The sequence below is a fragment of the Perissodus microlepis genome, chromosome 20, assembly GCF_051167445.1.
Source record: "Perissodus microlepis isolate ML-2025 ecotype Zambia chromosome 20, ASM5116744v1, whole genome shotgun sequence".
Lineage (NCBI taxonomy): Eukaryota > Metazoa > Chordata > Actinopteri > Cichliformes > Cichlidae > Perissodus > Perissodus microlepis.
In genome coordinates, this window is record NC_140480.1 from 27,126,835 (window position 1) to 27,249,102 (window position 122,268).

Consider the following 122,268-nt stretch of genomic DNA (forward strand, 5'->3'; position numbering starts at 1 on the left):
CAGTATATGAGGTGACACATCTTGGCCTCCCTGACTTCACACATGCACGTTGACACGGTCTGAGCCTTCATTTAACAGCAAACCTCCAGAAAGGGGAACAAACAGAAACAAATGCCCTGTGTTAAAGGCTTTGACAGTACACACCCATGACTGAGTGCTGAGCCCCACAATTCCACACATTCATGCACAACACGGCTCTTGTCCAGTTTAAGTTCACCGCCCTGAGTACAGAAACACGCCTGGTAGCTCCATTGCACCACAGCTAAGACACTTTCCACTTTCTGGTTATATGAAGCAACATTTTAGTTGCATAAAGCCATATAGCATGGAAAGTATTGTACAAACATTGGAGGTAAACTAAGTATTTTTTTAGGCTCGTATTTCAGTTCTGCCACTTTGCAGTATTAGCTTCATACCTCATTCATTTACAAAGAAAAAAATGTAACTTTTTCTTATGTTTTTACTGCTGTTTGTTGGCAAAATTATACAAGAACTACCAGGATGACTTTCATAAAATGACCTCATTAAGTTCTGGTCATGATTCAGGATTCATCTATTTTTAAAACCGTGATGTTGTTGGCAGATGATGCATCTTTGAGTGCTATTTTTGTTACAGTTGTGGTCAAAAGTATACATACACTCATCATGGGCATGAATGATTATTTCGGGCTTTTAATGATCTGTTTTTCAGAGTGAATTAACTGTGCAGCATACATCTTTAATGACTTAAAAAACAAGAATTGGGTTCCCAAGTTTGATTTTATTTTATATTTTTTATAATGCACATGGAGTTAAAAGTGTACATACAGGCTCTATATTTGGTTAAATCTTGCTTAGCAAGTTGCACCTCAACCAGACACTTTTGGTAGCCATTGACAAGCTTCTGGCATAATTCTGGCTGAATATTTGACCACTGTTCTGGGCAGAACATTTTAGAATTCATTTAAATTGGTTGGTTTCCTGGCTCAGACCCAGCTTTTATTTTTTATTTCTTGAAATTAACTTTGCAGATAGATTTATTTAAATAGCTTTTATGGGTCTAAACAGGTCAGAATATACAAAAAAAGAAAAAGATTTAAGGAAGCTTCAACAAAGAAAACTGTGAAGCAGAAGTCTCCCTGTCATTCATCTTTAACCCTTCAGTGGAGGCTAAATTGCTTATTTAATGTTGGTAAAGTTAACTCTACACATAGACTGTATGTAAAAGATGCAGCAACAATGATGTCATCAATTTCTTTGTCAAGTTCATTTTTTTAAACATATTTGGTAGAGGTGTGAATCACCAGACAACACACAATTGTGATTTTAACATTGTGTGAGATGCTGAGTGCGATTCGTAAAGAGTGAATCTACAGGTACTTGTAAAACTCTTCAAGTCTTGGATTGAAATTATAGTAACTGTAAAGTTAGAACAGCCAGATCAGTAATGGATGTGTGTGTAAAAACTGAAATTATCCAGTTGTTTAACATTTAATGTAACGATTTATCACCATTTTAAACTGCAAATTATGTCCTGAAAGTTAAACTTTGGTAAAGTTATCTCGCTTCAGATACTTGATTTTTGCTGCAAAATGAGATTGTTGAGGAGGCTGACACCGTCCCTGACACCTGCCATAGATGTTTTAATAAAACAGAGTCAGTCTGTGATCATATGGGGTCAGGTTGGCAATTACATGCAATCTATTTCGGATAATACACTAATTAAATTTGATAAATAAGTAAAACTCACATGTTGCTGTTTACATAAACAGGAATTCACATTTAATGGAAGTCCACAGTTAACTATTACATTTGCACTTAGAAGCCTAACCAGAATTAAATCAGCTGGCGGCCAGTTGAGTTGAGTTCCCATGACCTGTCTGCATGGAAGAAGACTCATTCAGACTGATGGCAACATGTCTGCATTTATAAATTAGATAGCACGCTCTCTGAGTGATTGCAGTCAGTCCAAGTCAGACTACGGATGATTGCAGAGTGGTTATCTCCCATCATGAGTATTTTAATTTATTTAATAAAATCCCTGTCCCTGTATCGATACAGTATCACTACACAAAATATTGCAATATAATAGTGAATAAATTTTTTTTCCGGTTGTCACAGTTTTGGGAAATTATAGAATCAAAGTTTGTCTTTCCAGGGTGTAAACATGTTTATTTCTGCTGCAAAGCTGAGCATTTTAACATGGGTGTCTATGGGGACAGACTCGCTTTTGGAGCCAGACGCAAGCTCCCATTAGAGGAACTTTAGTTTTTGGCACTTCATGTTTCAGCCCCTCAGGGGCCATATGTTGTACAAAAGTAAAATCCTGCTTCCTTAATAACCTCATCGTGTCCTATGTGTTGCACATGAGTGCAGAATATGGTTTTTAGTTTTAATATTTTACAATGATCATCTGGCGAATACTGACAGACTTATTTGATCTGGAGTTTCTTATTTTCCTCCTGCTGATGTCTATATGTACATGCTACCATTGCACCGTAGGCTCTGAAAAATGTGACATTCGACCTAATTTTGAACAAATCTCACATTATATCCATTACTTTGCCGAGCTCTTTTGATTGACTCATTTTAGAAGCAGACCCTTTTCCTGTTTCCTGTTTATACCAGGTCCCACCTCTTTTACCTGGAAACACCGGATCAGCACAGATACACAGCAGCATGTGTGTTCTTTAATATTATCCATCAGCACTTTAACCCTCTTGATTTGTAAACAAGCTCTCATTGTATCACGTGAAACATGTTGCAGAGCACACAGTGTCCGGGCTCCTGCTGGAGCTCTGCTCCTGTAAAACAAGTGCAGCTTTCTTCTCTATTCAGCTCCACCCTGAAGTTTCCCTGAATGGCATCACACAGTTACAAGTGTTTTAGCCTCCACTCACCTGCCCGTCATAATGCTTATGTCAGACTTGAGCTGTTGGTGGACGCAGGGTTAGTCCTGCATGCCTGTGAATAACTGAGCACCATATAACTTTGCAGCATATGGGGAGCTGCATTGTTGTTTCTCCTTTCTTTGTTTTTTTGTGCTTATTTAATTTTAACACCAACGGTCCAAATTCTGAACTGGCCTGTAAATCTCTTTGTGTGTGCCTTAGGTTTTCAGCTAAGTCTGTGTTGCAGGACCGTGGGGCTTTTGCAGCACTTTCCCAACAGTGCTGACTCATATAATATTTGCAAATTAAATCACTATTGAGTTGAAGCACAATCCAAAGTGTATAAAAGATCTATATATTATTTATAGTTTCTTTTTGCAGTGAAGTAAACTTAGTGTTGTGAGTCGAGTCTGGCTTCAAATACTCAGCAGCCTGTTTGTTTCTTTCTACTATATGATGATACAGCAAGAGCTACAAAGTCAGTGCAGCACTTATTCATCATGATAACTGTAGCAAATGTTACAGCTTCCTCTTGATTTGTGGCCCTGTTTTTGTTTCTTAGAGTGGTCTTAATCCACTATTGTTTATTCACAGCTGTGTGAAAGAACAAACAGCGCCTTGCAAACTTGAAGCTTGTTTCCTGTGCTTGTGTGTCCACTTTTATGTGCTTTTTTTAATCTCTTCATGTCAAATCCGTCGGCTTTTGGTGAATCCATGTTGGCATATTTTTAAGTCAGTGTTTTAGTGTTTTAGTTGTTTAATTGGGATGCTGAATTGATTGTGAGCCCTTCTTCTCACCTTCTCAAAAGATTTAGTCAATAAATAAGACAAATGTTGGCCTGAGCAAACCTAATTTAGTGGCCACATGCGGAGCCAGGGGTCACGGCGCACTTCACAGGTTTGTTAAGAGGTTTAGTGTGTTTGTCGGTGCCAGACTCATAGCATTGTGTACACATCTGGAGACACACACACACACCTACACACACACGCTCACACACACACATTTCCATACGGATGCAAAAACTGTTTTGCCACAAATTGGCTTAGAAAGCTCTCGTTTTTTTTCCGCTGTGATCCTTCCTGCTTTCTGTTGTCTTGCTGATAAAAAGTCTTACTTTTTCTGTTTGTGTGTGGAACTATTTTTTTTTTTTTTTTTTACCATTGCTGAAAAACATTCTACAATACTGACTTTTTTTTTTAATACATTGCATTCTGTACCCTTTTCCTTTGCTTAATTCGTGAGTTTGTATTCACAAGTATTTTATCGCTCAATCAAAAACCGTAAGATGACATTTCAGCAGCCTGCATACTAATAACAAACCACAGAGAGTGATTATTAACCTGTGTTTATGTATGTATCAAAACAAGAGTATAGTTGTTGTTTTTTATGTTTAATATGATTACATCTAAAAAAAAAAAAAAAAAGGGCAAATCATTCAGGCTCTTGCAGCACTCTGGTTAAATGGTTGCACCAAAGCTGTTTTTACAAAACAGCTCAACAGTTCAACTCAAAAATCTCATGAAACATGCAATAGGTGCTGAATTGGCAAACACTCTTAAGTTAACTTTTGGTTAATTATATAAGACTTTAATGCAGCAGAAAGAAACAGACAGGTTTCAGCTGGAGTCCTGACTCAGCATTTCACTACCTGAACAACAGAGAAAATCCTGAGATTTCCTGGATTCTTTCCACGGTGTATATTTTCATTATATTAACAGACTCACGTATAGACAGCTGGATAATTAAATGCCTGTTTGGATGGCCTTTCGGGATCCTTTAGCACTCTGCAGCTTTCCTCGTTGATTTGATTCAAACAGAAGAGATGCCATGTCTTCCATTACTGTCCCTTAGCCCTAGAGCTAAAGGCATTAGTGGGTTAACTGATGTTAGCTTGTTGACAGAAATTTAACCCATTGATCAGCAAATTTCTGATGATTTCAGTCTCGCTAAGGTTAAGAATGTATTTGGATTGTTGATCGAAAATTTATTCAACAGATTGACTGAAAAAAACATATTATTTTGCAATCCTTCTCAACAGATTAGAAAAGCAACACGCAGAAGAAAGATGGGCAAAAAGTGTCATTTATTTTGTATTAACATGCTGGATTTTACAGATTAATGATATTTCAAAGACAAACAGCTGATAAGTCAATTTTCAGCTATTTTTAATTTATTTGGACGCTTTAGATAGTTTTAAACGGGAGCCATTATGATTTTTTTCATTCTATATACTGTGACACATCCATCCATCCAACCATTCGGTTCTGCTTATCCTTTTCAGGGTCGTGGGGGGCGCTGGAGCCTATCCCAGCTGTCTTAGGGCAACCCTGGACAGGTCGTCAGTCTGTCGCAGGGCTAACACAGAGACAGAGACAACGATTCACGCTCACATTCACTCGGACATCCACACCTATGGGCAATTTATTGTTTCCAACTAACTGTCTTTGGACTGTCGAAGGAAGCCTGAGTGCCTGGGGAGAACCCATGCAAACACGGGGAAAACATGCAAACTGAATAAAGAGGTCAGTGTATGTGTGAGTGATCCCTGTGAGTCCATCAAACTGCTCTAAATGCTCAATTTCAGACCGTTTTTGTCTACTTTTGAATCTCAAACAGTGTGAATATCCACATGATCATCTCAGACATACAGCTCTGACTGTGAGCACAGAAGTCCCACCTCCCAGAAGTCCAAACCTTGTGTTTGTGACAGCCAATCAGAAGAAAACAGGTTTTAATGAGAAGCAGTTCCAGAGACGAGTGGGATAAAAAGGGTTTATTTTCCAACTATTTTTAAATGTGGATCACGCAGGATCAAACATGGAGCTAAAATGTCAGTAGAATCAGTCCATTTTGATGAAGACTAAACTATGTGAATAATTTAATAATAATGATGGTAATTAAGTATTTTGTGGCCTGAGTTGGATTTCTGCTGTGTGTTGTGTTGTTCACGTTGCACATTTCATATAATCCTGTCCCATGTTTCACAAAATCAACCTATGCACAATGTCTCACCGTTATCAGACTAAGACTGCCCCCTTGTGTTAACTACACCTCACTCCAGTGTCTCCCTTTTTCTTCTAATTTTCTGTTTTTGCAATCAACTGATAAAAAATTTTGGAATATGATCACAATACAAGAAACTTTGGCTCTGGCTGCATCTCTTACTGTTACGGTCTGATATTTATTTAAACAAACTGAGCCCAGTGGGGTTTTTTTGGGTTGGTTTTTTTTTTTTTTTGGACTGACCAAAAAATCTAATTCCTCAGTCAAACATTAAAACAAAGCCGGGCTGCTGAGTGTAAGCCTCAAATGTCTATTATTAATATTTGAGGCTCTTTGATGTTCTCTCCTGTGGAAACTATTAATTCAAATGGTTCCTTTCATCTTTTAGAGCTCTAACCAGGCCAAATGTGCCAATGCTTAAAGTTTAAAAGGATCACTGATGCTGCAGTCTGTTTCCTCAGAAGATTTTGCAGAAACGACTCATGTCCACACCCTGCCAATTAAACTCAAACCAGTCAGCTGGGTTTTATAGTTTAGATAAATTACAATGCCATTCCTTTGGACCGGGGTTTTGAAAATTCAGGCCAGGCAGCAATCATCAGCAGTGAATTTGAAGAACACTGTGTTGATAGTGGGAGGATGTCAGATGTTGTCATCTAGCGTACAATCATTTCAAATAAACATCAACCACATGATGCAACAGCAAACAAAACAGCAGGGGGCTCCTCCTTACATACATCCTTGGCATCTTTTGATTCTAATAAACCCGGAGAGAGCGTGTTAAATCAAAACACAAGAGTGTAACACTATTCATCACTGTGAGCAGCTGTCACTGTGAACAACTGTGTAGCTAGGAATAAAGGGCCCTATATACTGAAGGGACCTCTGGGTCCTTAAGCAACCTAACCATCCTCAGTTTTGATATGCAGCGTCAAATGCTTTTGCCATGCCTTAAAGAATAGATGTTAAACTCATTTTACATTGTGGGCCACATGCACAGTACACACCTCACTTTGATCTTAAGTGTGCCATACCAAAGAAGCTCTCCAATCCATCATTCTAAGAAAGTTTAACTACATATTAACTACGCATTGTAAAAGAAAATAGACATTTTTATTGTAGGTGGTGAAAAAATGGGAAATTTTGTGTCATATAATTGTTTATTTATCACTTAATTACTTTGCTAGTATTACTAGCAGTGGGAGAGCTCTTCATCAATAGGAAAAGCTGCCAAACAAAAAGTTTATTCCCAGTGTAGAGACCTTGATCAGTCGATTCTGGACCCGGGCCTTGTGTTTGACACACCTGCCTTAAAGAAATACTGTTAAAACTTTATTTTGGCAATGAGTAAAAATTGCAGCTTAGCTTAAAGACCAGAAACTGTGGAAACTAGGTGATGGGTGCTGGCTGCACCTGTTAAACTCACCAAGTAAAGCACAACTTGTCTCTGTCAGACTTACTGACTGACTGAATAAGCAAGGGAGGTTCAAAATGTTAAATTCATTTTAGCTGGATTGCTTGGTGTCCTTTAATTACTTTTACAGTGCAGCTTTTCAAAGCACTTTATGGTGCTTTATAATATAAGAGAAAGACCCTGGAATAGTATAGACAGAACCCCAATGAAGGGCGAAGGAAAAAAAGTTTCCATTTAACAGAAAGAGACCTTTGGCAGAACCAGACTCAGGGATGGAGGCCATCTGTCAGGACAGGTCGGGTGTTGGAGAGAAAGCATAGAGGGAACTGATGAGAAAGGAGACCTGTACTTCTTGCCCACACACTGACCAGTATACTTGTGTGTCATGTTTCATTCTCCCCCTGAAGGGTGTATGTAATCGGTTCTGTGTGTTTGTCTGTTTGTTGGATGTCTAGCCTTCATAGTTTTCAATCATTTTCAAATTTTGTGTAATGATAGATACCAATAACAGCTTGAACTGGTTTCCCTTTTCATGGACTGTCTTCAAACTTCACAACAATGTACTAGGCTGTGAGGCATAAATACCTAGGCTGGTTAAACATTTGACCTAGACCTTTATTGTTAGCACCCAAGGTCACAGTTGAACTTGAAAAAAGAAACATATTGAGTAATAAAGCATCTGAAAGAGAATGGAGAGAGCTGTACAACATACTTTTAATTTTTTAATATGACGCTCTACGATGTCACAATAATGCCATAATATACATGTTTAAAGCGCATTTTCTCAGTCTAGAACACTTCTGCACATGCAGCTGTTAATGTTTGACTTTAAATCTTTAATAGAGTTGATCATTATTTCAGTCATGCATTGTTTAGTCCTTAATTCTTGTGCAACAACATTTTATATTAGTAGCAACCGGTGACTCGCAGTCAATGTTCATGTTCAGGGTTTGTGTTTAAATGTGAAGAAAACCAGTTTTCTTTTAACTATGTTTTTTTATGGGCACAGAAATCTTTGGAAATCTTTGTTTCACATAATGTAAATATTAAATTATCCCAAGTTTCCTAAAACAAAACCCCATAGTGATTTTTTCCCGTTTAATAAAAAAATGCTAAACTGAGGTTGTATAGAATGCATTTAACATAATATTAAAGAGATTCATTGCTTTGTTGTACCATAAAAACTTTATATGACTTATCCTTCTCCAATACTGCATGCTCAAAGTAAACACATTATTACAAATCACCCCTTTTAAGCTGATGTTACTTATTTTCTCAGGCAACGAGTTTGCATAATGTTTTAAGCAAAGCCAGCTTATCAGATTTTACAGTCTAATACCCCTACTTCACTACATATCAGAGAAGAAAGCCTTCTACACGGCTACCGTTTTTTGGAAGCTATAATTGGGAAATGAAAGCTCTCTGCACCAACACATGCATTCAGTGGATCAGACCTTTGCAGGCCAAGTTGAGCTCTTTAAGAATCTCTGTCAAATAAAAACAATGGATTATAAAGGCAGAGCTGGAGGAGGCACGGTTTAAGACGTTATGGTTTCAACTTGGAGTGACCAGGATGAGTACATCAGACAGCTCAGATTTAGCATTTTGGAGACACAGTCACAGAGGAGGGATAGAGGATAAACTTTATTCTCAAAATCCAAAATGTCAAACTTTATTTTTATTTTAAAGATATTCTTTGAATTAAATCTCAGGTAGAAAGAATTGTAGCATATTTTATGTGTCCATCCAACCTTTGTCATTATATATATATATATATATATATATATATATATATATATATATATATATATATTAATATTACTTGAGATCTCTGCTTTCAAATTTTGGTGCAATATAAGTAAAATTGAATTGAAATGGTGTTTGATAATGTGTAAGACACATGGAGTAGAGGACCCGAATCCAAGACACACAACAGCCGAGTAAAAGTCCAAAATCCAAATCTTTAGAACAAAAATAAGACAAAGCACTTTATTTATCCCCAAAGTTAGGAAATGACTGTGTTACAGCATCTTTTACTTTAAAAATATGAGTCTAGAGATCAGTTGGGTCATCATTTAATTGTCTGCTTGAATTCAAAACCAGCTCGTGGAGCACTCCTTGATTGTCGTCCCACTGTCTGAATTCTCCACAAACTTACATCTGCTCAACATTCTCCTTTTAAACAACAGTAAAAATATGTCTCTGTTCTCGATTTTTTAATGAGGACACATTTTTTTGTTGTGGAATCAATATTTTTTTCATTATTTAGTTTTTTACTTACTCAAATGATTTGTTTTTATGTGTGCAGATTCTAGGATTAGATTTTCTTTATTATTTCTGTCACATTTTCCCATTTTTTCTCCTTTTTGAAACATTTTGAGGTTAAAAATGCCATATTATGGCTACCTTGATCTCTCTAATCTGCTTTCATTAACACACCTACAGCACTGAAACAGCAGGACAATCATGTTTTATGATAGAGGATTTAAAAAAAAACTCAGCTTCATCTGTGCTTTTGTAAGTTGATAGCACTCATTTGTATTTGTTTGTGCTATCAAATGAGTACAGTGTCATGTTTTGAGTGGGTTGTTTCCTGATGTTCTGTAGAGTTCAGCCAAACCGTTATAAAACCAGAGCAGCCTGATATAAAAGCATGAAATATTTATAAATATACAAATGAGAACCAAAAGAAATTCTAGTCGAGACCTTCAGGGGCAATCCCTCAGCTATCTCCTGAAGCTCTAGTAAGGCAGAGCATAAGAAGATTCACTTTATCCTCATGTTTTTAGTTCCTTTTGGGGGGTTATGTAAATATTTTATGAGAAAACACCACAGTCTGGAACTGCAATACATGGAGTTGAGGTTAGAATATGAAATAAAATGGATGCATTGATGGATGGATGGATGGATGGATGGATGATTGATTGATTGGTTGATTGATTGATTGATTGATGGACTGATTGTGTCACAGCTTGGTGGCTCTGTGGTGATTGTGGAGGTGAAGAAGACCCAAAGTGTAGGATGCAAAAGGCAGAGTTTATACAAAAACCAAGTTTTTAATACTGAAGGGCACGTCAAAGTCCAAAACATAAATCCAAAACAACTAGACGCAAAAAGAACAATGGAGACCAAAACACCAGGGAATTTCACCTGGAAGGCAGCAAGGCAACACAAACAACACAACACCTATAAAAGGACAAAGAACTATAAATACTTGAATGAAGCAGGAGAGAAGTGAAGGGGGTGAAAACAATTAGAACTGGAAAAAAACAAAACTGACACAGGACATAAAAGAAAACAAACCTTCAAAGTAAAACTGGGAAGAAAAACTAAAGAGATTAACACAGACATGACACTTTAGGGAAACACTAATACCATTAACATTGATAAAAGATGCAAACTAAAACAAAAGATAAGATGAAAACTAAAACTCTGACAACTAACCCAAACATCATATCCTCAAACAACAGGGAGGCTAAACACAATTAATACTCAGAAATATTAACCAAACCCTGATAAGAATGTGATATTTTACAGTCTTTAACATGAGTTAAAAATACAAAATAAAAGATTTTTCATGCACTTAAATTTAGAGTAACTGAACCTTTGTGCTGTTATATCATCTATCCTCAGCATGTGCATACATTAAAGGGAAATCAACATGTGTGCATTCATTTTGTGAAGGGATTCAGGAGGGTCACGTATATGTTTAAAGGTGCTTTTGGTACTGCTTTTTGTTTTCTCTTGGGCAGGTCACAGAGGCAGGTTCATCTGCAATTTTGGCTGATAGGTTGATCTCAGTGCCAGCCTATATGAGATGATGGCTAAGCTGGAACACTTCTACACATCCTATCTGCAAATCTCACACAGCGTGCACTGGTTAAGGTGCTTTAGACGGCCTATGGTTGCTACTTTGCAACCCACCTCCACCCTGCTGTTTCTGATTGTGGTTAATGACGCCTCTTCTGTGGGCTCTCCGACCTGAACTTTCTTTTTTTTCTCTCTCTTTTTTGTGACTGAATGATGATAAGATGAACTAATCACATGACAGTAACTCAATGTGTTCAGGCATATATACATGGCCAATATGACCTGCTGAAGTTCATACTGAGCATCAGAATGAAAAAGAAAGGTCATTTAAGTGATTTTGAATGAGGCATGTTGTTACTGACGAACAGGTTGGTCTGAATATTTCAGAAATTAGGATGTATTGAGATTTTCAAACACAAGCATCCCACTCAGGTACTAATCTAAAAAAGAGAAAAATATCCAGTGAGCAGCAGTAATCTGGGTTTTTTCTATCGTGTATTTTTTCTGTTGTTCGATATTCAAATGGCTGATGTAAACAGCATGAAAGCAAGGAGCAACTCTGCCTTCTGTCAGTCTTCAGGCTGGTGATGGTGTAACAAGAGTGATGCTGTCATGTCTGTACAGACCACACTGTTGAATCTACACCACAAGGAAGACATTAAAACTTCCAACCCAGTACCAGCTGGTGAGGGGATATTGATCCTTAAACGGCTGTTACTGTTTATTACCAATATATGGAAAGCCTTTATTATCTACAGTGGTGATGAACAGAGAGAAACAAAACCACATTAATAGAAGTTTGTGAAACAGGTTCTGATAATTATGTCAAAACACATAAGTTAAAATTAGAGCTTATTCACTTTACCCTTTAAAAAAAAAAAAAAAAGCAGCCCCTTTTTCTTCCGCCTTTTGCTCATCAGCCCTTTAAGGCAATGATGAAACCAAATGTAGCTTTTTCTTACTTCTGTTTACGCTTGTTCGTATTTCTTTTGTTTTGAGTGAGAAAAATAAGAAAGAAAGACAGACAGAAAGAAGGTCTTTTGCATGGCTATGTTGGATGCTTAAAGTTTTGTGCTCTTCTGCTCCTACGGAGGTCTTTCTTTTACTCTGCGACCAAATGTGGCCAATAAAGTGAGTGCAAGGGCAGGTGTGAGCAGGAACAGTCACCGTCCTGCAGCTCTTCTGCACAGACCCGACATAGAGGGTCCATCACAGGGAGGGCGCAGTGCCCACGGGCGCGCACAGAGCTCCCTTTCTTTAAGAAAAGGCAAAGGGGAATTCCTTATGGTGGATGCTGCAGCTATGAGAAGCCTTTTCATCCGGCTGTTTTTCAGAGTCTCCACTGGCTGCGTTAATTACAGGGCCCGGGGCTGCACTTTGAGCTCGCTGTGCTCATGCATGCTCTTGAGAAAAAGCCGCGCATCTGATTCTCACGACACGGACGAAAACCACACACAAATACGCGCGCGCGCGCACATGCTCGCGCCCGCCTGAGCCCGCGGAACCAGTCAGCCAGCTGCTCGGGGACATTCTTGTCCAGTCTTCTGCAACTTCGGCTTCACAGACAGCAGCAGCCAGTGACACCGAGGACGACGTGAGCTGGTTTTAAGACGTGGTTGTTTGTTTATTTTTTAAATCCCCACTTAGCCCAGCAGCTCAGGTCAGAGGATGTGGAGCGTCGCTGCTCCTGCCAGACCTCAGTGAAACTTTTGTCGGTGAGCGGAGCGCACACAGAGGGGAAGAGCTGGACCCGCAGCCCGTGTGTCGGTCACCGGAGAAGATGGGAGACTTCCACTAGGCTGTCTCCGAGAAAACATCATGGCTGTAGACGGTAGGAAGGTTACACTTCAATATTATTAATAATAATAATCAGTAACTCTTTTCTAAATAGTCCGACTCGCATTCCGCCGAAATCTAAAGCACGCTGATTCCATTACTTTAACTCAATACTTGCTAAACCAGTTTATCTGTTACGTAAGTGGCCTCAGCTGGAAAGAGCTCCTGAAATAAAGTGCAGCTAAATGCTGCCACATTAAATCTATTAAAAACAGACTCTGTCATATACATGCATTCAGACATTATAAGAATATTATGCATAAGAAAGGAACAGAAGGGGGTCGCTGATGGTCAGTGACACAGTGCTGAAATGGACAGCGCATCCAGCATCGCCACTATCAGTGTGACTGTTGCTGTGGTCACTTTTCTGCCTTGGCTTGCTCTTAATTTAATTTACTCCCAGCAGCTAGCTTCTGAAGTCCTGATGTGCATATTTCTGATAGGTAAAGATGTGTGCCAACTCAGAATTTTAAATACCCCAAATAAGAGCTTTAATTTAAGGTATATTCATCCAAAATACAAGATTAAAGATATTTCAGGCAGGCCACACACTTCATAATTAGTTTAGTAAGGATTTTGATCATGAAAGCGTTTCCTTTCCAGTACTGGCACTTTTTAAAGAGAAGGTTTTTTTCCTCCATTTGAAGGGAAAAGGCTCTGACAAATAGTCTTAATTATGCATTCTACATCCATGAAAGGGGCACATTTGTGTTTACAGCGGCAGCCTGGGTGAGTAACACTCTGAAGGAGGGTTCGTACATGCCTCGAGTAAAACCTCAAAGAAACCAAAAATCGCGCACCAAGTTTTATTCGTAATAACCTGATAGTGCTGGTTTGCCTTGATGATTGCAGGACGCAGCCTGGCTCCGCTCTCGGTGGGAGATGGTGAATGACAGAAAAGAGAAGCACAAAGCAGGAGAAACGAAGGCACTCTTTCATCTCCTCAAAACCTCGTTTCCCCCTGACAGCCTCTCTCGTTCTGTCCTCTTTTCAAATTCTCTTAGTCAACTTAAGATATTGAAAATGCACATTAGCGCACACGCAAACACAAGCTGCACACGGAGCTTCAAACGTGGTAAGAAAATCCTTCCAATCTGGCACATGAATGTGTAATGACCCGTGGCTTTCTGCCAGAATCTGTGCCAGTAACAGCGTGTTTACTGTAGTTGCACACTCTTTAATTACTGGATGTTGGGAAGCCACCTGCTGTTGAGTCAGTTTGGATATCTGCCTGCAGGCCTCGTCCTAATGATGAGAAAGTGGCTTGTCTCACAACTCTACAAGTTTTTCACAAAGTAATTGTGGTACCTGAACGCTGACTTGCAGGATTTATCTAGGATCTTATCAAGGCTCAGATAACTAACTCAAGCCTGGTTTGTGTCAATAGAGCAGATTTGCAGGAATTTGCTAAGGAGACCATTCCTGAATGGCAGGTTGTCCATATGGTTTCAACCCTGCCTTTTGTTTCCAAGTCATGCAGAGTGGGGGAGTAGGGAAGTAGTCCCATGCTGTTTTTACACTGTCAGCAGGTCTGCCTGTCTAATCATTATACCCCCTCCCTTTATCTCTCCAGCTGCATCCAGTTTCAGTTTCTGCAGGCCAGCTGTGGAGTACAGGGCTCTGCCCGAGGACTTTAAGCACCAGCTGAGTCGACGGACAGGTGGGAACCTGACCTGGCATGACGGCCGCGGACAGAAGACAGCGGGAGGCAGAACAGTGAAGCTGCTACAGCAGCCGGGGACCGAGGCCCTGCAGGTACTGAGCACCTACATGACTTCAGCATGTCAAAAAGCGCACCTGGTGCATGTTGTCACAATCCCCTTAGGTTTTTTTTATTCTTGAAGCTCAGGGTGATATGTTTCTTTCTGCCTAATTAAGCTTGATGATGTTTGCCACAAATCCAGAGTTAGGAAAACCATATATATTTACTTTGGAATTCTAATATGTTAAAGATTAATTTAATTGCTAAAAATTTAACAAGAAATGTAAGAATGCAAACCTAATCAAAGAAAAGGAGAAAGGTCCTGTGCCGATAGTTTCTCAGGTCAGACACTGAAACCTTTACTTTTTCACTCATTTTAGAGTTTTTTCTGATACTACAGAGAAAAATAATGACAAGTTTCCGACTAAAGTTTTTCACGTGAACTATGTGCCTATCTGAAAACACGGCCGCCTATCTGGGCATGATTAGCTGGTTGCAGGCATGACTGCTTAAACTAATGGTCACAGATATGACTGTGGTGAAATGTAAACAAGAGGGCCAGTCAGAAAATCAAGCCTCATCATTTAAGCACCTTTAGCCAAGTAAACAGACTCTATCTGGACATAGATGTAGAGCTTCTTGTAGGCCATACACTATGTCTATGATGTTACAATCCTATTTGTCCCAGTGGCTTTGCTGATCTGTGTTGAAGGCATCAAAATAAATGTGTGTGGATATATACACTTCTCTCTGTATCTCATTCCAAATGCATTGATTTTTGTAATACAGTTCACTACATGGAGATAGACACCTCAACGCACCGTGGATGACTTACAGGTGTTGTAATAACATGTAACATCCACAAGGACTCAGAGATGACCAATATAAAAGCCTTACTTTATATGTTTATGTAACAGAGGCAGTGCATGTTAATGAACATTAGCAGGAAAATATAAGATAGTTTATTTAAGTAATTATGCTGGATTAATTTAGATCCGCATCCCCTGGGTAGCTTGCATTCAAAAGCACACAAAGACACACAAAGTCAAAAGAATAATCCAAGTCCTGCATCATCCAAAGTTAAAAACGACTATAGAACTGGTTTGCCACAATGTGCTGTTTGAAATGTGGCTTAAAAGTAGGAATTCTGCTTTATTACAATTAATAAGCAATGGCAATATTTAGTTCTTTTTACTGACATGAGCTACTTCACAGTCACCTATGTTTTTAAGCATATACATTTTTAAAAATCCACTAAGATCAAAATATTGTTGTTGTTATTTGATGCTACCAGGATGAAATGAAAATTACTTTTTTTAAAAATCAAAGCTTTTAGTGGCTTTTTTGAAATATGTTTGCAATGAATAAAGTGTCGTTCCACCTGTTAGTGGCCAGGTAGCAAAATCTTTTAACGTTGCATTTTATGATGTTAGATAACTTAGTAGAAGGACTTTTAAAGGTTAAATAGAGTTCATTTTGAGTCCAAGATACTTAAACTTGTTTACAACGTCATGTCCTCGCCTTGCAGTGAACACGCTGGAGTGTGTACTCTCTGCTGGTTGTTTTCTGCACATCATACACACTGTTTGATATTTACTAAAAGACATAATTTCGTAAGCCAGTCCTGGACCTGAGCCAGTGCCTGTGCCTGGGAGATTTTTCAAATTACTAATGCATCAATATGTTTAATAAATTGAGGGTAATCCACATCTACATAACTTGTCAGTATAATAACCATTTATAGCCATTCAGTTTCCATGGCTATTAAGCACTGTTGTATTTCACTAAAAATAACTATTGTGATTTATGTAAACTGCACCGATGGCGATATCAAGAAATTAGTGGTGTTATGTGTTTCTGGTTTTATTTTTTATTTTCCATTCCACTGACTTCTTGCAGACATGAAAAAGTTGCACTGCTCATACGATAAACTGCTGTGTTTGTTGCATTAGCAATATATGAGCACATGCAAAAACCCCTGCTGCCGTTTGGCAGCTCTTCTCTCAGATTCTGCACGGAAAAGTCTGAAATAAAAAAAAACTCATAGTCTGACAAATGCAGCCGGTCATCATCTATTGTTGTAAATGGACACTTTGTTAGTTGAGAATGAAAGTTGCCCTCCCCCCAGCGGGTTGGTGAGCTCTAACAGCCTTTTAGCTTTAAATAGCACAGGTCTTCCTATGCTCGCACTATGCTGCACCACCACTGTGCTTGTTGACTGAGAGCAGAGAAAAGCTGAATTTATTTTGATCCTAACTGCCTGATAGTATCCAGCCTGTGCCTGTTGTTTCAGGATAATAAACAGTTAGCCATTTCTATAGATCTTCTCGCGTGAAAACGTCCTCATATCTACTTCCACTAGTCATTCTGTTCCGGTATAAATTAATAGTTTTTTGTTATCTGATACAGCATTGTCTCTTCACACAGCCAGTTTGGGCAGCAGAGACAATCCATTTATACTGTAAGCTGGCCTCATTTAAAGCTCTTGGTTACAAGTCAGAGAGCCCATGCCTTTGTCTTCGCCCCATGAAAGGCTCTTTAAAAGGCTGTTACAAGCTGAAGCTAAAGCTGCAAACATAGAACTGGGCTGGGCTGATAACATAGTTGTATGCAATGCATTATGTCTTTGCTTCAATCCTCTTGGATGCACATAAAGTAGTGGTCTGTTTATTTTTGTCTCGACGCACATAAACTTAATCGGTGTTGTGTGTCTGTGCTGCATTGTAATGTGTTTACAGTATTTTCACTTCCTCCATTGTTAAGTTTTTCCACTTACTTTTTTTTTGGCATGCTGTTCTCGTATTCACTCTGTCAGTATGCATCTCTGCCACCTCTCACAGGCATACAAACACTCATTATGGTCTCTATAGTGTTTTTATACTTCACAGCTGTGGACTCAGAGCAGCAAAATACATATAGTAACCGCTGAAAGGAAAATTATTTGAAATGTTTTTGGTAATGACTTCATAATTTATGTGTGTGGGTTGTTGTTTTTTTAGTGAGAATATAAACTATATATTAACTTCTGATTCTAAACTGGTGCGCTTAATATGCCTTAATAAAAGGTCTTTAGTGTTAGTATTCCTCAACCTGTTTAGATTTATTAATAGAACCAGCGAGAAGAGGCTTTGGTGCATGTGTTTACTGAGATATACTTCTTAAGTTTTGACCATGAGAAATAGGCCCATATTTGAGGTGTTAAAATATTAAACTACTACTGCAATAAAGGCTTCACTAAACTAAAAATTAAACAATAAGAAACCAGAGCTTAAAACACAATTTTAAATTTAAATAATAGGAAAATATACATAGCTATACATATAAATACATAACTTTTGGTCCATATTGATGTGATAGCATCACACAGCTGCTGCAGATATGTCAGCTGTACATCAATGATGTGAATCTGCTGCTGCACCACATCCCAAAAGTGCTCTATTGGATTGAGATCTGGTGACTGCGGAGGTCATCTGAGTAGAATGAACTCATGTTCATGAAAGCATTTGAGATTATTTGAGCTTTGTGACATGGTGCGTTATACCCATCGGAAGATGGGTATATTGTAAAGGGATGGGGATGGTCAGTAACAATACGTAGGTATCAAAACTCACCTATTTTTGATACCTGACTCCTGTCAGCTGCAGTTCTTAGCTGACAGGAGTGGTACCTGGTGTGGTCTTCTGCTGCTGTAGCATATGTGCTTTCAAGATGTTGTGCATTCAGAGATGCTCATCTGCAAACCTTGGTTTTAACGACTGGTTCTCTGAAGCAGTTTTGGCACTCTCCTTTGACCTCTGGCATCAACAAGGCATTTCTGCATGTGTGTGTGTGTGTTTGGTTAAGGTTAAGGGTTAGGAATTCATTTTTGATGGTTAGGTTGGGTAAGCGGCTAGGGAAAGCATTATGTCAGTTAGATATCCTCACTAAGATATGAAAACGTGTGTGTGTGTGTCTGTGTGTGTGTGTGAGAAAATCTCAGTAGATTAACAGTTTCTGAAATATTCAGACCGGCCTGTCTGGCACCAACAGCCACGTCATGCTTTAAGTTTGAATTTCAGCAGGTCGTTGAGGTCAAGTTGCTGCCATGTGATTGGCTGATTAGATATCTGCATTAACGAGCAGTTGAAGATGCATACCTAACAGAGTGGTCAGTGAGTGTATTTAAATTAGTTCTCAAGTGACCCTTGTCCAACTAAATCATTGCTAGGGTTTTGCGATGGTTCTTGTTCTGCCTCTAAGGGATCTCTGGCCTCAAAAAGTTCTCCTACTTTACATGACTGTGGTCAATTTTCACATATTCTGACATTTTACTGGGCAAACAGTCGTTTTATTCACAAAACAATTAATAATGAAAAATCATAACCTGCAGCCAAATTAGAAATGGAGCTTTTTGGGATTTGGGGGGATTGTTTTGCATATTGAAGGACGTCTGACTCATTTTATTTTTAATGAATTAAGGGAAATGTTCACTCCTAATCAAACAATGTTTAAAAAATACCAATAAGTAGAAATCCTTTGTGTGATCACTCCGACCACATTTATTCATATACAAGCAAAACATGAGGGTTCAGGTTTTTACAAAAGGTAGGGTGTGAAGTGAGGAAAAACTTTTTGCTGCATAAATGGAAGTGATGAAAGTAAATCCAGAGGGTGAGAAGGAAGTCTAAAGATAAAAGCTCACCATAAAAGTATTCATGGTGCATTAGAAGTCAGTCAGAGGCAGAAAAATACTTGATTCAAACTCTGAATGTGTCTTTCTTTGTTATTTAGATCCCCATTAACTGCATTGCCACAGCAACAGTATCTGCAGCATGTCAGTGAAAATGATGCACATCACGTCCGACATCCCCGCTCACAAAAAGACTCGGCAGTAAACCTCCCAGTGAGACAAAACTGTAATCAGAAAGCAGTAATCACTCTGAAGTAAAGCAGAATAGGTCACTTTCTTGATCAGCATCGCATGTTTTTGGAGAAATAAAAGTTTAATATCATTAGCTGCTTGATTTATTGTGTGAAAACTTCAAGACAAATTATTGTTCTTTGTGTTAAACAAAATTTACACAGGGGGGGAAACAAACTGAGTGCACTCGGCTCCAAACCCCAAATCCTCTATTGAGTGTTCAGCTATGCCAAATACAAAAACAAACAGATTAACTGGCTTCTTATTTATTGTTGGGGAAGAGCATATTCCAGCTAAAAACCATAATCAGCATAATCTGAAAAATCTCACCAGGTGAGGCTCACACTGAGGACCACAATGACGTGACAGAAAGACTGTAAATGTCGCCCTGTGTGCGAGTAAACCACACAGGACGACATCATTACAAAGTAATTTGTCATTGTGCACAGTTAAAACTCCTCTATGTCTTTAAAAATTGTGTAACATTATATATTAAATTACATTAAACAACCCAAAAGTGATTATTGATTAAAAACGTCTCGCAAAACATTAATGTTTTGTTTGTTTCAGCTCACAGCTCGAAGCCCAATGTCATTCATTCTCCCCCAAAATAAATAGAAGAATACTCACATTTTGTAGCAGTTTTGTGAACAGGCCAAAGTCATTTGTATATTTCATCACAAATTAATTACTGATCACAATAAAAGAGACTTAAAAATAAGCAGGGTGGCATGGTGGTGTGGTGGTTAGGACTACTGAAGGTCCTGAGTTCAAATCCTCCATCTGGCCGAGTGTAGTTTGCATGTTTTCTCCGTGTTTGCATGTGTACTCCGGCTTCCTGATAAGGAGGAGAATGGATGGATATTGTTGATATACTTTCAGTATCTGTATCCTTGCACTACACTCCGGTGTTAAAAGCAAGCAAACTACTTCCTTTTTAGTTACTTCAATTTTTAGTGCAGATCACCATTGTGTTATGGAAAATGTGTTATGGAAAGACTGCAAATTCTCCAGAGTCTGTGATTCATGCAGGAGTGGAATACTTTGTCTGTCCCATCTGTAACAACTGAAAATAAAAATACATAAATAAATAATAATAAAGGTCAATCAAATGGACCAATACAGCAAGGCCGTGATGTTCCACTTGGTAAAGTAAATCCGTTGGGCATCTTTCTTGGCCTTCAGACCGTAATTCTGATGGCTAAAAAAAAAAAAAAAGGAGTTGAATACTTTCATTCTTCTTGCTATTATTCATATTATTACTAATATTATATTTTAATGAAATGAATCATTACTGACATCCTATGGATCAAAAAATTGTTGGTGAAGTGATGAACATGCTTAAAAAAATATATCAAACTCACCATTTTTGGTTCTATTTTGAGAATAAGAATGTTTTTAACACCACTGCATCCTGACATATCAGGCAGACCCTCCTGCAAAACATTTTCTCCACTGACTCTTGCACATCAGCCAGATGTGATATTTTTTATCTTGCAAATGAACTGCTGAACTTGCTACATTTTTAAAAAGTGATTGGCTGATCAAAGGCGCAGCTTGATTACAACTCCAGTTTTGCATCCTGTACATCTATATGATAAAAGAGCTGAATCTCAACATGACACTGGCCTACATGCATGTCTTTGTGTGCTTTTCTGCTGCTGTTGCTGCTGCTTGTTCGCCACTCTTCTAGGGAACTTCACAGCTACACAGATGTGCCTACACTGCCTATACATATGGCAACGATCACCCCTGTGTTCTTTAATGAGGCTGAAACATGTTCTAGCCCTGTAGAGGCCCAAACTTGTCATCTTTTGATGTATATAAGGCATGTGAAATGAAATGTGATACTCAATATTCATCTTATAATCCTCCCAGCAGATGCTCAGTTAATTGGCTGTGTGCACATGTTATGTACAGCGAATAAAAGACAGTGTGCAGATTTGTACACAGCGCATGATAGATGTGGGTTGTATGGATGCACAGCGGCAACAGCAGGCGAAAAGATTAAAAGAGCTTTAAGGTTCATTCAGGTTTTAAACGGAGTCTGAATTTTGTGCCATTCCTCTGGATATATTTTCATGGGAGACATCTCCTAGCAGTCAAATGCCACCGATAACTGAATATCTTTGGCAGTTAATGAGAGATATGCCTGTGGTAGGTTATCTATCTCAGCACAAAGCACATCAGTACAGTATGTCCCCTGTGTGGACATGTTAGTGTGAAGTTTAAGACTTTCTTTTTTAAAAGATAAATTAAGGGATACAAGTCTCTAGTGTGCACAAGGGAGGTAGAACTGGCCTTCAGCTAATTGAAGGATGATTCACTAACTCAATCCCTGGCTCCTCCTGTTGGCATGTCTTAGACCTAAATACTGAACCCAAAGAAGTGGAAGTAGTGTAGTAGTATATCTGTGTAGGTTCTCAGGCATCCAGGTCATTGTCAACTATGGAGCGTGGAAAGAAAAGCAACTGCACTTTGTTATGTTTCTTGAAGACATTTCACCTTTTCAGTTGAACTGAAGAAGCTTCTCGGATAAGAGGGGAAATGTCTTCAAGAGACTTGAAGAAGTTCAGTTGCTTTTATTTCCAAGCTCTTTAGATTAGTGAAGTAATAGTGCAAAGGACTTTGAGTCGTTGAACAGATCTCACCTCTGAAAAATGCTGTCTGTTTACTTATCTTAGTATCTCTCTGTTTGAAAGAATCAACCTGGCATTTTTAAACACGGCAACAAGGGAAATGGCTGCAAACCGAGGAGCCTCATTCACCAACGCAAACACTTTTTTTCTGTGCTTAAGTGCTTTCTGTCTATCAATCACACACATTCATCAGAGAAAAACTTGGGGTTAGTATCTTTCCTAGGGACATTTGGCATGCAGAGTGGAGCAGCCAGGGATCAAACCACCATCCTGCCAATTAACAGATGACCTGCTCTACCGCCTGAGCTACAGCTACGTCTTCTGTGGTTGGTGCCTGTAGATTTCAAGATTTAAAGTTCAAAATAATCCTTTTTTTTTTTTTATCTAAGACTGAGCATTGCTGTAGCCTCTGTGTTCTTCTTCTGTTAAGCTACTTCAGCTAGAATAGAATAGAATAGAATTCAACTTTATTGTCATTGCACATGCACAGGTACAGGGCAACGAAATGCAGTTTGCATCCATCCAGAAGTGCTTTAGCCATGATATAGATATATTACAATATATATTAGCAATAATATAGATATGTAAGTATATTACAGAAATGGGTCTATTATGGTATGTTATAATGTACAAGGTATGAAGTATGTTATGAATATTCTATAACTATAAGTATGTACAGGCTGTAGTGAGTACAAGCTATGTACAGGCTATGAACAGGATATAAATATGAAATAAAAAAACTATACAGAAATCTGAGATATACAGTTATACAGAAATGTGAACTATGCAAGTTATAAACAGTTGTGGGATTAAAAATTATCGTATGTACAGAATGATTATTTACACAGAACTATACAGTAGTGCAGTTAAGATAAGTGAGATATGTGGATAATTTCTACAGAGGCTATATAAAGTGCTAGTGGTTGTGAGTGGTGGTTCAGTCCATGTTATTATTGTGTGTTTGAGGGTACAGTTGTCCATTGTGTGTGTGTGTAGGTGGTTGTGGGTGTGTGTATATTCAGTCCATGAGTTTAACGTGGGTTAGATGTCAGGAGGCAGAGTTCAGGAGTCTGACAGCTGTGGGGAAGAAGCTGTTCCGGTACCTGGTGGTCTTAGTCCGGAGGCTCCTGTAGCGCCTCCCAGAGGGCAGGAGGGTGAAGAGTCCATGTGATGGGTGACTGGGGTCTTTGATGATTTTCCCAGCCCTTTTCAGACACCGCTTCCTGTAGATGTCCTTTATGGCAGGAAGTGGTGCTCCGGCGATGCACTGGGCAGTTTTCACGACCCTCTGCAACGCCTTCCGGTCTAAGCTACCTAAAGCTACCTTCCCCTTTAAGACCAGCCTGTCTGTTCTGATTGGCTCCCCCTCAGAAACACATGATTTTAAAAGGTGGTGGATGGTTTTCTGTGCTCAAAGCCAGTGTGTGTCTTGGTAATAACAATATTAGGTATATGCACTCTGTTTGACATCATTTCGATCCAAGAGTAGAAAAACTGTCTGAAGTTGTGTATTTAGTGCCATTTTAAACCTGAGATTTTGGTTTCACTGAGCCACTCACCGTGGCTCAGGGGGTTGGGAAGCACATCTGTAACCGGAAGGTTCGACCCCAGCTCTGTCTGTCTTGGTCGTTGTGTCCTTGGACAAGACACTTCACCTACCGCCTACTGGTGTTGGCCAGAGGGGCCGATGGCGCGATATGGCAGCCTCGCTTCTGTCAGTCTTTGGGTTCCTTGAAAAGCGCTATATAAATGCAATCCATTATTATTAATGTGCACATACTCTGACCTCAATATGTGCAGCTTTACCCAAGTTTAATGTGAACGTCCACTACTGCAATGGTACACATATGACAGAAATAAGAAAAAAAAAGCATTAAATGTCCCCTTATGTCACTAACCCTCTGCATTTATCTGTATGTTTTCCTGTCTGCCTTCTTATCTACAGTACCGCTCCAGTGACAATTATGGAATATATCACACGAGCCCAACACAGCCCAGCCTGATCCGTCCTGTTGTTCTTTGGTCTCAACAAGATGTGTGCAAGTGGCTGAAGAAACACTGTCCACACAACTACCTGACCTATGTGGAAGCGTTCTCCCACCACGCCATCACAGGTCTGAGATAGTAGAAAAACAGTCCCACTAGTGAATTCATGAATTACAGTTTAATTGTAAAAAATGACTTTGTCATCACCTTAAAGGCCGAGCATTACTGCGCCTGAATGGGGAGAAGCTGGAGCGCATGGGTTTAGTGCAGGAGACACTTCGACAGGAGCTGCTGCAACAAGTGCTGCAGCTCCAGGTGCAGGAGGAGGGACGCAACCTGCAGCTGCTCAGCAGAGGTGAGGGTGTGTGTGTTTTCAGTCTTCCCAGTCCTTGACTTTGAAGACACAGTTTGACATTTTTCACATTAAAATTTCTGACTCCTATTCCTGTCAATTAAAAATGAATCTTTAGCTAGCAGTGGTTTAGCTTAGCACTAAAATTACATGTTTTATGATGAAGATAGCTGGAAAAAAAATATCGAAGATGGCTCCATAGTTTGTGCTGCCGTCCCACAGCAGGAGGGCCCAGGTTCAAACCCAGGCAGGCAGGCAGGCAAGTTAAAACTTGCATGCTCTCTATGCTTGTGTGAGATTTCTCCACTCTGTTTTCTCCTGTCCTTGTAAAACCTGCTGCTGCTGTAATTATGCGTATCTGTGCCAAGGATACATTTCACTTCTTGGTTGAATAACGTTGGAAAAATGTTGGTGGGTGTAGTTCCGAAACAAAGGGGCTTTTCACATGGGAGGCATTCTGCTGTGTGTCCACCGCCACCAGCCCTGCATCTGTCTGGAGTCAGGGAAGTGTTATGGCTCTCTGTGATGTAAATATGAGAACAGCAATGTAAACAAACAACACTTACACAATAAGCGGGTCTGTTTTCTATGTTTTCCATTCACTTTATTCAGATGAGACTACTGTGGTTTTAATATACAAAGCAACACTGTGACGGGGGCCCCACCCTGTGGGGTGCTCGGGATAGAGCACCTGGTGGCCCATGGTGACTGGCCAGATGGAGCCTGAAAGCAGTGCATGGGTCAGCCCTTCTGTTGGCCCAGCACTCACACGGGTTCAGTAAAAGATGTGGTTTTCTTTGTTTCTTAAACCAATTTTTTGTTCACATGTCTGTGAACTACACTAAAAACACTGCGACTTCTCATTGAAAATAATTGGATGCTAGCAGTTGTTATAAGCCAACAGTGGAGTTTGACGTAACATGGCTTTAAGATTAATGGAAAAGATTCAATGTCTTTAAATCATGCAGTGACATTTTTTGTCAAAATTCTGTTCAAACTAGAGCTAAGAGAGATAGCAGAGAGGATTTTCTTCCATGCTTGTATTAGGCAGCAAAGTAAGACAGTAAGGCTGAAGTCCCCAAGCTAAACAACAGACATTAGTTTCCTCTACCTGCACAAAGTCGCTGCTTACAGCTCATAAAACTCTCCTAATTAGAAGCATGAGAGCCCAGTAGAAGTGGTTGCATCTTAGCTGTGCATGATTGGCAGAACAAATGAAAATCAATCAGTTAAACAACTTATCAGAAACTCTTGGCTGGCTGTGCCTTTTCAGTCTTTGGCCTTTTTAAAAAAAGGAAGTAAAAGCTAAAGTATAGAAAGTCCCAGTTATGTGTTTTTGTGGGGGTTTAGGTGGAATGGATGGATGCCTGAAGAAAGAGTTTGACTCACAGCACCCTTTTAATTAACAGCAGATTGTTGGTGTTACACTTAAACAGTGTTATGTGTTAGAAGTGCTGGTAGGTGCTTCTTTTGCTAGCTGCTTTCAGGTGATTCCTGCCTTTATGCTAAGCTACTTTATGCCAACGGCTGGTTGTCGTCTAGTATAGATATAGACGCGTTAGGGATGTTATGATACTAGAAATGTAGTAGTCAGTACTAATATCAGTGTTAGTTATATGATTGTTGATACCCAATTAAATAACATAGCTACAAAAAAGCGAGCAAACAAACAAACTGAATGTTCCTTGTATTTAAAATTAGCCCCCTTTATAAAAAAAAAAGTTTTATATCACTGACATGGTTGTGGCAGACCATTTATTTAAAATGTTAATATTACAGTTGTTGACAGGACACAGGCTGAATTGTTAGGATGGTTCCCATTTAGGCTATGGAACAGAGCTGATGTCACAATGATGATAATAATAATGCAAAGTAGTTCCATGTTGACTTTTACTTCTAATAAACAAGTCTGGGCAGAGCCGTCATGGCAGCTGCACTAGTCGCATGTAGGATAGGCGCATGGTGCCTCTGTCACTTCCAGACCTGCAGCCTCGGTACAGATACTGTCTATGGTAGATGTAATAAAAGGACAAAACAAACTCGACGTGGATGGGTGTGTGTTTGTTTGTGTATCTGTTTTTTTGTTTTTCTTCTCTTTCAGCGACAGTGTGTCCTTTTGCTAGAGTAGATAACATGTTGTGCTTTGACCTGTGATCTTATCTTTTCTCCTGTTTGTCCCCTTTTCTATTTTCTTTTGTATTCTCTTTACTTCCAGCTGTCGGCTCAGGCATTATTGCACTATACATGTATAAAAATAATTAAATAAAAAGAAATCGGCCAGCAAAAGGAGCCTATACAGAGTTTATAGTGATCCTCTTGGCAAATCAAATATGTTTGGCACATCAGTGCATTCAGACCATGATTCTGCTTGCTGAAGCTTGTAGAAAAGAAAGGTTTAAAAACAAACATTAAACAATTATTGTCACATTTTGAGAATTTTGATATGAATTGGTATCTTCTGATGATATCCCTTAGACACATGTTATATCAGGCCTTGTGGCATGTGTCTCTTTAGACTGAACATAAATGTTTGTGCTGATTTTTTATGCTCTAGTGAAAGAAAAGCAATAGTCATAATAAGCAGTCTGTTTTTAAAACTGACTTAATTTTCATGGACTATCCTGACACAAAATGGTATTTGTCACAGTTTGTGTTACTGTGTTAAGTTGTCCTAAATTATCTGACTGTTAAGTCTTTTTCATGGTACAGCTCAGTAACAGCTAACTGACATATATTCCTGATTTGTATCTACAGAAACCGTCAGACCTCCACAGTGTTGTTCAGATGGACTTGTTTTGTCTGCAGATTCCCAAAAGATAAAGTTAAAAGGCATTCATGAACCACAGCACTGAAGATAACAGACTCAAGACATGACAAGTATGGGAGTATTCCTGTCGGTCCAAAAAGCATCTGCAGAGAGCTGTAATATTGAGTTATTATTGTGTTTTATAATTATGTTGTAGAAATATTACAGTTATCAACAGAAAATAAGCCTTTTGTACAGTTCTGACATTTATAGCTAACCAGAACAGTTTAATCACTTGTAAATTCAGAGGGTTGGGATATGTACGGATTAGACGGTCCAGCTCCCACTGAACAATATGGTGGCAGCAGTGATGTATTGTTCCAATAACCAGCAGGGACCAACACAAAATCTGTCTATACTTATCTGTAAGATCGAGCGGTGAAAGCTTATTATTGCACCTGTAAAAAACAAAAAAAGTTTAAAAAACTTGCTATTAAAAGTAAAAAAAAAATATCTGAAAAGTGTTCATCGTTCTGTGTTTTGCAGGTTCCTTTGGAAGGATATCCTAGCTGGATGATGGAAACACCGGAGTCAGAGTACATATAATCACGTAACATGAAATGTGAATCAGATCTGTAGGATATGTGCATCCAGCGAGCTGTGGTCTCCAGAATAAAGCTGTTAACTGGAAGTTGGCAGCTTTTCATTCCCTGTCTGCACGATAAACTGATATCATCTTTACAGACTGACTATGAACTGTGATGAAAAAGCATCATGACAATCCATTTATCAATTTATTGCCGTCTGTGATTAATTATTAATTAACTGTTCCTCTCTTACCGTCTCTTCCTCTCATTCTTCTCTTTGAAACGTTTTTTAATGTCAGAAAAACAAATTAATAAATACAAATATTAAAATTTAGTCGTTTTTTTGCAAGTGAGTCGTTAGGCTCTGTTGAGCTGAGTGGTGTGTAGTTCCTTTGCCTGGGTAAGATACTACATTACCCACAATCCCTCCGCACAGCTACGAAGAAACTATCCATGGCTCTAACCAGCCGCTACCGGCTCCGAGGTCTCAGGATCCCAGCGGAGGCGAAGTGCGGTAAAAATAATGACGTCCCGCTCGGACAGGTACACGATGCTATCAGTATTTTTACCTGTGTTTGAATTTTTTTGAATCCTGAAATAATCAATGCAGTTTTTTATTTTTTTTTATTTTATTCACATTTTTATAGTCCGCAGCAGCTTCGTCCTGTATAACGCTAACCACACTGACGCCCCTTCTCCTCTCCTCCTCCTTCCTTCTCCTCCTATAAACAGATGTTTACACACCATTCCGTTAAACCCTGTCTCTGTTAGTTAGTTATTAACTGATCAGTATCATCACGATGGGGGATGAAGGTGCATCAAATGCGCTTCAGAAGTAGGTGAGCTGCATGCTGACACAGTCGTGCGTCACAGTCTCTGAAGTCACGAGTTCAATCTGTGATCATAAATAAACCTCTGCATTTCAAGCTTTATTACAAACATTAGCAAGGAAGTAATACCTTAATCATTTTTTCTGTTGGAGAAGTTTGAGGTGGCGCTCGTTAAACTTATTTTAGCCTGTTATGAATGTAATCAGAGTACTACACGCCAGACATTTCTCTCCATACTGACGTGACAGTATCATACAGTTGTTGCAGATTTGTCAGCTGCACATCCATGATGCAAATCTCTTGTCCCACCACATCTCAGAGGTGCCCTATTAGATTGAGATCTGGTGACTGTGAGTACAGTGAACTCATGGTCATGTTCATGAAACAAGTTTGAGGTGATTTGAGCTTTGTGACATGATAATGGACAGAATAAAAATTAAAACGCAAAAATAAAAACCAAGAATAACGATCAAATAACAACAGACAACAAAGACTCAGTGTCACAAGATTCATCGTAAAGACGAATATTAAAGAACTCGAAACTCAACCCAGTGGTTAGACACCATAAGCACTAGAATGGTGAAGTGATATTGAAGATAACGAATGATAACGAACTATTTTTACAGTTTTCAGTTTTCTGTCTGTCTTCTGTCTTTGTCCTTTGGGTTGTTGGTCAGCTGAACTCCGTCTGTAAGGGCTGAGACTGACAGTTTTCACTGTTTTCTCACATGACGTGTATCATAAGAAATCATTTTGCCCCATTTGGTTTTGTAGTGTTTCTGTTGATCAGGTCAGTGAACTGAAAGGAAGGATCAACAGAAGACATCCATCATGGCTTCTTTTTATTTAGAGGTGGCTCTATTAATACCAGCCAAGCAGCTCTTTGCTGTCAGTGTTACAGTGATCCTCTTAGACTCTGTCACTCACTTTCTCGCAGGGAGAGAGAAAGCAGGACACGGAGAGAAGAGCAGATTTTTCAGATGATTAAGGCTTCACAGACGTGTGAATGCACAAAGTGAAAACAGACTAGAAATAGACCTGTAATTAACACGTTCACGGCCTCGGTCAGTGCTGAGGGCCGCTTGCTGTTGTTTTTGGGGAGGTTGCCACAGTGACGGGTGAGCTGGAGGGTAACAGGTTGTCGTCCGAAGCAGATTTGACTCTGCTGGACTGCACAGGAGCCAGAATCTCCGGCTGCTGGTCGTTGAGGTCTGACCGCAGGTAAGATGTGGCTGACTGCAGTGTTGCTGCTGTTGTTTTCTCTCAACACAGACACCCTGCCGGTTTTCCCCTAACAAAGCTCGCATACACACTGTGAATACGTGTGTGAGTGCTATAAATAGTCTGCAACCAGGGGTTGTTGACAGGTCAGAGGGAGTGCCGTATCCGGATTAGTTTGCAGTGATTTGGTGTGAGTGCTGGGTTTATTTGGGTTGCTTGAAATGTGTCATTACTGCACATTTATAATGACCTCGAATATGCAAAACACTCATTAGTCTTCACTTCCATTCAAGATTTGTCCCATTTAGTATGCATGCGCTGTAGTAGTGCATCACATCCAAAACAAGCAGGGTACCGATTTAGTTTCTAATTATTGCCTGTGGGAGTGTAGAAGTCCAGAAAGAGTCCCCAGAGAGCATGACGCAAAAGCTAAGCTGACTTTTCCGTGTTCCATAGTTAACGGTGATGTGAGCCTAATCTAAATCACTGTGATCTAAGCTGCCGTGTACCTAATAAATTACCTTACAGTCTTACTACTACACTATAGGTAAAGCAGTATTCATATTCTTTATGCCAGCACTGCACCATAACCATAAAAGAAATGACAGTGTAACTTAAAGCTTTTGTTTTGTGGCTACAGTATCAGAACTTAAAATAGTGAAGAGAAAGAATCACAGCATGTGTTTATAGCATTGTTACGATAACAATAGTACAGCTCCACTCCTACTGAGCTCTCACAACGCCTTTATACTACAAGCTGCAGTCACCCTCACGCACACTTTTTATCTACGTGCACAAATGCCTATGGATCAACTTGGCATTCACTATCTTGAGCGTACAGTGACGTTAGCTTTTCAAACTCTCAGCTTGCTGAGGTGGAGCCGGAACAGTATTCACTGTGGATTAATCGGCTGTATACTTTCTTGAAGCATGTTTATTTCTGTATTTGTAAAATGCACAACAGTAGTAGCAAATTTCCATCCTATATTCCATCCTATATAGGGACAGGGATAGCTCAGTAGGTAGAGTGTTGGCCCCATGATTGGAAGGTTGGGGGTTCGAATCCGGCTACCCTGAGGTACCCCTGAGCAAGGTACCGTCCCTACACACTACTCACCGGGTGCCCAATGGCTGCCCACTGCTTCACTGAGAGACTGGGTTAGATGCAGAGAAGAATTTCCCCACGGGGATCAATAAAGTATACATTACTATAAACCACCATCTCTTTATGTTAATAAAGTGTTCTCATACCATCATGCTAGAAAAGCTCCAGTAATTGATATGTGTAATTCCTGAAGACCCAGAACTTCACTGGAGGGATGAAACACCATTCTTCTTAATTATGGTGGCACAAACTGTCAGTGTAAAGTCTCCCAGAAATGCTCACTTATGTTTAAATATGGTTCCTGTAAATCTCAGAGCATATGATTTATATCATCTTAGTACTGAAAGAGCTCCTTCTCATCAGGATAGAGATTTTCCTCAAAGAATAAAGGTGAGCAGTCACAACAGTGAACTTTTAGTCAAAGCAAACCTAAAAAAACCTACCAGCAAAACACCCCCAGAGCCACAAGACCCTCTCACTTTAATATGTCTTGTTATATCTGAGGAATAGTCTAAACTTCACATTTACTGTAACCGTATACAAAGAAAAGCTGTGATTTCTTGCAATGTGAGATTCCACTCTCCTCCAGTCCTTGGGCAAGATACTAACCCCAAGTTCCTCTCTGATCAGTCTGAGTATGAATGTGTGAGAACGTTAGATAGAAAGCACTTAGATACAAAAGAACGGGTGAATGAGGCATGTTGTATGAAGTGCTGACAGAAAGGTTCTGGGTTACATTTTTAAATGTTCTTGATTTGTATTGAAATGAAAGTTGTATTTTTTTTAAGTTGTGCCAAAATGTCATGCAGTCAAAAGTGCAGCATATGTCCTTAAACTGCTATTACAGAAAAACTGGATGTGGATATGAGATTTTACATCCTCAGTGATCAACAGCAGAGCTCATAAACAGTAATGTGTTTGCGTAAAGGGACAAAACTCTTTTCTGCTTGCACAGCAGGTGTTGGCATTCTAGAAATTGTATCTTGCTGTTGTTGTTGTTTTTGACCATGAGCTCCACATTTTTTAGTAAAATATTTAAACAGGATGTTTAAGGATGGTTGGCTATGGTACAGATTTAATGCTTTCTAAATTCAGAATTATTGGAAGAAAAGAACTAATTAACTTTAATATGTATAAATGTATAATTTAATTTGTATATGTTTGTTTGTATTCCTATGAATGTGTAGGTATGAATGTACATGTATGTGTATATGGGCCAGCTGCATTTCTATTCAAGCATAAATTTGAGTTGCTTCTATACAATTGGTTAATATATCCTCCTGAGAACTGAGGAACTTGAACTTTTTTTTGTGATTTCCTTCCTCTTTGGAGCTAAGAGAGGCCACCCAAAAACATGAGATATCAATGGAAAGCCCAAGATGTCCTCTATTTAGTACATTAAGACTTAGTAAGCTAGCTTAAATAAGTCAAAAGATACAGACCTAACCAATTCAATCCATCTATCTATCTCTATTGAAGATGCCATAAGTTTTAGCTAACCTTTAACTCTTAAGACCATAAGCACAAAAAAATACTTGTTAGTGATGTTAGTGTTAGCACTGTGTGTGACTGTAAATTAGCTGCATCATGCAGAAAAGCCCAGTAAGTATTTTCACAATAAATATACATTTGCATTAGAAATCAGAGAATACAGACTACATCATTTGCTATAATAACTCTATAGGCCTAGCTGTGACAGTTTCCCTCCTGTTCCTTCCATGGATCGTTTGTTCAGGCTGTGACCTGCCCTGCTGTTTGCTGTTTTTGCAGTGGGAGCGGGGAGGACTCGTTGGACCGCCTCCTGCCCCCAGCCGGGGCCCCTCGCAGGAAGAGCGCTACCTCGCTGAGTAAAACAGAGCCTCCTCTGCTCCGCACAGGCACACGCACCATCTACACCGCTGGCCGCCCGCCCTGGTATGACGAGCACGGCGCTCAGTCAAAAGAGGCCTTTGTCATTGGTACGACACTCACTGATGATGTTGTTGGTCCTCCAGACTGCCAAGTCGTGGCTTTGAGCTGCAGAAGCTGTCCTTAATGTCCTATTCTCTCATATTATACCCATAAACATTTTAGTGCTATCACACATGCATACCAGCAGACAACATTAGACACACTCTGAAAAACACACATAATGGGCCTTTGAAATGCTGTGTGGATCTGCAGGGCTGTGTGGGGGCAGCGCCTCAGGGAAGACCACCGTGGCCAATAAGATCATTGAGGCCCTGGATGTGCCGTGGGTTGTGCTACTGTCGATGGATTCTTTCTACAAGGTGATGCCTGTTTGTGGTTTTTGTCTTTATCGATTTGGTAATTATTACAGATTATCTGTTGGCTTGTTAAAGGAAGAAATGATCTATGTGCAGAGAAAATCTTTCGGTAATCTTAGGAGCTTTTCCATCACAGACTCGAAGTAATCACTGTACTGCTGTCACTTGATTTAATAAGAGGTTGTGGTTTTGCCTTAAAATTACAGCCTTCGAATGACAGACTATTCATGTGCCGCAGCAGTGAAAATGAACCTACAGACACCTGCAGGGGAACAGAGAACAATGGAGTAACATATTTGTGTTTAGGAGGAACCTGGAACAAAATACACTGTAAGAACATCAATTAAACTTCATTTAAATCACCCAGTGTATACTAAACAAGAAAAGTTTGAGGTTTCCACCAAGACTAAAAATTCCCTCCACAGCCTTTATGAATTGAGTTTCTGGATCCAAAAGTATATCTCACAGTTTTTATTTTAATATGTGTAAAGAAGTCTCATTAACAAAACCCTGAATCCAGATTTCTAGGTGAAACTAAGCCATACCACTAGTACAATTTTCATGTAAATTTGTTTTAGAACTTTTTGTGTAATCCTGACAACAAACAGAGCCAATCGCATAACTTTCTTGGTAGAGGTAATCAATTTGAGTCCCAGCAGGAAACCAACATATTAGGCTGTTTGTTAAATCTTCAGAAAAGATGTCAGATTAATTGAAAATTTCCATCCATGCTCTAAACTGGCATGTAACTGATACAGTGCAGAAACATTGCATATTTTGTTGAGACAGTAGATTGTCCTCCATCTTGTTCAAACACAGAAAGTTCCAATTTGATGCTCAAGCCAAAACAAGTCATTATACGATCCACCATACTGTCTACACAGGATTATGGACCTATCCTGTATGTTCATGCTGTCGCTAATGCTATAAACCACTGGATGCGCTCTACCACAGCGCCACGTGCTATTCATTACTGCAGACAGCTACGGCTCTCACCAGCTGTGAGTTACACAGTCAACAGTCCAGAAAGCACCCACTGATCTGTGATCTGTGTTTGTTTTCATAGACTCAACTTCTTTAGTTGAGATCAGTTGGGAAAACATAATCATTACAGATAGAGAGTCATAACAAGTTCCTCAGACCAACTTTTTTCTTGTAAGCCGCACACTCATAAGCAGAGATGTTCAGTCCTCTATAAGACTTTAAATCTTGCTCATGTTTCCAATTATTTTTGTGCATTGTGGGTGTTTTTTTGAGGGAAAGAGTGTAACTATTTGCTCTGCTGCAAAGGAACTCTTGATCTCAATTAAATTGGTCACATAAATAAATCTTAAGTTAGTAAATTACAAAGAGAAATGTTAATATTTATGTTTTCTGTCCCAGTGTTCAGAACCACATAATAAAAAAATTATTCATCACCATCACAGAGACACGAACCAATCATTTTGAATAAACCACATATACTGTTATCAGGTTTAACATCTTAAAATGTGGTTTAGCCAAGAAGATGTATCAAAAGTATAATTTCATCTTTTGTTGATAGAGTCCAACATTTTAGAAACTGCAAATGTTTGTTGTCTTGTAGAGTTTAAAAGATCAGTAAAAGAAAAATTGTAGTTAGTTCGTTTATTTCTTAAATAAAATACATAGAAAATGTTAATTACCACTAACTTTCCAAATGGTAATTAAGCTAATCCACCACCCCTGCCATCCAGCATTAAATCAGTGCCATTGATTATTAAATTTGGATTTTTGAGCCCAGTAAATAATATTCCCGTCTTTATGCCACGGTCGGCAAGGTCTGTCATCTCAGTTGTGGGCAAATAAAGGCTATCTCATCTCATCATCATCATCAAATCTTCCCACTGCGCAAAGTGACATCAGAGTGACGTCTTTTATGTGTCAATTTTGGACGTCAAACTGTGGTCGACTGAAGGAGTTATTTTGTAATGGCAGGCAACGTCTTTTTTTCTACATCTACTGAACATGTAGTGTTGATGTCCATAGGACCTTCGTGTACAGTCTATTTGTAGTCCCGATGTGGTCATTGTGGACTACTTTTCAACGTCAAACTTAGACACATTTTATACGCCGTTTTTTCACTGCATCTTTAGGCTTCTTAGTCCCATGTGTCCAGAGGGTGGAGGACATGATTTCTATAGGCTACCAGTTGATTTTTGTTTACACCTTTATTACCTTTATTATTACCTTTACATTTATTAATCATATAAATTTCCTGCACCTATCATAGACGTCCAGATGAAGTCCAAAGTTCAAATGTTGACGTCCAAGCTGGGTCATGGTTGGACGTCCAAATTGTAGACCTAGTTTGGTTGTGTGTAGTTGTCCAGAACTAGTCGTTGACCAACGGACCCAATATAGATCTGAACGTCTATCCGACGTCCAATGTTTATTGGGATCAGTAAATTAAGACAAAATGAGGTATGCTGAAGTCTTACTTCTCTCTTCTGCATCCACAGACAAAGGTATCAGCTAATTAATAATATAATCTAAAAGTAACTTCACAGAAGAAAATCTGCTGTTACAATTAACAGCACAGCAATCTGTAGTTTTTGTCAGATAATTGCATTAATAAGAAGGCACCAATGCAATTGAGACGTCCATCTCAGTGACTGACTGAGCTGAAATGAAGTCTCAGTCAGATGGTCCACGTTCCTAACTTTAGGCGTTAGCAAAGGATAAATGGGTCAGTTTTTGAAAAATTCACCCTCACTACACTTGTCACAAATGGGTACATTAACTTAAAACATCAAAGCTGTGTTTTGTGCCAGAGTTAAAACATTATTTGAATTCTGTTAAGTTCCGTATTTTAACTTTGGAGTCTATGAGGACTGACTTGTTTGCAGAGCCTAAAGAAGTCATTGGCCATTAGAAGAAGTGCAGTTGTTAGCATTATAATAAAACTGCATTTTCAGCCCAGGAGTTTAATGGTTCATATTTGTGGTAATAAGCTGATCTAAATAAACCCTCATTTAAAATCTTTAAATAGTTAATCAAGTTAATGAGTAAGATCCTCTGAAATTCATCTTTATTTTGTGTCTTTCAGGTTTTATCCCCCGAGGAGCAGGCTCTGGCCGCAAAGAACGACTACAACTTTGACCACCCGGGAGCGTTTGACTTTGAGCTGCTGGTTTCCACCCTGAGAAAACTGAAGCAGGGCAAGAGTGTGAAGATCCCGGTGTATGATTTCACCACACACATGAGACATAAAGACTGGGTGAGTTTGGTTTTTATTGCTTTAAAGGAACCTCAGTGTTGATTATGCCAAAGATGAGATGGACCAGAAAGAACCCCAGTGTTGAGGCAGCATTCAAAGCTGAAAATGTATTAAACTTAAATGAAATTTAAATTTTTAAAAACTACGTGTCAAAGTGACACACTGCAGCTTTAATCTTATAAAAGCTCAAACGACTGCTTTCTTCTTTAAAGACTCGACTTTCCCTCCTCTTCTTGCAGAAAAATGTGTACGGTGCCAGTGTGATCATTTTTGAAGGAATTATGTCCTTTGCAGACAAAGACCTTCTTCAGGTAAGACAGTGCATTCTTTTATTTCCTTTCTTTTGAAGAATTCTTGAGTGAAGCAGACTAATCATCACCAGGAATTGTTTGTGCAGCTGCTTGGCTGAAATGAACATTATTGAACTGTTGGCTCTTCGCACCTGCAGCTCCTGGATATGAAAATCTTTGTGGACGCAGACTCAGACATTCGGCTCGTCCGCCGGCTCCGCAGAGACATCACAGAGCGTGGACGGGACATTGAAGGCGTAATCAAGCAATACAACAAGTTTGTGAAGCCAGCCTTTGAGCAGTACATCGAACCAACCATGAGGCTGGCAGATATTGTTGTACCAAGAGGTGAGCCAGACAGCCCTCGTCTTTCCTAAAGGCCACCTAAACTAAAATGTTTGGACATATTTGTTAACACTGGCTGTTCTCGGGTTTTTGTTCCCTCCAAGGTGGTGGGAATATGGTGGCCATTGATCTGATTGTCCAGCATGTTCACAGCCAGCTGGAGGAGGTGAGTCACCAAATCGCTCCGTATACTTGAGAGCATGGTGCCACCATGTGTCTGAAAGCTGAAACATGCAGACTCCCAATTCTTTGTGGGATAAGTGGCATCAGAAGAAAAATACATCAAGCAAACTTTCACATTTTTAACCCTTTAACTTTGAAAAAGATTGCCAGCAAACTGAATTAAAAACACAAAACCTGAGATTTGTTGATTTTACAAGTGTTATGTGTGTAGCCATGTGACCTCTACTGTTGTTCAAAAGCCAGTGAAAAGTGAGTCCTGCAGTTGTAGTGGACGAAATGTTCCTTTATTGTGATGAAAATGCCGAGTCAGTCGAATGTGGCTCATCCTGAAAACAGTCCCCAGTAAAAGCAGTATATGTGTTTGAGTCACATATGATAAAATCCTCAGTGCCCTGCTGTTTTAATAAATTATCTATTCAATTAAAAAAATAATTAGGAACAAATGTACTCAGTAACTAAAACTAAAAACAAAGACTAGATGTGAATGTCGATTTTAGTTGTCAAAATGCAAAGACAGAAGGAAACCAACTAAAATCATGCAGGACTCTGCCAAAGTCTTGAGCCGTCCCTCATTTTTTTTGTGTTTAAATGCGAAAGAGCTGCAGTGATTTATTGAAACATGCAAACATACAGTATATAAGGCAGAAATAGAGTTTGTACAGTTCTAATGCATGCACGTGCAAAATATTTGGTGTGGCCACCTTTATTCTTGAGCACAGCCTGAACTCCTGAAGCTTTTTCTTTAGGAATAGTTCTCCAAGCTTCTTGAGGGACATTCAAAACTCTTCATTGGATTTTGGCAGCCTTTTGTTTTGTTCTGTGTCAAAATGATTCCACACTGCTTCGGTAATGTTGAGGTCCCGGCTGTGGGGAGGCCGATCCAGGACTGAAAGTGTTTTATTTTGGTTTTTCTATCCAAGTGTGCTTTTGCTGCATTAGCAGTGTCAGGGCAGGATATTAAAAGGGGTTTTTTTTAAAATAGGAAAAACAGCATCACCATCCTTATCTTCTGAAACATTATTTTTTCTCTACTATTATTTTCATTTATCGTCTCTCTCTGTCCTCCCTTTATGCAGCGTGAACTCAGTGTCAGGTATGCTGATACATATTTTCACTTCTGTGACTTTGGTCGGCTTATTTTAATTGGAAATTTTATATTCAAACTGTGTCCTCTATGGCTTCCACACTGTGCCCCATCTGCCCTCTCTGAAAACTCCCTGCCGCCTCAGAATCTCTTTTCTCTGATAGTGTGTCGGACTAACAAAGTTAAACCTTTTGATCTGATCTGCTTTGTCTCAGGGCACTCCTGGCCTCTGCCCAGCAGACGCAGCCGTTGCCCCAGACGCTCAGTGTCCTCGAGAGTACACCGCAGGTCAGGGGCCTGCACACCATCATCAGGTAGTGACATGTGATCATGATGTCCTTCCTGCAGTCCTATAATTTGAAATTTAAAAACGTTTTGATTCCCTCCGCCGCAGGAACAAAGAAACCAGCCGAGACGAGTTTATCTTCTACTCAAAGAGGTTAATGCGGCTTCTCATAGAGCATGCTCTAACATTTCTACCATCTCAGGTGAGTAAACTTGGTTTGAATATCTAGAATCATTACTTTTTATTAATATGATTACCCTTGCATGAAATGAGTTGCTCATAGTGATTAAAACAAACAAAACAAACAAAAAAACAGTAATTAATTCCCTCCAAATCTATTGAGTTTCTCATATTTTAATTCATAGCTTTGGTTTCAAGCTGACTGCATTTTGAAGCTTTAACATTAGCGTTTTCATGTTGGGTTTTTTTTAGAGCCACAAGTTACCTTGCATGGATAAAAGGGCTTGAGAAACAACATACCAGATAATTAATCCTAAATACACTCACCAAAACTGAATAACAAACTACTGGGATGTTCTTGACTACACAGCAAGCCATAACATTAGTCAGGTTATCAATCAAAATGTTCCAAAAGTCACCAACGGCACACACAGTGAAGCGAAGTGTTGTGATGAGTCCGAGCAGATACCGTTTGGCTGCCTGTAAATCAGCGCAGCCAAATCTTTTACTCAATCATCCTGGTGGGTGACTTATAAAAAAGTCACCTGTCTCAGAGTTTTTGGAAGAGTCAAAACTATCCGTAGAGTCCAAAAAGCTTTTTTTAAAGCTGTAAAGTTGGACATTTTAAAATGGGAGTATATGGGGATTTACTCGTTTTGCACCCAGCCTCAAGTGGTCACTAAAGGAACTGCAGTTTTTCGCACCCCTCGATGGACACGGACACAAACACAGCAACAACAACAAAGTTGCAATGTGCCTGCTGAATGTATGAAAGTGCAATACATGTGTTCCTTTAAATAGTCAAACTAAGTATGTTATTAAAAAATAATCTGAATTTTACATTTCATGTTTCGTAAGTCGGCTGTATCAATTAAAAAAGTAAAATAAGCCACGGTGAACACTGTCGGCTCCCAAATTTCAGTGATGCCTGTCACTGTCATGCAAACAAGAAGTTTTGTCTGTAACTATAGCGTTATGTTCTACATACTGTGTATGAAAACCACTTCATCTTCATATTCTATCATGACAAAACAGCTGTAAAGCTTTTTGCGATTATTTTTCTTTCTTAAGATTTTTTTATTACATCTTTGATTCACTGAACTGCAGACAACCCTGTTTTCACTTTTTTCATCCTCATACCTTCTACTGTTTGCCTAGCGGTTAACAACCAAAACCACTTAACAGAACATATAATTATTTCTCTCTATTTCTCTGAAAATGTACTTGTGTTAAAGCTAAGTGAACACTATTTATGTTGAATTGAGGAATGAAAAGCTGCCCTTTTTGATGTGAACTCTTGTAATAAAACTTGTTAGGCTTACTGAGTAAAGCACCTCATTAGAGCCCCCTTCACAGTTAGCTCATGCATGTTAGTCATATTATCCAGAGGGCATGTTTCATACTTCACATTCTAAATCTGCTGACTTTACCTTTCTGCATAATGAGCTGATATTATTAGCTTCTCCTCAGTCACATAAAACAGTAACAATTAATTTCACCGGGGATTTTCTTTTTTTTTTCTTTTTTTTTCTGGCAAGGAAAGTAACACGGAAATATGATAAAACTTGAAGTGGCCCCATTATGCCTATTTGCACCTCCAGGTTTTTATATTTGGATTTCTGAGGAGTAGCTTTGCATAATTCACATTTTAAAAATAAACTTTTTTTTAAGGGATTGAAGAGCCTAGGTGCAGCTCAAATCTTCAAAGCTACTCTCTCTTGGCTGCCCCTTGTGTACAAAATCTTTTATATCAGGTGGGCGTGGCTTCTGTGCGGACCAAAGCTTCTTGCTAGTCAGAGCTGTGTGCATGAGATGACCATGTGAGGGATTTCTGTTTTCACTGCCATCACACAGAGTGACGAAAAAAAAAGAAAACTGCCTTACACTGAGTGTGTGAAGCTTGAGCTTTTGATTCATAGGGATTACCTACTTAAAAAGTAACTAAATAAGTCACTATGATACTCATTACAGCAAAAATAAATAAATAAATCTGAGAACTCTTGTGCAAATGTAGTGTTTGTGTTAAAGATCAGGTTTATATTTGTGTATTTTTTCTTTAGTGCCACTTTTTTATGTCGGTGTGTTTGTTTGTGGGGTGTTTGGTGTGTAATAAAACATAATTTCTTCTTCTGCCTTTGCAGCCGTGTTCAGTTCAGACCCCACAGGGCCATGATTACGAGGGCTGCAGTTACAACGGTAAAGGGGTAAGTGATGTTCTTGTTTTACAAGGTCTTGTTAGCTTCCAGTCGAATATGACCTCAGGGTTTCTGTCATCATGCTCGCTCTGCTGCCTCGTCTTCTCAGATCACCGGTGTGTCGATCCTGCGTGCAGGAGAGACCATGGAGCCCGCCCTGAGGGCCGTGTGCAAGGACGTCCGCATCGGCAAGATCCTCATCCAGACCAACCTCGACTCAGGCGAGCCAGAGGTAGAAAAATATGAGTCATTTACCATCAAATCCATGTGCGTGCTTTGCTTTCAAGACTTCACGCGCTCCTGGGTGTGTCTCAAAAATCACATCAAACAAAAGATGAAAATGTTTTGATTGTTTTTTAATTTTTTTCCCTTCCACATGATGTGTGTCTCCGTGGTAACTACCCTTCCTGCTTTTGTAACCATGGTAACTGGTCTCCTCCTCTCTGGCCTCACCAGCTGCATTACCTGCGTCTGCCCAAAGACATCAGTGAAGATCATGTCATCCTAATGGACAGCACAGTCTCCACCGGCGCTGCTGCCATGATGGCAGTTCGAGTCCTATTGGTGGGTGGAAATTAGCATCATTACCCTGCAGTAAGGCAGCAGTAGGGACCCTCTCCTCTTGGGCAGTCACATGTGTTTTATTACCCATCTGTGTGGGCATTGAGTAGATGTTATTCTTTTTCTCTGGTGCAGTTTGAGTTGTATTATTCCTGCAAGGAAAACCTCAAATGAATCCTTTCCACTTACTGAGCTTCTTAAAGTGATCAAGAAGCCACTAACTGTTGTCGCTGTGATGTGTGTGGCTGAGCAGGATCATGAGGTGCAGGAGGATAAGATCATGTTGGTGTCGCTGCTGATGGCAGAGCTCGGGGTGCACTCTGTGGCCTATGCCTTCCCAAAGGTCAAAATCATCACCACTGCTGTGGACAAGGGCCTGGATGATTTTTTACATGTAATTCCTGGTATCGGTAAGCACTTCCATGCATCTTTTCATTCTTTCACGTACTGTCTTGTAAATTCAGATGGCCTGTGTTCCTACCTGTGCACACATTTTACCTGAAGTATTTTTTTTTTTCAGTTTGGAGTCAGCAGGAGAAAACTTTTGAATTATAGCTGACGTACAAAAATAAAAATTTAATGCAAGTTCATAAATCTTCATTAACTTACCACACCGCCTTCAGCGTGCAGGTGATGGGTTCATGATTTTAGCTTTGTGCAGGAAATAAAAAGCAGCAGACAAAAAGATAATAAGCATCTGTTTCTCTAGTTGACAAATTTAATTTCTTGTACCAGCAGTTTGTAATATTATGATTGTGTCATGTTAGATTTGAAGCAAACCTCTCTTTCTGTCACTACTGAGTGAGTGAACATCAGATGGCCCACTCGGAGCTTTACAAACAGAAGTACTTACATATGATTATGTAACTTGTCCTGCAGAGAATACAAGTGAAAATACTGCAGCTGTTTTTTGAGGTGCACATGATGGCACAAAGATTTTTGCAGGTATAGGAAGTATAAGATTACACCTGAAATCTCATAAAACTCATTTGCTTATAGGCATTGCAGTCCTGAACTTTTCTCACACTTATCTGATAAAGGGACAAGTGTTAACACAAATGTCCGATGCACTCACATTGCATTTTAGCCGGTCTTTAATCTGCCTGCTGCCTAGTACAGGATCCATTTGGTATCAGATTGCACCAATGTGTGAATGGTGTAGCTAATTGTCTAGTACATTTGCTGCTAATGAGTGGTCATCCTTTGTCCTGCCTCCAGTTGCGCCATCCTGGCAGCACCCCACCTAATCCACAGAGTATTTCTAGTAGTGACAGTGTGTTTGAAGCTGACTATTTCCGGAAGCGTGCACATCAGAAAAGATAGCTGTGGAAACCTGATCACAGCCTGATCGTAGCAATGCTATTTGAAGTTCATGTGTGAAAATGCAGGGACAGCAGTGCCGAACGCGGACATATCGGAGATCCCACCATTCAGCTTAGCCAAAATCAGGAGTGTCTCTGTTCAGCGTTGCCGAGGACCAAACGCTTGACTGCAGTGAGTCCAAAAGAGTTGCAGGAGGCGATATTGTTTAGCTGTTAAATAAAAAAGGGAAGTTAAAGAACAATTTGGTCTACACTTTTTCTTTCAATGAGAAAGAACAAGAATTAAAACATATGGCGGCCTCTAAGGTCAAAGTACATGCAAGAAAATGCAAACAGGGAAATGCACAAGTTTATAAATGTTATAGTTACCGGGAAAAAAGACAGATAGTCTTGTGCAGGCTGGTAGTTGTGAACATTCAGTCAAATCTGCAGATGTAACATAAATCTCTACCTATCAATTATGCTCGTTATGAACTGTGGTTCAAATGTGTATAGTTTGAAAGAAACAAGTCTTGGGGCTGCATAATAAGGTTCAATCAAATAGTGCAACTTCATATGTATTTATATACATAGAGTATTGTGTCTGTGTGTTTATGCAAACTGATATTTTTAATCACACTGAGACAAAAAAATAGGGGTAGTTGATGTTTTTTTATGCTCAAAATGGGTCATTAAAGCCTGTGGGTAGGCAGTTGCTAGGCAGCATGATGGTGTCATAATATATCACATGTAATTCAACATTTGTGGATATAAATTAGATGTTAAGGTCATAAAATTAAAACAACAAGATGCTTTAATAAGGTGCTAAAGGTGCATAAATGCAAAAAAACAAAAAAAAACAAATCATTTTAACCTGTTGCAAGGCAGTTGCTAGACAACATGATGATGCTGTAATATCTGATGCAGATAAGAACCTACCGGGACCTACGATGTATGTGTGCGCCAAGTTTGGTTGCTGAACTCCTGCTGACCTAGGAGCGGTTTTTGGACAAAGAAACAAACATACAGACAGATATTCTGTAGCATTTGTGTATTGTAGGAAGATTTATTATTTATCTAACTGATAACAGAATATCTGTAGAAGCACAGATTTTTTACCAGAAATTCTTCATTTGATCACTGTAACCGAGCATATATTTGGAAGTTGAGAGTCTCCTGAATGTTTGAGCGTTGTGTGCGTAAACTGATGTCCGTCCATGCAGTTGTTGTTTAGATTCAGGCAGGTAGGAAGCGAGTTGAGTTTAATTAGAAAGTGAAAAGTGAACATAAAATCAATTTAGCGTCCTTGAAAAATACCAGTGGAAAAATAGCTTTCTCTTATTGAGCCATTGCTTGTAAAAAAAAAAGAAAAAAAGAGAGAGAGAGAGAGAGAGATCTATATCAAAAGCAGAAATTCAGTTTAAACTTTCATTCAACCTTTGCAGCTATTTAGCTTTACTATCTCTTCACACTGTGTTTTTCAGTGCGTCTTCTTTTCTCTTATCATTACATATTTCTCTTGCCTGGCTTCGGGGGCGATGTCTGCCCCGCTCTGAGTGCACTGCTGTGTGTTTTTTAGGGGACTTTGGGGACCGGTACTTTGGGACTGATGGCTTCGACAGCTGGCGTGATGAGGAGGACCAGGAGCAGCTGTCACACTGACTCAAACATTTGTGAGACTCTGTGAAAGAAAACACAAACTACTTGAAAACTGTTGTGCATCCTCCTCTTCAGGTGTAGACGAGCAAAAAAAAAATTGTTATATTCACTTTTGTGTACTGTAAATTTTTTTTTTTTTACTCCTCTGAAGATGATGTCTGAGTCCAGGTTTGTGCATGAGGGATATTTTGTTCTGCTCGAGTATTCATCTTAAATATTTTAATACTGAACAGTAAAGCAGTGCCATTGCCTTTGAGGTGCAGTAAAACAATAATCCAATAACGTTATTAAATGGGTCCAGGTTGCACCAGCTGTTCTTAAATCCAGAACTTAGTAAGAGCTAAAGAGTAAAAGAGTACATTCAAAGAGTAATGTACTAAATTTAGTTGGGCAATTAAAATATAGTGAATGTCTTCAGTAGTTTTGACTGTAGTAATGTGTAAATCTGTCATGCATATAGGGAGTTCCAGTTCAATACAGCAGCACCGTGAGGCAGCATCAGTATGGAAAGATGCCCACAGTAGCAGGTAATGTTTGCCTTGTTCACAGTCTCAGTTTTACATATTACCAAGCTAAAGTACAGCAGATTGGACCAAAGAAAAGCTCGCATATGATATTATTTGAATAAAAATTAGGAGATCACCAACAGTAAGAAGTTTCTAGGCTCGATTTCTGCTGATTGCTAGGCTGTCTCCCTGTGCGTGTGTGGGCTTTCCTCTTACCAGCTTGAAGTCCAGTCGCCTTCTTTTGAAGCTCTTAAGGCTACCATGACCTGGATGACTGAGAGCCTGCAGACATGTGGGCTTTCCTCCAGTTTCCTTTCGCAGTTCTAAGACACGTTTGTCAGGTTAACCGGTGATTGGTGAGCTTGTCTGTGGCTGTAGAAGTGGTTAAATAATTTAATTTTTCTTCATTACTGGACATTAATGAATACATGTAATTCATCTTAGAATTGTTTGGAAGTTTCACATTTTAAAAAAAACTCCATAAATTTCATCCTCATGGTGGTGCTAGATGAAAAGTTAGAGGTGCTTCTTTTTGGGGGTGAACAGCACAACAGACAATTTTGAAGGTATTTGTGTGATTCTTGAAGTCGCAGATGAACTGATCTCTATCGATAAAACCAGTTGTGTCTAAACGTAGCTCTGACTATGCTCCATTGGAGAAATGTGTGTTTTTAAGAAGAAAGACATTTCACACAATTTAGATTGAGTGTGAAACGTCTGATTGCATGAACCCTACCACCATTATAGGTCATGTGTTTGGTCATTAGTTTGACCATTTTGTGAGCATAATTTTAGACCTTTACTGTTATAATGTAATTCAACCATATCTTCATAGCAGCAAACTAAAACCAATTAACTCTTTTGCACTCATTTAAATGGCTCAGGCTAATATTATATTCTGGGTATTTGGTTCACATAGAACACAGCAGTGATGTATAGGATTTACAGGCTATAAAAGTTAGCATGGTGAAGCCTGTTATAAATTGGGGATATGTTCATTTGCACGTAGTTGTTGAGTCACTTGAAATTTTTATAGCACATTTAAAAACAACCGGCTTGGACCCAAAGTGCTTTCCAGTCCAGGCAGGTGGATTAACAAAACAGAGGTAAAACATGGAAGGTAAAAACAGCATTAAGAGAGAAATATGTATAAAGGAACTGGGAACATATAAAAGTAATGGCATAAACACAGTGTAATTACACTTACACAGCATTTGATCCCCTTTCTTCCACATATCCAATTCATAGGATCATAGAGGGGCTGCGGCCTATTTCAGTTGTCATGGGGTGAGAGGTGGGATACACCCTGGCAAGTCACCAGTCTTTCACAGGCTAAGAGACACAGACAACCATCTACAGCCACTGCAGAACCTAACATGCAAGTCTTTGGATTGTGAGAGAAAGCCGTGGGTGCTGGAGGGACCCCACGCAGGCAGAGGAAGGGTTCCAGTCGGCAAGTGAATTTGAACCAATGCCCCTTTTGCTATGTAGCAACAATGCTAACCTTCACAGCCCTGTGCTCCCGTGCATTTCTTAAAAGTAAATTTGAATTCAATTAGAGTTAAAAATGTTACATGAAGATTGCCCCTCAACACCTTCTTCATGTTAAAAGGGGTTTTTTCCTTCTCACTGTTGCAAAGTGCTGCTCATAAGGAGTCACTTCCTCCACAATACTGTGGGGTTTGACGTCTTACAGAATAATGATTTATTACTATACACTAAACTGAATTAAATATTGGAAATAACATTGTTGTAGATCACTACTGTTTTTCAACTGAAAAGAGTTCTCTTTTGTCCTTGTCATAAAAAAGAGCAAAAAGTAAAAAATGTGAGCACTTTTTATCCAGTAGGGTTTATTGTGTCTTATAAATCAAATTAAAGCATTAAAATTTACTGTAAATACATAGTTACAAAGGAAACAAGTCTGAGTTTATGAATAGCTGGTGCAACAAGAAAGTGTTCAGTGAACTTTCACACTTTATGCTGCTCTAGAAGGATTTTTCTGTATGAAATGGGATAAACTTATGTCTGAAGCAGAGCTGTTGTTTTAAATTTATAGTAAAGACACATAAGAGGAGGGATTAGATAAGGATTAAAATGTAAAACATATAAATCTTGTATTCAGGGTATGAAAAACATGAGATTTTGATACAGATTCAGTTTTCAGCCCTCACATCCACCACTCCAAGTTACTGCTGGAGTTTGACATTGTGTGTCTGTGAGGTGCCGGGTCACAGATGGTCACATGCTCACGCTTGAATACTTTAAAAGCTCCTCTCAGGGTTCACGTACAGGCCGCCTGGCTCCTCTCTGCAATGCACTTTAAGGCCTGAAGGGGTCAGTATAGCTCACATTAAGCTTCTTCCAGTATGATTTATAGTGTGTTTATTACCTTTGAGAAATGTGTTATTTTACAGCACAGGAAATGCACACGGGCTCACCTGAATCACAATTTAGAGGTTTGAGGTGAGCAGCTGGAAACATTCTTGTGCTTCTCAGTTTAACTGACTGATCTGTTGCTGGGTGCGGTGTGTTAATGCTCACTTGTGAACATGTAAATAATAATGTTTAAGGGCTTAAAATGAGCAGTAAAAGATCACCTTCCTGCCGTGTTCGCGTCTCTTGATCCTTGTGGAGAAAAAACGGACTCCCCAGCCACTTTGTGACCTTATGCTGAGTGTTATCTCTCCTCTGTCTCTCTCTGATCCTCTGTTTTTTCACCATCATGCACTTTGACTGCGTCTGACGGCCTCATTCATTCATGTTTATTCAGTCATTCATGCTCCTCACAGCGAGATTATCACATCACATAAGCTGTGAACGTGGTATCATCTTCACACCTACAGAATCTCCTACTCGTTTGTTTTGGGCTGTTTTCCTTTTTTCCTTCCTGTGATAGCTCTTCGCCGAGTGGGTGACACTGTGATCACGGATGTCATACGACGCACGCTGTATTCTCCAAGACAGCAGAAGACTCGCTCAGCCATGTGACTACTGCCTCAAGGTTAACCTGTTACCATGGAGACAAGCCCACCAATGAAAATTCAGCAGACGGTTGCGCTGTTGACTGCAAGCTTTTTGTTTTAAGGGGTGACCTATTTTTTTTCCCTCCCCCTCCCTCCCCAACACTTCACAGCCACTCAGACGCAGACCCCGCTACTCTGGCACATGTGCACGTGCGCACAGACATGCATACAGATAAAAAAAACATGGGAATGCTACTCACACACATGCACATACATGCTCCTCAATGAGGTCTGCAAGGTTGTGCACAGAAGAAGCAAAGGACAAAATGCACAGCTTTAGATTTAAATCAGTGGGAAAACATGTGTTTATAAATCATTTCCCTAAAGGGCCATTACAATTATTGGGATGCATTTCTAGAGATATTTCTTCTTTCCTTCCTAGGCCTAAATACTTGAATCTACAGGCAGCTTTTAAGATCACAAGATGGCAACTGTTAGAGAAATCCATCATCATCAGCAGTGCTTGGCAAATTCTGCTTTCTGTCCGTTTTAATAACCGAGACTATGAGATAAAGCATATTTTTTTTAAAGTGCCACTTTATTACAAAAGTATAAACTTGACTGACATTTCATGAATAGTAATCTTGATATAAAACATTACAATCTTTTGCACTTAGCACTTAATTACACGCTTTTGAGTACAAGACCCTGTAGTCTGAATAGCAAACACACAACATTAGCTGCCACATTTAACTTAGCAGGGCTTTCCAAGAACACACCGTAGCTCCACGGCTTCGAAAAAACAACAAACAGAATACACTGAAATTTACATTGCAGCTGTTTTTGCAGTTTGTGTCACAAGATAAAGTCATTCCAAAAACACAACTGAACATAATAGAAAAAGATAGATTTCTTGACACTGATGATATATTTATTATTCTTTCTCTTTTGTCATGTACATACACATTGCATCAACATACAGTATAATCACATTGTTTGCTGGGGATATTTGGTCAAATGAATTTGTCATTACTGTCCAGGCTTTGTATGCAATTTCTGTGCGGTGTCCTCGGGGTGATGCTGCTTAGCCAACCATTTGCTTCACATTTCTGCAATATTTTTAACACTGATAACGGAGAGAGAGAGAGAGAGTTCGTCGATGGGGTGATGATGAGACATGACGTTTTGCTAATACACATCAGTTCTAGTGGAGCTTTCCATACTGCACTATGATGAAACCAAAGCAGACTCGTATGACCACGAGGAAGGTACTATGTAGATGAACAGTCCACAGACATGAGTGAGGACTGAACAGACGGGAGGATTGTGTGTATGTGTTTCTGTGTGCGTATGTGTGGGGTGGGGTTGAGTGGACTGTCTCCACCTTTAGGACTCGAGCAGTTCTCCTCAGTCTTGTTACATCTGTACTGTGTCTCTTTCAGGTACGGGAGAGAAAAATAATCCTCCCCTCTGCTGCACAGAGTCCCACTGAGCCAAAGACATCCTTAATCTATCTGGCTTTGAGCTCTACAGAGAAATAAAGCAACACACTAACAAAAAATAAACAACCAACGACAATAGAAAAAAAAAAACATTCATATAGAGGTACCACATGACAGTGCTTAATTTTTTTTCATGGTTTTTTTTTTTTTTTAGCATGCAACTTGTAGCAGGCAAAGTGCAGAAACAGGATCAACAAAGTAAAACACTTCATTTACAGACGGCAGTGGAGACAGTGTTCAGTCCATGTATAATGAAACAACATGACGGAGGGGAAGAATCTGGTCGGCTTTTTAAAATGTGAAAACGGTCGAAATTAGTCAAAGCTTTTAGGAGGAATGCAAAATATGTGCAAATTTTTTATTTAATTTATAATACTCTCATAATTGTTTCTCTTGGTCCCTGAGCTTTCAAGCATTTTGATTAGTAATTCGTTCATTTATATCCTTTAAATTCCGTTCTGAATCACGTCTTGACCAACTACAGGGAAGGTCTGTTCACAACAGACTGAGTGCTACCAAAATATTTCACACAATGCTTTGCCTTTTTCCCCAAATAGGAGTCCTACTCGGACCGCATATACGACTTTTTTTACCCGCTAGAATTGAGGAAGAATTTAGGCTTTTTACTTTATTGTGCTTTGCACATATGTATCAGTAAAATAGAAGTGCTACTGTTACCTACAGATTGCTCTGCAATGGTTTTGTGCTCATTTATTTTTCACTACCTTTGGATTCCTTATAAGGATAATAAATTGGACTTTTTATTCAGCCCAGGTCATAACAGAGCAACTTTACTACCTCAAGGCCTCTGGAGCCCGTGAAAGGCTTGACGTTATGACTTGAATGTAAACAGTATGTGTGGGTGAGCATGACAGGGGCTCAGCCGTCACTCCTTGTGGCATTAGCTCAGCTCCTTGTGTTGGAAGGATAGGGGGTCACAGTGCAGCCGCTGCCTCAGAGCCCTGTTACATACATCTCCATGCCATCGTTGAAGGTGAAGATGGTGGTGGTGCTGGAGGTGGCAGAGCCCTGCTTCAGGTCGCCGATGCTCTCGTACAGGTTCTCCCCCGGCAGCAGAAGGGCTTTGGCAGGCAGGTGCTGTAACTTGGGTGTCTGCTGCGTTGGTGGTGGTGGAGGGGGCTGCTGCTGCTGCAAGGGCTGCTGGGCTTTCTTCCTCCTTGGACGCAGGGTGGCACACATGTTAGGGGGTCTCTCTCGCTTCCAGGCGCCTCCGCCTTCCATGTTCTCATAGGCCAGATCACACTCCTCTGTCCCAATGGACTCGTAGCAGTGGTCGTCAAGGGGCCCGCCAACTGCTTTGCCCTCCTGAGGTGCCCACGTCTGGGGTTTGACCACTACACTAAACCCCCCATCCCGGTCTCGGTCCCGGTCACCTCGACCCAAGGTCCGGAAGCCAGGGTTGGGTGGGGGAGACCCCGGCACAGCTCTCTTCTTCTTTCCTGGTTTACACACCTTAGAGTACATCTCGGCCACCTGGAATCAAACAAGTTCAGAGATTATCTTCTGTAAAAAGGACTTTAAATAACCCACTCAACCTGCCATTTTATTCACACTATAGCTAAAAGTTGTGTTAGGCAAGCTGCGTAAACCTCCAGAGCTGAAGAATAAAGCCAGCAAGAAGCACCCAAAACCTTATAATCTCTGCAAGACTTCACCTTTACCAATTTGAGTCCCTGCATTTGTACTTCTCACACATATTGTTGACCTTCAGTCATCTGATAAATAATGTGCTTTTCTGAGTGGTAGAGCCTGTCAAACACATTAGTTTTTCAGTTTTGATAACTGAAATTCTTTGTTAGCACTTCTACATTGTCTTGATAAGGCCAAGGCCTAAAAACTTGTCATTAGTGATCACGAGTGACCACAGCACTCTTTGCCAGCAGGATTTGTTTGAGAGCACTTGTTGGATTAATATTTGGAACAGTGAGGAAGTCCAAGGAATTCAGTGAAGCTCCAAGAAGGAGAACTGTAGATTTTCACAACTTGAGAAGGTCTCTTGGAGCCACCCATAAAAAACTGCGAAATCCAACATCATCATTTCAAAATATTGTGATAAATACACATTATTAAGATGTGTCACCACTTTTTCAAGACCTTCAAGAGCCAAGCTGTCACTCTCAGATGAGAAGAAGTTGGTAAGGATATTCAGGAACCATCAAGGCTCAAGCCTGCCATGAAGTGGAAATTTCTGGAACACCAGCATCACTGTCCACAGTGAAATGAGTTTTACATCATCATGGACTAAGAGGGTGCTGACCAAGTAAAAAGCCCCTGCAACAAATCTGACACCTTAAGGCTCCACTGAAATTTGAAGTTGCCCTCATGGCCAAACCAAATGCTTTCTGGAGAAATATTTTACAGTCAGACAAAGATGGAGCTGTTTGGCCACAGTGACAAGATGTATGTTTGGAGCAGTTCAGGTGAGGCTTTCAAACCTAAGAACACTGTACCAGCTGTCAAGCATGGTGGTGATAGCATCATGCTCTTGGGTTATTTTACTGCTGGTCCAGTACCCTAATTTCCTTCGGGATTAATAAAGTATTCTGATTCTGATTCTGATCACCTCAAATTAACAGTTACATGGTTGAAACTTGGACAGAATTGGGTGTTTCAACAGGACAATGTTTAGTAATGGATAAAGGAAAAACAGCCCATATGCTAGAGCCACTACAGGTAAGAAATTAGTACGTCTAAAGCTCACCAATTTTTTTTTTTACATCATTTATTAAACCTTACAGAAACCCAAAGAAAAAAGTAAGAGTTTTGGGTTGTAAAAAATCACTGCTCCCAGACAAGAAGTAGTCCTGGTCATACAGCAGCATACACAGTTTTATTTTTCAACAGACTAATCAATTAAGTTTCTTATCTGTACATTGGGGGAGTCAGGATGCACACAGATCCAGGCAAGCTGCTTCCTGTCATTAATGCTCAGTTATGTGTCTCCTGGGTCCTGCAGATATGAGGTATTCTCTCGTAACCCTTGGTAAGAAAGCCATGGCTCCTTTACCTCTTTACCCCATAAAGACAACCTCCCCTATACCCTTAATGATGAGTTTTGAAACCTCAGTATATGTCATTAAATGCGAGGTTTGACAACTCTTTTTTCCAAGACTAGACCTAGTAACCCATATAGGGGGAGATCACCCTCCCTAACTTCTAAGGAAAACCCAGTTTTTAAATGATTAAATCAATTAAATAATGTGCGTGAAACATCTTGTTAAGCATTCATTTAAGAGGGAATGGGGAGCTCTAAATGGGATGATCCATAGACGGAAAAAATAGAAACCCCAGCTTACCGCAGCAGCAGACGGCTGTATATTCTCCACTGTGTGAGCACTCAGCGGGCCCAGGGCTTTATTTTGGAGCATGAGCATGTCATCATCCTCTGGAGGCTTCCAGATGTACTGCTCTCCGTTGCCCATAAACATCACTTCCTGTCAACAGAACAATAAATCACATTTGGGGCAGAGCTGGTCACATGGTCATGCGTGAATCTGCACTGAAAAAAATGAGCATTCATGAATTTAAAAAGCGGATTTTACAAAACAGATGCAACAGGGCGGATGCATGGCAAATTAACCCCTCTTAAGAATCCTGCGGCACATAAAAACATACTGGATGGATTTCATACAGGGGTGAATAGATTTTCCCTGGAAGGTGGAGCCTGCTTATATTCTGGATGACTCAATTTCAACACCTTGCGTCATCCACGGGAAAATCAGCAGTGAACAGGCCTGTGAGCAAACTGCTTACACATGTAAGCCTGTGAACTGTGCGTGCTGTTGAACTCAGGTCACAGCAGATAGAGCGACCCGCCTGACCTCACGCGGGGCAGCAAATGGTTTCCCACTGTTACCTGGAGGGGTGCACAAAGCCTTACATCGACAGTAATAGCAGACAGTCTGCCTACACTCCTGCTGCTGCGAACATATGGAGGAGGTGACACTGCTGAGAGCAGAAATACCCCACTATCACCAAAAACTCTTCGACAAATAAACACCGCTCAGCGCCTGGACTTCAAAGAAATTCTAACATATCACAGCATCATGCATGATGTAGCCAAGTGCTCTGGAAACTGCAACACTGGCACAATTACAACCGAGCAGATCCTCTGCAGTATCAACAGGAACTGTGAAAGAAATACTCTGCAGATCCTGATCACAGCACCACAAACTGCATATTTATGCGTCGTACTGCTGCTGACAGAGAATAACAGAATGAAATAATGATCACAGTGACATTTCTGACATTTCTGTCCAAACAGAAACTGATGGCCGCATGTTCTATGGAAACTTGTTATCCGTTTACTTGGCTTCTGTCATGTCTATATGTACAATAGCGGTTGCTCATACATGGCTTCACACTGCTCTAAGAGATCAGTTTCAGACAGTTCATTTTTTTTCTCATGGCTCTGTTCAGTGTCAGAGATTAGATATCACTAATGTGGACATCTCAGGCACACAGCTCTGGCTGTGAGCACAGAAACCCCACCCACATCTTGGCCTAACCTTCTGTTTTAGAAGAATAGCCAATCAGAAGAAAGGGGCTTAAAGGAGGGACTAAAACTGCTTGTTTTAGAAAGTGGATGATATGAGATACTGCACCAAGCTCCAGTGTAGGGAGTGGAAAAAAATCCAAGGCTGATCTGCACAAGACACTAAAAACTCAGCAGATAATTTTTTCTCTCCCTCTAGTCATCCTCCTTAACTTCCTTCAGTTTATAAAACCGACCACTTAAGGTGATGCTGTGTTTCTGTGGCTTATTGCAAAGGAAATATGTAGCTGTCAGGCATCAACATTACTTTGGGTTTTATTTATTTAGGAATAACTTTGCGTTTATTGCTTAAATGATAAATATTACATGTTTTCCTAAGTATTGTGATGATTTGGAGAGGGGCATATCCATCAATCTTTGTCCGCTCATTTCTCGTGTGCATCTCAGCAAAGTGCTGCTAAGTTTTGCCACCCAGCTGCAAAATGTGACAATGCTATCATATGAGAAAAGGTAATTAACCGCATGTTTTGGAAAGCTAAGTATAATTTCACTAGCCACGCTAAGGCCTGATTATTGCCAGACCTGTTGAATCGAGAAATTACTCAAACAGATCCTTTTTGGATAAAATGATTTAAAATATTTAGAAAAACAACACATCGTGCCACAATCTAAAGAAAATCAAGAACTACTGAGACACAAAGTCATGGACATCCATCAGTCTGGAGAGCATTATAAAGCCTTGATGACCCACAAGACTATTGGGAACATATTCTGTGGACTGATGAGACAAAAGCTGAACTTTTTGGAAAGTCTGTGTTCCTTTACTGCTGGTGTATTACCACTGGTTATCAGTTCATGCCCAGAAGTTCAAGCACACTTGGGCTATGCAGCAGGATAATGATCCAAACCACATCATTGAGTCCACCTCTGAATGCCCCTAAAAAAAACTTGCAGTTCTCGTTGCCGTGTGGCACAAGCTATTTGGTTTAGGAGGCAATTACTTTTTCACACAGGGTCAGATAGGTTTGGATGACTTTATTCCCTGCATCATTTAAAAACTGCTTCTTTTATTTACTTGGATTATCTTTGACTAATATTAGAATTTGTCTAATGATATAAAACATGAAAAAATAAGAAATCAGAAGGGGGCAAATTTTACTACACTGTACCTGAGAAGTTATTTCTAAGAATTATCTCGATTAAATTGAATTTTTAAAGTATCTCTCCCTCTTTTCATGAAAATGAGCACTGAAAAACGTGTGTTGTATAAAAACCATGTCTAAAAGTCATGTGGAGTCAGCATCAAGTATAAATCACACCTGTGACAAGTTTTAAAAGAATAGTTTGACATCTGGGGAAACAACCTGTGCTTATTTTCATGGCAAGAGTTAGATGATAAGATTTCTGCTGCTTTCATGTCTCTAAGGGAAATCTGAAGCTTAGCTCTGTCCACAAGTAACAATATCCTATTATCAGGGCTCACTAATTAATTTGTTTGATCTAATTTGATAAAATCCCACTTAAAACTGATAAAACTGAACAGCAGGAGAAAAAGAATGGTTTTATCAGGAATTACATTTCTATTTCTTTCCTTCTGTTGTAAATTGCTCTTTTTCAAATCAGTTCTCTAGTTCCAGGTGCAAACACCAGCTGTTCAGGTGTTAGTATTTTTATAATGTGCCTGAGAAAGTTTTATTTTTCTAAACTTGAATGTGTAATTACCTCAGAAAGTACTCAAAAGCTGTTTGCGCATCTTATTAGGGGTTGGGAAGCTCATCTTGTAACCGGTTGCCGGTTCAATCCCCAGCTCTGTCTGTCTTGGTCGTTGTGTCCTTGGGCAAGACACTTCACCTACCACCCTACTGGTGTTGGCCAGAGGGGCCGATGCCGCGATATGGCAGCTTCGCTTCTGTCAGTCTGCCCCAGGGCAGCTGAGGCTACAACTGTAGCTCGCCTCCACCAGTGTGTGAATGTGAGAGTGAATGAATAGTGGAATTGTAAAGGGCTTTGAAGGTCTCTAAAAGCGCTGTATAAATGCAATCCATTATTATTGTGTTGTATATTCCATTTGAAAGGGAAAAATTATAAAGTGAAAATAGATCTTTGGATTTTTGTTGCAAACTTATTGAGACAAAAAATGAAAAGCTTATTTATAAAAGTGTTCTGACCCTCAGTTCAATGCTTTTTAAAGCCCCTCTGGCATCCTTTAGAGCATTGAATCGTCTTAGGTAAGTCTCTGCAGGCTTTGTACACCTGGATTTGGACAGCTGATCCCATTCGTTCTGGCTGATTTTAGTGGCAAAAACTTCCTCCTTCTCAAAATTATTGAATCCACTGTACTCCTGGGGGCACTCGAAATGGTGTTGATCTACACCTCACCACATTTTTATCATGGAAGTCTACAAAGTTACTTGAACTTTATGGCTTGGTTTTTATCCTGACCTGCAGGAAGAAGCAATGTGCTTTTTGAAACTGTTCAGCTGATTTATTTTCTCATAAGTGGAGTTCGGTTTGACTTTAAAAACAACTGAAGGTTTATTAAAGCAAATTATTATTAATCATTATTAATGATCATTTCTCATGTTTAGTTTTTTGAAAAATCAATATAACAAAGGTGTTTTTAAGTGGTGGTGAATATTGGCGTTAAAGCAAGCCTTTCTTATATATGGGAACATACCTGAGTGGTGAATGACAGGTATATAAAAGCAGTAATTGAGATGAGGATATCTGATATTGTGAGACAAACAATTCTGAAATGTTTAATAACAGTCTTTGTATAAATTAGAGAATATTTAAGCGAGAGCTCCAACTGGAAAATTATTTGTGTAGTTTAGATCATTCTAGTCGGTGTTATTTAGCATGTTAGTGGTTTCCCAGTAGATATGGGCAGATTTTATGGAGTTGAACATATTAAACATTTATGTGAACTTAGTAGCTTGGAAAAACTTGGAGATGAATATCATTATTTGAATGCAGTCAAAAATATCTCCCTATGTATTTTAGGTTGAGACCAAAGGTTTGGAATAGTTGTTTAATACTTAGGATAGTTTACTTGCAAAAATTAGTAAAGAAATTGTATCTGTATTTGGATGTGGGTGATTTGTTGACAGTTTTCTTTTTTCTTTTTTGTTAATGATGATTATTGATGACATGTATTATATAACCCTATGTTTTGTTTGTTGTATATTTTCTCTTTTACCTCAGGAGGAAGTTTAATGGAAATGAAATAAAGTCTAAAGTCTAAATAAAGGCAATGCCAAAAAACTGCAGTTCCTCTTTTGATCATTTGAAGCCGAATTCAAAAGTGAGTCAATAAGCTTAGAGTTTAATGTTAAAATGCCCATTTTTACACAGCATAGTTACAAAAAAATATGGGTTAGGTCAATCTAGCAAATTTCCTCCTTCATGGAAAGTATACTGGTAAATATTCTCTATGACTTATTTGTTATAGCTACCCATTTCTGCTGCATCAATCTTTTTTTGAGGTTTGTTGCACCTTGGCTTCATACAGTCTACAAATGCATCTTACTAACCAACTGATTACTCCAACTTCTGATCCAAACACGGTAACTTCTAATCTAAAATGTCAAACTCTTCCTATCAGATCATAAAGATTAAGTTTTCAGCATGCAAAACATTTAACCCTACCAACCTTTGGGAAGGACGGGACATTGAAGGTCTCGACGTTTCTACGGGGCAACTTGGTGCTGTGAGGGTGTGGTGGAGGAGGAGCTGGATGTGAAGGCGGGGCGTGTCTTGGAGGCGGTGCCGGTGGTTCTCCCATATCCGTCCCGCTGTCCCTCTTTTGAGGCGCCTTATCTGCTTTCCTCAGCTTCCTGACGCAGGCGTACTCGGCCGTCTCCGGAGGGTGAGGGGGTGACATGACCTGGGCCTCAGGTTCGGGGAGCCCTCCTTCCACATCGCCGTCTGGGTCTGGGGGCGCCGGGGTGTTGGCAGGGACGGCCGGAGGGGCCGGAGTGTCTGTCTGCCCGGCCCTGCCTACCATGGCGTAGAGGGCATCATCAGTACGTGAAGTGGAGGAGCGCCGGCCCACTTCAGAGTAAGTGTGCTCGCCGTCCTCTCCAGTCCCAGAGGGGATCTGGGGAAGCTGCCTGCCTTGAGAACGAAGGTCAGAGTTAGACCGGCGGCTGGGCAGCAGCAGAAGGTCCGTGCTGGCTAGCCTTTTCTTTTTAGATGCCTCTGCAAGGCACATACAGCCTGCTGTTCTACCGTCCGTGCAGCCGATACCCCCCTAGGGAGCAGAACTCACAAACTATGCTCCTCTTTTACCGGAAGGTTCAGCAAACATTTGTGAACATGAATAAATCTCTCACTGGTAAGAGGAAATCTGAAGCTGACAGTAAACTGGGAACTGACATAGATGTTTGAGAATATGCATCCAAATTGGCTTCATTCCACTGCAGTGGAAGCAGGACAAGTATGAAGCAGGACATATGCTTATATTTCTTCAAACTCTCTGAGGCTACTGTCACAGTGCCCACAAACACAGTTCCCCTGTTGACTGTCAGCGATGGAGCTCCAGGATTTATCTTGGCACTGTGATTTGTGTCTTTGAGAGCGAGAGAGAGATGCACGTTCATAAATCAAGACTGAACCGTCTAGTGGAATAAGGCTGAGTTGTAAATGTAATGTGAATTCTGTTTCAGGGTAAATTTCTCCGCAAATATGTCCTCAAATCTTTTCAGAAAAGAAGATTTGTGGATTTAGGGCCAGATTTAGGGCCAGATCGGATAGTACGGATGTGGAGAAAAAATGTTGCACTTATTTGCAATATTAACATAAATTTTTTTATCACCGCCAAGGAAGTTATGTGATTGGTTTAATTCTATTTTTCCTTTCTTTCTTTTCTTTTAATTTTTACTTCGTTTGTTCGTTAGCAGGATTACTCTAAAGGTTACGGATGGATGTGCATGAAATTTTACCAGAGATGATTAACTTTTGAAGTCAATCCAGATCCAGCTCTTCATCCAGGAAGTTTGGGAGGATTCTTTACCAGATAGGGCAAAATTGGACATTTTCACATCATAGCTTCACAAATACATTTCAGATTGAAATAAGAAAAAATCTGGAGATATCATCGTGATGACCTCAAAACAATATCACAAACAAGTCTCAGGAGGGAGGGAATTTTCAGTCTCAGATGACTGTTTGAGTCAGACTGTGACCTGGAGGCTAAAAATGAGGACAAAATGAGTAAACAGATAAATATATGTATAAAAAATCCATTAAAGTCCTTTCAAGTGTTTTGCTTTTGAAGGTTTCTTAAAATCTGACTGACTTGGAGTTGACCCAGACTTGTGTCCAGCAGTTTTCCAAGGTCTTCTTTACCAATACATGATTACAAAACTGGATATTTTCCCACATGTTTTCATGGTCAAGCAAAATGTATAAATAATAACTATAAAGTTAAATAAGCCAGAACAGAACAGATAGTGGTTACATTTTATTTATAGTACTTCTACTTATTATGCTGTTAATTGGCTGTTACATTTTTCGAATTATTTTCTGTTTTACCATTTCATGCACAAATTTGTTCTCGCTCTAGTGTATCTCCAGCTTTGGTGATTGACATGGATTTAAATTAACAAAACAATTACAAGCTTCTAATCTGTCTAAGGAAAAAATGAAATACCCCATCCCTCTGAAAATTCCCTCCAAACACCCCTGCATAATATCAAAAGTGCTTTGTCATGCAGCTGGTCGGCTCCTAAAGAGCTGATATCATGGTGATGCAAGGTTTTCGTCTGACACCAGCGGCGTACCATATAAAAAGCCCAGGTCAGGATTAGTACGTAAAAGATGCACTCACTTTTGCCATTGCAGTTCATCTTGTTCATCTCAGTGTCTGATTTACTGATGGACCGCAGCTTCGACTGCCTGAGTATACCCTGACAACACAAATGCACACAAACAGACAAACACAAGGGCCAGTTAAACACTAATTAAGACTGAAGAGGTGCCCTCTGAATGATAGTGCGCCCTGCTGGATTGAGTTTATTCAGCTACCTCTGCTGCAATACAAACAAAACACTGAGGAGCATGTTGTCTGATACCTACCATGTCCATGAGGCGGTGTTTTCCACCCTCGCCGGGGACATTGTGTGTCTTCCCCTTCCTGTGACAAACACAACCACTCTGTCATACACGATTCAACACTGTGTGTGTGTGTGAGCCTTGTTTGTGTGCGACTGAGTCATCCTATGACTGTGCATATGTGAGAGAGACATTCAAAGTACATTTGCACATGTGCATACCAGTGGTGGAGAATTACTGAGCACTGTAGTGCAGGTTTGATGTTCTCTACTAGATTACAAGAGCCCTTCGACCACATTTAACCAGATTTCAGATTAATATGCATTTTTTTAAACAGCAAGTTGTTAAACTTTAAACCGGGCATGTCGACCTTTTTGCTTCTTTCCTCTTCAAATCAGTTTTGCATCAAAAATAAAGATTAGAAGAAATTCAAAGTTTAAAACCCTTTTTTTTTTGTTATTAATCGTGTTATGAACCCTCACTTCTGCCTTTTGACCCTTTGCAGGGGGCCTAACACTTATGCTTGACACCACAGGATTAAACCACTCAAGTAGGTAAAAGTAGTTCCAGCTTGGATTTTGCCAGTGGAATAGAGCTTCTACTTTATTTTACTGGCACTTCTGCTGAAGCTTATTTAAAAGGTTTGAAATAGGGATTCATTGATTGTGACTCACAGGGAATCATAATTTGGTCTAAAGATGCTGCCAATACCAATTTTTTTAGTCTTTATATTTTTTTTTGTTGTTTAATTCTTCTTTGATTCTAGCAAAATAAAGTAATCTTTCTAAAGCAATATCTGACTTGTTTTAAAGTCTTTCTGCTCGTATCGCACAATCTTTAGCTGTGATAACTGACAAATATGAGTAACTGGCATCCATAAATCCAAACTTATCCACCAATATACCAATATCCTTCAAAAAGGCCAAGAGCAACCAATATACAGATCTTAAAAATGAACATCCTGATTCTGAACATGTGTGTACGGTCATTCATGCGTGCATAGCGCTCACCTCTGGCAGCCCACGCAGAGCACCACAATAAGGATCGTAACTACAAAGGCTGAGGCAGCAGCGATAGCACCCAGCAGCAGGACCTTGCCGTAGGGAGGAGCCGTGAAGTTCAGCCCGTCCTGCATGGAGGCCATGTGGGAGCGCTGGCGCTCACTTGCTCTCACACACACTCACACTCACACCCTTACACTCATGCACGCCGGGAAGTGCCACGGTCTCACTGGGATCTGCAGGGAGAAGGCACAGAGCGGTGCTTAATTACAAAGTGATCTAACCTTTACGAAACATTAAGTACGTTAACAAAGCAGCGGAGCCAAAATATTATATTCACGGTGCAGAAGGAGAGCAGCAGTTTGAAGAGAGAGTGAATTCCCATCCAGGATGAAGCACTGAAGTGAACAGACATTACGCCTCAGGCATGTGCTGCTGCTTTACCTTGTTTGAGGGATTACCGAGCTTTGTGTCACACCTACATAGACATCAACAGCATACCTGCTCGGCAGCATAGCATCTATGTCTAAACGTTACCACATCGATCCAACAATACATTTAAACGGGACCTACAATTTTTTACGTTTTTTTCCCTTTTCAGCAGTGAGTACATGTAAAACTCAACCAAAGTTGTCCCTAAACCAATTTGAGCAGCCAAGGAACAGAACAACAAGCTCCTGCCTTCAACTGCTACCTTTCAGTCATTGCCCAAGATCTGTGAGTAGTGATTGTAAGAACAAGATGGTGGATATGAGCGGCAAAAGTGAGCTTCCATCAAAGGGTATCGGGGCTCAGCCAAAAGGGTAAGATGAAGAGTATTTGGCAATGTGGGAGGACTTCTGGCAGAGAGAGTCTCTGCTTCTCTGCACCAAAGGAGAAAGTTGAGGTAGTTCGATCATCTGATTGGGATGCCTACTGGGTACCTCTCCTGTCCAACTGGGAGGAAACCCCGGGGAAGACCCAGGTCACGTTGGAGAGATTATGTGTCTTGGCTGGCTTGGGAATGAATAAGTGTTCTCTTCTTGAAGAGCTGGAGCAGGTGGCTGGGGAGAGGGAGGTCTGGGTATCTCAGCTTTAGACTGCTGCTCTGGTCACCCAGACTTGGATACACAGCAGAAAAAGGATGTATAGCCAGATTTTCAAAAAGATTGCAGTACTTGAGTCGGCAAATCTCAGGCTACACACTTCTCTGAACACTCAATTTCAAACACTTGTTTTCTGCTCTTGACTCTGTATGATGGAAAAAGAACAGAGCAGATATCCCTAACATGGCCATCTCAGCCCAAAAACTTATGGCTGTTAGCACTAAATGTGCACACACTTGCTGTTTTAATCTTTAAATTGTGAGGGCCAGCCAATTAGAAGAATGTTATAAAAGGAAGGAGAAGGAAGCCTTTTTTTTAAGAAAGTCGATGAACTCTTTAGAACCATGAATTATACAAAACTACTCTAGAAAAGTCCAGGAATGCAAACATAAAGTTTGAAACAAACATAATAGGCCCCCGCTGATGTCACTGAATACATTGTTCTAACTAAAAAAAAAGGAAATCTGAGCAGTTTTGTGAGACAGCGTGCTATTTTTCAGGTTGCTTTAAATGGTTAATGTAAATTTCCCTGTTTTGCTTGTTCTGCCATGAACAAACTTCCATATTGAGGAGGTACAATGAGTCACAGTAAAGCCGAACATGTCAGCAGGCAGAGTGACCTGAAACACCGAAGGAGACAAGTGTGAAAGCGGAGCGAGCAGACACACACATCTCTCCCTCTTCTTCTCTGCTGCTTGGTGCTTGGCAGACAATTTTCACATTTGGCAGCATAATATGTTTCAAGTAAACAATAAAAAACACGGAGCTATAACAAAAAGACCAAACAAACAAGCCTAATCTCTGTCAAATTATGCCATCTGTCTACTATGACAACATCTTTTCATGTGTGTTAATGCGTGTTTGTCACTTGTCTATCAGCAAAAACGCTGCAGACTGCAGGAAACATACTAAAGTTGCATGTATCTGATTCTTATCTGTTTATTCAGTTTAAAGCTACGGATTTCTTTTTAAGCAACACAATCTATTGGACTGTGTCCTTTTAGACAGACTCTTTGTAAGGTTTGCGTATGGGCATCCTCTTTAAACAATGTAATTTAGTTTTGGATTCCACGCAGACAATTTCCTTCTATTCAAGATTTAATCACCACAGACTGAATTACTTTACCAATTTGTCTGGAGTCTTGTGAGCAACATGTATCCTCTCTGAAGGTTAACCAAAGCCTTGAACACCTTCGGGCTGTTTTTAGGAGGAACTACCACATTACAACTGGGCTTTTCAGAAACAAACACATCAGCCTGAAGCAGCTCTGGTAATTTAGCCCTCGCACTGCATTCTGAGTGTGAGGCCAAATAAGGATTGCTGTTATACTCTTCTTCGTTCTTCCTTGTACCTGTGCACATTCACTGTCACCTTGTGATTTGGTTGAATACAGTTTGGGGTTCATTTTTCTTTGGGACAGTCATAGATTTGAACTGTATTTCTGGTGATTCTGTCCACAAATATTCTATGTACCAAGTACCTGGTAACAAATAAATTACTAATTAGTCTCTCATCCAGCTCATCAAGTCTTAGACTACAGTCCTTGTTCCTTGTTAGGATCACTGTGCATGAACCAGAACCAGTTATCCACCTTCCACAGGTTCAGTTCAACAGAAGGAGGACTACCATCATCATCTTCAGTCCAGGATAGTGGAGGGAGGCAGCTAATTAATAATAACAGTTCTCATGACGTCGAGTTACTGTTTAGTCACTTCCTGTTTTATTTTGAAATCTATGTTTGTTATGAACATCAGTTACTCCAAATTCCCACCTTTCTTTACCCGCCTTTTCATGCCGCAACGCCTACATAACTCCTCCGAGTTGACTGATTGCCCGATTTGTTATCACCATTCAGGATTTCATGCCATTTCTTACTGTCCCCTGTTTTGGCGACTTATGAATGTTTTGTTTGTTTTATTTGTAATTTATGACTTTTTTGAGCATTTGCCTATCTTGATAGATTTGTTTCCGCTCTCTGACTAAACACCTGTATATAACCAGTTAAAAGTTCTGAATTTTGGTCTCCTGTGTCACCCTGTGGGAAGGTTGCTCTTGCCTCCCAGCAAGAAGGTCCTGAGTTTGAATTCACCATCTGGCTAAGGCCTTTCTGTGCATGTTCGCCCTGTGTCTTCTTGGGTACTCCAGATTACTCCCACAGCCAAAAGATTTGCATCTAGTGGGGCTAGGTTAATTGGTGAGACTAAATTGCCCAAAGGTGTGAATGTGAGTGTGAATGGTTGCACGTCTCTCTGACTGGCAACCTGTCCACGGTGTGCCTCTCGCCTCATGGCACCTGGGCTAGGCTCCAGCTCCCTGTGATCCTGAATTGGATAAATGAAAGAACACGGATGGATAGATCCCTATAAACAAACAGTTATTCCAATTCATTCTGACTGGGGATGAAGACACTTTGTTTAAAACCCTAAATGAGACCCTGAAATGGTTTGTCAAATCTTTTGTTAAATGTTGGTAGATTTCACTTGATAATGAAAACTTTGACCTTCTGATGGCCCTACAGGAGAATCACCAGAAAAAATTTGCTTTCCAGGAATTATAATTACCACTACCAAATTTTATGGCAATACATCCACTGAGTGCGGCTATATACTGTAATAAGTGGAAACTAAAAACGTTAAATGTAAACCAGCTTTCAGTGAATATTGATCTGTTTTACTCAATAATGAATAAAAAAGTGAGGGAATCACCAGTAGAATGTATACTTTGGGAATATTATGAAAATCTTACCAAATTTGATGGCTGTCTCTATCAGATATTTATTTGCAATTAAAAAAAAAAACCCTGCTGTGGCCTCTTTACAATAAAAGTCTTTGTTGTTCTCCAGTGGAGTTGTACTGTGAAGGAAATGTTGACTGAGTATTAGCCACATGAAAAAAAGCTGCGTGAAGTGTTGAGTTTAAAACAAAAAACAGTCAAATGTTTCTAAAGTTGCCTGAGAAACTTTGCACAACTCAGAGAATGGTGGGATTCTTCTCGCTTTTATATCAATGGTCGCTGCAGTAAACCCACAATATTTGATTACAATGACTATTATTGATTCTCGTGGCTCATGCTGACATTTATCCCAAGTTAACAAGAAAACAAGCCTAATCTCTCACATTTCATGTTATCTGATGTACCTTCATCTCTCCCACAGCCCTTAACAAAGGATGAGCATGTGTCTCCATGTTGGGGGAATGTACATTTGAAGCTATGAAGAACATTTAAATAAAACTGACCCAAGTTTTAAAGGCAGACATAATGTCAGAAAAGGGCTTTTAACATTTATTTTAGTTCCTGCTTTCTTAGTCTTTCCTGCAATCGGTTGCTCAGAACATATTTGTGACAGGTGAGACCTGGAGACTTGGGACCGCCCCTGGTGGGCGGAGCTGGTCTTTGATCCTTTCATAAGCGCAGGTGTGGGCAATTGGGTATTGCTCTGCAAACCTGAAGCTGCGAGTGCTTGGTGCAAGTTGGTGTTTCTTAACTTCTGTCTATGAAAGTCTGATATGGGTCCTCCTCTAAACTTCTGTTAGAACGGTGGGAAACATTGCTCCCGTGAGAACGGTATAGTGGACTTCATCGCCACTGACCCACATTTATTAGGGTGTGACACGAACTTGTGGACAGAGTGCCGAGCTGCTGCTTTGCCAGGTGGATTTCTGGCTGCGGGCAGAGGACCCGACACATCAGTGTGTTTTTAATTTGTTTTAAACTGGTGTAAGTCGACAGACTGACTGCTGCGGCTGTCGATTGTTTTGTTTTTGTTTTAATTTTTTCTGTATCAGCAGGCACCACAGATATTGGTTCCTTTAGTATTTTAAACCCTCTTTTATTTATATAGATAGATAGATAGTCGCAGACGGTGAAGGCGCTGCAGGGAAAACAAATCCTTTTTTGTCTTGCCGCTTTTGCATGCACAGCGGTGGGCCTGAGTGAAGACGGCACTGAAGATTTTGTTTTGTTTCTATAGTGTTTTGCCCATTTGGGGTCATGTGTGAGTTGCCGTCCCTTTTTAACCTGTGTGCTATGTCGATTTGTTCTTAAACGGTTCCCCGCAGCGCTTGTCCTGTCTCATGGGCAATCATACAGTTTTATCGTTTTTAATAAGGTAAAGCTTTTTAATTGTTTTTAGGTGCCGCTGTTACACTGTTACTTTTATTTTGTATTCAAAATTAAACTCTTTTAACTGACTGTGCGCCTACGGCTCTGTCCTATTTTAAATAGGTACCTACCACTGGTCACAAACTGGCGTTGTCGGACAGGACGAGCCTCTAGGTGTGCACAGCGATTAGTCAGTTGGTTTGTGTAAAATTCTTTTTTTTATTTTTATGGGTGTGTTTTAAACTGTTTTATATTTGTATTTATTTATTTTTTTAGGCAAAGCAGCAGCTGGTAATTCCTGGTGGTAACAAAGTGTAATCTGCATTTAAACACAGTAGGCACACTTACTGTTGAGGGTTTTTATTTTATTATTATGGAGTCCCAATCAGGCATTTCTAGCCCCTGTAGACCTCATGACTCCACCCCTATGGAGGGCTCTCCCCGAGAGAGGTTAGTTTATATCCCTAGAGAGAGGTCGTGCCCCCTGTTTAGTGGAACTGGGGAAATTAGTGTCCAAAGTTGGGTGGAGGAAATAAAATCTGTGATGCGCACTCGTAGACTTGCCCCTGTTGATAGAGCCCATTATATCTATGATCATTTGACTGGTGATGCTCGTGAGGAAATAAAATATAGGTCCCAGCAAGTAAGAGAAGATCCAGACCGCATTTTTGATATTCTCCTTAGCCAGTATGGTTGCCCCATGTCCTTTATTGCTGTTAAGGAAGCTTTTTATGCAAGAAGGCAGCAAGAAGGAGAGTCACTGAGGGAATTCTCCCATGCATTGTTTTCTCTCATGGACAAAATGATTCAAAGTTGTCCAGAGAGGCGAATTCCTGAGGCTGCTAGACTGCTTTCTGATCAGTTTGTAGAGGGTGTCCGGGACGGAAATTTGAGCCGTGAGCTTAAAAGGATTGTTCGTGAACATCCAGATTATGACCTCCATACTTTAAGAGATGAAGCCCTCAGGTGGGAGCGGGAAGGCAGAGTAGGAGTAGAACCTGGCCGGTTCAGGACTTATTCTGTCCCAGCAGTCTACAGCATTCAGCATACAGGACAAACAAGGGTGCCAAGGGATACTATTGGGTCAGAATTAGCAGAGGTTAAGGAAATGTTAAAACGGCAGCAGGCCCAGATTGATCAGCTTACACATGAGTTGAGAGTTGGCCATACATCAAGTAAGCCTAGGTTCACGCAGAGAGGAAGGCAGGTTATTTGCAGACGGTGTCAGAAACCTGGCCATTTTGCTAAAGACTGTGATAATGAGAGGGTAGTAGCCTTTGAATCTACAGCCCCTAGCAGGAGTTCATTTGGTCAGGGCACGTTTTCCATGCAGACGGAAAACTAGCACCCTCTGTTATGCTGAGCCACATATCAGATGGGGACATAACTGGCTCCAACAGTTGTAATGCTCAAATGTCTGGTCCCCCACCCAAGTTGGTAGGCTCCTGTCCAAAGGTTACCATTAATATGGGAGGGGTAGATGTCTCCTGTTTATTAGACACTGGGTCCATGGTCACTACAATCACGGAGAGTTTTTTTGCCAAACATTTTAAGAACTGGGGTCCAGAGAAACTGAAAGCATGCCATTGGCTGCGGTTACGGGCAGCTAATGGGCTAGATATTCCCTATGTTGGTTACCTGGAGCTTGATTGCCAGGTGTTAGGGAGGCAAATACCAAAACGTGGTGTGTTAGTTGTTAGAGATCCTTTGGAGCCCAGCCCCAACTCAGAAATATGTGGAGTACTCGGCATGAATGTGATCCGTGAGTGTTATAGGGAGCTGTTTTTGGAACATGGCTCTGCTCTTTTTGACCTTCCTTTAGTGCAGGAGGATCCGTGGCAGCAGGCTTTGCAGCGTTGCCATACAGCGCAGCTACAGCCCGAAGCACAGGTTAGTGGCCCAGTGAGAGTTAAGGGTAGAAGGAAAATTTGCATCCCTGCAGGCACAATGAAGTTTGTACCAACTACATGTCGGAAAGTCCCTTCAGCACACACTGGAACCGCGCTTTTTGAACCATTAGATGCTGGTTTGCCTCATGGTCTCCTTTCTTCTCCAGCTTTGATCCAAGTGGTCAGTGGCACTGCATTTATCCCAGTTACCAATGTGGGATTAACTGAGGCCATTTTGCCACCTCGCAGTCAGCTTGGCACTTTGTGCCAAGTTGAAGTTGTCAGCCAATCGGATGGCTTGACCAGGCTCTTGGAAGATTTGGGAGAGGAAAAATGTGTTACCATGGCAACTCAGAGTGTGGAACTCAACCCTCTGAAAACTGCAATTGATGCAATTGATCTCTCAGCCCTCACTGTACAGGATCAGGACAGGGTAAGAGCCCTTTTGCGTGACTACCAATCTGTTTTTTCTTCTCATGATGGTGATTTAGGGTGTACCAATTTAATGACTCATGAGATCCCACTTTTAGATGAGACTCCGGTCCGCCAGCGGTATCGACGGATTCCACCTTCAGAGTATGAGAGCGTTAAGGCCCATATTCAACACCTGTTGGAGAGTCAGGTGATCAGAGAAAGTTGTAGCCCTTTTGCATCCCCAATCGTGGTAGTACGAAAGAAGGACTCCAGTATCAGGCTTTGTGTGGATTACCGTCTGCTGAACTCAAGGACTAGGAAGGATGCTTTTCCCTTGCCCCGAATTGAGGAGTCCTTGGACGTGTTGTCAGGTGCATGTTGGTTCTCTACCTTGGACTTGGCTAGTGGCTACAATCAGGTCCCTGTTGCTGAGCCAGACAAAAAGAAAACTGCTTTCTGCACTCCTTTTGGGTTATTTGAGTTCAACCGCATGCCATTTGGCCTCTGTAATGCACCAAGCACCTTTCAGAGATTGATGGAGCGAATGTTTGGTTCCCAGAATCACCAGTCTTTGTTGTTGTATCTGGATGATGTGATTGTCTTCTCTACTACAGTAGACGAGCATATTCAGCGCCTAGGAGCAGTACTGGAGACCTTGCGGGTACAAAACTTGAAGGCCAAGTTGGAAAAATGCTGTTTTCTGCAGACAGAGGTAAAGTACCTTGGGCATGTGATCTCCAAGGATGGGGTAGCCACAGACCCAGATAAAATATCTGCTGTGTCTAATTGGCAAACTCCTAGCTCTGTTGCTGAATTGAGGTCATTTTTAGGGTTTGCTAGTTACTATCGCCGCTTTGTTCCAGGTTTTGCATCCCTAGCCGCTCCGCTTCACCAGTTGGTGGCCGAGCTGGCTGGGACTAAGCACAAACGCCCCTCCAAGCGTACACTGCAGGACGTTTGGACAGAGCAGTGTGAAAATAGCTTTCAAGAGTTGAAAGCTCGGTTGGTGCATTCCCCCGTATTGGCTTATGCTAATTTTTCACAACCTTTTATCTTGGAGGTTGATGCCAGCCACTGGGGTCTGGGGGCAGTGCTTTCGCAACAGCAAGCTGATGGCAAGGTGCGTCCTATAGCTTATGCTAGTCGAGGGCTAAAGCCCACAGAACGTAACATGTCCAATTACAGCTCCATGAAACTTGAATTCCTAGCCTTGAAATGGGCTATGACTGAAAAATTTAGAGAATATTTGCTGGGTAACAAGTGTGTTGTCTATACAGACAACAACCCCTTGAGCCATCTGACTACAGCAAAGCTTGGAGCTTTGGAACAGCGTTGGGCTGCTCAGCTCTCTTCTTTTGATTTTTCAATTAAGTATCGTCCGGGTCGTACAAATGGCAATGCAGATGCTTTGTCCCGACAGTGTCAGCCATCCGATCAAACTGTATCTTTAGAAACACTGCTTCCTGGTACTTCCCTTCCAGACTCTTTAGTCCAAACAGTTTTACCACCCCAGCAAGTAATCCAATCTATGATTTCGGGTTTACCCTCTCATTCACTTGCAGACCTTGCTACTTTGCAGAGGGAGGACCCCACGATTAGTGGCTTTTTGAAGTTTTGGCGCAGAGGAACTGGCCCTACTCGCCAGGAGAGGAGAGATTTGCCAGCAGCAGTGCTGGAAATGTTGCGCCAGTGGAGGAAACTGGTAGAAAAGGAGGGCGTCCTTTATCGGCAGATTTGTCAGCCAGATGGGGGGGAACCAGTGTGCCAATTAGTGGTCCCTCAGAGTCTCAAGAATGAAGTTTTACATGGCTTGCATAATGACCATGGTCACCAGGGAATAGACAGGACTGCAGACTTGATACGCAAGAGGTGTTATTGGCCAGGTATGTTTAAGGAGGTTCAGGATTACTGTCAGCAATGTGAACGTTGTGCACAGGCTAAAGCAGATTACCCGAAACCTAAAACAACCATGGGTCACCTCATGGCTGCGAGGCCCAATCAGATTCTGGCAATCGATTTCTCATGCCTTGAACCCTCCGTTGATGGCCGTGAAAATGTATTGATTCTGACTGATGTGTTTTCAAAGTTCACTCAGGCCATTTGTACTAAGGATCAAAAGGCAACTACTGTGGCCAGTGTTTTGGTTTATGAGTGGTTTTATCGCTTTGGTGTTCCCTCTAGGATCCACTCTGATCAGGGGAGGAGTTTTGAAGGAGCAGTAGTTCAGCAGCTGTGCCAGTTATATGGTGTGGAAAAGACTCGCACCACTCCTTACCACCCACAAGGTAATGGCCAGTGTGAGCGTTTTAATCGGACTCTGCATGACCTGTTGAGAACCCTGCCCCCTGAGCAAAAGCGTCATTGGCCCATGTATTTGCAGCAGCTCACCTTTGCTTACAATACCACAATCCATCAAACTACGGGTGAGTCGCCCTATTTTCTTATGTTTGGCCAAGAGCCCCAGCTCCCAATTGACTTCCTGTTAGGCAGAGTGGAGGAACCCACCCACGGCCCGGTGCACACTTGGGTCCAAGAGCATCAGAAACGTCTAGATGTAGCTCATAAAGGTGTGAGTAACCGCACCAAAGCAGCAGCGACGCTGCGTGCAGATCGTCAACCTGCCCCAGCTTCTGACCCCTTGCCATTGCATCAGTTAGTGTATTTGAGAGATCATAGCATTCGGGGCCGGAATAAAATCCAAGATTTTTGGGGCGCTACACCATATTGTATTGTCCGTGCCCCTGCTGGCGCTGGTCCTGTGTATACAGTGGCCCCACTCCATGATCCAGAACAGAAAAGACAGGTTAATAGACAATTGATTAAGCCGATCCCTGCTGATATTTGTGAGAAAATAAGGGCAGAGCTCCAGCAAACTCCTAACCCTAGAAGTTCACCTGACCGGTTACCCCTGTCTGAGGATGAGGGAGACTTTTATGTGTGGCAACGAAGGGAGTCCCCAAGAGGTGACCCCCAAAGTGTACGAACGGATTCTGCACCTTGTCCCCAACAACCCCCAGAGGACCTGGCTATAGTAATGAGGCCGCAGTCCAGAGGGACTGAGCCTGGTATCCTGACTCCACAGTGTAGTGTCCCCACTCCATTAGCTGAAAGTGGTACAGTTAGAAGAACGACACGCTCAACCGCTGGCCACCATTCCAATCCACACCATCTGCCCCAATCAGCTGAAGCCAGGCCACCTAGTGTACATTCAGTTACAGCTTTTTACAGACCGTGGCTTTAAAGTTTCATTGTCGGGTCGCCAATGCAAAAACCAGGGGGGAGAATGTGACAGGTGAGACCTGGAGACTTGGGACCGCCCCTGGTGGGCGGAGCTGGTCTTTGATCCTTTCATAAGCGCAGGTGTGGGCAATTGGGTATTGCTCTGCAAACCTGAAGCTGCGAGTGCTTGGTGCAAGTTGGTGTTTCTTAACTTCTGTCTATGAAAGTCTGATATGGGTCCTCCTCTAAACTTCTGTTAGAACGGTGGGAAACATTGCTCCCGTGAGAACGGTATAGTGGACTTCATCGCCACTGACCCACATTTATTAGGGTGTGACACGAACTTGTGGACAGAGTGCCGAGCTGCTGCTTTGCCAGGTGGATTTCTGGCTGCGGGCAGAGGACCCGACACATCAGTGTGTTTTTAATTTGTTTTAAACTGGTGTAAGTCGACAGACTGACTGCTGCGGCTGTCGATTGTTTTGTTTTTGTTTTAATTTTTTCTGTATCAGCAGGCACCACAGATATTGGTTCTTTTAGTATTTTAAACCCTCTTTTATTTATATAGATAGATAGATAGTCGCAGACGGTGAAGGCGCTGCAGGGAAAACAAATCCTTTTTTGTCTTGCCGCTTTTGCATGCACAGCGGTGGGCCTGAGTGAAGACGGCACTGAAGATTTTGTTTTGTTTCTATAGTGTTTTGCCCATTTGGGGTCATGTGTGAGTTGCCGTCCCTTTTTAACCTGTGTGCTATGTCGATTTGTTCTTAAACGGTTCCCCGCAGCGCTTGTCCTGTCTCATGGGCAATCATACAGTTTTATCGTTTTTAATAAGGTAAAGCTTTTTAATTGTTTTTAGGTGCCGCTGTTACACTGTTACTTTTATTTTGTATTCAAAATTAAACTCTTTTAACTGACTGTGCGCCTACGGCTCTGTCCTATTTTAAATAGGTACCTACCACTGGTCACATATTGTTTAACTCAGTTAATCACATAGAATACAAACATATGGCATTTTTGAATGTCTCTATGGTATTGTAGGAGTTTTGCTGACTTTTGCTCGTTTGCATTTGTTCCAGTAGAAATCCAGAGATGAACTCAACTGTTCCCACCATCAAATCTAATTTGCACAAAACTTCCTACACGGTCGTGTTGATCGGTTTTTTATGCGTTCTGGTTAATTTTTCTATTGCAAGTTCAGTGTGATCTAACCAGAGCGCTACACTAACGAGCTTTGTTTTCTTCAGTGATTGTTATTAGTAAGATCCATGTCACATTTTCCCACAGTGGGTAAAATGCCATTTTTAAATTCTCTGAGTGTGTCTCAGGAATCTGGTTTCACAGCACATCTGACAAAACTATTCTGACTGTGACCTGCTTTTAATGCCTCTTAATCATCTACCGGTGCTACGCCTTAGCTGAACAACTTCCAGAGCAAGTAGTCTGAAACATCATGTTGGATTTAAAGAACCATAGTCACCTAGGAGGCAATGACCAGTTAATTCATAGAGTAATTATATGTGTGCAGATTTGACAACAGAGCAGAGGAGTGGATATGGAGCGGGAGAAGATAATTAGAGAAAAGAAAGGGAAAAGATGTAGGTGTGGAGGGATAGAAAGGAGAGAGAGGAGGGAGGAAGACATGTGTGGGAGTCTTGTGGCAGGTGTTTTTGAAGACACTGAAAGCAGATGATGAAAAGAGGCTGTCACATTTCCTATCAAGGTTTCCCAGCCTTCCTTCCTTCCCTCTTGCTCCCCTGTGTCAGTGAGTGTGTCCACACCTCCCTGGCCATTCTTCTTTCTCTCTATCCCCTTGCCTCCGCCTGCGGTGTTGAGCCAGAGTGACGCCTCAGCACTGCAGTGTAATCTCTGGCCCTAGAGCTGCTTCGTATGAGCCAACCAATTGGACGTAGTGCTCAGAGCAAGAAATGGCCATCCACTGGCTGCCTTTATGCTACACAAAGCCCACCCTCCCTCCTGTCGGTGATGCTTAGTGTGCTCGTTACAAACCACGGGCTCTATCCTTCAATACCTGCAGGTGTGGATTTGCCAGGTGTTGCCCTGACTGTTTATCACAAATGAGATGAGACCGTATGTGACCAGGAAACTGGAACATCGTTGATCAGTATTGGTTTTGACAAATGTGGTTCTTTGATGATTCAAAATATCACATGGGAGCGCGATTTTGACTTTTGGGAGTAACAAAATGCTATTGATGTGGTTAAAAGCTCCCAAGGCTAGAGAGTAAGGTTTTGGATCCAGTTTTGTCTTCATATTTTGTATATCTTCATCTCTGCACGCATCAGGGGAGAAAAGGCTGCAAGCGCCGCAGCAGTCAGTCGATAAAGACAAAAAACAGTTAAAAATATCTGACACCGTTTCATTGATGTCAATAAATAACCTGTTTTGTTCAAAATATTTTTAAAACATGAATTGATCACATGGTCATAACGCATTGACTGTGGGAATACAGCGATTATTCAGTTAACTGACTCACAGAAAACTGATTTGATGACTGACTAAGAGTTGAATTTTACACAGAGAGGATTTGTTATGTTTGGTCTAAGGAAAGAGTAAAAGTGACAGTGCGATATTACTACAATGCAATATCATACATTCACCACAATAATGATGGAATCACAATACAGCAATTCTACAACACATGCAAGCTATTCATCTGTGATGCATTACAATTACTGTGTAAATAAAGAAGAAAATATTGTATTTTTTGCCTTAAAAAAAGCTAAACTCCACATATTACTTAAAGCTGACTCATTATGCTCATTTTCATTTCCATATTTTTATTCTTGTAGTCTAATTGGCAAACTTTGCATGGTTCCTCTTTCAAAACAAACCCCGTTTCTCTTCCTCTGGGGCTCAACTCATCATGTATCTGAAACAAGCTGTTTTAGCTCCCTCTTTCAAGCAACTGTCTTCTGATTGGCTGCCCCTCATATGCAGAAAGTTTAAACAGCATGTGGGTGGAGCTTCTGTTCTCACAGCCAGATCTGTGCCTGTGATTACCCTATCAGGAATATCTGCTCTCAGTGACATCATCCAGAGTCAAGAGTAGAAAAAAACTGTTTGAAACAGTGTGTAGAACCGTTTGAACTTTCATCTCACAGGGATTAGAAATGCACTGACCTCATTACGTAACAGTATATCTAAAACAGTTTCTTCTTTTCACCACAAGCTGACTTCAGCTTCACCTTCATTCATTTGATAAGCACCACTATGAGGAGTCATGAAGCGGTGACTCTGGTGAGTCAGACTGATGGCATGTTTTAATAAAAATAGTGAAATATTTTGCTGTGTTTTTATTGCATTCCTGTAATTTCCACCTTATGACAAACTGGTTGGCAAAAATTTAGAGTGTTTATCAGATGACGCAAAAATATTTGAGAAAACAGGAGATTTTGCACTGATCTCCGATGTTTTACGGACCACAGCGTGAATCAGAAAAGCGGTCGATAGCTGCAGGTCACCTGTTGACTTGGACCTGATCGGAATGGCTGCAGAAGAAGAGGGATGGTTTACAGGACTGACGTGGACTCATACTTTCTAACCATAAAATTTCACTTTTTTTTTAACATGTACATGATTTCAAAAAATAACATGGCTCATTTTCTCTATGTGTGGCTTAAAACAAGGCCATGGGGATAAAATACAGAATTATGGTGTAAAACCCACAGAAATGCATCTTCAGGAATACATTTAACGCTAGAAGCAAGTCATACTAGTAGGCCTTTAATTTTCTAGGAACATGCACATGCACTGCATTCACATGTTTGTTCATTATTAATAATCCTGGAGCTCCTTTCAAACAAGCCCAGCCAGCCAACAGTGGCCTCTCCACCAATCTGCTCAGGTTTTGATAAACCACCTGGGAGTTCATGTGGAGCAAAAAAAAAAAAACCTCACCCTCTGTATGACACAAATAACAGCAGTGTGTGTGTGTGTGTGTGTGTGTGTGTGTGAGAGAGAGAGAGAGAGAGAGAGAGAGAGGGAGGGAGGGAGAGGAGTCTGCTATTGTGTGAGAATGTGAATTAGGTCAAATGTTTGCTTGCAACAACGACTAACCATGCCCCTGTGAGGAAGAACGCTGAAGCCCGTGTGGAAGAGGCTCCGTCTTTATCCGTGGCTACCCCTGCCTCTGACACCATGTGACACTTACCTATCTAAATCAAATCAGAATAAATATAATTTCTTGAGATCATATGATTGCCATCCTATCCGAAGTGAGATGCTGGAGAAATGGTGTGTTCACACTCAATGATAGCCCTCCACGAAGGGCTTGCGTGCGTGCGTGTGTGTCTCAGGGGAGGTTGTATGTATGTGGCTCATGATGGCACCCACTCAGCAGGCATCAATCACACACTGGGTGACGGTTCGGCTGCTGGCTGCCCGGCTCGCCGCGCCTCCGGCTCTGGCAAACTGCAGTGATGCTGGTGACAACAGGTTACAGACCACGACTCAAATGAAGCCGCCTGAGACCGAAAACCATGCAGGGTGTGAACGGGGATTATTTAGGGTGGGAGGTGAGGTGGAGGAGGGGGTTAAAAAAAAAAAAGAAAGGAAAAGATGCCCGTGCAGGTAGATGCTATAGGCGGTTATAGAAAATGAAAAATGTCAGGCTGATGCAGTGTGCTTTTATCGTGGTTTTATTAAGCCTGTAGCTCGACACATTTTTCCCTCCCTTTTCTTCTCCTCTAATCATCAAAGCGTTTCCGATTAATTCCAGATCAAAGTGAGGATGGTAAAGGATGTTGTGTCCCTGAGGTCAGGTGGTAACTTACACGACAAAGCCTGTCCCCACCACCACAACCACCCCAACCCCCAGCTCCCCAATTTATGAGTGCTAGAAGGGAGGGAGACGGGGGGGCTGCAAATGTTAAGGGCAGGTCTAACGTTAATGATCTTTTACGCTTTACAGTCAGAGAAAAACGCGTGATCGGAGGTTTCCTGTGCCCCTCTCTCGTCAAATCACTACTAAGTTCTCTGATGAATCCCTTAATTTCGGGGTTTAAATCACGCAAGACAGCGCAGTAACGCTGAGGTGGGTGCACACGTGTCTCTGTGTTAAATGTATGACCAGGGGAAATGAAGAAACGGCAGGTCAGGCACAAAGAAAAACAAGAAAAGCTGCACAGGCTACAGACCCTGGATGAATTAAGGATGTTGAGTACGTGTGCAGCTTATCGAGCTGAATGTATAGGCACATATCAATGACCCCCTTCGTTCACTCTCTCCCTCCTCCCTCTAGCCTGTCACACAGCCACGGGCACAGAGCATTGCGCTATAGCATCCCTGTACTCACTCAGCTCAGAGATTTTGGGAGGCGCAGCGTCAACCCCGGTCGCTTCCTTCAGTGTCTGCTTCCCCTCGGACCGGCCGCTCCCCGCGAGCATAATCAATCAAAGGCGATAACTTGGCTTTCCTGGGCTTCACAAAACAGGAATGCACCATATTGCATGTGGCATCCTTCGAGCGCCCGCTGACCCCCTCGTGCGCCCTGTCCGTGCTCCTCTGCTCCCCAGCCAGAAGGGAGGCTGGGAAGTGTTAACCTGCCTTTCTGCTGCCGCGGCTGTATCTCCACTATTATCTCCAAGGGCCAGGTTTCTCCTCCACAGTTCCTCAAGCCCCCTCCATCTCTGCTCGCATCCCCTCGACTCAGCTACTGTGCTTCCATGTGACACAGGCAGAGCTGGAGACCCCCCAATTATGATTTTTGTCTTTTTGATTCTAGCGTCATCCCTCGGCAGGACTTGGAAGTGCGTGTGGAGGTCTAATGTATGGAGTGACCCTGGTTTAGAAGAGTTTAGGAGGGTTTCTCAGTCCCCGCTGTAAAATCAACTGTTCCGTTAAAAGCGCATATACTCCGATTTAATTCTGATGCAGAAAAAATACAATTTGATCTATAAAAAAAATGTGGAAAATTCAGAGTCAGAATTATAGGCAGTGTACTGCTGAAAATGAACAAAAATAGTTTAAGGAGTAGTATTTTTGTCCTCGAAATAACTTTTCTCGGGTTGTTTAAATGGCTGATGTGTGGGGCAAGGTTCATGGCAGCCTATAATAAAACCTTTAGTGTCAGAAAAGCTGCCATGACCAATTTTTAAAAAAAAATTGAACCTGGACGTGAGATCACACTTACGAATAAGCTTCACAGCACGATCATGACCCCTATAAGAGCCTCTAGTGTGAGATACATTTGCCCTATCCACTTAGGTGAAAGCTGGAGTCAGGGCAGATGAGATGAGATATATCACATTTCCCTAAAGTTATTTTATGTCCAATGTGATGTAATAAAGGGATATAAAAGTAGGCCAGTGATGATTTTTCACTGGTGTAGTTTGGTGTAACCTTGCCATACGCAGACCTTTGAAGCCTTTACCTCTACCACTACCACCACCTGCTGGTGTTTTCAGAGCATTGTGGAAGCGCAACCGCCTATCATTGCGCAGTAGACGGTGTTGCTGTATGAGGGTCGATCCATGCCACAGAGGATCGTAGAGGACAGGTACTTTAAGCAGTTAAGAGTTTACATGAGTCACTTCAGTAAATGTCCTGAAATAGTTCATATGTCTAATTGTTGTTTGTGTTTCATACTGGCACTAAGCATATATTCTAAGTACTCATCTTCCTCAAACCCTGACCAATTTGTTTTTGCAGCTTCTTTAAGCAGAGATTTTTAGAAATCTGACTGACATCCTGCTTTTGATTAGAAAAAAACATGAGTGAGTGGGGGGAATGAGAAATAACGCATCAGAGTTTATTTTACACTTTTAAAAGGTGCCAGTTTTTATCTAAAACTAAGACGTATCAAGGTTAGTCCAAGTGCTATTTTACTTTAAGCTGTGTTAATATTATTTTACTATTTTAGTTATACAAACTGAATTATTACAGCATCTGCTGTGCTTCGGTTCTGGCAGAAGAACATTGAGTTATAAGGAAAGGAATGAAAATTGCTTCCTGGATGAACCGAGGGGCACTACCAGGGTACAGTAGAAAATAAATATGGATTATTGAATCATATATATCATCTCTTATGTGAGCTTGTTATGAAAATTTTTTTGTTTTTTATTCTTGGCCTCTACAAAAATGATGTTGCTTGCTTTACAGTATATTTTAGGCTCCTGAGGAGGGAATGTAAATCCCTTTGGGGTTGTCTCAGGAACGATATTCGCTTAAAAAAAAAAGAAAAAAAGAAAAAACGTCTGCCAAATTAAACATGCAGAACTACCCCTTGCTAATAAGAGAGAAGCTACAGTTAGCTTTAATACCCTGTATTCGAACATATTGCAGTGCGTATTGCATTGCTTTTTGTTTGTTTGTCTGTGGTAGAAAGTACCATTTACTTTGCTGTTGTCTGCTGGGGTTGCAGGATCAGTGCCAGAGATGCCAACAGGATCAATACACTAATTCAAAAGTCTGGAACCATCATTGGCCAGAATCTGGAGGCATTTGAGTCAGTGGGGGGCGGGAAGTCACTGAACAAACTGCTCTCCATCATACCCACTCCATGCCCCACTACAGAGGCAGCAGAGCGCCGTCTCCCTCAGACTTATTCAACCCCGTTTCAGGAAAACGTTCCCACCTTCTTTTCAAAACCGCCAGGCACAAGATTCCCACACTTTTAGAAGCTGTTTCTCAGATTTATAGTGTGCATATTATTTATTCATGCATTTTTTACTACCCTTCTGCACAATATCATCCTTACTTGGTTTTTAACTTTTCTTTAACGTAACCTCATTTTCATTTTTTTCATTTTTCTTTGTTATTGTTTTTTTTTTAATCATTGTCACAATATAAGATACTTACTAAGCATCTGTAGTACTTTTATTTTACCTAAACATACCACAGGTACATAAACGTGCAATTGTATCGCATAATCTACATATAGCATATTGTGCAGTTTACAAGGTTGAGGTTGAACTGAATTGAAAACCAACAGCAACATGAAATAAATTCAGCAGTAAAAGATGAAAACACATTCTTTAGTTTCACTGAGCATCACAGACACTTTCTGCCAAAAAAAAAAAAAAGTTTGGTGTGGCACTATTCACCCTTTATACACCAGCCTACCCTCCCCCTTCTCCGTAGTTTTCGCGCAGCAGCCTCCGTGTTTTACTCGTGGAGTAAAGGTACGTTTCCTCACAGAGTCTGCCACTGGGTGTGAAGCTTCACAGGTCTGGCTGTTGTGTTTGAGCGGATTAAAAAAATCCTTATTATCTACATCCGCATCCCCACAACCACCATCATCAAACCAGCGGGTGCAGGGAGCAGAAGAAGAAGATGGGGTGCTGCTCGGCGCGATGCATGTTGATCCTCCTGTGTTGTTTGCAGCTGGTAAGAGCTTTTCGCACATGATGCTTTGACATAAACACATCTGTTTGGGCATCAGGCCAGCTGCTGTCTATTCCCTTTAATAACTCAAAGCAACCTAAAAGAAAAAAACAACAACAAAAATGCTATTTAAAACTGCATGTTAATGACTGTTATGCTTGAATCACTTCTTTGTTGTTTATAGTGAAAGAAGTTCCGCAGCATTAAGCTTTAAGGCTTCAGTTTTTTAAGACTATATTAAATTTAAGACCATTTAAGGCAAACTGTGACCAAAAGCAGGTTAAACGGTTTTACGCATGTTCTTTCATTCACATTAACTCAGGTTTGGCAACAGTTGGTAATAAATTAAATTATAGTAAAATTTGCTAGTAAAATCTAAAAAGCAGAAACGCCAAAACGAACTGCTCTTTTATTATTTGCCGTTTTGTTTTTTGTTTTTGTTTTTTCTGTTAGCGCTTCTGTTACAGTAAAGTCAATTTATTTGGGACTTTTGTTCGGCCAATTGAAAATGACTGCATTATGGCATTTTATAGATCAAACAATTAGCAGAATAGGCTGTAATGAAAATAGTAGGCTACTACTTGTTAACTGCAGCAAATCATTTATTTTCTGTAGCGGGCAATTTTAGTTGAAGGTGGAGAATAGCAGTGACCGCCCACCACCACAATAAAGGGCTGCTCCCACTTTGCCCTCCTCCTCTGTGTTTCCCACCCTGCCCCCTTTATGGCTCACTGGGACTGTGACCCCAGAGGACATGACACTATAAACCAGCTGTATTTCCCTGAGAATGCTTTGTCTCCCATGGCTCAGTTGCCTTGGAAACTTATAAAAAAAACAAGGTCAAAGATCATGGTCTAACAAGCCATGGCAGCATAGGCTCAACTGACATTCACTGCTGTTTTAAAATGCATTTAAAACTCTGCCTTGCAGATTACAGCGCTGGAGAGGCAGGTGTTTGACTTTCTGGGCTACCAGTGGGCTCCCATCATGATCAACTTTTTTCACATCATCATGGTCATCCTCGGCCTGTTTGGTGCAGTCCAGTACAGATCACGCTACGTTATAATGGTAAGTCTAATACTGAGTGTTGTCTCATAAGAAACAGCTGTTTTTGGTTTGTCATAAAAAAGTTTGTTCAAGCTTCCCCTCAAGAAGATCAGTACTGTGAATACACAGTAGTCTGGTGGTTAGTGTAGCTCAATACAATGACTGCTAACTTGATTTCGACTTACCAGTATCTCCACAGCTACTTAAATCACATGTTATATCCGGAGTTGGCAGCAGACCATGTGAACTAGAATGGCGACCAACTTTGACAGAGGAGTCAGAAGAGTGCAAAATTATCTGTCTTATATTTCAGGGGCAATGCAGGAGGGAAAACAGGAGGAACAAATTCTCAAGGTGCAGAAACAGGTCAATGAACTCCCCACACACTGGGGCAGCTGACTGTGAGCACACAATATCTTCAGCACAAGGGTCGTGCTTTAAAACAAGCAGCTCAAGCTGACCTCTTTTAGTTTAAGAGACATGAGGGCTACTTTCCAAAATCTGACCTGCACAGGCCCTGTCCGCTCAGTGTGCTCCTTTGTCATACTGGTTACCACGATTGCTGCAGAAACAGTAAGATACTCTGAACCAAATAATTAAATTGTGCTAGCACTGCAGAAACATATCTGTGTTATGGGTGTTTAAGTTTTTCATTACCAAACTGTTATGAATCAGTGTAACTTACAGCTGAAGTATATCAGGAGAGTTCAGCTGAGTGGGCACAGTGACATTATTGGTCTGGTCTGAACTGCTGAGGCCTCTCTATTATGCCAGTGCTGGTTATATGTGAGATATATGTGAGTGGCCACTTCCAGGGCTGAAAAATTCAGTTGTGCAAAGGCTGAAGTTCCTCCAATGACCACTAGACGCTGACTCCAAAAGCAAATCAATCCCCTTTGACTTCCATATTAAAATGTTTTTATTGATGTGTTTAAAGGCTGGTACAAAAAAACTAAAAACAAAAGTTAAAAAATGTCCCTATAGGTATTTTCCCCTTTTCATAACAACTGCAGTGTGTATCAGATATTTATAACTCATCTATTTTGATTTTAGTTTATGCTTTAGTTCAGTAATAAATTGCACTCAAGCATAAGTGTACGAACACAAAGAGATAATCCACCAGCCAGAACTGAGAAAAGCTTTCCAAAAAGAACAATTGCACAGTTATTCACAATATTATCTTATATATGTATACATACATACATACATACATACATACATATATGTATGATAAACAGTGATATTTAATCGTTATCTTGCTGATGACTTTGCTCTTCTCGTTAAAATATGGTTAATTCTAGCTCTAAAAACCAATATAACAGCAGCCAGATGCTTCAAGATGCAGTCCAGAAACAAATGGGTAATGTAACTGTAGCTATACTCATCTTTTATACACAGTCACAGCCAATAACCAAAACGAGTCCTACTAGAAAACAACATACTAGAAAAAAAAAACACTAAAAATGGCTTTTACACTTCCTTTGTGCGAGAATTACAAAAACAAGATGCAGTTTGTTTAGTGCAGTTTGAAGTGCCGTCTAGGCTATTTTCTCCCATTTTCATGTCATTGCATCAAGCTAAGCACTAAAATGATCAGTATTTTGTGCACAGACAGGGGATTTCAGCCTTTGTTTTCCATCTAATGTATGACAAAAAAAGGGTAAGACATTTAAAAAACATGATGAAACGCATTAAAAATAAACCCCCACAAAATATCATGTAGTCAGTGGAAAAAAGCAGCTCCCTGTGCTATGCAGCATTAACTGTGCTGGTAGTGTATGGTATGGTGTTTGTGACCAAAACCGTCTCATGTTAAGTTTGTAAGAAAGCTGAGTAGTATAATAACACCAAGCAGCAGTGAGCTGGGATGATCTGGATTATTCTGAATATGTCATGGTAGTATAATTTTACTGTATTTAACAGGAAAAAAATATACTTTTTATTATATAGTGATATATATATATTATATATATTTCACTACATCTCAGCCCAGCCAACCTCAACCTCAGTCCATGCTGTCATTCCCAGTGTAATTCTGTGCTTCTGTTTTCTCAGTACCTGCTGTGGACGTTGTTGTGGGTTGGCTGGAATGTCTTTGTGAGCTGTCTCTACCTGGATTTGGGAGGGCTTTCAAAGGTAACTTTAATGGTCACGTAAGTGTCAGGTAATTAGGGACCAAGAGCTCCTAAATACAATGTTCAGCTCTGTCCATGTCACTCCTTTCAAGATCTGCCTCCAATTACAGACTCAGAGTGACAGACACCTTGCAGCAATGTGCCTATCCTCAGCCGCAAACAAGTCTCGTTAAGTTGTTTATGTACACTGTCTGCACTCGGGAAGACCAAACCCTAATTATAATTTAGGGAAATGACGACAAATGTTAAAAATAAAACTGTTCAGAATAATTTTCAAGTCAGTCATTCAGTCTTGTCTTAGCTCCCCGAATACAAACAATGCTGTATTTTAATTTTAATGATGGTTGGATTCTGTTCACTGATTTAAAATGTAACATTTGGTCGAGTAAAACATTTCTTAGGCATTTCTCCTGCAAATCATCCCTGTGTAGTGTTTTTATAACTGGATCACTACAGTTATGCAATATTTATTAGTGTTAGTCTGTTATATCAATTTGAAGATGTAGCAATGCAAGTCTCAATAGCTAGTTACATCACAGCAACTCAATGTATGTACACATGTAGACATGGTCAAGACAATATGGTCAGAGGAGACTAAGCAGACTGCTTTGAGCTGGTAGAAGGGCAACGGATACTTAAATAACCACTTGTTACAACCAACGTATGCAGAAGAGCATCTCTGAATGAACAGCATGTCGAACCTTGAAGCAGAAGACCACACCAGGTGTCTTTCTTGTCAGCTAAGAACTAGAAAATGTGGGTAAAATTCACACAAGCTTACCAAAACCAGACAACAGGAGATTAGAAGAATGTTGCCCGTCTCCATTTGTGCCAAAACATTCAAAATAGGTTCAGAATTTAGGTTAAACAACATGAAGGCATAAATCCATCCTGCCTTGTATTAGCGGTTCAGGTTGCTGATGGTGTAGTGTTATGGGTGATATTTGTTTTGGCACACGTTGACCCCTTATTGCCAATTTACCATTGATTAAATAAATAAATAACAGCCTACCGGTTCTGTATTAGTGTTGACCCTGTCCATCCCTTTATGACCACAGTGTAAACATCTTCTGATGGCTGCCTCCAGCAGGATAACGCACCATATCACAAAACTCGAATTTATTTTGCTGTACTTAAACAGTGAACAGATCACAAAAAGAGCACCTTTGGGATGTGGTGGAATGAAAGCAGCAACTGTGTGATGCTATCGTGTTAAAATGGGCTAAAATCTCTGAGGAATGTTTCCAGTAACTTGTTAAAGCTATGCCATGAAGAATTAAAGCTGGGCTGAAGGCAAAGGTCAACCTAGTACTGGCAAGGTGTACCTAATAACATTTCTGGTAAGTATATGCTTGTAGCAACACTCTTACGTGACTGGTGCATAAAGAAAAAGGACAAAAAGTAAAATTAGGTGAAATATAGACTTGGTTCTTAGTGCATGGATTCATTTTCACTAAAGTCAGAATTAAATTTGTACTGCTTTGAGTTTTTTATGATTTCTGAATTTTATGGATATTGTGCTGCTTTTCAGGCTTAATAATATTAACAAAATGAACTACCACCTGTCTGTTTGCTCCCTTAAGGATGGTGATATTCTGTCCCTCGGTGTATCCTCACATCATTCCTGGTGGAAGGAGAATGGGCCGGGATGTGAAAGCGAGAGACTTCCCTCTGCTGGATGGAAGAACCAGCAAAATCCAGAGCTTACTACAGTGCTGAGCTGCTGGCTGGAATACCAGTACATAGAAATCCTGCACTGCATCATCCAGCTCCTCGTATCAGTGAGTCTTTAGTTTTGTTCAACACTTCATTTAACAAGACTTTGAAATGGCACCATTGCCAGATGTCGCCTTCACAGCAAGGGCTGGTTAAAAAGTGAAGTGGAAAAGCTGTCTTTTCATGTCATTAGAGCTACACTGGTCCAGAAATCCATAAAAATAAGATCAGCATATGTCACCCCATGACAACAAAACCAAATAATAAAATAGTATGGCAAAAATAAAAAAAAACATGTGTCATTACCCCAAAACTTATGGACATAACTGTATTTATATATTATTTAATGTAATTTTAATTGTAATAAGCATGCATCAGTACACCTGGGAACTAACTGTTGCTTAGCAACACAATCTGTAGATTAGTAACAGAGCCGATATTTAAGAATAACATCATATTATCACACTAGAGACAGCTGGTACACACTTTCAGTTTGTGTATTATCTACAAAAGTGAATTACTGCGATATTAGGTCCTGTTTTTGAAAACATTTTGAAGCCAGTTCAATCTTCTGGGTGTGATTTATTTCAATTTTGTTCAATTAATGAAACTATATTTATGTCTTTTTTATACAGCACTTCATTTCTCTGGTCAACACTGGGTTAATTTACGTGACTAAAAGTAGTTTTAATTATTCACTTCAAACAGAATATAAAAAATTGACGGTTGAGTCTGTTTGATATCAGATGTCGTGGAGACTCCAGCGACACTTAAAGTAATAGAAAACTTTATTAAGTGACCAACGTGTTTTGGCTTGTGGCCTTCATTAGGGGACCCTGATGAAGGCCTACTTCCTTACACAAAGTATTGCATATGCTAAATACACTCAACACAGCAGCTCTGCCATAAATTCTGCTTTTATAAAACGTGTTTTTCAGGTTTGCTTATGATTAGGAAAGGTTGTGTTTTTGAAATACCAGTGGTTGGTTGTGGTGTTCTGGACTCTATTACAAGTGCCTCAATTTCATTAATAAAAAGAAAAATATAGGTCTGATTTGATTTTGGCAGATCTTCACTTCTAGTAATGTCCTCACACATTCCTATTTTGGCCACTTGCACTTGTGCATTTGTGATCTCCTTCTGTGCTCAACTTAAATTTCATGTTGATGAAGGAGTTACTGTAGAACTGCAAGAAGCCATACTTGCAAGTAGAGCAGGTGGACAAAGATTAAGTCTATATAACAGTCTGAACCTGCAGGGTGCATTCATGGGTCAAAACCTTTATGAATATCATGAAAATGACCAGTATACTCATGTCTGTGCTTCCTTCACACTTTGAAACATAACTGTTCCACTGAATGCTGCTCTTTCCTCTCTGAGTATCAGGAGTATTAGCAGTGATAAACACAAAAGTTGATGCAAAAAGTGGATGTTTTGAGGTGCATGCTAAAAATCATTAAAATGCACGAGCAAGTGGTCCTAATAGAACATAAAGGTAGAAAGTTAAGAATAGCCAAATTTCTGGCAGCTCAATGGCAACTTTTTGATTGTACTCCACATATTGAAGACCCAATCACTATTAAACTGAAGACTTGGTCACAGGATGTCATCTGATTGGTTGATATTTTCTCTGTATTATTGTGGGGTCCTTACCGTACAGTATAGATCGCCTTAAGGTGTATGCTGGTGAACATGTATATTAAACTGTGTTTGAGTCCTTATGTGAACATTTCTTCTAGCCGATGAAGGTCAGTTGGAGAAAAAGGTTTTGATTTAATAAAGTCATGGCAAGCAAGACGTAGTGCAGAGGTTACAATGAATCTTTTCAATACAAATTCTTTCCTCCTACGCACCTGTTGTTCATTCAGGTGTGCAGAGATTTTAAACCATTAATATCTAAAACAATTTCTTGTGTAATACTTTAAGAGAACATCTACAGACAGATAGTTTCTCTGAGTAGGAATGCAAATAAGATAGCTAACTGGAATTAAGAGGTAAGTTTTTATTTACATGTTTTTTTCCCACTAAGTCATAAAATCTTTCGCTGTCAGCAAAGTCTACTGTCTGCTTTGTGTCTTGCATTAATATTAAAAGACAGAAGATTTTAAAATATGCTGTTCTTTTCTTATGCTTTTGTGATAATCCTACAGCTCCCAGGATTTGTTTACGCCTGCTATGTGGCCAGCACATTTTCAGAAGAGGATGACAGCTGTAAGTGTCCTCCTGATCAGTGTCAAATACAATTTCATTTTCTTACATTATCTAATTTATTGGATAACAATCCATTACAAAGAAACGGCATGTTTATGCACGCCTTTCATTCATTTTGTTTTATGTTTATTTTAGTTAACTTCATTGGTGAGTTTCACCATCCATCCAAACCCTCTAAGTTACTTTTCTAGTGTTACAATCCATTGGTAAGTAGTCCACATTTGTTTGCACTCATGTAAGCTAAGCTAGGCCCATCCTGTGCTGCACAATGCATTTCCTATGTTTTTTGTTTTTTAGATTATAAATAAAGAAAGTGAAAAGCTGAGAAGGAACTAAGAAGAAGATCAAACAACTCTGCAGAGTCTGATAGTGCATCATCTCTGGCATGGTCAATAACACTCACACAGAGATGCCGAATCTCACTGTGTACGTTTCTCACACTGTGGCCTGATTCAAAAGAGGAGTCTCCGGTCTATTGCATGTTGATATTTTCTAGTTTTATCCCGTAGTAACGCTACCTCTCGGCATGTATGTGAAAGACTGTTTGTAGGTTCGGCTGTCTGACAGAATACTGTGGTTCTAAATTTGTACATATGCAGCTGGTGTTCTTTCTGATGTTTCATAAAATGTACAAATTATTATTATGTGTAATTTCAATTAGAAGAAGGGAGGACCCCAACGTGTATAATGTGTGTTATCAGTCAGTGGAATAAACTGTGTCCACAATTTGCCTTATACTGGATTACTGCTAATGTTCATCTAATGTTTATTCATTCATATACAGTTTTACCTCCATTAGTGAAATGTAAGTACTTTTACTCAAGTACTGTACATTACTTAACATTACATTTCTTTGTGTGCAATTTTGTCTCGTGTACAGTTTAGATAAAAAAAAAATGTTGCACTTGTTACACTGACAGCTTTAAATGCTAGCTACATTTAAAATTAATTATGTGAACTTATAAAATATGTTTCATTTATCACCAAACTACCAAACAGTAATAAAAGAAAGAGTAAAAAATAAAGTAATATAGCAATGTTGTCATTTACTTTAGATGATTTTGTACCACTACTGCACAAAAAAGCATTATGAATGTAAGTGACTGTAATTTGATTATTCATCCCATATTTTGGAAATTATTATTATTAAACATAGTGTTATAGTATAGTGTTCTTGGACCATTTTCAGTTGATTTTTTATTTATTTGTTGTTTGCTTTCAAATATTTTTTCCCCTTAAGAGATTTATTTTGTCATACTGGATTGTATTTTATTGAGCTACAGTTTATACTGTTCCACTTATTTAGGTTATTTTGATATATGTTGTGTTTAAAGATAAGATATACTGATTTATTTATCCCCAAAATTTGGACCTATAAAAACATTTTTGTCATGCATATGTCAGGATTCCATAGTATTATCTCAAATGGTTCGACTTAACTAAAAACTTCTGAGAAAAATCCAAATAACTTCTGAGAAAATTTTTAATTTAAATTAACTTAATTTTTGACCTATGATTAGTAAGTTTAAAAAAAATCGGTGGCAGGAAAAAAAAATTCCATTCCTAGAAAAAAGGTTTTCTTAAAATTAGAATTAGAATCCATACCTTTAAGAAATGTTTTAATCAATTAATTTATTTTTAATTAAAAAAAATGAAATTAATGACATGAGCTCGCTCTGCTACTTCTGCTGCTAGGTAGCCTTGGACGCGTTTTTCACATTAGCGGCGTCATTTCCGCCCCGCAGACCCCGGATGAAGCTGCCGTTTGGGGCAAGTGAAGCAGGGCCACCGAGGCTGGTCGGGTTTTAATTTAGCAGAGAGGGGGGTCGGAGCGGATCGGAGCCCCGCTGGATTAATGTGGACAGGGCAGCGCGGAGTGCCAGCAGGGCTACGAGGAGCAAACAGTCCGGGTCGAGTAGAGACACCGGCTAAAAGCTGCTGCTAACTCTGTTTAACTGTTAGCAGCAAAGTAACGCAGAGCAAGCAGCCAGCTTCTCCGGCTAATAGCCTCTCCACACCGCGGAGTGTGCAGCTTACACACGGCACGTCTCATCGGAGCTCCAGTCTAACACAGCACCTGGTGAATGAATGATGTCTGCCACTAGCATTGACCCTCAGGTAAGCAGCAAAGAGGGGGATACCTTCAGCTTCGGGTTTATATTTCTGCAGGAAGGAGAGATGAGCATGGTGTGCACCCCTCTCTGGAGACGATGCCCCCGCTGCAAGCTAAGGATAGCTGGAAAACTACTCACTGCTGGTAACAAACCAAGGCCTGGACCACAGCTCCCAGTGGGTATCAGAGTGGCCCTAACATACCACACCGCCGAGCGCTGATGCTTTTTATGTGTCAGTGAGGTTTTTCGGAGGAAATGTCTGAATACATCTCAGTGTGAGGCTAGGGTGATGTCTTAATGCTCTGAATTTTCCAGTCGTGACCCACACAAGCTCTCTCTCTCTCTCTCTTTTTTTTCATCCTCCCAAAACGACTGATAAGACATCGAAAGGACAAGATGCAAGCAAAGGTAAGAGATGATGGATCTCTAGATGTTTTCTGTATCTAGAGGGGGACAAACTGGCCTGGCAGGCTTATTACTGAGTGCATCACCACCTAATATGGAACATGTTTCTGTAGCGGTTTGTAATAGTGATAACCACTGCAAAAATCTTTTAAAATTAAGGTACCTCACATATTTCAAAAGGTCAGCTCCTAAATGCTATATTTATCAATCAGGAAGACAGAAAAATCAATTTTAATTCTCGGTACTCATCATTCACGTTGGCCTCCTCTCATTTGTCTACAGCTGTGTAGCACAAAGTGCACATCTTTTGGAAACCTATTTGTACATTTAGAGTGAATACATGCTGGTGTTTAGTTTGTATCATTATTAACGGCAATGTGAATATATCATGAGGTGTCATAATATTAAAAACTGGTATTTTTTTTTTTTAGCTTTGTTTTTTTTTTTTTCAAAGTGTGTGTATAAGTTCCCATGTGCAACTTTGATTCTATTTGTTGCAGCCTTTTCAGTTTCGGTGCAGAATGGCTCCCTCCATCAGAAGGATGCTGTCCATGATAATGACTTTGAGCCCTATCTTACCGGCCAGTCCAGTCAGGTAGGAAAACTTTATTGAATCCCACAGGGGGGAATTCACCTGTTACAGCAGCTCAAAAGTAGTGATGAGATGGAAAGCACTGAATAATAACAATGTAATATAGCCAAACTAGTCTTTGAGTTTTAGGAAGTAAAAGAATTAACATATGATCACATTGGTTAAATATACATGTGCGCACATATGCATGTTAGATCTGTTGAAAGGGAAAACGATGGGGTCACTGTTTCTTTTAACTTTTTGGAGACCTTAAAAATAAAATGATTTTAGGATTTTTATCCTCTTATAAATTTTAATCAGTGTAGCGCTGGGCAGTATGACCAAAAAATCTGGTGACTTGTTTTTCTGTTAACATTATAAAAAAAATATAAAACTCTTTAATGTCATCATGAAAAAAGAAATAAAATAAAATGAAACTGCACGACCAAAGGAACAAAAAGTCTGATCTTAGACTCTCATACCTAAGCTTAAATATTTGGACTATACAGTCAAAACTAATATAATTTTTTTTGGGCTGCTGTCTTTAAACAATGATTGTTTAGCTCATTAGCATTAATGTTTAAATGCAGCTTTCAAATAAAAACCATTTGAAATTACTCTTCCCAACTTTGTGGCATAAATTGTTCTGTCTCTGGGTAAAATCACCAGTTAGCCTTGATTAGCATATTTTCTTCCCAGCATGCTGTTCAGTGGTGTCATTAAGTAAGGTTTTCATTGGAATTGAATAGAGGGACACCTCTGGTTGATTGGTTCAGAGACAAAGTTATAGAGGCAAAGCTGAGATGATTTTTGGACATGTGCAGTAGAGGGATGGTGGGTAGACTGGATAGATGGGTGCTGAATATGGAGCAGGAGGAAAAGACAAAGAAGACAGTAAAAGAAAGAGAATGTAGTGACGGAGGACATGCAGAAAGTTGGCGTGACAGAGGAGGATGCTGGTTTGTTTTGTGACATAATGTTTGCTTTGTTCAACAGCGTGACCTGTGGGTTTATAAGTGGTGTTTCCTATTATCACGTATGAGTCATGATTGCATCCGTGAGTCAAGTTGAGAAGAGGAAAGTAAAATATCTCAAATTCAACAAAGCAAAATAAAGTACCTTACTAAAAGGCGTACTAAATGGAGTGGAATCAGCACGGCAATTATCAGGTGATTAAAGCGGTTCAGTATAACGGAGTGTAAGGTGTAGGGGACAGTGGAGTGTGGAGAAAAGGGTGAAAGAGCAAAACATTTACTTTGATTTTGTTAAAAGGATCTTTTTCTGTTTCTTTTTGCAGAATAACAGTTATCAGTCCATGACAGACCCTTACCTGTCCAGCTACTATGCCCCCTCTATTGGATTTCCTTATCCTCTCAGTGAGGCTCCTTGGTCTACAGGAGGCGATCCACCGATTCCCTACTTGACACCCTATGCCCCGCTCAGCAATGGAGACCACCACTTCATGCACGACACGGTGTTTGGGCAGCCGGGCGGGCTCAGCAGCAGCATCTACCCTCACAGGTTTAACTTCTTCCCAGAGAATCCAGCGTTCTCTGCCTGGGGCACCAGTGGTTCTCAGGGACAGCAGACTCAGAGCTCAGCCTACGGGGGGAGCTACAGCTACCCACCAAGCTCACTTGGAGGCACCTTAGTCCCTGATGGCCAGACAGGTTTCCATAGTGACACCCTAAGCAAGGCCCCAGGTATGAACAGCATAGAGCAGGGCATGTTGGGCCTCAAAATAGGCGGGGACGTGACTGGAAGTGGCTCAGGTGTGAAGAGTGCAGGCTCCGTGATCGGTGGCAGCGGCAGTGTAGCGGCTGCTGTTGCCACAGGCAACGGTGGCACACCAATGGGAATGCCCCCTCCGAAGCCGACATCGTGGGCTGCAATCGCTAGTAAACCTGCCAAGCTGCAGCAACAAAAGACCAAGAACAAGCCTCCTATAGTCGGAGGACCTCTGCCTCCACCTCCCATCAAACACAGCATGGACATTGATACTTGGGACAATAAAGGGACTGCGACCAAGATGGCCCCTCCTTTACCCCACCACCACCAACAGCACCAGCACCAGCCCCAGCTTCACTCCCATGCTCCCAGTCTCTTGCCTCCCCTTCAGCAATCCCTGCATTCTGCCCAGTCCCTGGTGCAGCAGATGACCCTGCAGGGCCCTCCTCCGCCTCCTCCTCATTCTTACCAGAACCACAACTCTGCTCCCACACCTCAGACCCGCTGGATAGCCCCACGCAACCGCAACTTGTGCTACGGTGGAGGAAGCTTGGACAGCAGCGGCTCCTCCAACGGCGGTGGTGTTGGTAATGGAGGGGGTGGGGTGGGGCCTCCAGACCTGGGATCAGAGTCCCACCCTGTGCTGGAGAAACTGAGAGCGGCCCATAGCTACAACCCCAAGGAGTTTGACTGGAACCTGAAAAACGGCCGCGTGTTTATCATTAAAAGCTACTCCGAGGACGACATCCACCGCTCCATCAAGTACTCCATCTGGTGCAGCACGGAGCACGGCAACAAGCGCCTAGACTCAGCCTACAGAGCCATGAACTCTAAAGGGCCCGTCTACTTGCTGTTCAGCGTCAATGGCAGCGGGCATTTCTGCGGCGTGGCGGAGATGCGCTCGCCGGTGGACTACGGCACCAGCGCAGGTGTGTGGGCGCAGGACAAGTGGAAGGGCAAGTTTGATGTGAACTGGTTGTTTGTTAAGGACGTGCCTAATAGCCAGCTGCGCCACATCCGCCTGGAAAACAACGACAACAAGCCGGTCACCAACTCACGTGACACTCAAGAGGTTCCTCTGGAAAAAGCAAAGCAGGTGCTCAAGATTATTGCCCAGTACAAACACACCACCTCCATCTTCGATGACTTTTCCCACTACGAGAAGAAGCAAGAGGAAGAGGAGGTGGTGAAAAAGGTAGACATGTCTTTGATATTAAATACAAGTGAATGAATCTGTTAAGGTTTTGCTGCTGCTGTATGAAAAAAGTTAATGTGGGGGAGGAATGTTTTGTTCACATTTCTACTAAAATATCTTCTTTGGACCCTTGCTTTTCACTTTTGTTTGCACACATGCTCTACAGCATGTCCTGTGTGTTACTAGAGCTTCACAATTGATCCGATTTTAATTTCTTGTGATTAGCAAATCAAGATAATCAAGAAGGTAATAAAGCTGCTATGTAAATCCATGTTTCCAAAGTGAGAAATCATAATGAATAATCACGATCTCAGTACTATCATTAATAAATCCTTTATTTAAAGACCTTCTCTCATTGAGGTGCACAACAAAGTTACATTATTTAGTTCAAGACCGTTTAAGACAGACAGATACAACAACACATTATTCGTTAATGTGCAAATTAAGAACAGCACCTACAATAGCTGTGACAGATACATATAAATAATCTGTGTGAAAATAAGGGCACAGGTAATATTTAACTGCCCTCTGACACTGTAAGTGCTGTATTTTAAACAAAGAGCACATGCGACCAGGTAATCTTTGCAGCACAACCTTGCATGGAAACATCAGACATTGTTGCTGTCATCTGCTATTTAAAGAAGACCATCTCACTTTTGTCTCCCAGTGATGCAGTGCAGAGTGAGAAGGCTCAAAGTGGCCAAAGAAGCGCGCACATAAACAGTATCACCATACTCGAGCCTGTGGGTAAATGCAGTGAGTGAGAAACAGGATTTCTTTCTTTATAAAAATACAGTTTTTGTCTTTAGTTTTCTTGACAAGTGTTCCTCATGGGTGTAAAAATTGACTAGAAAATTTGGGATTTTTTCCATAATCGAGCAGCAGTAGAACCTGTGCAACTGCAGTCAGATCAGGCATCAAACGGTTTTAAACCTGCCAGCTTCATAGTACCAGGTCTGCGTGATGTCTGATAGTGCCTGTTTGAGAACAAAGCAGGTAACTGTCCTGTGACTTCACAACAAGCGAGTGGGCGTCATGTGTTCTGCCTCCTGCACGCTCTGTTCAGTCAGCTCTCTTGCCTAAAAATAGTATTTCCAGCAGTGAGAACCCATCTGACGCAGGTTATTTCCTGCTGTGTGCTGCTTGTGAGAAAGGACAGCTCTGCACAACGCTCAGACCTGACTCTGGTGACGGTGTCTGAGGTTCAGGTGTAAAAACTGCTTCAGATAAAAACTACAACACCCCTACCATAATCCTATTGTAGACTTACTTTCTTACACATGGATTATGCCTAATCCTAGACTAAATACAACTTCCTATTGTAGTCGACATTGAATTTTCTTTTTAGATTAGGACTGCGTTCAATCACCGACTGGGAAACCGACTCTTAATGTCTTACAACAAGGTGCACAAAACGTGTACTTGACCTGATTTATTATGAAATGAATAAAACAAATCGGATGATGTTGCCTTATATGGAGTTATTTATGTTAACTGCAGTTGACTTAACCATGGACTTTATATAAAGATGGACATAGCCACATAATATTACCTGAAACTAGTAACTGAGCCCATTAAGTTATCAGGAACAAGTCAGAAGTGACCATATTTAGAATGTTGCATGCTGAGTTATCAGCTAACACTAATCAAGCGTGATTTGTGAGTTGGTTGATAAACTATTAAGGTTTGAAGCACAGGTGCATTTATCTATACTGTTTAAGACAGACAGATACAACAACACATTATTCGTTAATGTGCAAATTAAGAACAGCACCTACAATAGCTGTGACATGCATATAAATAATTTGTGAGTTGGTTGATAAACTATTAAGGTTTGAAGCACAGGTGCATGTATCTATACTGATTGATGTTGTCTTTTGGTGGCTACAGATGCAGCTCATCATGAGTTGTCATACATGAGAAAAATACAAAAAGACGTGTATAGTAGGTTAAGTGGTGATTCTGAAATGGTTGTGGGTGTGAATGGAGACCTGTTGCTCTTGGTTAAACCTCATTTATACTTTCCCTGTTCACCTGAGTCCCAGTTTATATAAATTTCATCATCAGATGGTGAGTGCAAGATTTCATGTGGATATCCATGTTTTGTTTTGTTTTTGTGTGTGACCATGGGGGTTTGCATGCACCTCAGGCGGTGTACTTCAAAAAAGTATAACAGGAACGACTACTCAGCCATGAGCTATTTGTCACTAACTGTGGACACAGTTAGTGACAAACTAACTGTGTCCACAGTTAGTTTGTCACTAGTTTATCAGCCCACTGATAAACTAGTCACGCACAAGCCTATTATTATGTATTGTGTAAATTATGCTGTAAAGAATCATGGTTTTTCCTGGTTTTCATTGTGGATCATAAAACCTATTGCGTGGTAATTATATTTTAAATAAAAGTTTTGTTGCAAAATTTATAGCATTTATGCTACAGTCCCACTAGTGAAAACAGTGTTTGGAGATCGCAACACTACCAAAATTATTGCCACCCATTGCCATAAGCGTACTCTGAAGACTCGCACTAAGTCTGCAGCACTTACAGTAACTGCTGTCTTCAAAGCAACTTTGGTGCCTCGAGATGGTGATTTAAAAATCAATGAGAGAGTCGGTGTGCTGGTCTCAGTTGGGTGAGGTCAAGCACAGCGATTTAACTGCATAATGACACAGGTGTTTGGTGACTTTGCATTTTTATAGGAATACAACCAGAGCTAAACCAGCTGAGTCAAAGTCTTCTACTGCAAACAACTACGTTGCAGACAAGACTCAGATTGATTGTAACATGTAGGCAACCTGTGTGCGTCTATAAACAGACAGCAATTGTTTGCAAACATTCAACAATCTCTCTGAGTGGTTGCAATTGTTTGGAGACAGGCTGCCTGCCACCAGATGAGCACTTCTAATGAAGTGAAGGGAACTTCTTGTGATTGAAATTGGTTGCCCAGCGGTTGGGCGTTCATCATCCTGAACCTCTGGGCATCCAGACTACTTGCAACTGGTTGCTGACCGCAAATCACCAAGCAACTACTGAATTTTCCTAGTCGTGAGGAGATTTCTACTCTAGTGTGACTGAGGAGATGCTTCCTAGCATAATTCTCTGCTGAGAACTTCATTAAGTCTTCATGTGTTTTTTTTCTAACAGAGCTACGAGCCTGCCTCAATACAGAGTCGATCCCGAATCGATCAGGTAAAGCTTATCTTACTTCTTTCTCTCTCAGGTGGGGGTAAAGTTGGAATGAGAATATGAATTCTGTAGAAACATGGATAACGATGTGTATGTTTTTTTTTTTTGTTTGTTTTTTTTTTAATTCTCTCTTTCAGGATCGTCAGAAGTAAGCTATAGAAGTCTCTTCTGAAAGCTCAGCCGACGGTTGTGTTTGAATGGACATGCTGAAATCTAGGTTTAAAAAGAAAACACAAGGACACCAACAAACACAAAAAAAAATCTGAAAACGAATATTTTTTTTTCTATTTAATTTTTGCGACCAAACTATTTGAGCCACCAGTTCCAGTCTTCAATATGCGTGCAGGGATGAAGCTCGTTCCACCAGATGAATCGCTTCAATAATACCTATTTTCTTGTTTTTTCTGCATTTTTTAGCCTTATAAATCTTTATCGCTACCCTCGAACATCTGAAATTGGTAACTAATTCTAAATATCTGCACGTCTGTTTGGAAAAATCTCTCGACAACATGCTGCTGATATTCAGTGACTGTTCACTTTGTGGTTTGTGTGTTGGAGAAATGTTAAGTGCTTGTATTGCTTTATCTTAATGAGTGAACAACAACTTTATTGACAAATGTCTGCTATCTGTATGTGGCCAGTTGTATTTTGTATTATCATAAGACAAAATAATAACTTCTATCATGCCCCCTCCTCCTCCTTCTTCTTTTTCTGTTTTTTTTTTTCTTCTTCATGTGAGGGGTCTCTGAAGGTTTCTATATGCATAGACATAATTGTGCAAAGGTGGTGGCATTAGAAGGCATAAATGTTAGAAGAATATATTGAAGGATGTATCACCAGGTTTAACATAATGTTGAGAAAATGTGCGATTTTGTCATTACAGGGTGGAGCTGTAACATTTCTTTGCAGCGGTAGTGTGGAATAATTTTTATTTCCAGTACTGTACCTCAATTTATTTATTTATTTTTTTCAAGCTAGAGATTCAGGGAAAATAAGTCTGAAGATCAAACGCTCGCAAAGGTGGTCCTGCTCTCGCTTTAACGATGGAAATTCAAATAATACTGTTTAAGTTGATTTTTTTTTTTTTTTTAATCAACACAGGATCTGCTTTCTTCCCCCTTTCTCTGTTTATGAAATTCTGGGCAATGTAGCATGCACTGCTTTTAGAACTCAAGCCAGGCCCGTCGTTTAGTTTTATTTGTTCTTTCTTAACATTATAATAATCTTTTCATCATTTCCATCACTATAACCTTCATCCTCGGAAAATGTAAGCTTTAATGTACCGGCATTTCTAACTGAGATCGCCTCAAAATGTTTAACTGTAGCATTATACTTAACTGATTTATTGTCAAGTGTATGAAAACGCAGAGACTAGCCTATATGGTATATGTTTGTGACTTTTTTTGTTATTTTCTTTTTTAATTGCTTGCTGTATTGTGTGTGGATGTGGGTGTGTGCGTGGGTGTGTGTGTATGCGAGTGGAAGAAAAAGAGAGGGACTGTGGAGCAATCAGAATTATATAATGGTATTGGAATATAGAAAATTTATGCAAAAAAAAGTTTTAAGTCACCCTTGAATTAAATATCTATTGTATCAGAGGTCACTATCACATTCTTAGATTTGATCATATTCATTATTAAAGACATACTTATCTGTTGTTTGTGTTTCTGTTTTTATGACCATTCAAGGAAATTTGTTTCTGAAAAATGAAAAAAGTTGCCACAAAAGCTTCGCGGACAAAATAAGAACGTCTCCAGTTGAGGTTCTCAGTCACTGATCATGGTGACGGTGGGAAGAAAGAACTCTTCTTTAACAGGAAGTGACCTCCAGCTGAAACAGGCACATGTGACAAGTTTGAGAACAGAGAACAAGTATAGTATGGATGCTTGTTTCCACCAAAACAAAAGCTTTTTCTCCTTGCACAGTTAAGTGAAAACTTCTTACTATTATTTAAAATTGTTGACTATATTTTTGACATCTCAACTTTCTCTGATATTTTTACTAACTCGAAGTTTTGACTTAGGAATAGCAAAAACAAAAAAAGTGTTAAGAAGAAGCTTCCAAGTGTAGAGACTTGCTTGTTGCATTGATTGTTTTCTGGAGGAATTCCATTTTATAAAATGTTGATTAAAATAATTAATTGCAAATATTTATTTATTCTATGCTAGCTTTACATCATTCAGTTTTAAATAGTCCTTATCTTATATTGAGCATTAGCCCTTCAGTTCACCCTCTGAAACAAGGCGTTTTAGCTCCCTGCTTCCTCCCTTTAACCGAGCCCATGATTTCAGGTAGCGAGGAAAAGAGCTTAGTGGCTTTACTGACCAGAACAGAGGCACAGAGGAACCATAGGTGGTGCTGTGGGAAATCAGAAAAGCATGCTTCAATAACCATTAGGACCATAGACTGTATGTAAAAGATGAGCGTAGCTTTCAGGTCACAAAACTGAAGCCACAACAGAAATACTTTCAACCTTCCATCTTTCTAATGAACAGCAGGGGGCAGCATCTGTAGTTTGAAAAGGTCTGGTTACATAAAAGTCTAGCAAAATTATAAATTTAACTTGTGACCTCAGTAAACACTTTCCTAAAGAGTTTATGGCCTCAGGCACCAGTTTTACTTAACACAACATAAAGATGATTTTGTAGATTCTGGTTATTATTACAGCCAGAAAGGATGACTGCACGGGGTGCGCTTTATTGGCTAAAGACTCCCAGCTTCTCCTTCAGACACACCTCCGATCTTTTCATGTTTGAATCAGCAAATACATTTTTTACAGTATATCAGCTGCTTGTTGTCTGATGTCTCCATGAAGATCATTGGAATGCAGAGGTGTTTCCAGGATTTTTTTTAATGAAAGGACCCAAAAGCAAGAAGAAGAAGAAATCAATATTTAATCAGATGAAAATACAGATGCAGGAAATAGTCACAAATTTCAGGGTCTACTGAGGCAACTATTACCGCTCTTGTAAATCCTATAAGTAGAATACAAAAATCTAAATCACTGTATCATATGTGTGATATTACTGGATTATAATCTTTGCATAATACTCATACTCGTAATACTTACATTCTACTAGGTAACTTCATCTATAGTATTACAGCCTAACATGTTAGTAGAGTTTTATTTTGTTAAGTAATAAAAGTAATAATGTGATAAAAGCTCTAAAATTAATGGTCTGAAATACAAAAATCAGTGTTTTTATTTAAGCTGTAGTTCAGAAGAGGAAAGTACCCGTAAATAGTAATACTGGAAGTATAATTACATTAAAATCTTTTCTTAATGTGGACAACGTGATTCAAATTTATTTCATTATCTGCTTGGTTGTTTTTAAAAAAAAATAGTTTTCAGTTAAGGTATCAAGTGATAAAGCTGTTGTACTCTTTAACATAATAAATACAACGCTCATACCAGTTTGCGTCATGCTGTTTGTGTTTATTTTCCTCCTGAACACAGTTAAACACACATATGAGGACTTTATTGACATAAAGTAATGAACTGATTCATCTTCACTGATAGGAAAGCAGCGACAGGCTGAATATGAGTATTTTGTGGTTACAGGTTCTTAAAAAAATACTTCTAAACCGATAGAAAATGATATTAAATTATTTTCTATTACTCGTGGTTAATTTTTGATCAAAAGCGATGGGATGAGAAGCAGCAATGCGCTCCCTCCTGTCTCAGCAGCCCTCCGTCTCCGTGAATGATGCGGGGATGGTGCAGAGTTTGATTCCTCTCTTGGCATTCACCGCGTGCCTTAATTGTATGGCTAATAAATCAAGGTCCGCCGTGAACACGAGGAGCGGCAACCCTGTCTCCCTTATCGAGGAAAGTTGGAGCTTCTGACCGTCACAGACAGAAAAAACACACAAATAACCCGACAGGCCTGAGCGCCATCACTCTGCATCGCCGTTTACATGTCTTGAAAATATGACCTGAATTTCACACCAACCATCAACATAAATTAAAACACATCACACAATGCGCGCCTTCGTCTTCTTTCCCTCCTGCGCGACCGTGAATTATCAGTCCATCGTCCCCGGCGCGTCTTCATTCCGTGACACAGCACCTGTCCTGTTTTATTCTCAGTGATGGATGTGTGGAGGTGAAGCAGGCCAGACAATGCCGTCCACAGTCCGAGGCGGGCGGGCAGGCCCACTGGTGATGCTCAGCCAGGCTTTGAGTCAGAGGAAATAAAAACCTGCGTCAGCCCTCCGGACTCCGAGGTTTAAGTATCTGACAGATATTTTCGGTTTTCTGGATATTTCACATTTCTCTACAGCAAAAACCGCCCCCGTCCTGATTTGCGTGCGTCTTTCATATCCCGGTGTTCACAGCTGAAGCAGTAACGTCATGACGTGGATCCGCTATGAGACGCAAAGTGTTTGACCCCATTAAAGCGTCTACAGAGCGTGTTAATAAAATATATGGACCCGATGCCGAGCGGTACTGCAATGTTTTCATTTCTGTGGGCAGGAAAAGATCCGCATGCGCTGACCAGGGTGCTGAAAGCGGTCCCGCTGGGAGTCAGTTAACCGCACAGGAGCCTCTATACAGCTTCATCCCCTAAATATATTCAATCTAATAGTTTATAAAGTTGTATTTTCTTCGCTGTAACCGCATTAAAATCACAGAAGAAGCTGCTCCTTGAGGACAACCATTCACACATCCTATAGACAAATGCAACTTTCCTAATTCTGCAAATAATGGAAAATATCACGACTGTGATAAATAACGAAAATGCATAAATTACAAAAATGAAAACATAAAATATGCCGTTTCGCAGCATTTGTGCAACACACGAGGAACAACGGCTATCAGTGACTCAACAATGTGCATTTTTAAAGGTCTGATTCCCTTTCAGGATACAGACCGACAGATAGAACTGTCCATCATATCCATGAAACCTGAAATGGAAGAGAAAAGAAAAAGCGCAGCAATGGTCCAGTTCTGATGAAGCTGAAATATATAAACTCACCGCAGAGGGCGCCTGAACACGCCGGGTGAGATCCATTCACAGATACGTCACTAAACAAGAAACAGAATAATGTGCAGCTCATTCATCAGCAACAAGAATTATTGATATTCATATTTGCGTCACCAACGATCTTTTGCCTTATTTTTTTTTCTTCTTTATTGACATACAGTACTTAAATTTTTTAGATCACCACCCAGTGTAAGGTTTATGCCACAGCTGCCTTAAATTAACAGTATTGGTAATTAACAAAATCATTTTTATATTTTTGCAATGGTCGGTACAAAAACAACAGTTATATGATATTATATTGTTATATTTATTGTGGTTATCCGTGGATTTTCAGATTTACAGTGCTGATTTATAGCTGAAAATAGTAAAGTGCATCGTTGTTTTGATCAAGCTGCCAAATTACAGTTATTTACTTGCATTCATGAACAATTAAAAATAACTTGAATGTTATGCTTTATTAATTCCTGACCTCTCAAAGAAGTCCAGAGTGCCCTCTCAAATTTAAGTATAAAAAGGTAAATTTACTTTGCTATTGAATGTTAAGGTAACTTTCTGAACCAAAAACACTCTGTTTCAGACAGGTTTTGTTCTACTGGCTCTCGATGATGTCACAGAGAGCAATTATCTCAGACACAAGATGTGAAAACATGTTCCACACACCTGCTGTTTTGAACTCGTGTTTGTGTGGTACAACCAATCAGAAGAGAGCTGGCTTTAAAGCGGGAGGACCAATACAACTGCTGCCTTAATGTGTTGTGGCCCTTACGATATTTGAGAGAGGCACCATCAATCAGAGCCCTATGAGCACTTGGGAACAGTGAGAAGGAAAGACTCCCTTTAAACAGGAAGAAACCTCCAGCAGAACCACGGGGGTGAGGGGAAAGAGAAGAGAGAAAGTCTCAGACAATAAGAGCCTACCATAAGACAAAAGAAGACTATTTCAAAGTGTGGGGTTTTGTGTTATATATAAATAGCCTTGAATAAAAAGACATGTATGCCCCTTTATTTATTAAATTTATATTTTTATTTATGAAACAAAAAAAAATTTATATTTTTTTTCTTCAAGATAGAAGTGGACTTTTGTAGTGCACTTTTACCAATTTAAGCCTCACACATTAAAAAAATAGTTTTTATGTCACTTTTTTTTACAAGATTAAAAGTTCATATCTCATATACAAGCCTATGCTTTCAAAAAAGTACTGCAAAATTTTTACAAACCAAATGACACATTATTAAAATCAGCTGAATACACATTCCTAATATTGTAAACCAATGGTGAAAGTAAAAAGCCACTATTATGTTTTAAATAAAACCAAATTTTAAATAGAAACTAAAGGAAAAACACCCACAAAAGAAAACACCTTTTTGTAGATGTTAAATATCAACAACTGCACAGATCAAGTATAAACATTTAAAACACTTTTACGACCCAAACTTTACATTGAAAACACCTGAATAAAGATGTTTATAATGTCATTATAAATACATATAAAAGAGTTGTTTTATTAATCCTGCTAAAGTTTAACATTAGGTCTTCAGTGCTGGTTAAAACTAAAGTATGCAACATTTAAACAAAACAAAACAAAGGAATTACAGATAACCTGAAACTCCTCCTATAAGCTCCTCCCACTAGACAAGACCCTGATCCTGAACCCTGATCTTCCAGGTAAAAGTCCTTCACCTGATGCATACTTTACCTGTTTTTATATACACTTTTTTGTTACCTGTTCTGAAAAGATCTGTGATTGGCCGAAGTCCCCCATCACATATTACATTTTCTATTAAACCCTGAAAGCAGCCCAAGAGTCCAGCTGCCTCTCAGAAAAGTTTAAATAACCTGACAGGTTATTGTGACAAATTATGACCTCTATACCCTCTTGATGCTCTACTTTCTAATACACTAAATCTGCTGCTTAATAATATAATATAATATATTATTTGGTAAGAGTGGCTAAAATTATTTTGTCAAATAGACATAAAGTTTTCGACTCATATGCACACAAAATTGGGGGGGAAAAAACTGCACGATAACTAAGGACATGTGCTCACCATTCAAAGGCTGCACTGCAACTATCCAAAAGTAGAACTTTAAACATGGCCAAACATACATACAGATAAACATTTTTGTGCGATGTATTGTGTATTACCTGATTCATCAATAAATAAATAAAGACTAACATGTTCTGAAAAACGTAATTATCATAAATTACTCCGGGTCATATCTCAATAATCCTGGAATACTCCACTAGGTCCACACGGCGAGCACCTCCAAAGATGAGGAAGACACCGAGACCCGTGGCATTTACTAAAGTGATGAGGGCAAAGACCACGGACCATGACTGTGTGACTTCAATCAGGTATCCTGATAAAGACACCAGCACCACCCCTGTGCAAAACAGAAAGACATGAGCCATCAGATATCAGCCCCTGTGCTCAGCAATGTACACTTCTAAAGGTCAGACTTTGGCTACATACCCACAAAAGAGCCCATCATATTCATAAAACCTGAAGCAGGAAAGAAAATTTTATTAGACGTTGAAAAAGCCAGACACTGGGCCAGCTTGAAGAACCTAAAAACCACAGAAACTCACCAAACAGGGCGCCTGCACACGATGGTGTCAGATCCTGTACATTCACAGAAACACCACTAAAACAGAAAAATAAGAAGCAGAAGAATTTGAAGGAATTTCAACAAAGATTTACAGCAGGAGCAAACACATCAGCTACTGTTAAAAAACAAACTATTGTGATTTTTTGGTTTTTGCTTCTTATCCAGTATGATAGAATTTACCACATCTGTTGCTTACAGGGAACTAATGTTAACAAATAAAAACTAATCTCACAAGTATTGTTTTTAAGGAATCATCTATAGTATAACTTACTGAACAAATTAGATTTGTGGGGGGTTTACTTGAGTCTTTTGTGTTATTTCAATGAAATACTGTGTCTTGATAGGTTAACTTTATGGCTTTTCATTGACTTCTCTTGACATAACTTTTACAGTGAATTTTACAAATTCATTCTAAGCACTAAAACCAACATGAAACTAAACAATAAAAACTAACAAATACAACCTGGTACATTATCTGGTTTTTGTGTGTCACAAAGCTTTGCTGTCAAGCACCAATATTTTTAAATAAGACACCAGCGAGATGCAGTGTTGTTCTGAGTCACATGGTAATAAATGTGGGCACTGTAGTTTATTTTGAGTCACTGTCATGCTGTTGCACCAAATGTGCCTTGCTACTGAAAACAGAAATACATTTTGAATTTTCAGGACCATTTGCCGAAGACCTACAACCCAGCTGACTCACAGACCTCAAATCTTTTTTTTTTCTTTCTTAACTGACACTCTGCATATACAGCATGGCCCACGTAAGATTCAGTGTCTAAAGCTGGTAATGGGCTTTGGGCTGTGTATTAAAAGGTGTTTCTCCTGAGGGCAATTAAATATGCTGTGTTAACTTTGTTGAGTATGAAGAAAGCATTGAAATACGGACATAGACTTTGTTGCTGTCAATCTAATATCACCAGCATTACTCTATAACTACACACCATAAATACACATCTGTATTTGTAAGTATCACAGGTTTAGCAACTCCTAAGAGGCCTAAGCAGACAATGTTAACTGTATATCTCCAGCTATAGTCAACCACTGAGATCAGCAGGTTACTGTGAGACTGAGAGGATCACCTCCTTAAAAACCTACTGAGTGAAACTAACATTCCCAGCCATTAGCATCCCCTGGCTAAAGATTTGCATGCTGCTCTATAAATAAGGAGTGTAAGACTCACTTTAGTTAATGTACCATCAGATAATCACTAAATTTGATCACAAGTCCGTTGGGCCAATTAAAAAACTGCATAACCTAGCTTTCTTTTAACGTGAAGAAGTGTGAATAAGTTCTAAAAAAAATTTGTTAGTTTTTTCATTAACAAAAATAGACGGTAAACAGTCTGAGAATCCTTAAAAATTAGCGCTATTGCAACAATATGTCTCACTATGTATCATTGAGTCCCCAGGCCATATACTGAACACAACTGCCTATCATTCAGGGTGGGTATGCCCCAGTTGTTTGTGCTGTTAAATTAATTGTTTTCTGGGGACCCCATTTAAAGAAACCAACATCAAATTGCACAATAATGCAATTTTCTGTGTGGCCACAGCAGTCTCTAGAGACCATCAGCTCAACTTTGGCTAGCTATAGTACACAGTGTTGTCATGACTCATCTTTTAACCAATTTTAGCACTGGAAATAAACGACTTTCTCTGAATATTTTTTACCCTTTCTAACAAATGTTTTGGTTCTCTCCACTCTTTGGCAAGAAGCCACTGCAGTAATGGTGACTTGTTTACTTCTGATACTCTGGTAGATTCATATAAGAAGTTACAATAATCCAAGCGTGAGGTGACCAGGGCATGAACCAAGAGACCACTATCTAATCTTTCTAGAACACACCATTTTCTTTCTCAACACAGCACATAAGTTCTGGTTGATGGTTTGGATTAACAGGAGTCATTTTCCACACCAAGTCTACTGACCATATTATAACCTATTCTCATCTAGCGTCAAAAGCAGCACTGAGGTCAAGGAGAATGAGGATGGTGAGAAAGCCAGGATCTGATGTGAGAATGAGGTCATCAAATGTAAAAAGTGCCTGAAACCTATTAGTTGCTGGTCTGAGTATTTAGTATAAATCTGACATTTTTACCCGCTGGTGAAGGTGGTGAGACCCACAGCAGCACAAATGTAAATCACAGCTGCAGGAAATGTGACAACTCCAGAGAGAGGTAAAATAAACATACTTGATACTCCCATGGCAAAAAACTGAGGATCAGACAGAGAGACATACAGGTGAGTATTTAAAGGCACAGTCCACAGGCTAAAGATGAACAAAAGTGACAGCCGGGTGAGCAAATTTCTAATGGTTTGATTATGTCAATACTTAATGCAATGCACATGTTCATAGCTGTACTTCAAGATGGTCAGAATAATAAAACTGTGCACATAAAGAACAAGCGTTTGAATTTTTTTTGTAGTTTTTACACAAGTTTACACTTACAGAGCAGATAATGCAGCAGTAATCTAGAGCACTGGCATATAACAGTTCTATGAAAGCTGCCAGGCTTGTAAATACATGTTTAAAACAGACTGCATAAATTCCCAAAGAACACTTCAGTAACTAGTCAGGAAAAATCTCTCACCGCACACACGCTTTTATCAGTTCAAACAACAGCTACGCTCTCACACTTACCTGCATTATCTTTCTCACAGATGCTACACCATATCCTACAGATAACAAACCAGAACATTTCAAACATCTTTAATAAAACATATTCTAACTGCAACATAACACACATCACAGTAGAAGAGCGACCTTTTTTTGATACCTCGGTTAATGAGGAAATCTGAAACGTATCCTCCAACAAGTGCTGATGGGATTGCAGTTAGCCATGGAACAACATTATAGACCCATCCCTGCAGGAACAGACAGCTTCAGAGGTTTGTCATGTAGGTCCAGGAAACAGTGCACCATGCTTATTAGCTAAGTAGCAGTAATGGTGGAAATACCGTGGCATGAGGAAAGGATTCTTTGAAGTATGTTGGCAGCCATGATAACAGTGTGTAGGATGTGCTGCACATACACATGTGAGCAAACACCATGGCCCTTAGAGAGAGAAGAAGATAGCAACCAGAGAGAGAGCAGAGGAGAGAGATGCGGTGAGGCTGGGAGACTCACACAAATATGAGGTGGTAATTATGAAAAAATAAAAGACTTTATAAGCTGTACCAGACAGGCGGCTTCTTAAAAAGGCTCAGCCAGGGTATTCTTGACAGACTCCACTCTGAGTTCTTCTTTGTTTCCATCACCTTTGGGATAAGTTCACCTAAAACATACACTGAGCATGAGCTTAAACTACCATCTTCCATTACATTTGAGATTGATAGAGATATAAATATATCAGTAAATAAAACTAGCAAAAACACTTTAAAACACATCGGTCTTCAGCACCTGGGTTTCATAACAAGTACTGAAGACTGATTTCCATAAACTAAAATATTTATTTTCAGTGTTTCACTACTAGACCTTCATCAGGCAAATTTTTATGACAAAAAGAAGCAGCATTATTGAGGAAATGGCTGGAATCTTACAGCCAATCACCTTCCGCACCATAATAAACACCTTTTTTAAATAGAAGAATGAATGCAGTGTAGTGTGTCTATTACAGGACTGTCACAGAGGGACGTAAAACTATTCATGGTTTCTTTCACAGCTACAGCCAAATTAGATTCAGCTGTTAACCTAACATTGATGTCGACTGTTAGTGGAAGCACAGGCACAGCGAGTCCATGCAAACCCGACACAGAGGGGCCTCACGTGCAACTGCACCTGATATCTCTCTTCAACACAATATTTAAATGTTTGGGACAAAGACAGAGCAGGCGTTTCTTCAAATTCTGTTTGTAACTTTCAGTAATTTTGGAAGATTTTAAAGTATTTTTAAACACAAGAACTGAAGAAAAGTAGCTCGAGCTCTTGAAAAACAAGGTTACATTTATAAAGGAACTTGCAGGGATGTATCGTTTATCTGCATAAGTGCATATAAACATAAAGGCCCATCAAATCAAACATATCAAATCGGACAGTTTGTGGAACTTCTAGATTAAAAAAAAATCTCCTAGGGATCACCAGGAGACAAATATATATCAATCCAAAAAAAGGATCCCTATCATAGACACGCCAGATTAAAAGTCACAAAGTCATTACACTTAAAGTCATTAGACATGAATTTATACATAAACTTTTATGTCAGTGAACTCAGGAAATGAGCAGCTGCCACAAACAGCTTCTCCATGCACCACTTTAGCATTTGGGCAACTGATTCCTATCATGATGTTTTTGAATCTACTCCTAATCTTCTGTTTTTAATATGAGCTTTGATTTTATTTTCTAATTTTCCACTTGTAATCACTCATTGGAATGTTTTTCAGTGAACAGACTTGCTAACAGACCTAGGGTGAGATTCAGACACTTCCTGAAGTACATCCAAGAAACCGGAGCAAACCGCTCTGTGTGGATGATGGGCAGCTTTCAGAGGCATGTGCCGTTTCAGGGAATACACTCAACCAGCCAGGTACAACATAAAATCTGGGATGGAACTGTGACACATAAACTGCTTTTGTTTTTTAAAAAGTGATTGAAAATTATAAATAAATAAATGAAAAAATTTGAACTATCTGTCAAAAAAAACAGTATATTAAGCCTCTTTGTTATTTAAGAATACATGATTCACTGCTGTACCTTTTAGTAAACACTGCCAAACAATGAGAGCCCAGAGTCCGGACAGGAAACCGATACTGTAGAACATGCTTTCCCAGCCATAGCGGTCGAGCATCAGGGTCCCCAACCCACCAGCTAACAATGTTCTGAAAGAGAAACAGAGATCAAGACAAAAGCATGCCATCAGAGATAAATGTATATTCATATGTCAGCTGTTATGTGTGTGACGTGTGTAAAACATACCCAAGATGTGCACCGCTTTGCAATGTGCTCATTAAAAACCCTCTTTCCCCTTCCACAACACGCTGTGAGCACAGGCTGGCCAAAGATGGGAAAAAAACACCTGTAAGAAATTACAAGACACTATTCACCAATCAGCTACAACATTAAAAGCACATGACTAACACTGGGCGTTTCCCCTCTGAGGTGAATTCTGGTGTTTGGCATAGGGTGGTCAGGATCCTTTATATCCAGGATTAGTGTTGATAGCATGTGGCACATATCATCATACAGGAAATGAAGAAAAACTCTGGTGTTATAGCCTTTATCAAGGTCCCTGGTGAGGGCCACAAGCCAAAACATGTCAGTCAAACAATAAAGTAGTGTAAGTGTGGGAGTATTAACCTCTCCAGACTTTGTCCTCTTCCTCTTGGATTGGAAGCTGGTGAAGTTGCACCCACAGTTGTTCGCTACATTTACAGTCAGAAAAAGGACTGCTGTCGTTTCAGATCTATTATACATGTATGCTAGCCAAGAAAGGCACCTGCAGAACCCTGCAGAACTCGGGGGAGGAACTTGTGAGCCTGAGCTACCCCATCTACAATATGTTTAATAAACCTGGAGAACTGAAGGTTTTATTTGAAGGACTAGTTCAGCTTGTGGTCAGATATGGCTGCGCTTACTTTTGGAAAACTTATGCTAAACATTATGAATCACATTCCCGAGTGGTAGCATGAAATCTGTACCAGGAACCAGCTTCCTTAAACTAGAGCAAGCTCAACATGCATCTGTCATTGTAACGGGTCATAGCTAAGCAATTACCAAAAACAAAACAAAGCAAGCAAAAGAAAAAAAAACATGTTGAACACGTTGGACTTGTGTGATTTTACTCTGCCTGACAAAACCAGTATGTTGGCATGGTTACACTTGAAGGTTAATGGCATTAAAATGGCACAACACTCAGCTGGATATGTTTTGTACTTTTTGAAAGTGAAACCAGCAACAAGTCAAAAATTCTGTTTGAAAATCTGCCTGCTCGCACTTCTGACTGGGAACACTCACTTCCTAACATTTATGCTTGTTGCCTAGCAACTGCTCTCAGTCAAGAGAACAAACAAACCACAAATTCCCATTTTTATCCTTTGGTTTTGAGCAGCTAACAAACTGGATAAAACAACTTAATTGCTGCAGCTTTTCACTACTTGGAGTTGTTTTCATCACACTGGTGTTGTTCCCACAACATAATATTTATGCCGCTCATCTCAACAGACCAGTCACAGAGTTGTGATTTCATAGTTGCAGCTTGGAAAAACAAGACTAAAGTGTGGCTCATTTTATAATATAATACTTAAAGATAAGATTGTTTTATCCTTTTGTCCACCACAAAGAACTTTAACCCATGGGACTGAGTTCTGTGTGTCAGAGGAAACCAGAAGTATAAATGTGGAATTAAGCTGTGACCTCGGTAAACACTTTCTTGATTGCTTAATGGGTTTGATCACTGGATTTAGGCGACACAGGATAAAAGATTGGGTCTGTTTTGCTAATTATGGTCAAAAAAGATTCTGCAGAGCATGCTCACTGAACTCTAACATGCGACGTCTTCTCTTTCATTGTTAGAGCCACAGCTCGCTCACCAAGTTTGGGTTCATAGCACCAAGATGGTAAAAACAGTCAGCTCGACGATGCATGACTAACTTTTGACTCATAGGTAGCCTGCTCAACCAGCTGAGCTGTAGCAGTGTGCCCATTTCTGAAAGCTTTTCTTCTTTTTTGTTGGAAACTTTTGACATCACAGGAACACGATTGGTCATTTCCCATGATGGCCCAGGAGTACCATTGATTACAAAGTTATGATAACATCACCAACTATGGGTTATCAGATCCACCCTCCACCAACTGACTGTTTCCAGTCTCTCTCACTACTTTGTATTTACTGAACAGGCATCAGAGTGTTTTTATTGTCTTATTCAATGTTCAGCATGAGACTGAAGATGGACAACAAGCTTGGACTGCAGTAATCTCCAGTGAGTGTTCTCTTCAATGCAGTGATTTGCTGGAAAGCATTAAGAGGGACTAGGAAAGACTGGTTAGGACAATGGGCTCTGTAGTTGTGGCATGCAGCTTAAGCCCTTGCATCAGTGGTTGAAAAAAAGAACTAAATAGACAGCCGTCTGTCATGAGCTTGCTCAGTAAGAGACTCCTGTGGCTGTCTTGTACTACTTTGAGATGGAGGAAGTCTTTTGTCTGCTGGGCTGTCCAACTCTTCAGTGCACCACAGCAGGGGAGACAGATCAAGACACTGACTTTTCAGCCTAACTCTCTGCAAACCAGCGTAAAACTCTTAACCCTGGCTCGATTTTTTCTCTGTACACATGCAAATTTACACTTTTTTAGTTTCGTTTATTTCAGTTTCCTGTATGGCAACCATCCATTAGATTGTCTTGTGTGTGTGAAAAAGACAAACTGGACTTCTTCTGTCATCAAAGAGGCTTGATGACAGAGGGGGGCCGACCCCTTTGGAGGTGGTCCTGAGGGTTGGGTCATTAACCCACTATTGATCATGTGATTTACACGAGCCAGTGCGTGAAAAAAAAGGCATGGGTCATTATCATCACCAGAGGCAACGATATTTTGGCCACCCACAATCCATGCTTGAGATTATTTCTTCCACTCGCACCTTGGTGACCTCAACAGCTCACAGGATGGTGGGGTGGGACAATGTCTCACAGAGGTTTCATCCGGTGACAGTAATGATCCACACCTTTTTTCACACCTTGGCCCCCATCAAGGGTTTATTACCTGCAATTCCCTGCCAGTTTTTGGAATTGACATTTTTGCACAGACAAGTTTTTAAAAAATGTGTTGTTTTATATTGTATTGCTTTGCACCGTTATGTATATTTTTTGTGTTTTAATGTGAAGTGCTTAGGGATTTTGATCAGTATAAACGAATTGTACATTCTTACTAGAATATAATCACTGGTAGAATACTAACCTTGTAATATTCCCATGAGAAACCTGGCCAAGGTCATGAGAGCCAGGGTGTGAGAGCCAAGATGGGCCAGCAGAGGACTGCCGGCTGTGATCAGAGCCCATGATAATGCAGAGAAGAACAGGACACGCTCTCCTCCCACTCTAATAAACAACAATCATTCACAGAGCAACATCCTGAAACTCAAAAACTAACTTCACAGTAAACAGACCTGGAAGGTTATTTGCTCATTAAGCGAAGTCATGTGTGCTTTAACGCATCACATCCTTACCTGTCACTCGCGTGTCCTCCCAGGATCTGTGTGAGACAGTAACCCCAGAAGAATCCACCCAAAACCACCCCGGAATCAATTTTACTCCAATGAAACGTAGCAGCCATTGAGATGGCGCAGACAGGCATGGCCATCCGCGCACAATAGAGGAAGCAGGTGCCCATAAACAGCATCACGATCCATTTTCGAGCCAGGGATCTGTAAGGCAAACAGCTCTTGCTTATATAGTCAGATTTTGCAGTAAACTGTTTCCAACGAACTGGGTGAGCGTGAGTGAAAACCAGTCTAGTGATGTCAGCAGCACTAAACAAAGAGTCTATAGCCACTTTATGAGCCGTGTGCACCTGCACTTGGACAAATGCAAATGCTCATACTGGCAAGTAAATATCCTCACAGAGATGGTGTTTGACGTGCTGGTGCTTTAACGTGCTAATATTTGTTAATTAGTACTAAACACAAAACACTCCAGAGGCTCATGGACATCTCAATATTTTTGCAAGTAAAGCAAAGACAAAAGTCATTACATCTCAGGTGCAGCATAATTCTTTATACAGGGCTTCACAGCAGTCTGTGCAATAATCAAGAAGCTTAAATAATATATTTAAAAACACTAATGTCAATTTGTTGGTGCTACATCTAGTTGGTAGACGCTGAGAAACTCCACTTCTAAGTGAAAAATTTCACTTGTCGGTGATAAAATTAAACTGATGTCTTTAGCAAAATGTAATCTCAGTTCATCTGGGAGTTGCTGAGACATTTGAGCCTGGACAAAGCCAGATGAACATGTAAAAACACACCAAACTAAATAACATACCTAAAAAAGATAAAGAACTACCAGTACCCTTTGTTTTCACGTTTTCACTACTACTGTGTATCATATCGGTCTTTACATTTCTAGTGAATAGTTACAGTACACATGTAATTTCTTTTGTCACTTAGTATCCAGTTGCCATTGTTCTTATAAAAAACAAACAAAAAAAGGCATTGTGAGTTAAGACAGCCATTTAGTGTATCAAATGAGTACATGTTTCAAGTGAGCTCTCAGTAATACCCTGACAGACTACAATCTAGACATTTGCTCTGTTTTCTTAGTCAAATCTTTTGCCGTCTCACCTTGGCCATAGGTTTCGGTCTCCTGACTCCTCTTCTTTACATTCATCAGGCTCACAAATCTTAGGATCCAATAAAGAACCATTAGAGTCCTTCTTGTTGGCTCCTGATGTGTGTTTGTCAGCCATTCAGAGAACGCTGCCGTATCTCTCTGCAGCCTTTCCGCACTAAAGAAGCGTCATTTAGCTGAACCTCATAACCTTAGGCAGATGAGCCTAACAGGTCAAACTTGTTTGAAGAAAACTCAAATGCACCTGGTTGTGATTTGCACTGCAGACAGCAGAGGTCTCTGGTGGTTTTAGTGGATACAACATTTGCATGTTTCCCCTATAAAGGGCAGATGAATTTCAATATGAATTTTAAATCAAAATCCAGGTAATTTAAAATCTTCAATGAACTTTTATCTGATTAAATTAACTTTACTTATTGCATCTTTTTATAATTTACATACATGTACACTCTAAACTCAGAAAATGCCAAAACAACCAGTTTATGGTTCACAAAAGTTTATTTTAATAATTGCAAATCTGATCTTAGAAATGTGGAATAATAAAAGGGATGTGAGCTTTCTGGGTCAAAGCCAGTTTCTATAAAGACAACACAACCTTAAAAGAAATTAAGGATGGACAACTAGCAGCAAGTTTGTTTCTTTTTATAAAAATAAACAAACCAAACAAAAATAAACAAGCACAAGTACTTTTCCCCCATTTGGAAAAAAAAGGGACACTTACATGCAGGTAAAGTGAAAGTACCAATGGCTTTGAAAAGTGGAAAAATGATAGCACTCTTCAAAATACCTGTTTAGGGACCAAAAGTATCAGCTTTGGGTCATTTTAAGTTACTAAAACAAAGCCACTGACTAAAGGAAACTGCTCCTGTCTGAATTAATTTCATACTCGAGGGGGTTGAACTAGACAGTAGCCATAACTGACAGCTTCATCATCCAGATACAGGAGCCCTTTCTCTCAATCCTGCATGATCATCATGCAGGATTGGCTGAACTTAACCAGAACTTTAAACCTGTGCAGCAGGAAAAACCATTTGGAGCATGTTGGAGGCAGTGCACACTGTAGATATCAGAAAAGGCCTCAGCTCAGTAGGAAACCGACTCCATTTGGACTCTCTTCACCTTCTCAAACACTTAAATAATGAATTTACAAGGCATCCCATAGACACAAGGTACAATCAAATTTCACGGCGTAAAAAGCATGTGGCTGATTTTAAAGCTGACAAAAAAAGAGGCAAACGAAAATGAGAGTAAATAAAATCATAAATATTACATTGTTAAAATTAGATAAAGTGTAGCTTTCCATTTATTTGAAAAATAGTCACATTTTCTCATTTCACCAGTCTCAGGAGTCTCAACCCCCTCCCCCCCCTCCCCCCTCCCCCGTTCTATGCACAGTACCAACAGTGCTCATTCACACCATCAACTTTTCCTGGCAAAGTAAAGTCTGGTGGGGAAAATGTTCACGATAAATAATACTACCAACGTAGCTTAAAAAGACAAAATATAAAACAGCAATTTAAATTTTGTTGTCTCTGAGAACTTCCTAAAAATCCAGGTTCTGTACTGAAACTAAATAATTTCTGCCACTTTGCAAATACAGCAATTTACAGTTTGCACAATGAGTTAAGTCTTACCTCTCATGAATGAAACATGAAAAAAAAGAAACACTGTAGCATTTGTTTTTACATATATGTTACCTGGTTGTCACGCAGTCACTGACTGATCATAAATTAAGGGGAAGTGGAAGGTGGTGGTTCTTGTCTGTTGTCTTCACTTGGGGTCCTCGATGGTGCCTGTGCTAAGGTCAGTCATTTTGGGGTATTTCACCTTCTTCTGGTCCAGCTCATTTTGAGCCCACAGCAGCAACTTCAGCAGTTTGGCCAGTTTGGGTGTCGACTCCCTGTTTTCATAGTCCAGCACGGCCTGGTTCACCTCACTCCACACCTGTGCACCGAGATGTGTGCGATAGTCAAATTGAAATAAACAAATTTTTATTGCTGGCATTCACTGTGCTCTTAATGTTTATATTCAGCTTCACACGACTCCACAAAACAGGAATTAAAACACTCTGAGACAGCATACCTGGCAACCCTAACCATATTTTGAAGAAAGTCAGGACTATTTTTTAAGTTAATATTTTTTTTATATATGCCATTTTGAATTTTTTTTTGTTCCCTGTATGCCAAGACGTGGGAAAACAATTTAAGACAAAGAAAAAAGGAGTAAAAATATAAACAACATTTATCACAAATGTCCTAGATGTTGCTGTTTATGATCATTACAGCTTATTTTCAGAGGTTTGTTTATCTGTCAAAACAAATACAAGCTGATTTATTAATAAGCATCATGTCATTGCCAAGATGACTGACACATTTATTAGTGACTTTCTTAAAGTGTGTGTTACCAAAAATGTCATCATGTGATGAAATGGACAACTTCTAAAATACAGTTCCTTAAATTATTGACTGCCTTGCTCCTGTCAAAAGCACCCTGGAGAAACAGCTAAAAGGTAAAGATGGCAAAAAGAATCTGCAGGAGATCTGAGAGAAAATATAGACAAAATACAATTACAAATTAATTTTGTAATCTATAAAAATGCCCTTTACTGCTACACCAATGAAACCAAATCAGCCAGACAATCCTTCACATCCCAGCTGATCAACAATAGCCAGTCTAATTCTGCTTTTTCATTTTAATGCATTGATAAACTATTTAATCCCCAAAAACATACCAACTGAATTTGTTTCAACAAATAAATGTGATGAATTTGCATCTTTCTACAAGAAGAGGTAACATCTCAGCCTTTCAAAGTAATTTATCTAGGATGGACTAGGGCTGGGCCATATCATACCGTTCACGGTAATACCAGTATAATGTTGGGCAACAATAAGAAAATGAAATATCGCAATAGAATGTGGGTAAAACGCATATGCGCAGTGCCTTTGTTTTTATACGCACATGGCGGAAAAAGCATGGCGGCGATGGAGAATGAGAAGGGCGAAAGTGGATCGTTGAATGAAACGGATGAACCAGAATTGGTTTGTAAAAATGCTGCAACTTCAGTGATGTGGAACTGGTTTAGCTTTCGTCCGTCAGATACACAACAAAGCACTATTTTTGCTAGAGCATGCTAGCGGGCCGTTGTTATTACCGTGTTTTTTGGAAAATACGGCACACTTAAAATCAATCCTTTGTTTTCTGAAAATGGACAGTGCTACTTATAATCCCGTGTGCCTTATGTATGAATTCTGGTTGTGTTTACTGACCTTGAAATGATTTTATGTCGTACACGGCGCTCGAAAATCTGTCAAATGTTTTAGTACGACTTTGCTAAGCTATGAACCCGCACCGCTTGATGGATTGTCGGAGCATTACGGCTACCGTAGGCTGGAGCCTCACGGAGTGATACGTACTGTGCTTCAACATAATATTACCATATTGTGTGTGTATAACCTCTTTTTAAGTTTTGTGGATATTATACATGGTTATGCTGAGGATATGTCGGCCAATTTCCACTGGAAATGCCTTTTGGTTAAACTATCAGCGAGGAATTTGCATTTGCACTGTTAAATTTTTATAACTTTAATGCACATAAAAACAGCTGCTTGTTTAAGTGAAAATACATTGATGGGTTGTTTTTTTTTTTTGCACTAATAAAGTTGTGGAGTTGTAAAGCATTTTGTCTAGTGTTAATTATATAGTCAGTTATATCGTTATCGCAAATTTTCAAATGTATATCGTGATACATATTTTTGGTCATATCGCCCTGCTCTAGGATGGACTCACTTTCTGATCAAATTGCTGCCACAAGATCAATGTCCACTTTCTCACCTGTAAATTCTAAAGATCTGGAAGAAGTTATTTAAGAGTTAAAGCCTTGCACCTCTTTACTTGACCCCATCCCCATCAAACTATTCAAATCTGTATCTCACCATTTTAGAAATAATTTAGGAAATATTATTAATTGCTTAAATATACTGTAATCCCACCATGACCATAGAAATTACTTCTATCCACTGGTAATTAATAATTATAATAACCTATTTCTATGCTTTATTGCTCAGCAAAGTATTTGAGGAGTTGCTCAAGAGTCAGTCTTTTGTTTATTACCACCTCCCACTTGGTACTGTCATAAAGAATAATAATATAACCTGTCATTCTTATGCAGATGAAACACAGCTGTGATTATCTAACCTCTGTTCACAAAATAATAAGTTGCAGCGATGGCATTAACTGTTGGATGTCTCAAAACTTTTTAGAACTTAAAAGAAATGAGCCAGGAAGCTTGTTGTTCCAAAAAGTCAGAGACCAAAAATACTGTTCATATTTTCATCCATTTCTCTGAAACGCAGTGAGCAAGTCAGGAACCGTGGCATAATTTTGGACAGTGATCTCAGTTTTGATAACCACAACATTAAGGTTACCAGGATTGCCTTCTGTCACTTTAAAAATACATCTAAGGTTAGAATTTTCACATCTCAAACCAACACTGAGAAAATGTACCGTGCATTCATCTAGGTGAGATTATTGCAACACTATTTGCAGGCCTGTCTAAATCACCACTAGGACATCTTAAGCTTATCCAAAATGCAGCAGCCAGAATCCTGACAGGGCAAGCCCTCCATTGGCTTCCAGTACAATACAGAATCACCTTTGAAATTCTTCTATTAGTTCACAAAGCAATGGTTTGGCCCCCAGTACATCTCTGACAGTGTCTCCAACCCAGTCAGACCTCTCGGGTCATCAGATTCAGATCTTTTAACTGGTCCCAGAATCAGATCTCAGTCTACTGAGTGTGCGTTCAGTTACTGCAGTCCTGTTTTTTTAATAAAAGCTGCCTGCTGACTTGAGATAAATTATATCTGTGTGTACATTTAGAAATAGATTCAAAACCTTTCTATTCACACAGGCTAACAGTTTATATGCGTTTTTCTTTTCTTTCATATGGTTTTGTTCTGTTTTGCTGGTTTCATTGCCTTAAGGGACTGCAAACCTACAGTTATTAAATTTCTTTAATTTATGTGTTAAGCACAATGAGTTTCAAGTGATAAAATGTGCTATATAAATAAAATAATCATCATCTGGCTGATGGATCTCTTATTCCAATTTCAGATCCACAAGAGTCTACAATACTGGATACATGCAACATAAATGTCAAATAGATGGCCAGCTTTACAGTCAGACTAAAGCCTGCCCACCTTTTGCCGCTGCATCATGTTGAGCAGATCTCCAAAGGGTGACTCTTCTGGGTTGTCAAATGCCAAAAGAGCTAGCGTTCGCTCCATCTCTGTCAGACACTCTCGGCTCTCCTCCCCCTGCTCTGCCAGCTGTGTCTGAGCAAACTCCAGCGCTGACTCAGTTTCTCTTAGCCTGATTAACTCAATCAAATGTTGCTGCTGCAAGAGGGGAAACGAAGCAGTGAGTGTTGACGTTCAGGCTTTGTCTTGTCAAACTTTATCTAATATCACAATAACTTCCTTTTCCTGTGGGAGGAGAAAAAGAACATAATCTCATCACAGGCAATGGCAGGATAGGTTATTAGAGAAAATGCACTGCAAAGCAGAGCAGACCTACATCAGATGTCTTACTGTTACTTCCAACGTTAAAATTAGAGCCCTGCACAGCTTTTCGGAAACGCACCTGCAGATGAAAATACAGGTATCGATTGGTGTCGAGCAGCTCCGGGTGTAGGCTGTTAATGAGTGCAATAGCTTCCTGAATCTGGCCCTTCAGGATCATCTCTCTAATCTTTATCCTTTCATCCAAAGAATCCAGGTCCACACTCGGCTCGATACCAGACTCCATCCGGAACTTCTCTGCTGCCTCTTTGAAGCCCTCTTAAATCAAACACAGACAGACACAAAGAGATAAACAAGACTTTACAATTTGTAAATTCAACTTACAGGTTGTATCTTCAATCTATGCCTCACCTGTCACCAGGTAATTCATAATGAGCCGATTCATATCCGCCCTCTGTATGTGAACGTTGTTTAATTTGTCCATCCACTCTTCTTTTGTGATGTCCTCTGGCTTTTCGGCATAACTCATCATTGGATCCTGAAAAGTATAAAAAAATCAAACAAACAAATAAATAAATACTGTAAACGTGAGCAAGACTGACACAGCTTGGTCACAGTTTGTACCTACACGAAGATCGACGGGACAACCGTGCAAATAAGATCAATATTACAAAACGAACACGCACAGAAATCAAACACGCAACGGGTTAAAAAGTAAAATTAATAACACAACATTTCTGATGCCTAAATTGGTTTTACACGATTGAAAATCTTGCTAAAACATAACGGGAAAATTCTCCGAGGCTTTCAAAACAAACCCATTTCCTCCTGAGCAACAGCCCTGACCAGTTAGCAGACAGCGAGCGTTTTCATGGCTTACCGTGCAAACACAAGGTCCGGCGATTATGCTTTCCTGCACGCGTTAGGAATCAATAATCAATAAGCACTGCTCAGCCCTCTCAGCGCTTTAGAAGAATAAAATAAAATCATAAACAACGGACACACATTCAGGGTTTCCGCAGCTAGCTAACTAACCAAGCTAATGTGATAACCTCGCGATAGATGCGTCGGTCTTGCGAGCTCTTCGATTGGCGCTAGGTGTGACGTCACGGTTGCCGAGGAACAGTAACGGTCAGTGCAGTGGGAGATAGTGATGGGAATTCCGACTCTTTTTAGAGAACTGACTCTTTCGGCTCGTCTCACTAAAAAGAGCAATATAAAGTTACGCACAAAAGGAATTACAGTGGAACCCCAACTTATGAAGACCCCATTTAACGAAAAATTCAAGTTACGAAGGCACTTAATGGCAATATTTCTGCCCGTGGTATGGCAAAATGCCTGCATAACGAAGTAGATAAAATGCAAAATTTTTTAAAAAATAAATTAAATTCCATAATGTTATGTACATGTGCACATACATATGTATGCATTTATACGCATGCTTTCTTCAACCTCCGCCACCTCCTCCTCCACCAAGAACTTCGTCTTCAGCCAGCATCGCCTCACTCAAAAGGCGATGGAAAAAGGTGCTTCGACTTACGAAAATTTTGACTTACGAAAGACCCTCTGGAACAAATTAATTTTGTAAGTCGGGGTTTCACTGAACTAATGTAAAAAAAAAAAAAAAGCGTGGTTATTTATATATGTTTACATGTAAATATCGGATTGCAGTTTGTAGATGCTTCGGAGTTTGTATGTGTTTTGGAGTTTGTACGTGCTTTGTCTCTAGGGGCCACCGTAAATATACTTTTATTTATTCACTCCACATAAAATGTAATAAACAAATCATATAATGCAAAAAACAACATTCTTCAGAGTTTGCACGTGCTTCTGAGTTTGTATGTGCTTCGGAATTTGTACGTGCTTCTGAGTTTGTACGTGTTTTGCAGTTTGTACATGCTTCGGAGTTTGTATGTGTTTTGGAGTTTGTACATGCTTTGTCTCTATGGGCCACCGTAAATATACTTTTATTTATTCACTCCACATAAAATGTAGTAAATAAATCATATAATGCAAAAAACAACTATTTACATACAACTATTTATATTTCAACTTTTAACTATTAAATTAAATTTAAATTTAATTTAACTATTAAAATTTTCAGCTTATCCTTTTAAACAAATTTAAAGTGAAACAACACAAAACACTGAAAACCACAACATAATTAAATATAAATTAAAATATACAAAACAAAAAGAAGATGCAAAAAGAAAGATCTGTCATATAGGCCTGCATGAATAAACTTTCTGAACTAAAAATTATTGTGGATGATTACTCTACCTTTCTAATATGACGTTGTTGTCCCTGGCTCTCTTTCTCTCTCTTTCCCTCCACACTGTTCCTGTGCTACTGCAAGTATAACTACCCCCCCTCCCCCCTCTGCTCAGCGCTCGCGTGAGGAGCGAAGCGGGAAAAAAAAGTGTGAGAGGGAGAGAGAGAGAGAGAGAGGGTGAGAGAAAGAAAAAAAAAACAGCTCCCAATAAGGAGTTGGATCGCGTCGTTCACTTCAAAGAGTCAGCTCTAAGAGCTATTTCGTTCGCGACCGACACATTACTAGTGGAAGAACCAACCGGAACTACTGATTAAATTAAAAGTCGGACAGCATTTTCTTATTTAATGCGCCCATAGGTTCAGTTTGAAATTATACAAACATTGTGAGGAACAATACAGGCAAAAATAAAGAAAAGATGGGCAGATACATGTCATAATATAAAAATATTAACTTGTGAAATCAAGCCCCTACCTCATTTTTAATCCAACAATCAGAAATGCTTTTCTTAGCTCACAGGACATTGAGTTTTTACCTCGTTATAGTCCAAATTGTTGTAAGAATAGTGTAATTGGTTTATTATTTGGTTTTCTTAAATACTTAACAGAAAATTATAAGATAAAGGGCCCACTTTTTAAAATGAAATAAATTTTCCTTCAGATGTAGAATGACCGTAATACTAGTCTTTTTGTGTTTTCCCTGAATTTGTCACTTATGTTTAAGTTATTCAGTTATTCTCTTGTGTCTTGCTTCCTCTCTGATTTACCCTCCTGTGTTGAGTGTGAGGCTCAATCTGTATACACTATGTAGTCCTGTCACCCTGTTGTCAGTTTACACATTTTTACATACTATTAGAGTTAGAGTTCTGTGCTTTGAACTTTAGGTGTAAATTATTACAATTATAATTATTTTTGTTATTAAAATGACTATTTATTACAAATTTGTCTTACATTACTTCCTTGTTTCTTGATTACTAGTAATGACAGGTCAACTGAGAATTTAGCAATAGTAAACTGGTAGTAAATTGTGGACTTTATTAATATTTATTAAAATACTAATATAATACTAATATAATAAAATTCTGTTATGACAAGAAACTATAG

At 40.0% G+C, this 122,268-nt stretch overlaps 6 protein-coding genes and 1 pseudogene across 11 annotated transcripts; 4 read left to right on the top strand and 3 right to left on the bottom strand.

Annotated features, from left to right (window-relative positions):
* The first annotated feature begins 12,274 nt into the window (after positions 1 to 12,274).
* Positions 12,275 to 28,180, top strand: samd10a (sterile alpha motif domain containing 10a). Of its 2 annotated transcripts, XM_084915865.1 has the most exons (6): positions 12,283 to 12,929; positions 14,508 to 14,689; positions 24,121 to 24,289; positions 24,376 to 24,516; positions 27,268 to 27,390; positions 27,806 to 28,180. In XM_084915865.1, the coding sequence occupies exons 1-5, from the start codon at positions 12,917 to 12,919 to the stop codon at positions 27,363 to 27,365; spliced, it is 603 nt and encodes a 200-aa protein (XP_084771991.1). In that variant the 5' UTR covers positions 12,283 to 12,916; the 3' UTR covers positions 27,366 to 27,390; positions 27,806 to 28,180. The 2 variants fall into 2 exon arrangements, with proteins under 2 accessions (XP_084771992.1, XP_084771991.1); XM_084915866.1 differs by lacking the exons at positions 27,268 to 27,390; positions 27,806 to 28,180 and adding an exon at positions 24,680 to 27,261 and having other exon boundaries at positions 12,275 to 12,929.
* Positions 28,181 to 28,194: 14 nt separating this feature from the next.
* LOC146364718 (uridine-cytidine kinase-like 1) lies at positions 28,195 to 47,709 on the top strand (annotated as a pseudogene). Its single transcript, XR_014798830.1, has 15 exons — positions 28,195 to 28,389; positions 32,773 to 32,960; positions 33,166 to 33,272; positions 36,337 to 36,507; positions 36,747 to 36,818; positions 36,956 to 37,145; positions 37,247 to 37,308; positions 38,402 to 38,418; positions 38,625 to 38,723; positions 38,804 to 38,897; positions 41,017 to 41,079; positions 41,180 to 41,302; positions 41,527 to 41,634; positions 41,885 to 42,041; positions 44,512 to 47,709. The product of XR_014798830.1 is annotated as a uridine-cytidine kinase-like 1 (transcript).
* Positions 47,710 to 48,640: 931 nt separating this feature from the next.
* Positions 48,641 to 77,563, bottom strand: LOC146364719 (uncharacterized). Of its 2 annotated transcripts, none has more exons than XM_084915864.1 (7): positions 77,163 to 77,563; positions 61,146 to 61,372; positions 60,160 to 60,217; positions 59,912 to 59,990; positions 57,734 to 58,080; positions 52,883 to 53,020; positions 48,641 to 51,059 (listed from the first exon to the last, which is right to left on the bottom strand). In XM_084915864.1, the coding sequence occupies exons 2-7, from the start codon at positions 61,277 to 61,279 to the stop codon at positions 50,520 to 50,522; spliced, it is 1,296 nt and encodes a 431-aa protein (XP_084771990.1). In that variant the 5' UTR covers positions 61,280 to 61,372; positions 77,163 to 77,563; the 3' UTR covers positions 48,641 to 50,519. The 2 variants fall into 2 exon arrangements, with proteins under 2 accessions (XP_084771990.1, XP_084771989.1); XM_084915863.1 differs by having other exon boundaries at positions 57,734 to 58,197.
* Positions 77,564 to 79,925: 2,362 nt separating this feature from the next.
* On the top strand, positions 79,926 to 88,853 carry nkain5 (sodium/potassium transporting ATPase interacting 5). Of its 2 annotated transcripts, XM_084917082.1 has the most exons (7): positions 79,926 to 80,194; positions 81,122 to 81,259; positions 83,294 to 83,374; positions 84,957 to 85,154; positions 87,240 to 87,300; positions 87,436 to 87,506; positions 87,598 to 88,853. In XM_084917082.1, exons 1-6 carry the CDS (start codon positions 80,141 to 80,143, stop codon positions 87,489 to 87,491), a joined length of 588 nt encoding a protein of 195 aa, XP_084773208.1. In that variant the 5' UTR covers positions 79,926 to 80,140; the 3' UTR covers positions 87,492 to 87,506; positions 87,598 to 88,853. The 2 variants fall into 2 exon arrangements, with proteins under 2 accessions (XP_084773208.1, XP_084773209.1); XM_084917083.1 differs by lacking the exon at positions 87,436 to 87,506.
* Positions 88,854 to 89,039: 186 nt separating this feature from the next.
* ythdf1 (YTH N6-methyladenosine RNA binding protein F1) lies at positions 89,040 to 98,159 on the top strand. Its single transcript, XM_084917081.1, has 6 exons — positions 89,040 to 89,418; positions 89,795 to 89,822; positions 90,320 to 90,414; positions 91,688 to 93,313; positions 96,461 to 96,505; positions 96,640 to 98,159. Exons 1-6 carry the CDS (start codon positions 89,389 to 89,391, stop codon positions 96,652 to 96,654), a joined length of 1,839 nt encoding a protein of 612 aa, XP_084773207.1. The 5' UTR covers positions 89,040 to 89,388; the 3' UTR covers positions 96,655 to 98,159.
* Positions 98,160 to 102,568: 4,409 nt separating this feature from the next.
* Positions 102,569 to 114,753, bottom strand: LOC146364722 (voltage-gated purine nucleotide uniporter SLC17A9-like). Its single transcript, XM_084917490.1, has 13 exons — positions 113,371 to 114,753; positions 112,258 to 112,455; positions 111,990 to 112,129; positions 109,017 to 109,116; positions 108,795 to 108,919; positions 107,283 to 107,379; positions 107,063 to 107,159; positions 106,882 to 106,969; positions 106,746 to 106,780; positions 106,203 to 106,318; positions 104,082 to 104,137; positions 103,966 to 103,995; positions 102,569 to 103,876 (listed from the first exon to the last, which is right to left on the bottom strand). Exons 1-13 carry the CDS (start codon positions 113,493 to 113,495, stop codon positions 103,707 to 103,709), a joined length of 1,377 nt encoding a protein of 458 aa, XP_084773616.1. The 5' UTR covers positions 113,496 to 114,753; the 3' UTR covers positions 102,569 to 103,706.
* On the bottom strand, positions 114,745 to 119,979 carry LOC146364723 (glucose-induced degradation protein 8-B homolog). 2 transcript variants are annotated; one of them, XM_084917491.1, is made up of 5 exons: positions 119,777 to 119,979; positions 119,308 to 119,434; positions 119,018 to 119,214; positions 118,576 to 118,773; positions 114,745 to 115,321 (listed from the first exon to the last, which is right to left on the bottom strand). In XM_084917491.1, exons 2-5 carry the CDS (start codon positions 119,426 to 119,428, stop codon positions 115,148 to 115,150), a joined length of 690 nt encoding a protein of 229 aa, XP_084773617.1. In that variant the 5' UTR covers positions 119,429 to 119,434; positions 119,777 to 119,979; the 3' UTR covers positions 114,745 to 115,147. The 2 variants fall into 2 exon arrangements, with proteins under 2 accessions (XP_084773617.1, XP_084773618.1); XM_084917492.1 differs by lacking the exon at positions 119,777 to 119,979 and adding an exon at positions 119,525 to 119,707.
* Positions 119,980 to 122,268: the final 2,289 nt, after the last annotated feature.

Excerpts from the sequence above, each read along its gene's own strand:
- samd10a (XM_084915866.1), top strand. Across the intron at positions 14,690-24,120 it reads CGGGGACCGAGGCCCTGCAG|TACCGCTCCAGTGACAATTA; the intron begins GTACTGAGCACC and ends TCTTATCTACAG. Across the intron at positions 24,517-24,679 it reads CCTGCAGCTGCTCAGCAGAG|ATAGCTGGAAAAAAAATATC; the intron begins GTGAGGGTGTGT and ends TTTATGATGAAG.
- LOC146364719 (XM_084915863.1), bottom strand. The coding sequence starts at position 61,279 with ATGGCCTCCATGCAGGACGGGCTGAACTTCACGGCTCCTCCCTACGGC. Across the intron at positions 58,198-59,911 it reads GATGAACTGCAATGGCAAAA|GCAGGCAGCTTCCCCAGATC; the intron begins GTGAGTGCATCT and ends TTCGTTCTCAAG. Across the intron at positions 53,021-57,733 it reads ATGTCCCGTCCTTCCCAAAG|GAAGTGATGTTTATGGGCAA; the intron begins GTTGGTAGGGTT and ends TTCTGTTGACAG.
- nkain5 (XM_084917082.1), top strand. The coding sequence starts at position 80,141 with ATGGGGTGCTGCTCGGCGCGATGCATGTTGATCCTCCTGTGTTGTTTG. Across the intron at positions 80,195-81,121 it reads TCCTGTGTTGTTTGCAGCTG|ATTACAGCGCTGGAGAGGCA; the intron begins GTAAGAGCTTTT and ends TCTGCCTTGCAG. Across the intron at positions 81,260-83,293 it reads GATCACGCTACGTTATAATG|TACCTGCTGTGGACGTTGTT; the intron begins GTAAGTCTAATA and ends CTGTTTTCTCAG.
- ythdf1 (XM_084917081.1), top strand. The coding sequence starts at position 89,389 with ATGATGTCTGCCACTAGCATTGACCCTCAG. Across the intron at positions 89,823-90,319 it reads AGGACAAGATGCAAGCAAAG|CCTTTTCAGTTTCGGTGCAG; the intron begins GTAAGAGATGAT and ends TATTTGTTGCAG. Across the intron at positions 90,415-91,687 it reads TTACCGGCCAGTCCAGTCAG|AATAACAGTTATCAGTCCAT; the intron begins GTAGGAAAACTT and ends TTCTTTTTGCAG.
- LOC146364722 (XM_084917490.1), bottom strand. The coding sequence starts at position 113,495 with ATGGCTGACAAACACACATCAGGAGCCAACAAGAAGGACTCTAATGGT. Across the intron at positions 107,380-108,794 it reads TTGGCAGTGTTTACTAAAAG|GTGAACTTATCCCAAAGGTG; the intron begins GTACAGCAGTGA and ends TGTATGTTTTAG. Across the intron at positions 104,138-106,202 it reads CTCACCACCTTCACCAGCGG|TGGTGTTTCTGTGAATGTAC; the intron begins GTAAAAATGTCA and ends TTTCTGTTTTAG.
- LOC146364723 (XM_084917491.1), bottom strand. The coding sequence starts at position 119,428 with ATGATGAGTTATGCCGAAAAGCCAGAGGACATCACAAAAGAAGAGTGG. Across the intron at positions 118,774-119,017 it reads ACCTGTATTTTCATCTGCAG|CAGCAACATTTGATTGAGTT; the intron begins GTGCGTTTCCGA and ends CCCCTCTTGCAG. Across the intron at positions 115,322-118,575 it reads ACATGATGCAGCGGCAAAAG|GTGTGGAGTGAGGTGAACCA; the intron begins GTGGGCAGGCTT and ends CTCGGTGCACAG.